The sequence below is a fragment of the Pelobates fuscus genome, chromosome 7 (assembly GCF_036172605.1).
Source record: "Pelobates fuscus isolate aPelFus1 chromosome 7, aPelFus1.pri, whole genome shotgun sequence".
NCBI lineage: Eukaryota > Metazoa > Chordata > Amphibia > Anura > Pelobatidae > Pelobates > Pelobates fuscus.
Window position 1 is genome coordinate 3093216 of NC_086323.1, and position 144179 is coordinate 3237394.

A 144179-nucleotide genomic window follows, 5' to 3' on the forward strand; every position below is an offset into this window, starting at 1 on the left:
ATCAATGATGACGTAAAATGTCTCTTAAAAGGACCTGCGCGTCCGCTTTTTACTCACTTGCCAATAAATTTTCTCGAAGTTATTTTAACCTGAACCTTGTGTGTCAGACTTAATTACTTCAGCGTATATACGCGATTTGATTTTATTGATTTGGACAGGAACAGATAGACATTTAAACATTTTGGTTTACTGCTAAAAAGTACCATAACAGTAGAGTAGTGATACTGCCTTGCCAAGCGTGTCTCCCCGGTGACATAGTTCTTCAAACCACGTAAGATCTCTGTGGAGGCGTTCCTTATGCGGGAGAGACCCATAATAGTGTGTCAGTTGTAAATAGCGGAGAGATACCATAGGTGAATTAGGTCTATCGGCCAGTAATGCGCGGAGGGGCCGAACAGTGCCCCCATGGAGGACCGTTCTAATCGGGACGTAGTCTTGTTCTTCCAGGAATATCCAGGCCTTGGCTGGGATGCCACCAGCAAGGTTTGGGTTGGGAACTATTGGGAGAAGGGGACTAGGGATCGGGGATACGTGCGTATTTTTGCGCAGCGAGTCCCACGCCTTCAAAGTTTGTGTCGTCGGAGTCTCTATTCCTTCTCCCGTGCGACAACTTGTTCCCCCTTGCCATACTGCTGCTTTAAGTGCGGCAGGTGATTCCCCATTGTTCAGGGTAACCCATTGCTTCGGGGAGTCAGCTACATGCCACTCCAGAATTCGTTGCAGAGTGGCGGCTTGATGATAGCGTTTGAAGTCCGGGAGTGCCAGGCCACCTCTAAGTCTAGGTAGGCAGAGGGTGTCGCAGCGTATTCTAGATCTCTCCCCTCTCCAGACGTACCGGATAATTGTGGATTTTAAGGTGGAAAAGAAATTATTCGGTGGCGTCAGGGGTATTGTCTGGAACAGGTAGAGAAGTCTCGGGAGCACATTCATCTTTAGCACAGCGACTCTTCCGTGCCAAGTGATGTGTGGGTACGCCCATTTATCCAAATCTGAGATAACCCGTCGCAGGATAGTGGCAAAATTGTGGCGATAAAGCTCCTGGGGGTTCGTGGTGATCCATATGCCAAGATATTTCATCCTCTCCGTGCACCAACGAAATGGGAAGATAGTTCCCAGTTCCTCGTATTCTTCCGGTCGAAAAGTGAGATTGAGCACTTCACATTTGGAAAGGTTAAGTTTGAAACCCGAAACCTTTCCAAATTTTTCGAACTCTAGGTGTAAGCAGGGCAACGTGACTCGTGGGTGGGAGATAAAAAAAGGAGGTCATCCGCATATGCGGCCACCTTATGTTCCGTCCCCTTCCAGGTGTATCCCGAGATGTCCGGGTGGTGGCGGATCGCGTGAAGCAGTGGTTCCAGGGTCATTGCAAATAAAAGCGGCGACAGAGGGCATCCCTGTCTAGTCCCGTTCCGAATTTCGAAGCTGGAAGTTAGGGCCCCGTTCACTCGGACGGCAGCATGTGGTTTATCGTATATGGCTGTGATCCACGCCAACATATTGTGTCCCAATCCCATGACCCGCAGGGTTTCCATCATGTACGACCAGTTGACACGGTCGAAAGCCTTTTCGGCGTCCGTGGAAAGAAGTAGGATTTTATCCCGCGTCTCCCGTGCCCTGTGCTGGACGGAGAATAGGCGCAGCGTACTATCTCGTGCCTCCCTCCCCGGTATAAATCCCGTCTGGTCTGCGTGGATCAGGCTCGGTAGTACCCGTTGCAGTCTAGTGGCCAGGATCTTTGTAAGCAGTTTTGTATCCACATTCAGCAGGGATATGGGTCGATAGCTGCCACACTGCTCTGGGTCTTTTCCCGGTTTGAGGAGGACCGTGATAGTAGCAGCCAGAGATTCCGCTCCAAAGCGTCTCCCATCCGTAACGGTGTTAACAGCAGTAGTCAGCCGAGGCAGGAGGATTGAGGCAAGTGTGTTAAAAATGATAAGTATAGAGTCATGCCTACAAATGCTGGCAGTTTAGGGAATAAGATCCATGAACTTGTGGCAATAATGGCAACTGATTTGTAGATTTAGTCGCTGTTACTGAGACATGGTATAATGAGAAAAATGACTGGGACATAGCAATACCAGGGTACTCTTTATATAGAAAAGACAGGGAAGGCAAGAAAGGGGGAGGGGTGGCCCTGTATGTGAAGGATAGCATAAAATCTAGCCTAATAAAGGTTAGTGAGACGAACATAGAGTCCGTTTGGGTTACGTTAGAATTTGGTAATCACACAGTAACTCCCCAGGACAAATAGAAGAGTAAGATAATCTACTAGTTGAGGAAATGGATAAAATGACAATGAAGGGGAAAGTTATCATCATGGGTGACGTTAATCTTCCTGATGTGAACTGGAAAACCAAAATAGCTGCTTGTGCCAGGAGCACACATATTCTAAACTCCCTACTGGGATTGTCTCTGAAACAAGTCATTGAGGTGCTAACTCGTAAAGAGGCCATACTAGATTTAGTGTTAACAAATGGAGATTTGGTATCAGATATTACTGTAGGTGAAAGTTTAGGATCCAGTGATCATCAGTCAGTGTGGTTTAATATAAGAACAGTGACTGAGTCTCACCACACAAAAACAAACGTTTTAGACTTTAGAAAAACAGACTTTTCTAAAATTAGAATATATGTAAAAGAGTTATTATCAGACTGGAGCAATTTAAATGGAGTCCAAGAGAAATGGGATTATTTAAAAGTTGCACTGCTGAAGGTAACATACAAATGTATTAGGCTTGTCAGTAAAAGCAAAAAAATTCAAGAAACCACTGTGGTACTCCGCAGATGTGGCCAAAATAGTAAAAAAAAAAAAAAAGTTAGCATTTAGTAATTATATAAAAACCCAGAGTGAGGAAGACAAAATGATCTATAAGATTAGGCAGAAAGAGGCTGAGCAAGTTATAAGAGCTTCCAAATCACACACAGAAGAGAACATTCAGAACAGTCAGTAAAAAAAGGGGACAAAACATTTTTTTAGATACATAAATGAGAAAAGAAAGTAAAACAAGGATTAGTTAGATTAAAAACAAAAGAAGGAAGGTATGTAGAAGAGGACTAAGGTCTAGCTGACTGCCTCAATTAATATTTTTGTTCAGTATTTACAGATGAAAATGAAGGAAAGGGACCTCCGTTAAGAAAAAGGATAAATGAGTCATTTATTACACGTGAGTTTACAGAGGAAGAGGTTCTATTTCAACTGTCAAAAGTAAAGACAAAAGTCAATGGGACCTGATGGAATACACCCAAAGTTATTAAAAGAGCTTAGTGGTGTACTAGCAAAACCATTAACAGATTTATTTAACCAATCATTGTTAACAGGAGTAGTCCCAGAAGATTGGAAGTTAGCGAATGTTGTGCCCATTCACAAGAAAGGTAATAGGGAGGAGTCGGGCAACTATAGGCCAGTAAGCCTTACTTCAGTAGTGGGGAAAGTGGTGGAAACCATGTTAAAGGATAGGATTTTTGAATATCTAAAAACACATGGATTTCAAGATCAGAGACAACATGGGTTTACTTCAGGGAGATCATGCCAAACTAATCTTATTGATTTTTTTTTTAATTGGGTAACTAAAATAATAGATCAGGGTGGTGCAGTAGACATTGCTTACCTAGATTTCAATAAGGCTTTTGACACTGTTGCACATAGAAGGCTTATCAATAAACTGCAATCTTTAATTTTAGATTCCAATATTGTTGAATGGGTAAGGCAGTGGCTGAGTGACAGGCAACAGAGGGTTGTAGTCAATGGAGTATATTCAAAGCTTGGGCTTGTCACCAGTGGGGTACCTCAGGGATCTGTAATATTTTTATTAGTGATATTGCAGAAGGTCTTGATGGTAAGGTGTGTCTTTTTGCTGATGATACTAAGATATGTAACAGGGTTGATGTTCCAGGAGGGATAAGCCAAATGGCTAATGATTTAGGTAAACTAGAAAAATGGTCAGAGTTGTGGCAACTGACATTTAATGTGGATAAGTGCAAGATAATGCATCTTGGACGTAAAAACCCAAGGGCAGAGTACAGAATATTTGATAGATTTCTAACCTCAACATCTGAGGAAAGGGATTTAGGGGTGATTTTTTTTTTGATGACTTAAAGGTAGGCAGACAATGTAATAGAGCAGCAGGAAATGCTAGCAGAATGCTTGGTTGTATAGGGAGAGGCATTAGCAGTAGAAAGAGGGAAGTGCTCATGCCATTGTACAGAACACTGGTGAGACCTCACTTGGAGTATTGTATGCAGTACTGGAGACCGTATCTCCAGAAGGATATTGATACCTTCAGAGAAGGGCTACTAAACTGGTTCATGGATTGCAGGATAAAACTTACCAGGAAAGGTTAAAGGATCTTAACATGTATAGCTTGGAGGAAAGACGAGACAGGGGGGATATGATAGAAACATTTAAATACATAAAGGGAATCAACACAGTAAAGGAGGAGACTATATTTAAAAGAAGAAAAACTACCACAACAAGAGGACATAGTCTTAAATAGTGATGTCGCTAACATAAAATTTTCGGTTCGCGAACCGCGAACACGAACTTCCGCAACTGTTCACGAATCGGGCGAACTGGGCGAACTGCCATAGACTTCAATAGGCAGGCAAATTTTAAAACCCACAGGGACTCTTTCTGGCCACAATAGTGGTTGAAGGGGGGGGAAGGACACCTACTCTCCTACCCCCCCCCCGGCCCCCACCCCTGGGCGGCTGGTGGGGGCCATAAAGATAATGAGGGGGGACCTACTTTTCTTCCCCCCTCCGGCCCTCACCCCTGGGCGGCGGGTGGGGGCCATAATTATAATGAGAGTGGGAACTACTGTCCTCCCCCCCCTCCCCGGCCCCCACCCCTGGGCGGCGGGTGGGGGCCATAAAGATAATGAGGGGGGGACCTACTGTCCTCCCCCTCTCTGGCCCCCACCCCTGGGCGGCAGGTGGGGGCCATAATGATAATAAGGGGGGGACCTACTGTCCTCCCCCTCTCCGGCCCCCACCCCTGGGCGGCAGGTGGGGGCCATAATGATAATAAGGGGGGGACCTACTGTCCTCCCCCCCCCCTGGCCCCCACCCCTGGGCGGCGGGTGGGGGCCATAAAGATAATGAGGGGGGACCTACTGTCCTCCCCCTCTCCGGCCCCCACCCCTGTGCGGCGGGTGGGGGCCCTAAAAATAACAATAAGGGGGGACCTACTGCCCCCCCCGGCCCCCACCCCAGAGCGGTAGGTGGGGGCCCTAAAAATAACAATAAGGGGGGACCTACTGTCCCCCCTGGCCCCCACTCCTGAGCGGTGTGTGGGGGCCCTAAGATTAACAATAAGGGGGGACCTATTGTCCCCCCCGGCCCCACCCCTGAGCGGTGGGTGGGGGCCCTAAAATTAACACTAAGGGGGGACCTACTGTCCCCCCCGGCCCCCACCCCTGAGCGGTGGGTGGGGACCCTAAAATTAACAATAAGAGGGGACACACTGTCCCCTCCGGCCCCCACCCCTGAGCGGACCCAAGACCAGGATCCAGCTTACAGTGGGTGAACCTCTCCTACTCCAGAGAGTATAGCAAGAACAACTCTGGTGATTATAATCCAAGGGAGTATAGTGATTATAGCAATCCCCAGAGTGAATATAGCTGTCCCCTCCACACATGAGACGAGGCTCTATGTGGAGGGTAAAGAGGAACTGATTTTAATGGTGCCATACTTGGTCTTCTATGACAATCCCCATGCAAGGGCTGCGCCCACATGGACCTGATGGTAGAATGATTAACAAAGTCACAGACCAATAACAATAAGGTTACAAGACACTACACTCACACATAGCACACAATCCCTCCCCTCTGCCTGGGAGATAATTGAATCAGATACTGTATTAACTCAATTATCTCTAGGCAAAAAAACAAACAAAACATTTTTACAAAACCCCAAAAGTACCCCAAAACACATAATATCACCACAAGTTACATCCCCTGATATCCCTTATCTGTGTGACCAACATATCCAAAAATCATCCATATCAGTTCAGGGGCTCAGGAATTCTATGAAAGTCACATTTTGACTGACTGCACGCATGGTCCCATGCCCAAAACAGTTCCAGAGAACCAGGCTATGCGGTCGGTCTATTTCGGGAATTCTAAACAAAGTCCAAAATACCGAACGTAGCCGTTCGTGAGCAAAGTCAGTTCATGTCTCTCGTTCAAGAGTTTATTCTTACCGAACACCATTCGACTCCCGTTCCAATAGCCGAACATCCGTGGAAGGTAAGTAGTTAGCAGTGTTCGTGCCGTCGAGTGTCCGATTTGAGTTCCATGTACTTGATGACCAAACACCGCTCATTGTTCTTGCAGCTTAAGATGGACACCACCACGTGTTTGAATGCCACTTCAAACCACTTCGGGAGTTAAAAGTGTTACTGTACAAGTCCAAAAAGGCACAAACTGTGTATTTAACCAAAGTCTGTTACAGGGGCCATAATCACAGGGCCGGAGGCTGGCAAACAGGCTCCTCCAAAAGCCAGTGGCAAGGTTGATTTTGCCACAATAACATTATACAAATATTTCCGGGGCCAATACAAATCATTGTGTGGAAATCTTTTCACAAACCGGACTTTACAAAGGACACAAGGTAATGTGTTTAGACTGGAAGAAAGAAGATTTTGTCTAAGGCAAAGAAACATTTTTTTTTACTGTAAGAAAAATAAGGATGTGGAATTCTCTGCCTGAAGTGGTTTTATCAGAGTCCATACAGATGTTCAAACAGCAACTAGATGCATACTTCCAAAAACAGAATATTCAAGGATGTGATTTTTCAATGTAGGGTAATAGCTTCTTGATCCAAGGATTGATCTGACTGCTATTCTGGGGTCAAGAGGGAATTTTTTTCCTAGTTTGTTGCAAAATTGGAAGCGCTTCAGACTGGGTTTTTTGCCTTTTTTTTGGATCAACAGCAAAAACAGCTGTGAGGAAGGCTGAACTTGATGGACGCAAGTCTCTTTTCAGATATGTAACTATGTAACTATGAAGGAAAGAGCAGATTGAACCCAGCTTGTATTTATTTATTTACGTTAATATACTTTATATTGCCGGAGGGGAGAGCAGCGCTGAGCGGCATTGAAATGGTGAAACTCCTGGCCGGTCTGGCATATATTCCATTATATTTATTATTCACTACCAGTATTATGCAGTCTGACAGATTTTCACCCATGTTTTAAGCATTGTACAGTGGGGAATAAGATCTGCTGGCTGAGCTTACTTATACTCTGAATCCACCCAGCAACACATGTTAAAAATCGACCTTTAGACTGAATTCTGAGTGTTACATAATATCACGGCACCAAGCTTAGGGAATCAAAAGTAAAATTTCTTTTAATTCTTAAATTCTGCTTGTGACGAGACCAATCTCGCCACATTGCATTGGAGGAGCCTGGTTGCCCGCCTGCTGCCTTTGGATTATGGACCGGCAGCTAAAGGGTTAATTTTACTGTGCAGAAGGATTTATTTCTCCCTTTCTGCACAGCCGTTCGGTAGATGCTATCTACCGAACAATCAGCTTCTTTTCAGCCTCCCCAGAGCCGTGGGAAGCCAGCCGGCGCTATTAATGGGCCACACAGAAGCTGGAGTGCGCCCTCCATTTACCTCCCTGAAGCCGCGGTTAACCGCGGCTTAACGAGCGTGTGCCGGCAATTGACCACCCAGTAGCTGCGGTTAACCGCAGCTTAATTGATTGTTACTAGATGGTCGCGGTTACACCTAGCCGCCACACGATGGCGGTGTTCTGGAGCTCCCCGGCTTTTATGCACCAAACCCGGACACCATTACGTGCAGGCACCGCTGAACCTCCAGCCCCTGGTTCTTATTTGTGTAGATTTAACCGAATACATGTAAATTCGGTAGTTTGAATATGTGAATGTTAACCCAGATAGCTATGCCATGGAGCCAATTCGTGTAATTAAAGACTCTAACTCCATGGCAATTAAACTGTATTCGTGTGGTCTGAGTGCCATTCACCTAATAATGTGCACTCAGACCTGAGCTATCTGGGGATATGTTAAATGTATATATTTACTGTGCTATTTGTCCCATTATGTATTTTAAAGTGATAGTCTGTCTTTGTGTCCCCACGTGTGTAATGGAGTTTTGCCTTTGTCCTGGGAGATAATTGAATTACTTCTCCAGGGCAGAGGGGAGGAAGCCAGGATGCATTGTGGGGATGTTTTACTTCTGTTTGTCCTGAAATGCTAAATGTCTGTCCGTTGTTACAGTCTTCCATCTGGTCCCCTAGGGGAGTGTCCACCAGGTGGGAGACCTGCATAAATACTGGGCAGGTAGCCCTCAATAAACAGACCACTGCTTGACCCTCAACACGGAGCCTTGTCTCGTTCTTGGGGGGATTCACTGTATGCTGATAGGGACTGACTGCCAGGAGTGTAAGCCGCTTGGGAGCTTTTCCTGTTCGTCTGCTAGCAGCTATTCGTGAGGTTCCAGTTCGGGAGTTTGGAGTGCTACCTTATTCCCTTGTATGCAGTTCGGGAGTTTGGTGCATTCCCTTATATCCAATTTGTGAGTTTTGGTGGTTTTACAGTAACTGTGCCTGTCTATGAAAAGGGGATTATCGCCTAAACAATTTTAACCCCTTGTCTGCTGAAACGGTCCGTAACACTGCTTTTCTGTTCCAGTCTGTCCTCATCAGTTTCACATCTTCCCTCATTTTATAATTTCCTTCTCACCATCCATTCATCCTTGCTCTTCACAAACAGACCTTTCTAGTGTCCCTTTGCCGCTGGTTTTCAGATGATTTTCTCGCCCATTAGAAGATAATGTACCTCTTTCTCACGCCATGATTTATATTCCCACCCTGCTCTGCCGTAATGTCCATGTTTATTCCTGACATTGCACAGTTTAGTGAATTCCATTGTATCCGTCACACAGCAGCCAGAGCAGGGTTTGGAAGAGCTCAGGATGAGGTTAAATTTTTGTGTTATTACCGGAGAGCAGAATATTTATTTATATTTACAGTAAACACGAGAGCGGAAATGTAACACAATTGAGTGAAGCCGCTTTGGCTGGATTGTGTTACTAATTAGTACATTAGGCTGCTCACTGCCACTCGCTGCTGTTAATGTAAATCCAGAATTCCCCGATTAGATTGTGTGCGGCTGGAACTAATGTCCGCTCTGTAAGCAACGTTGGAGTTAGAGTAAAGCAGGAGCGGATACAGAGACACGGACATGGAGACGGCTAAATGACTCAGCCCACTAATTTGTCCCTGATGGATTATTTGAGGTTCCCATTAGCAGGGATATCTTCTACATTATCAGCCCCTCCCAGACTACCACCTGTCGGCTGGTCCTGCATTAGTGAGACAAAAGGGAATATTTGGGAACCGTGGAAATCACGAAGAAAGGTGTTTTACTCCACTTGCAATATGAACGAAGAGAACCAGAGATTCCACGCAGTGAGGTCGTTTCCCATTTCTGATTCCACCATTTTGGCCGGAAGTTCTAACATGCATTACAGGTATCATACAGGAAGAGGACACCTGCAGATAACCGGCCAATACACGATAAACTGGCTGGGATTAGCCGATCACTCAATGTGACCATCAGAAAGAACTGCAGGTCGCACGTCCCTTCTCTGCCCACCATGATACAAGTGGAATGGATTGATGGATGGTGGATAGACAGATTGACAAGAGAGAGGGGACCTTATGGGAGAGCAATTCTATCGAGGGACCTGCAGACATCATAATAAACAATACACGCTATAATACAAGCGTGGTACACGCACAGTACCCATTATAATAGATGCACAATACACATAATACAAGAAAAAGGAAAAAAGGAAGTAGGGCAGAGGAAGAGAAGAGGAAATGATTAGGAAAAGGGAAGTATGGTGTGGCAGTGCCACTTTAAGGCTAAAGTAGCTCAAAAGTTTGCATACCCTTGGAGAATTGGTAATATATGTACCATTTAAAAAGAAAACATGAGTGAGCAGGCAAAACACATTTCTTTTATTTTTTTTCTTATGGGATTGATATACAAATGTAGGTTATAACAAAATGGCCCAATCATAAAACTAAACATGGCAACAAAGAAAAAAAAAATGAAATGATCCCTGTTCAAAGTCTGCATACCCTTAGTTATTAATGCTGAGTGTATTGCCCCCTTTAACATCAATGACAGCGTGCAGTCTTTGTAATAGTTGTCCATGAGGCCATTAATTCTTGCAGGTGGTATAGCTGCCTATTCATCTTGGCAATATGCCTCAAGGCCATGCAAAGTCTTTGGTCATCTTGCATAAACCGCACGTTTGAGATCTCTCCGTCTCTGTGACTCTGTCCTCTCATGGTTTTCCTCTCATCTCTCTGTGGCAAACCTAGCCACTTTAGGTCATATTGCAGAACATTTAAAGGCTGTCTGAAATAGTGAAATAGCTGTGTTAACCTGGTGTAAAAATGTATTTGTGGGTTTTAGAATAGAGAGCATGCATAGGCTAACAGCCGTGAATACAATTGTCAGTTAACTCCTGGAGCCGTGAATAAAAATTGTCAGTTGACTCCCAGGCTGTGTGTCGTCTGGTCCTTGGGAATGGGAATTATGCTGTGTGTCCTGCCTTCTGTATGCTGAATCCTGATTACCAGCGGAGAGCCCTTGGATTAACCCCTGCTGCTCTGCTACACTCTCCAAACGCTCATTCAGCGTCTCCTTTTCTAATTATACTGTCTCCCCTCGTCCTGTCTTGGTTGGAGTCCCCCAAGGCTCTATTCTTGGTCCCCTTCTATTTTCTCTTTATACTGCCCCTCTTGGCAAACTTATTACCTCTTTTGGATTCAACTACCACCTGTACGCTGATGACACCCAGATATATTTCTCCTCCCAAGACTTCTCCCCTGCCGTCCTGCAATATGTCACTTGCCTTTCTTCCGTCTCTGACTGGATGTCCTCCCGATTTCTAAAACTAAATCTCTCTAAAACTGAGCTCCTTGTCTTTCATCCTCCTAATACTGATCCTCCTCTTTCTCGCTCCCTTCAAATTAGTGGTATCTACATAAGTCCATCCTTGCAAGCGTGCTGTTTTAGCATCATACTTTATTCTGGCCTTACCTTTGAGCCTCACATCCAGTATGTTGCCTAATCCTGTAGATTCCATCTAAAAAACATAGCCCGCATCCACCCCTTTCTTAAGCAAGATGCTACCAAGGAGCATGTCCATGCTCTAGTAATTTCCTGCATGGATTATTGTAACCCTCTCCTAATAGGTCTTCCCAAAAGCAGTATTGCTACAGTCTGTAATGAATGCTGCCGCCAGACTGATTTTCTTGTCTAGTCGGTCCTCTAATACCTCATCCCTTCGTCAGTCCTTACATTGGCTTCCTGTATCCTATAGGAATCAATTCAAAGTGCTAACCTATCCCTATAAAACACTGAACAATTCTAGCCCCTCATATCTCTTCACAGATCCATAGGTATGCCCCTTCTCGGTCTCTCTGCTCTGCCCGTGACCTTCTCCTGTCCGCTGCTCGCCCCGTACGGCCAACTCACGTTTGCAAGACTTCTCGCAGGCGGCTCCCTTCCTATGGAATAGTGTGCCTACCGCCATCAGACTTTCCCCTAGTCTTCAATCGTTTAAGAAGTGCCTTAAAGCCCATCTCTTTAGGAAAGCATATGCCTCCCAGAGGAACCTCTACCTTACATACCTGTCTCTTGCTCTCTCCTAAAGGGCAGCACTCTCCTCTCTCCTCCAACTCTCGCTCAATGTTACCAGGAATTCCTTGCGGAATTCAAACTGAAGTTTGAACCATTAGGCTGGGAGGAAGACGCCTCCACTGCCCTAATGCATATCAAACAAGGGAACCGGTCTATCTCAGATTATGCAATAGAATTTCGTACTTTGGCATCTGAGTTAGACTGGACTAATGATGGATTAATCGCTGCTTTTAAAAAAGGATTATCCTTGACGAAATTGCTGCCAAAGACCTACTGTGGCGAAACCGACCTCGCCACGTGTCCTTGGAGGGGGCTGCTTGCCCGCCTCTTGCCTGCTGACTATTGCCCCTGGGAGATTTAGCCCTTTAAATACAGTATTTGGGCATATTGTATTTTATTATATGTTGCTACTATGTGGCTAATGGAGTTTTGCCTCTGTCCTTGGAGATAATTGGATTACTTCCCAATTATCTCCAGGATAGAAGACTCTGTGGAACCGGTTTTGGGCAGAAAAGCCATGCTTCATTTGGTCAAATAGGACTTTCCCTTAACTTTTTAACCCATGAACTGATTGCCCTGATTTTTGAGTATGTGTATATTTTAAGCATGCTGATTCTGAAAATGTATGGTTAATGTTTGTGGCATGTATATTTTAGAAGTTATAAATATTGTGTAAAAACTGTATTCCTCTGCCTGTGATAATGAGATTACCCATTGTGTTCAGGAATCATATCACAGGCAGAGGGGAGGATTTTGTGTGGGAGTGTCTGTGTGTATTGTACGGATTGATTGGTTGTTCTGTAAAACCCTGTGGGCTGTACTATGTTTGTGGATTGGGAATAAAAGAGACTGTATGTGCCAGTACAGTCAGATTCTGCTTAACCCTCAAAACGAAGTGTTGTCTCGTTCTTGGGGGGAATTGGATTGTATGCTGACTGCCAGGAGTGTAACCCTTTCGTATGGTTTTCTTGTTCGGATATTTCCAGGGTTCATGTGTTTTCAGGTCGGGAGATTGGTGCTGACAGTAGCTGTCGGTGTATCTGGAAAGGGTATTATCGCCTAAACGTTTTTTAACCTCTGGTGAGCAAAACGGTCCGTTACACCTACCTAAGGGGTTAAATGACTTTATTACTTATGTGATGAGCAGCGGGTGGGGGCCCTAAATAACAATAAGGGGGGGGGGGCTACTAAAGAGACTGACAGGTAAGTCTCTACATTTACCTGTTACAGCACTCTGATAGGTTAGCTTGAAATCCCCCAATCAGAGTGCTCTGTGTCATTTTACACAGCGTGGGAAAGTTCTTTAGAATTTTCCCACATTGTGCAATTGGATTCATAACACTCTGATTGGTGGATTAAGTAACCAATCAGAGAGTTATGAGTCAAATGAGTCAAAGGGGGGTTGGTAGGGGTATTTTTTTGGGGGGTGACTAGGGGTCTGGGACCTGGGGGTGTAAATTTTTATTTAGGGCCCCCACTTGCCGCTGGGGGCTGGGGTGGGAGGGTATTCGGTCCCCCCCTTATTGTTATTTAGGGCCCCACTCGCCACGCAGGGGTCGGGGCCTGGTGGGGGGGAGGACATTAGGTTCCCCCCCTTTATTGTTATTTAGGGCCCCCACCCGTCATGCAGGGGTGGGGGCCAGGGGGGAGGGCAGTAGGTCCCCCTCAATTATTTATGGCCCCCACCCACCACTCAGGGGTGGGGGCTGGGGGGAGGATAGTAGGTCCCCTCCCCTTATTATTTAGGGCCACCACCCGCCATGCAGGGGTGGGGGCCAGGGGAGGGGACAGTAGGTTCCCTCCCCAAATTCTTATTTATGGCCTCCACCCACCAGGAGTGGGGGTTGTGAGGGAGGACATTAGGTGTCTCCCTCCCCCCCCAATTTTTATTTATGGCCTGCACACAATGCACAGGGGTGGGGGCTGGGGGGGAGGACAGTAGGTCCCCCCCCAATTTTTATTTATGGCCTGCACACAATGCACAGGGGTGGGGGCTGGGGGGGGAGGACAGTAGGTCCCCCCCCCAATTTTTATATATGGCCCCCACCCACCGCTCACAGGTGGGGGCCGGGGGGGGGGAGGACAGTAGGTTCCCCCCTCTTATTGTTATTTAGGGCCCCCACCCGCCGTGCAGGGGTGGGGGCAATTTTTTATTATTATTATTTTTTATTTTTTTTTAACAGTGAACACGGGCGGCTCACTGTTTAATAGACATGCCCCTACTAGCTGGGTTACATGCTGCACTGGCCAATCACAGTCATGCCATTAGTAGGCATGACTGTGATGGCTTCTAAGGGCACACAAGTCAAACGCTTGTTGATTGGCTGCCCTGCAGCCTTTCAAAACGCGTCATTAAATCGACGAACACGATCTCCAACCCGAACATACAGTTCGGTACGAACCCAAATTTTTCAGTGAAGAGGAATATGTTACAGGTATCAAAAGATCCCCAAATTTTCCACTTCTTAATAAGTGATTGAACAGTACTGACTGTAATTTTCAAGGCTTTGGATATCTTTTTATATCCTTTTCTATCTTTATAAACTTCCATTATCTTATTAAGCAAGACCTTTTGACAGTTCTTTTCTGCTCCCCATGGCTCAGTATCAGTATCTGACCTGCTCAGTGCATCCACGTGAGAGCTAACAAACTCATTGACGATTTATACACAGACACTAACTGCAATTTAAAAAGCCACAGAAGTGGGAAATTAACCTTTAATTGCCATTTTAACTTGTGTGTTTAACATTGTGGGTCTGTAACAAGGCCAAAGATTCAAGCATATGTAAACTTTTGATCAGGGCCATTTGAGTGATTTCTGTTTTCATTATGATTTAAAAAGGAGCCAAACAGCTATATGATAATAAATGGCTCCTTGATCACTGGTGTATGGCATGTGTTTGCTGCAGTGTGGTACATGGCTGGTGCTATAGTGTACGTGGCTGCTGTAGTGTGGTACATGGCTGGTGCTGTAGTCCATGTGGCTGCTGTAGCGGTGTATGGCACATGGCTTCTGTAGTGTGGTACATGGCTGGAGGTGTATGGCACGTGGCTGGTGGTGTATGGTACATGGCTGCTGTAGTGGTGTATGGCATGTGGCTTCTGTAGTGGTGTATGGCACGTGGCTGGTGGTGTATGGCATAATACACACTCGTTCAGGTATTTAGTTTACTGCCCTTACCCTCACTATTACTGGACAATAGGTCCCCATTATCATTTAGAGCCCCAAACACTGCCAATAGGTGGGGGCTAGGGGGACAACAATTTAGTAATTTTATTTGTTGTAATTTGTATTCATTCGTCTTTCAGACAAATGTATGCATAGCCGAAATACTGAAGAAAACGAGTGCCCACATCTTCTGTGAAGTGGGCATATGTGGGAATTTCAAGGTAGACGTAATTTCCAGGACACTAAATGGCGGCGCTTAGGACGTAGGTGACCACGACAGTAAACTAAAAGTATAACAGACTTGGCTAATTTGGCCTTAAATTTTAAATTAATTTCTAATTGACCTTGAATTCTCACGTTGGTGAATAACTGGTGAGGATTATGTCCTGTGAGATGTAGGAGCACAGGGACCAAAGGATGACTTTTCTAGATTTAACATACGAGACTAAAAAGAACCAAAAGCATCAACTTTATCAACGCTGGCTTTTTACGAAGAAGCAGCCAAGAACAGAATCCAAACATATCTGACAACTCTACATGTGGAACTTGCCAGTCAACCCAGAGCTCATACTTCATCACCCCGGACCTCCCTCTTCAGCCGCTCTCACAGCACCTAGATCCAGCCTTGTGCCCCGGGCCCATGCCCTGCATCACATCAGTAAACATTATTTCCACCAACGGGCGATTAAATAATCAGGGCAGCTCACAGATTGGTTGAAGTTTTACGTTAGAACACATTGTGTCCGTCATTAGTGATTATTTCTGAAAATCTGCAGAACGCATAATTAGACCATTCCAAGCAAAACAGAACATCACAGACATTGATTTCCAAAGAAAGTGAATTTACTTTATTTATATCAGTTTACAAATCAATTATTATTTTTTACAGACTTTTCCCACACACATTTACAAAATGAACGACTTGTGCTCGAATACAGTTATTTACTAAGAATCCGGTTCTAAATCAGTTCTGAAACATTAACATTGTGCTTGGACGAAGGCGCCAAAGTAGATTTCTCACCCTGAATTGCCGACTGTTGTACTTCCTCATGGATATTGCACTGAGTATACAGGTTTCAATAAACATATTTTAATTAGTTACAATAAAACAAAAACACTATTTACTATTGAAGTAGGAGTGTTGCAGATCAGATTTACGTGATAAGACAGCAGCACCGTTCCGGTGTGATTATGTCCCTGGGAAAACCGCGCCACGAATTAAGTAAACTCTGAAATAACGGGACGAGAGGCGGCTCCTGAGCTAGATTCACGCATTCAGTCACCGGATACACTAAACGTTGTTTTATGGACCATATCTTGTAACCAGCAGGTCCAGACCACGCTCTGCATGAGGCTCACTTTGCCAGGATCAGGTCATCATCTCCACACGGTCTGTACAGGAAGCAAAGCAGATTATATCAAGATGGGTATTTGCTGAGTATTAAAGTTTTGCTGAGTATTACAGAGTTTTATCAGAGACCACTCATGGATGGAACATGGGAGTGCACAAATAAATAGATATCCTCAATATAAACACCTTCAGCCCACCATATTGCATCATTGCACTAACCTGGTGCAACAGCTGAGGAAGGAAACAGATTTTTCTGGCTTTTTCCCAAAGTTATCCACATTGTCCTTAATATCACTTCCCCGCATGAATTCATGGAGGTCAGTAGCTGGGAAACCATGTTCCTGGTATTTCTAGGAGAGGATATAAAGGTCAGTGACTGGGAATCGGTGTTCTTGGTATTTCTAGGAGAGGATATAAGGGTCAGTGACTAGGAATCGGTGTCCCTGGTATTTCTAGGAGAGGATGTAAAGGTCAGTGACTGGGAATCAGTGCTCCTGGTATTTCTAGGAGAGGGTGTAAAGGTCAGTGACTGGGAATCGGTGTTCTTGGTATTTCTAGGAGAGGATATAAGGGTCAGTGACTAGGAATCGGTGCTCCTGGTATTTCTAGGAGAGGGTGTAAAGGTCAGTGACTGGGAATCAGTGCTCCTGGTATTTCTAGGAGAGGGTGTAAAGGTCAGTGACTGGGAATCGGTGTTCCTGGTATTTCTAGGAGAGGATATGAAAGTCAGTGACTGGGAATCGGTGTTCCTGGTATTTCTAGGAGAGGATGTAAAGGTCAGTGACTGGGAATCGGTGCTCCTGGTATTTCTAGGAGAGGGTGTAAAGGTCAGTGACTGGGAATCGGTGTTCCTGGTATTTCTAGGAGAGGGTGTAAAGGTCAGTGACTGGGAATCGGTGCTCCTGGTATTTCTAGGAGAGGATGTAAAGGTCAGTGACTGGGAATCAGTGCTCCTGGTATTTCTAGGAGAGGATGTAAAGGTCAGTGACTGGGAATCGGTGTTCCTGGTATTTCTAGGAGAGGATATACGGGTCAGTGACTGGGAATCGGTGTCCCTGGTATTTCTAGGAGAGGATGTAAAGGTCAGTGACTGGGAATCGATGCTCCTGGCATTTCTAGGAGTGGATGTAAAGGTCAGTGACTGGGAATCGGTGCTCCTGGTATTTCTAGGAGAGGATGTAAAGGTCAGTGACTGGGAATCGGTGCTCCTGGCATTTCTAGGAGTGGATGTAAAGGTCAGTGACTGTGAATCGGTGTTCCTGGTATTTCTAGGAGAGGATGTAAAGGTCAGTGACTGGGAATCGGTGTTCCTGATTTTTCCGAGGGGATGGCGACAAAAGTGCCAATATTCTACACGGTTAGATGCAGTAAAGTTCGATATAAAAAATATATTCTAGGACTCCGTGAAATTATGAACATACAAGTTGCAATACACTCTCATGGCTATTTTATCCCCTTTTAATGTACAACATGTGGGGATTTATTCACACTATGTGGCCAAACCGTGTTTAAGTCCACCTCAGTTTACAGAGTGCTTTAATTCCAATGTTTCATCACGGGAGAAAACCTGAACTGCAAGTTGGAACACTTACTGTAACACTGCGAACCCTCCTGCAATTTAAATACTTGCATGCATTTCAATGTAGCTCACCCATGGAAGGATGGGTGGTGGGATATTCGGGTACTGTGAAAGCCGAGCTGGACTTTAACATGATATGACCATAGGGTGAAATCAATCTCATGTAGCAGACAGACGATTCCACATTTCTTACATTTGTGTTTTGCGCGCTGAGCCTGGTTTGTGCATAATTTGGACATTTCAGGATCCAGCAGCTACATGTTTTGGGTGTGTCCCTACATTTTCTATTTATAAAGCTAAAACTGATGAGAAATATATAAAAGCTAAGTGCACGTAGAGCTAGGGACGGATTAGGAGCTCATTTGGGCCTGGTGCGGACAGCTACTATAGGCCTAATTACAGAATCTTTTTGAAAGAAAACACTCCTGGGGGTCCTGTATCTGGTGGAAGTGATGTCAGCGGGAAACTTACAGGAAAACACATAAGAAGACACATACCCTGTGCTAAGCCAACGCTTTCATCCTTCAACCCAATCCATACCTACCGGCATCAAAATCCTGTGAAGCGGATGTCGGTAGGTCGGGTTAAAAAGGGGTAGGTCTGCCCAAAGATTTGGAAGGTCAGGTTGGAGTGAATGCATGCTAATCCAGCCAACTAGCGGTGGACTAGGCAGATGTTAGCACTCTGAGGTTGGCACAAACATGTCTCTACACTTTCTGGGGACAGTGCCTAGTGTCACTCAGTTCTCACTTGTTCACTCCTCTCCTTTCCTTCTTACTATTAGGTAGCAGCTCCCTGCAGTCTAGGACGTAGTGAGTGTAGAAGAAAGGGCACAAGTTGCAGTGTTAGAGACTGAAGATAATTTACATAGTGTGCAAAGTCCGCTTTATCTGAACTAGCTTATAGTCCGACAGTCCAAATGTCACGGACAGACAGGATCCAACAGGAAAATATAAGGGAAGCAAATTCTAAAATAACAACAAGCGTATTACCGGACCTTAGAATGACCGGATTAAACGCAAATAGAATAGTACAATACAAGCCGGGGTCAGGGATACAGAATACAGAATAAACTTAAGGAAAAAGCAAAGGACAAGGACAAGCAGAATGGAGAATGGAGAATAGTCAAAGATAAAAAAACACAAGAAATAAACGCACTCTCGGATAAACCACAAAATGGAAACCATGACAGGGCATCAAACAATTAGTAAAGTGAGTTTAAATTACATCAGAAGGATTCCCATTGGTTGCTGGGACCTGGTGATGCCAAAATGTGCGTGCAGGTCGATGACCTGACTATGCACGCATGTCCACATCACCAGCGTCACAATCTGTGTCTGTACCTTTAAATCGCGGCTTGTGGAAGCAGCCAGCATCCAAGGAAACACTAGTGCGACTATCGGACGTGTAGTGTAGAGAGTAGAGGTATGTTTATTTTCTCTGTGTCCGTGCTGTTCGGGCGCGGACACGCGATCACGCCGGCCGTGCCCATGTATGTGGTTGTGCCAGCTACCACCCGGTCGCAGCCTTGTGGCCGCCCCGATCCGGCTGTGTGACACCACACAGATAATGTTACCCTACATCCCTCCTAAATTTTCATACTTAATTTGCTCTGCACAAAGTAAGAGCAAGAGTGAAAAAAAAAAAACGTTACAGAGCGATATTACATTTTTTTAATTAACGGGTCTAATTCCATGGGACTGGACTTTCATTAACCACTATGCTAAGCTGGCCCTGCGGGAGCCCTGTAGCAGTCTTGTTCCTCTCTGTTGTCTGTACCCCCCTTGTTCATTCCCCGAATGGAGAATGAGTGGTCACCCTTTTATATCCCCAAACACTGATCACCCCTGGCCTGTTAACTTCATATGAGCAAATAACTCAAGTACTTTCCCTGGGTGGCCGCCTTTTGTATAACCAAAGTGAATGGCGGCCATTTTATCTCCCGAACACAGGCAGCTGTACATGGTCGAATGCATGGAACCCTTTTCGGCTACTCGATCCCGCAAACCCATGGGCAAACTGTACCTCTGCCCATTCCACTTCCAGACCAGCTAGGACAACAACGTTCGGAAGATAGGAACTACCGACTGCGGGGAGCATTTGCTCCCTAAAAGCCAGGGAGAACATTTGTCGGTGTTCACACAGTGTGGCGGGACCACTGCCTGTTCGAGAATTGCCTGTCTGATAGTATGTTTATATCCCCACCTTTTTCATATCTTCTGCCCGCTCCCCATTTGGGGCAGTCCCTTTTTCCCGTGCTTGGCCTCCCAGGTACAGAGGCTCATGGGATGAAGACCCAGGATGTGGGAAACCCTGTGTTTGGCTGGCGGGCTTTTGGAGACAAAGCCCTTTCCCGCATTAGGTTACACAGGGGGTTATGCTTAAAAGCCATGTGTTGCCAATAAAGTGGTTGTTGTACCTCCAGAACTGTGTGTCTTCCAGTTACTAGGGGGAAGTGGATCTCTTTATGCCCTAAAGGGTTCCTGTTCAGCTGAAGGAAGGGAAATAGCGGAGTAGACCGGTCCGGTTGGGCTACCAGGTGGTCCTTTACATACAGGAACTCCTGAAAGTAGACCGGCCATTGTCCCTTTTCCTCTGAAAATATTTTGGAACTATGTTGGGCTATCACCTCTGTCAATGGTGATTCTGTTCTACCAAAGGGATCTGAGCGCTATTAGGACAACTTGGGGTTCAGACCTGGGCTATTCGAGGATATATACATTGAGGGATTCCTGTGTTTTATGAATATGTTTTTGGGGTGTTTTATGTATTTCTTTTGTGGTTCCCTGTAACTGAGAAATAATTAAGTTGCTAGTCTTTGTCTCAATTATCTCCCAGACACGGACGCCTGGGAGGGGTTTGTGTTGGTTTGAATTGAGGCCCCCATGTTGGGGGTCTGTGTATAAAGAGACTGATATGGCATAATAAAAATCAATCAGCATGCACATGGGAGGGGGACTCCTTAACACTCAAAACAAAGGGTGAAATAGGTCATACTGCCTGAGCAAGTGGGGGTGGGGGTTAAAGCACCCGATACAAGTGGAGAAAGTTTGAGACTCCAATTCTGTGTGTGTTTAGTGAGGAGTGTGTCCAGTGTCTGTGTGAGAGAGATGAATTAATACTGCTTTGTGCACAAAAAGGGTGAACTTTATGTCATTCAGTAAGGGAAGGCTCACAGAGGGAGCGTGATGTCATACAGTAAGGGAAGGCTCACAGAGGGAGCGTGATGTCATACAGTAAGGGAAGGCACACAGAGGGAGCGTGATGTCATACAGTAAGGGAAGGCACACAGAGGGAGCGTGATGTCATACAGTAAGGGAAGGCACACAGAGGAAGCGTGATGTCATATAGTAAGGGAAGGCACACAGAGGGAGCGTGATGTCATACAGTAAGGGAAGGCTCACTGAGGGGGAATTATGTCATACAGTAAAGGAAGGCTCACAGAGGGAGCTTGATGTCATACAGTAAGGGAAGGCACACAGAGGGAGCGTGATGTCATACAGTAAGGCACACAGAGGGAGCGTGATGTCATACAGTAAGGGAAGGCACACAGAGGGAGCGTGATGTCATACAGTAAGGGAAGGCACAAAGAGGGAGCGTGATGTCACACAGTAAGGGAAGGCTCACAGAGGGAGCGTGATGTCATACAGTAAGGGAAGGCTCACAGAGGGAGCATGATGTCATACAGTAAGGGAAGGCACACAGAGGGAGCGTGATGTCATACAGTAAGGGAAGGCTCACAGAGGGAGCATGATGTCATACAGTAAGGGAAGGCACACAGAGGGAGCGTGATGTCATACAGTAAGGGAAGGCACACAGAGGGAGCGTGATGTCATACAGTAAGGGAAGGCACACAGAGGGAGCGTGATGTCATACAGTAAGGGAAGGCACACAGAGGGAGCATTATGTCATACAGTAAGGGAAGGCACACAGAGGAAGCGTGATGTCATACAGTAAGGGAAGGCACACAGAGGGAGCATGATGTCATACAGTAAGGGAAGGCACACAGAGGAAGCGTGATGTCATACAGTAATGGAAGGCACACAGAGGAAGCGTGATGTCATACAGTAAGGGAAGGCTCACAGAGGGAGCATTATGTCATACAGTAAGGGAAGGCACACAGAGGAAGCGTGATGTCATACAGTAAGGGAAGGCACACAGAGGAAGCGTGATGTCATTCAGTAAGGGAAGGCTCACAGAGGGAGCGTGATGTCATACAGTAAGGGAAAGCACACAGAGGGAGCGTGATGTCATACAGTAAGGGAAGGCTCACAGAGGGAGCGTGATGTCATACAGTAAGGGAAGGCACACAGAGGGAGCGTGATGTCATACAGTAAGGGAAGGCACACAGAGGGAGCGTGATGTCATACAGTAAGGGAAGGCTCACCGAGGGAGCGTGATGTCATACAGTAAGGGAAGGCTCACAGAGGAAGCGTGATGTCATACAGTAAGGGAAGGCAAACAGAGGGAGCGTGATGTCATGCAATAAGGGAAGGCACACAGAGGGAGCGTGATGTCATACAGTAAGGGAAGGCTCACAGAGGGATCGTGATGTCATACAGTAAGGGAAGGCTCACAGAGGGATCGTGATGTCATACAGTAAGGGAAGGCACACAGAGGGAGTGTGATGTCATGCAATAAGGGAAGGCACACAGAGGGAGCGTGATGTCATACAGTAAGGGAAGGCTCACAGAGGAAGCGTGATGTCATACAGTAAGGGAAGGCTCACAGAGGGAGCGTGATGTCATACAGTAAGGGAAGGCTCACAGAGGGAGCGTGATGTCATACAGTAAGGGAAAGCTCACAGAGGGAGCGTGATGTCATACAGTAAGGGAAGGCTCACAGAGGGAGCGTGATGTCATACAGTAAGGGAAGGCTCACAGAGGGAGCGTGATGTCATACAGTAAGGGAAGGCACACAGAGGAAGCGTGATGTCATACAGTAAGGGAAGGCGCACAAAGGGAGCGTGAGGTCATACAGTAAGGGAAGGCATACAGAGGAAGCGTGATGTCATACAGTAAGGGAAGGCACACAAAGGGAGCGTGAGGTCATACAGCGTGATGTCATACAGTAAGGGAAGGCTCACAGAGGAAGCGTGATGTCATACATTAAGGGAAGGCACACAGAGGGAGCGTGATGTCATACAGTAAGGGAAGGCTCACAGAGGGAGCGTGATGTCATACAGTAAGGGAAGACTCACAGAGGGAGCGTGATGTCATACAGTAAGGGAAGGCACACAGAGGAAGCGTGATGCTATACAGTAAGGGAAGGCACACAGAGGAAGCGTGATGCCATACAGTAAGGGAAGGCACACAGAGGAAGCGTGATGCCATACAGTAAGGGAAGGCACACAGAGGAAGCGTGATGTCATACAGTAAGGGAAGGCACACAGAGGAAGCTTGATGTCATACAGTAAGGGAAGGCACACAGAGGAAGCTTGATGTCATACAGTAAGGGAAGGCACACAGAGGAAGCTTGATGTCATACAGTAAGGGAAGGCTCACAGAGGGAGCGTGATGTCATACAGTAAGGGAAGGCTCACAGAGGGAGCGTGATGTCATGCAATAAGGGAAGGCTCACAGAGGGAGCGTGATGTCATGCAATAAGGGAAGGCTCACAGAGGAAGCGTGATGTCATACAGTAAGGGAAGGCAAACAGAGGGAGCGTGATGTCATGCAATAAGGGAAGGCACACAGAGGGAGCGTGACGTCATACAGTAAGGGAAGGCTCACAGAGGGAGCGTGATGTCATACAGTAAGGGAAGGCTCACAGAGGAAGCGTGATGTCATACAGTAAGGGAAGGCAAACAGAGGGAGCGTGATGTCATGCAATAAGGGTAGGCACACAGAGGGAGTGTGATGTCATGCATTAAGGGAAGGCACACAGAGGGAGCGTGATGTCATACAGTAAGGGAAGGCTCACAGAGGAAGCGTGATGTCATACAGTAAGGGAAGGCTCACAGAGGGAGCGTGATGTCATACAGTAAGGTAAGGCTCACAGAGGGAGCGTGATGTCATACAGTAAGGGAAGGCTCACAGAGGGAGCGTGATGTCATACAGTAAGGGAAGGCACACAGAGGGAGCGTGATGTCATACAGTAAGGGAAGGCTCACAGAGGGAGCGTGATGTCATACAGTAAGGGGAGACTCACAGAGGGAGCGTGATGTCATACAGTAAGGGAAGGCACACAGAGGGAGCGTGATGTCATACAGTAAGGGAAGGCTCACAGAGGGAGCGTGATGTCATACAGTAAGGGAAGGCACACAGAGGGAGCGTGATGTCATACAGTAAGGGAAGGCTCACAGAGGGAGCGTGATGTCATACAGTAAGGGAAGGCACACAGAGGGAGCGTGATGTCATACAGTAAGGGAAGGCTCACAGAGGGAGCGTGATGTCATACAGTAAGGGAAGGCTCACAGAGGGAGCGTGATGTCATACAATAAGGGAAGGTACACAGAGGAAGCGTGATGTCATTCAGTAAGGGAAGGCTCACAGAGGGAGCGTGATGTCATACAGTAAGGGAAGGCTCACAGAGGGAGCGTGATGTCATACAGTAAGGGAAGGCTCACAGAGGGAGCGTGATGTCATACAGTAAGGGAAGGCTCACAGAGGGAGCGTGATGTCATACAGTAAGGGAAGGCACACAGAGGGAGCGTGATGTCATACAGTAAGGGAAGGCTCACAGAGGGAGCGTGATGTCATACAGTAAGGGAAGGCACACAGAGGGAGCGTGATGTCATACAGTAATGGAAGGCTCACAGAGGGAGCGTGATGTCATACAGTAAGGGAAGGCTCACAGAGGGAGCATTATGTCATACAGTAAGGGAAGGCTCACAGAGGGATCGTGATGTCATACAGTAAGGGAAGGCACACAGAGGGAGTGTGATGTCATGCAATAAGGGAAGGCACACAGAGGAAGCGTGATGTCATACAGTAAGGGAAGGCTCACAGAGGGAGCGTGATGTCATACAGTAAGGGAAGGCTCACAGAGGGAGCGTGATGTCATACAGTAAGGGAAGGCTCACAGAGGAAGCGTGATGTCATACAGTGAGGGAAGGAACACAGAGGGAGCGTGATGTCATACAGTAAGGGAAGGCTCACAGAGGGAGCGTGATGTCATACAGTAAGGGAAGGCTCACAGAGGGAGCGTGATGTCATACAATAAGGGAAGGCACACAGAGGGAGCGTGATGTCATACAATAAGGGAAGGCACACAGAGGGAGCGTGATGTCATACAGTAAGGGAAGGCTCACAGAGGGAGTGTGATGTCATACAGTAAGGGAAGGCACACAGAGGGAGCGTGATGTCATACAATAAGGGAAGGTACACAGAGGGAGCGTGATGTCATACAGTAAGGGAAGGCTCACAGAGGGAGCGTGATGTCATACAGTAAGGGAAGGCTCACAGAGGGAGCGTGATGTCATACAATAAGGGAATGTACACAGAGGAAGCGTGATGTCATTCAGTAAGGGAAGGCTCACAGAGGGAGCGTGATGTCATACAGTAAGGGAAGGCTCACAGAGGGAGCGTGATGTCATACAGTAAGGGAAGGCTCACAGAGGGAGCGTGATGTCATACAGTAAGGGAAGGCTCACAGAGGGAGCGTGATGTCATACAGTAAGGGAAGGCACACAGAGGGAGCGTGATGTCATACAGTAAGGGAAGGCTCACAGAGGGAGCGTGATGTCATACAGTAAGGGAAGGCTCACAGAGGGAGCGGAACACAAACCCTTGTATTGAGGTGCGATAAAAGAGACAATGTGTCTTATTTAAACTTTTGATTATCTCACCTTTATGGTTTCATAGGAGTCCGTGATGAGTGCGATGAACAGGCTGAGAACCATGTACATAAAGAGAGAGATGAACGAATATAGATAGAGACGGCTGAATAACCAAACCAATAAGCTCTTCTGTTGAATCTGCGCAAACGTTGCAAACATGTCATCGCCATTCACCAGCGAGAAAAGACATTCTGCCACCGTGTTGAGATCCTCAAACTGCCGCGGCAAAAACAGCAATTATTAAACAGCACGTCAGTCATTACAAGCACCGCAGACACACAACAACCTTCAGAGACAACCATTTGTAACCCATCAACATGTAATGCATAGGTTGGGGCCGGATTCAGGTTACACGGCAGAAACTCTTAATCCTACAAATGTCCTACTTCATTCTTGATAGGGAGTGACTTTACCAGGATATCCGCAAATGCCAATCAATCCTTTCCCACACCCAGTGCACCCTCAACGGGTTTCCTAATAATTCGCTGTATTGGTTCTCGGATCCTCTCTGAAAGGTGCTAGACTAATATCTGAATTTGTAGATTTTTGTTTGTCTTGTATATATTCTAATGTATATGATAAAGGGTACAACTTTGGGTAACCTCAATAAAGAAACTAAGCTAAACTAGAACCATACAGTGTAACCCTCAGGAATATACCTGCTGGCCACTGATTATATAACGGGAATACTACCCCCAGTGGCCACTTAGGGATTTATCATAAAAGAGACACCGTAAACACTTTTACACAAACACATTTGTTAGTATTTTTACATTTGTGTTTTTCTTACTAAATACTCAATAAAGATTTTTTATTTTGATGTATTTGTAGACATTATGCATGTCTAAAGATCTTAGGATTAGATCCCTTTGGGTTCTAGTGGAGGTATTTACTTCACATCCCTTTTTCTGGGATTTCACAAGGATTTAACATGAGAAGGTAATGGGCTTTTTAGAAAAACTGCAAAAACACCCAAAAACTTTATTTTAGAAAACAATTACCGGTAATACTTTTAGTGGGATGCGTCATGTGACCGCATGGAAATCAGAAGCAATATGTTCACTGATCAGTCACAGAGTGACCGAACCCCCCTCCCCCGCACTGCACCAGTCACAGAACAGTGTGACCGAACTCTCCCCCGCACTGCGCCAGTCACAGCACAGAGTGACCGAACTCTCCCCCCGCACTGCGCAAGTCACAGCACAGAGTGACCAAACTCTCCCCCCGCACTGCGCAAGTCACAGCACAGAGTGACCGAACTCTCGCCCTGCACTGTGCCAGTCACAGCACAGAGTGACCAAACCCTCCCCCCGCACTGCGCCAGTCACAGCACAGAGTGACCGAACTCTTCCCCGCATTGCGCCAGTCACAGCACAGAGTGACCGAACTCTTCCCCGCACTGCGCCAGTCACAGCACAGAGTGACCGAACCCTCCCCCGCACTGCGCCAGTCACAGCACAGAGAGACCGAACGCTCGCCCCGCACTGCGCCAGTCACAGCACAGAGTGACCGAACCCTCCCCCTGCACTGCGCAAGTCACAGCACAGAGTGACCGAACTCTCGCCCCACACTGCGCCAGTCACAGCACAGAGTGACCGAACTCTCGCCCCGCACTGCGCCAGTCACAGCACAGAGTGACCGAACTCTCGCCCCGCACTGCGCCAGTCACAGCACAGAGTGACCAAACCCTCCCCCCGCACTGCGCCAGTGACAGCACAGAGTGACCGAACTCTTCCCCCGCACTGCGCCAGTCACAGCACAGAGTGACCGAACCCTCCCCCGCACTGCGCCAGTCACAGCACAGAGTGACCGAACGCTCGCCCCGCACTGTGCCAGTCACAGCACAGAGTGACCGAACCCTCCCCCCGCACTGCGCCAGTCACAGCACAGTGACCGAACCCTCCCCCCGCAGTGCGCCAGTCACAGCACAGTGACCGAACTCTCACCCCGCACTGCGCCAGTCACAGCACAGAGTGACCGAACTCTCGCCCCGCACTGTGCCAGTCACAGCAGAGTGACCGATCTCTCCCCCCGCACTGCGCCAGTCACAGCACAGAGTGACCGAACTCTCGCCCCGCACTGTGCCAGTCACAGCACAGAGTGACCGAACTCTCCCCCCGCACTGTGCCAGTCACAGCACCGAGTGACCGAACCCTCCCCCCACACTGCGCCAGTCACAGCACAGAGTGACCGAACTCTCGCCCCGCACTGCGCCAGTCACAGCACAGAGTGACCGAACCCTCCCGCTGCACTGGACCAGTCACAGCACAGAGTTACCGAACTCTCGCCCCGCACTGCGCCAGTCACAGCACAGAGTGACCGAACTCTTCCCCCGCACTGCGCCAGTCACAGCACAGAGTGACCGAACTCTCCCCCCGCACTGCACCAGTCACAGCACAGAGTGACCGAACTCTCCCCCCGCACTGTGCCAGTCACAGCACAGAGTGACCGAACCCTCCCCCGCACTGCGCCAGTCACAGCACAGTGACTGAACCCTCGCCCCGCACTGTGCCAGTCACAGCACAGAGTGACCGAACCATCCCCCCGCACTGCGCCAGTCACAGCACAGAGTGACCGAACCCTCCCCCCGCACTGCGCCAGTCATAGCACAGTGACCGAACCCTCCCCCCGCACTGGGCCAGTCACAGCACAAAGTGACCGAACCCCCCGCACAGCACAGAGTGACCGAACCTTCCCCCCGCACTGCACCAGTCACAGCACAGAGTGATCGAACTCTCCCCCCGCACTACGCCAGTCACAGCACAGAGTGACCGAACTCTCCCCCCGCACTGCGCCAGTCACAGCACAGAGTGACCGAACCCTCCCCCCGCACTGCGCCAGTCACAGCACAGAGTGACCGAACCCCCCGCACTGTGCCAGTCACAGCACAGAGTGACCGAACCCTCCCCCGCACTGCACCAGTCACAGCACAGAGTGACCGAACCCTCCCCCCGCACTGCACCAGTCACAGCACAGAGTGACCGAACCCTCCCCCCGCACTGCGCCAGTCACAGCACAGAGTGACCGAACCCTCCCCCCGCACTGCACCAGTCACAGCACAGAGTGACCGAACCCTCCCCCCGCACTGCGCCAGTCACAGCACAGAGTGACCGAACCCTCCCCCTGCACTGTGCCAGTCACAGCACAGAGTGACTGAACCCTCCCCCCGCACTGCGCCAGTCACTACACAGAGTGACCGAACCCTCCCCCTGCACTGAGCCAGTCACAGCACTGAGTGACCGAACCCACCCCCCGCACTGCGCCAGTCACAGCACAGAGTGACCGAACCCTCCCCCCACACTGCGCCAGTCACAGCACTGAGTGACTGAACTCTCCCCCCGCACTGTGCCAGTCACAGCACCGAGTGACCGAACCCTCCCCCCGCACTGCGCCAGTCACAGCAAAGAGTGACCGAACTCTCGCCCCGCACTGCGCCAGTCACTACACAGAGTGACCGAACCCTCCCCCTGCACTGAGCCAGTCACAGCACTGAGTGACCGAACCCCCCCCCGCACTGCGCCAGTCACAGCACAGAGTGACCGAACCCTCCCCCCACACTGCGCCAGTCACAGCACTGAGTGACTGAACTCTCCCCCCGCACTGTGCCAGTCACAGCACCGAGTGACCGAATCCTCCCCCCGCACTGCGCCAGTCACAGCAAAGAGTGACCGAACTCTCACCCCGCACTGCGCCAGTCACAGCACAGAGTGACCGAACCCTCCCCCTGCACTGGACCAGTCACAGCACAGAGTTACCGAACTCTCGCCCCGCACTGTGCCAGTCACAGCACAGAGTGACCGAACTCTTCCCCCGCACTGCGCCAGTCACAGCACAGAGTGACCGAACTCTCCCCCCGCACTGCACCAGTCACAGCACAGAGTGACCGAACTCTCCCCCCGCACTGTGCCAGTCACAGCACAGAGTGACTGAACCCTCCCCCGCACTGCGCCAGTCACAGCACAGTGACCGAACTCTCTCCCCGCACCAGTCACAGCACAGAGTGACCGAACTCTCGCCCCGCACTGTGCCAGTCACAGTGCGGAGTGACCGAACTCTCCCCCCGCACTGTGCCAGTCACAGCACCGAGTGACCGAACCCTCCCCCCGCACTGCGCCAGTCACAGCACAGAGTGACCGAACTCTCGCCCCGCACTGCGCCAGTCACAGCACAGAGTGACCGAACCCTCCCCCTGCACTGGACCAGTCACAGCACAGAGTTACCGAACTCTCGCCCCGCACTGTGCCAGTCACAGCACAGAGTGACCGAACCCTCCCCCCGCACTGCGCCAGTCACAGCACAGAGTGACCGAACCCTCCCCCCGCACTGCGCCAGTCATAGCACAGTGACCGAACCCTCCCCCCGCACTGCGCCAGTCACAGCACAAAGTGACCGAACCCCCCGCACAGCACAGAGTGACCGAACCTTCCCCCCGCACTGCACCAGTCACAGCACAGAGTGACCGAACTCGCCCCCCGCACTACGCCAGTCACAGCACAGAGTGACCGAACTCTCCTCCCGCACTGCGCCAGTCACAGCACAGAGTGACCGAACTCTCCCCCCGCACTGCACCAGTCACAGCACAGAGTGACCGAACTCTCCCCCCGCACTACGCCAGTCACAGCACAGAGTGACCGAACCCTCCCCCCGCACTGCGCAAGTCACAGCACAGAGTGACCGAACCCTCCCCCCGCACTGCGCCAGTCACAGCACAGAGTGACCGAACCCTCCCCCCGCACTGCGCCAGTCACAGCACAGAGTGACCGAACTCTCCCCCCGCACTGCGCCAGTCACAGCACAGAGTGACCGAACCCTCCCCCCGCACTGCGCCAGTCACTACACAGAGTGACCGAACCCTCCCCCTGCACTGAGCCAGTCACAGCACTGAGTGACCGAACCCACCCCCCGCACTGCGCCAGTCACAGCACAGAGTGACCGAACCCTCCCCCCACACTGCGCCAGTCACAGCACTGAGTGACCGAACCCCCCCGCACTGCGCCAGTCACAGCACAGAGTGACCGAACCCTCCCCCCGCACTGCGCCAGTCATAGCACAGTGACCGAACCCTCCCCCCGCACTGCGCCAGTCATAGCACAGTGACCGAACCCTCCCCCCGCACTGCACCAGTCACAGCACAGAGTGACCGAACCCTCCCCCCGCACTGCGCCAGTCACAGCACAGAGTGACCGAACCCTCCCCCCGCACTGCGCCAGTCACAGCACAGAGTGACCGAACCCTCCCCCCGCACTGCGCCAGTCACAGCACAGAGTGACCGAACCCTCCCCCCGCACTGCGCCAGTCACAGCACAGAGTGACCGAACCCTCCCCCCGCACTGTGCCAGTCACAGCACAGAGTGACTGAACCCTCCCCCCGCACTGCGCCAGTCACTACACAGAGTGACCGAACCCTCCCCCTGCACTGAGCCAGTCACAGCACTGAGTGACCGAACCCACCCCCCGCACTGCGCCAGTCACAGCACAGAGTGACCGAACCCTCCCCCCACACTGCGCCAGTCACAGCACTGAGTGACCGAACCCTCCCCCCGCACTGCGCCAGTCACAGCAAAGAGTGACCGAACCCTCCCCCCGCACTGTGCCAGTCACAGCACCGAGTGACCGAACCCTCCCCCCGCACTGTGCCAGTCACAGCACCGAGTGACCGAACCCTCCCCCCGCACTGCGCCAGTCACAGCAAAGAGTGACCGAACTCTCGCCCCGCACTGCGCCAGTCACAGCACAGAGTGACCGAACCCTCCCCCTGCACTGGACCAGTCACAGCACAGAGTTACCGAACTCTCGCCCCGCACTGCGCCAGTCACAGCACAGAGTGACCGAACTCTCCCCCCGCACTGCACCAGTCACAGCACAGAGTGACCGAACCCTCCCCCTGCACTGGACCAGTCACAGCACAGAGTCACCGAACTCTCCCCTCGCACTGTGCCAGTCACAGCACAGAGTGACTGAACCCTCCCCCGCACTGCGCCAGTCACAGCACAGTGACTGAACTCTCGCCCCGCACCAGTCACAGCACAGAGTGACCGAACTCTCGCCCCGCACTGTGCCAGTCACAGTGCGGAGTGACCGAACCCTCCCCCTGCACTGGACCAGTCACAGCACAGAGTTACCGAACTCTCGCCCCGCACTGCGCCAGTCACAGCACAGAGTGACCGAACTCTCCCCCCGCACTGCACCAGTCACAGCACAGAGTGACCGAACCCTCCCCCTGCACTGGACCAGTCACAGCACAGAGTCACCGAACTCTCCCCCCGCACTGTGCCAGTCACAGCACCGAGTGACCGAACCCTCCCCCCGCACTGTGCCAGTCACAGCACCGAGTGACCGAACCCTCCCCCCGCACTGCGCCAGTCACAGCACAGAGTGACCGAACTCTCGCCCCGCACTGTGCCAGTCACAGTGCGGAGTGACCGAACCCTCCCCCTGCACTGGACCAGTCACAGCACAGAGTTACCGAACTCTCGCCCCGCACTGTGCCAGTCACAGCACAGAGTGACCGAACCCTCCCCCCGCACTGCGCCAGTCACAGCACAGAGTGACCGAACCCTCCCCCCGCACTGCGCCAGTCATAGCACAGTGACCGAACCCTCCCCCCGCACTGCGCCAGTCACAGCACAAAGTGACCGAACCCCCCGCACAGCACAGAGTGACCGAACCTTCCCCCCGCACTACGCCAGTCACAGCACAGAGTGACCGAACTCTCCCCCCGCACTGCGCCAGTCACAGCACAGAGTGACCGAACTCTCCCCCCGCACTGCACCAGTCACAGCACAGAGTGACCGAACTCTCCCCCCGCACTACGCCAGTCACAGCACAGAGTGACCGAACCCTCCCCCCGCACTGCACCAGTCACAGCACAGAGTGACCGAACCCTCCCCCCGCACTGCACCAGTCACAGCACAGAGTGACCGAACCCTCCCCCCGCACTGCACCAGTCACAGCACAGAGTGACCGAACCCTCCCCCCGCACTGCGCCAGTCACAGCACAGAGTGACCGAACCCTCCCCCCGCACTGCGCCAGTCACAGCACAGAGTGACCGAACCCTCCCCCGCACTGCGCCAGTCACAGCACAGAGTGACCGAACCCTCCCCCGCACTGTGCCAGTCACAGCACAGAGTGACTGAACCCTCCCCCGCACTGCGCCAGTCACTACACAGAGTGACCGAACCCTCCCCCGCACTGTGCCAGTCACAGCACTGAGTGACCGAACCCCCCCGCACTGCGCCAGTCACAGCACAGAGTGACCGAACTCTCCCCCCGCACTGCGCCAGTCATAGCACAGTGACCGAACCCTCCCCCCACACTGCGCCAGTCACAGCACAAAGTGACCGAACCCCCCGCACAGCACAGAGTGACCGAACCTTCCCCCCGCACTGCACCAGTCACAGCACAGAGTGACCGAACTCTCCCCCCGCACTACGCCAGTCACAGCAGAGAGTGACCGAACTCTCCCCCCGCACTGCGCCAGTCACAGCACAGAGTGACCGAACTCTCCCCCCGCACTGCGCCAGTCACAGCACAGAGTGACCGAACCCCCCGCACTGTGCCAGTCACAGCACAGAGTGACCGAACCCTCCCCTTGCACTGCACCAGTCACAGCACAGAGTGACCGAACCCTCCCCCCGCACTGCGCCAGTCACAGCACAGAGTGACCGAACCCTCCACCCGCACTGCGCCAGTCACAGCACAGAGTGACCGAACCCTCCCCCCGCACTGCGCCAGTCACAGCACAGAGTGACTGAACCCTCCCCCGGCACTGCGCCAGTCACTACACAGAGTGACCGAACCCTCCCCCTGCACTGAGCCAGTCACAGCACTGAGTGACCGAACCCTCCACCCGCACTGCGCCAGTTACAGCACAGAGTGACCGAACCCTCCCCCCGCACTGCGCCAGTCACAGCACAGAGTGACTGAACCCTCCCCCGGCACTGCGCCAGTCACTACACAGAGTGACCGAACCCTCCCCCTGCACTGAGCCAGTCACAGCACTGAGTGACCGAACCCACCCCCCGCACTGCGCCAGTCACAGCACAGAGTGACAGAACCCTCCCCCCACACTGCGCCAGTCACAGCACTGAGTGACCGAACCCTCACCCTTTGCCAGTCACAGATATTGCCCTTGTTTTATAAATTGGGAGGAGATAAGAGGAGGAGGAACCTGCCTAGTCACAGCATTCTCCAGTCATGTCTCAGCACTGGGTGACTGAACCCTCAACCCGCACTCTGGCCCGATGTTTCGTGGGAATAACAGGGAACATGATACCTTTTCATGGTAAGGACCCAGCACAATCCATCCGCAGAACGTGTATCCGAGATAGATCATCCCGGCGCAGCAGCAGAATCTTAACACTTTGGGTACAGACGCCTGCATGGTCAGTATCAGGACCTGGAAGGATGAAAAGAGAAAATACTAAATCTACTGAGATAATTTGAATCCTTTACCTGCATAGTCCATGGAAAACATATTTACACATTAAAGTAAGATAAAAACCATCATCACTGAACACGTTCTTAACCCAAACACAACATAAAGCGAATCGAGATGCACAAACTCTTGGATGGTTGGTGGTATCTGGGATGAGATTCATTGTATTCATTGTATTGAGCCCCTGACGAAGGTGCATTACTGAAAGCACCGAAACGCGCGTCGGGTTTCTCTTTCCTTTCACTTATTTTTTCACTAGGGCACTGTCACTATGTGTAGGTAACCAACAATCTAAGTATGGTTCTACACATTAGATCACTCTAATTTTCACTTTCCTTATTTTTCACCTCATCACACTGGACATGTTGCCTGGGAGCAGTTAACTTTATTCTCTTAGACTTAGTACTACAGTCCTGCAAGCTGTTTCAATTTCCCCTCGGTTCTTTTCATATAATATGGGTAAGATATACTGAGAGCCTTAGACATTACAAGTAGGTTTCATTACAGTTATCTAGCCCTCATATGTATGGGTATGTTTGCAGTTTTGAACTGTTGATTATTTGCAAGACTACTTTTTAATCCTGTTGGCTCTATTTAGATAATTCCACAGACGCTAGCTGTGGCCTTTAGAGCTTTGCAACTAAGTCTGCTCCCAGCCTTAAGACCAGTGTTTCTAGTCAATACTTTACTTAGCAACTTGGAGCTAAGCTTATCTGCTGTCTGTAGCTATCAGAATTGACCTTCCATGATTAAAGTCTAATATCTGTAGCTATCTGAAGACAAATCTATAAAGTACTCCATTGACCAAGATAGTTTGAGGTGAGCCATTGTGGCGAGATTTTTTACCCAATTCGGGTATCTGACCACCTATTTTGTTATTTTTGCTAAAGACTCTTTACGGTTCTATCATTAATTGATTTGGTAATCCCATTTTTCCTACTCCAGTACTTACTATAGACCTCCAGTTCTGGTATCCAGATGGTCTAAGTAAATTCTTTGAGATTCATTGTACCATGGCGTACCAGAAGGTTTATTTTAGGGAGAGAATACACTCACATTATACTTTTGGAAATATCCCAAGTATCGGATCACCCCAACCCAGACGAGTAAGGTTGACGTTCCCAATAAGAGACTGCAAACATCATACGAGGCCAGGTTCTAGATAAAGGAAATAAACTCTCAGAAAATTAAATAAATGCTTTGTTTAAGAACGCACAATGACTTCTAGACACAGGAATCATTCAAAAAAATTAAAAAAGAAAGAAAAATTCACAAAATAATATATTTCTCAACGTGCTAAAAAAAAGCAAACAATCTAGACCTACCTTGGCTTTGATTTCCATCTTCATTATTGATCCAATTATGGTCATCAAATCGCTTATGATAACCAGAATGTACCACCCATTTATAAACTCCAACCGATCTGAAGAACAGATACGGCGACTCCGTCTTTCCAAAAAGAAACGCTCAAATCTCTAAGCAAATAAAAACCACGAACAAAATGTAAAAATTTCATTAAAAAAATATCCAGGGACTTACAGGGAAACGACATCATAATACAAAGCAGGTTATTTCATTAGGATTCCAGAACAAGCCGCCATTTTCTGCTGTATGTGAATAACAAGCTACTTTCAAAGTTGGTGAAATCGGCCTTAGGGGGCAAGAAGTAAAACGGTACTAGACTCGAGCACTGAAAGAAATTTCGGTTCTGCAGATTATCATTTTTTCCAAAATTAGAAAATGTTTCAGGACATCCGAAATTCGAGCAGATGTCTGTTTGGTTCGGCCCTAATGTTGCTTCGAAAGCCGAAACAGAAGAGCAAACCAGAAAGGTAAGAAAATTGGCCAGTGTGCTGTAAACTATATAGACAATAAATTATGTGCACATTTTGCAGAACATGGAGGAGCATTTTCCCAATGGTTCGCAGACCAAGTGAGAAAAAGTAACAAATAAAGAGGAAAATAGGAGGAGCAGAAATGTAAAATAAATAAACTTATAATAATATTTATTGCTATATTATTCTCCCTCTACTGTTTAATTATCAATAAACATTTAGTGGCTATAAATCATCTCTCTTTGTCAGATACCACGATCAGCGATACCTTTGCCACCCTTCCAGGTATTGCCAAGCACCCCGCCTCCGCGTCACTTGCACTATTGAATCACTTACTCCATTTGTTTCCAGCAATTCAATAAAGCAGTTAGAGCTAATTTCTTACTATTTTTGCCTGTGTACCAAACCTCTAGATCCTAAAAAAATTATATTAATTGAATATTTATTTACAGTGTGTGTGTATGAGTGCAGTGTGTGTGCAAGAGAATGCAGTGTGTGTATGAGTGCAGTGTGTGTGTAAGAGAATGCAGTGTGTGTGTAAGAGAATGCAGTGTGTGTGTATGAGTGCAGAGTGTGTGTATGAGTGCAGAGTGTGTGTATGAGTGCAGAGTGTGTGTATGAGTGCAGAGTGTGTGTATGAGTGCAGAGTGTGTGTATGAGTGCAGAGTGTGTGTATGAGTGCAGAGTGTGTGTATGAGTGCAGTGTGTGTGTATGAGTGCAGTGTGTGTGTATGAGTGCAGTGTGTGTGTGTGAGTGCAGAGTGTGTGTATGAGTGCAGAGTGTGTGTATGAGTGCAGTGTGTGTGTGTTGCAGAGCCTTGGTGGGGGGTGGGCATTTTTATTATTATTTTTTATTATTTATGTAAAATTTATTTTGTTAAATTATTTTTTTATTATTATTTTTTTTCGGCCCCCCTCCCTGCTTGATACATGGCCGGGAGGGGGGCTCTCCTTCCCTGGTGGTCCAGTGGCATTGGTAGTTCAGTGGGGGAGGGGGGCTGGCTGAGAGTTTACTTACCTCTCCTGCAGCTCCTGTCAGCTCCCTTCTCCTCCTCGGCAGTCCGGTCAGCTCCCCTGTCAGCTGACACTAAGTCTCGCGAGAGGCGCACTATGACCCCGCGGCTCTCGCGAGATTTACACTGGGAGCTGACCGAGGTGCTGAACGGACCGGCGCAGAGGAGAAGGGAGCTGACAGGAGCTGCAGGAGAGGTAAGCGCTCGCTGTCAGCCCCCTGTCTGTATTATGGCAATGTAAATTGCCATAATACAGACACTGATTCGAGTATAAGCCGAGTTGGGGTTTTTCAGCACAAAAAATGTGCTGAAAAAAAAAATCGGCTTATACTCGAGTATATATGGTAAATCAAAATCTAAAGCATGGCTGTCAGGGGGATCACCAGTGTGACGAGACCAATCTCGCCACATTGCATTGGAGGAGCCTGGTTGCCCGCCTGCTGCCTTTAGAATATGGCCACATGTGAAAACGCTTGATTTCCCCCTGCAAAGACATGAAAGCCGGGTCATTCGATGCTTGCCCTGTTTGAATAGTGATACCCCAGATAGCGACGCCATGGAGACCATTCGTATAATGAAAGACTATGTGAAAGACTTTGGCTCCATGGCAATTGAACTGTATGTATGAGATCTGAGCGCCATTCAGTAATCTTGTGCGCTCAGATCTGAGCTATCTGGGGATATGTTGAATGTACCTGTTTTATGCAATGGCTGCATTATTTATATAAGTTTATGTATTTTATTGTCTTTTGCTGCCATGTGTTCAATATAGTTTTGCCTCTGTCCTTGGAGATAATTGGATTACTTCCCAATTATCTCCAGGATATAAGACTCTGTAGAACTGGTTTTGGGCAGAAAAGCCATGCTTCATTTGGTCACAATCTATCTTTTGAACCACTGGACCAATTTGTATGATTTTGACGTATGTTTGTATTTGGAGTATGCTAATTCTGAAAATTTATGTGAATGTGATGCATACTTTTAAAGTTATGAATAATGTGGAAAAACTGTATTTCTCTGCTTGTGATAATTATATTACCCATTGTGTAAGGTAATTGTATCACAGGCAGAAGGAAGGATTTTGTGTGGGAGTGTCTGAGTGTATTGTACATGTTTATTGGTTGTTTTCCAAAACCCTGTGGGTGGTACTAATGTGTATATAAGAACAATAAACCCACATCTCTTTCTGTTCACTGCTTGACCATCAACACGGAGCTTTGTCTCATTCTTGGGGGGGGATTTAGTGTATGCTGTTAGAGACTTGCCAGGAGTGTAAGCTGATTGTCTGCTTTTCCTGTTCGTCTGCTAGCAGCTATTTGTGAGGTTCCAGTTCGGGAGTTGGAGTGCTATTTTGTATCCAGTTCGGGAGTTTGGTGTTCTGCAGTAGTTGTGCCTGTATATCTGGAAGGGGAAGATCTACTAAACAACGGTTTAACCCCTTTATGCCTGGAGGTGCCGTTACAGAGACTATAACTGGTCGGGCCAAATCCATCCGAGGAGAGGATAATACAGATAATGGCCGACGTAGATGCAGAAATACAAGCTTCCAGAGAGTACAAAATCTGCAGGATAACCACTCAGGACACCCCAGAGCCAGTTGTAGCGCCTCCCATCAACACCAGGAATAAAAAGGTCCCCTTCGCAGCTTTCAAGCAGTTCCATGAAGCCGAAGGTGGAAAAAAATAAATAAAAAAAATCGCCGAATACCTGGTGGATACCCACAGACGAATGGACCACCATCCTGTCCGGCAAGTTATCGGGACGAGCATCCGAGGCAATCCAGGCCCTAACGGAGGTGGAGATTAAGCAGTATGCAGTAGTTAAAGGACCACTATAGGCACCAGACAACTTCACCTCAATGAAATGGTCTGGGTGCCTGCCTGCTGTAAACATAGCAGTTTCAGATAAACTGCTATGTTTACACTAGGGTTAATCCAGTCTCTAGTGGCTGTCTCACTGACAGCCGCTAGAGGCGCTTCTGCGCTTCTCAATGATTTTCACAGTGAGAAGACACCAGCGTCCATAGGAAAGCATTGAGAATGCTTTCCTATGGACTGAATGCGCGCGCGGCACTTGCTGCGCATGCACATTCAGCCAATGACGTCCGAAGGAGGAGGAGAGTCCTCAGCTCCGAGGGAGCCCGGCGCTGGAGAAACGTAAGAGTTTAACCCCTTCCTTCCCCATCAGCCCAGCGGGAGGAGGGCCATGAGGGTGGCGGCACCCTCAGGGCACTATAGTGCCAGGATAACGAGTTTGTTTTCCTGGCACTATAGTGGTCCTTTAACCTCTTAAGGACCAAATTTCTGGAATAAAAGGGAATCATGACATGTCACACATGTCATGTGTCCTTAAGGGGTTAAGGACACTTTGTTAAAATGGTATGCCATTACTCCAGAGACCTACCGCCGACAGTTCCGAGAGATGAAAAAGAAAGCGAATGATGCGCATATGGAACGGGCCAACCGACTACACAGAACCGCCACCCACTGGATGAAAGGGTGCCAAGCAGTGTCAGCGGAGGAGGTGTTACAACTCTTCCTCCTGGAACAATTTTACTTGGGGATTGACCAAAAACTGAGGGAATGGCTAAGGGACCGGCAACTGACCACCCTGAATGCAGCCACACAACTAGCTGACAAACATACAGATAGTCGGCTCCACAAACTCACTCCAGCACGAACCAACTACCGAACGGAACCCCGGGACAATTACCGAACAACACCCTGACCCGAGTTTAGGGCTCCTGTTCCACCTGGACCACCCAGGTACTCCGGACTACCCAGCAACACCTATGACAAAGCCAGGGTAACCTGTCACCGGTGTCACGTGCCTGGCCACTATGCCAGACAGTTCCCCCTCAATGCGGATCGACTGCAGTGGAATAACCACAAACCTCCCATGCCATCGGTCCCTAATCTACCAGCCAGGGCTAACTGTGTCAACTGAGAGTCACCCTAAGAGGAATATTTTGGACGACTACATGAGGCCAACCCGGTAAATGCAGCATCAGAGGATAATCAGCAACACCACTGGCAGGAGGTACAACTGGAAGGTCGCACCGCTCAGGGCGCTATCATCACGTTGACACAGGCGCTACCATCACGTTAGTCCAGGGCAGTTTGATCCCGGAGCACAAAAGATCTGGACAGACGGTAGCCGTTCGAGTAGTGGGGGAGATGTCTACCGTTTACCCACTGCTAGGGTACACGTGAACAAGGGAATTATGGATAACTTGCCTGCGTAAGTATTGTTGGGCAATGACCTGGGGCCGATGACATCCGCCTATCCCCCATCCTTTACTACAGAGGCACAATCCTGTGACTACCCGAGCGCAAGCCAGGACACAGCGAGACCCTTCACCAGTGCGGGAGACTCAGGTAAGACTACCTCAGACTGACTTTCCCTCAGCCCCCAGTCCCATGGGATACTCCTGAGACCTTTGGGGAGGAAACTAAAACAGACCCCACTCTCCAGAAATATGGAAAGGAAGCAGAGACTGGGACTTTCTTTCCATATTTCTGCCGAGTTAGATATTCATCTGGGAACAGAGCAAGCTATATAGGTTAACAGAGAAGAAGGGAAACCAAAAATGCCAGTTAGTCATCCCCTCTAAATACAGACACGAGATCCTTCAGATAGGGCACAATATCCCTCTTGCCGGCCATCTAGCAGTGACTCGCACGCTACATAGAATAACTCACATGTTTTTCTGGCTTAGAGTGCACGCTGATGTGAGGACATATTGTAGTACGTGTGATACCTCTCAGAGAGTAGGGAAAAGAGGAGATCACCCCAAGGCTCACTTTGTGAACATGCCAATTATTGAGGAGCCATTCAGCCGAATAGCCATCGATCTGGTAGGGCCCCTTGCCACCCCTAATCCACTACGTGATCCACTACCCAGAAGCGGTGGCTCTGTCCAATATCCAGACAGACACCATAGCCAATACGCTGGTACAGATCTTTTCTCTGGTAGGATTAAAGAGATCCTATCTGATAGGGGTACCCAATTTACAGCTGAACTAACCCAACAACTATGGCATGTGTGCAAAATAAAATCCCTACTCAGCTCTCCATGTCACCCACAAACTAATGGCCTATGCAAGCTGTAACAGAACCCCGTTATTGCCTGGCCCACATACTGAAACATTGTAAACCCTCTGGATTTGTTACTTTGTATTTGCTACCAGTTTTATATTTGAAAGCATACGAATGGGAAAACGAATGACACTGCTAACCCATTTGTATGAATGAACAAAACTGCTGAACGAGAGACCACCCAGCCCAGGCGTGTGCCGCTAATTACCCCCTTGACTCTGTGCCAAACCGCAAAACCGCAAACATTCTAAGTGGTTTAATGGGTGGTCGTCGTTCGTATGAACGAACATGTGGTGGCGGCCATCTTTAGCTGCTGAATGCCCAGCGGGACTTGGTCGTCGACCGCCTGGTACTGTTCTCGGATACTATTATTCACGAATCCTGCTGGGATCCCCAGACCTCCGTCCGTTCATGTCTAAACAAACGAACACCGTGCCGTTTGGTACTTTGAGACTCTGGAAGCTACCAACTATGCCTGAATATTGTGGAGCTATTTCTGGGTTGACTTTTGCCGAACGCCCCTGGAGTTCCCACTATCTTCGTGAGATCTGAGCGCTTTTTGGACACCTTGTGCGCTCAGATCCAAGCTATCTGGGGATATGTTGGACATACAAGTTAAATATTGTATTATATGAGTTATGTATTTTTATGTGTTTTTCGTCATAATTTCAACTACAGAATATTGCCTGTACCTGGAGATAATTAAGTTACTGTAACCATTTAAGCTAATTATCTCCAGGATAGAGGGGAAGGTTCAGAAAGATGCACTTTGTCCTTATTGGTTTATGTCCCTTGTCACACTGTGTTCCATCAGGTCCAGAGGGGTGTGCCCCTGGCCTGAAAATGTGTATATAGGGTTGGCCTTTGTGCTCAATAAACCAGATTTCTAACCCTCAACTCGCAGCCTCAACTCGTGTTGTAGGGAAATGTTAATCACTAGCTCTGCTCAGAGCTCCAGGAATACTTTACACTTGCAGAAAGATTGTAGGTGCGGAATTGGAACTTCTAACCGCTCTCCAGGATCGGGGACAAGGACATCGAAGTGGTCCAACTCTCAGCTAACCTGAGGCAACCGTAACAGTTTGTGTTGAAGACCTTTGAAATGGAAGTAGATGGTTCTGTACTGAACCAGGCAGTATCGGACCAGAGGAAGGGGAGGCCTGTGTATTTATAGGCCAGGTAACTTCAGTCTCAGTCTATCAACTCAGACCTTCATCCTTCCGAGGTAGATAAAATGAGTACCATTAAAGTGGGTAATCGCAACATCCCCTGGATGTTGGGCAAAAGTAACATCCCCAGGATGTACTTGAAAACCAGAGCAATCTGAATGTACCTTCCCTGGTTAAACACTTTGTCATTGTTGTTATTATTAATTATTAGTATTATATACACATACACACACAGGCGGCCCTTTTTTGTATTCTCTATTATCATTGAAGAAATACACACCTTTATGGGTTGAGTGTCACCGAGGCTCAGCAGGCATTAATGTCTGCTACACAGTGCTTCAAGCTCACATGGAGATCTCTCAAAAACTAACACAACAGGAAGACAGACACCGATACAAGAACATAAAAATATGAGGTGTATCTGAAGAGATTGATGCGACCTATATGTCCCACTATCCCCTTCACTCCTTCCCCAACTACTTCCACCAAAGAGGGTGAAAGCAATTGTCTTGGATGGCCATTACCCATTACTAGATTGGCCAGACATCCCAACTCAACCCAGCGGGATCTTATTGTGCTGTTTGTTACCTACCTGGACAGAATGGTGGTTCTATCTGTTGTGAAGGGCCCCTCAATTTGTGAGTTTGAAATTACAAACACAATCATTCTTTGCAAAGAGTTTTAGCCCTCCCTTCTATGACAGCACTCTCTTTGTGCAATAAACATCATTAAAATTAGCAAAGATGGAGGGGACTACAAGCTCACTTAAATGTGGACTCTAAAGCTTTCCTTCAGGCATTGGCTATTATCCCGGAAGAAAGAAGCAACCTCCAAAAGCAATGCATTGCTGGGATGTTATCATGAAACCCTTAGTCCACAGCAGAGGCCCGAGTCAGGCCATGGATGCACCCAATGGATTAGACCGGAAATAGTTTTTTTGCTCTAGATATTTCCTTTTCACATCCTTGACCAATCAACCATCACAATTTGTACTAAGTTGATATTACTAAACTGTAATTCACATCAGCAGTATAACAACCAATGGGTTGAGAATTGGGCGCCAGGGAGGGGGGGGGGGGGGGGGAGGGACTTTTGACAAAATGCTCAAAAATTTTATTACAAAAGAATTGGCTGCACAAGTGATCCTTGTGCACCTGGACCATATATTTGTTTTACTGTTGGATTGGGTGTAGCCAGCCCCAGGTCTGGCAGGACCAGAATAGGAGTAAGGTTTCCGCTGTGTGTTTGATAAAAAAAATGATTGACACAGACCTGTAGGACAATGCTAGCACCAGAACCACTAAACCACTAGAGGGGGCTGTATGAACACTTTATTTTAATAATAAGAAACTTTTTTTATAAATTGCCATTAAATTCACAGAGCAAATGCTTCTCTTACTTACTTTCTGTAGTTTTACAGCAAGAATTATTGATCGTGTGCATAGAATGAGAGATGTTATACACGTCAGGATTACAAATCCATCAAACACTAAAACATAGTGAGAGTTCTTCTGTGCTGTGGGGAGAAACATATAAAACGGTCATAAAAACATCATTAAATCCCCACCAAATATCCCCCAGGGATCCCCCCCCCCTTTTTTGTCTCATTAGAGATATCTTTGCCAGAAGCTCAAGAAAGCAAGGTGAATGGCTAGAGTTAGGACCCACCTAAGAGGTCTGCCTTGACGTGGCAGGTGGGCATACCCTCTCATGGCCATTGGAGGTAACTAAAAACCTCCATTTGTTTAACCCTTAAGGACACCTGACATGTGTGACATGTCACGATTCCCTTTTATTCCAGAAGTGTGGTCCTTAAGGGGTTAAAAATACATAGCAATTTGGGAAAGAGCGCAGGTAATTTTTCTTTTGTTTTTTTTTCTGTGTGTGTTTGAGCTAATGTGTACTATGGCCGTTGCTGCCGCCCAGGAGTAATGGGAGTTTGAGCGCAGGACTTGATTTTTGTATTTGTATCCACCCGGGAGCCCACCAAATATCCCCCAAGGATCCTACTGGGAGCCCACCAAATAACCCCCAACTATCCACCCGGGAGCCCACCAAATAACCCCCAACTATCCACCCGGGAGCCCACCAAATAACCCCCAACTATCCACCCGGGAGCCTACCAAATAACCCCCAACTATCCACCCGGGAGCCCACCAAATAACCCCCATCTATCCACCCGGGAGCACACCAAATAACCCCCAACTATCCACCCGGGAGCCCACCAAATAACCCCCAACTATCCACCCGGGAGCCCACCAAATAACCCCCAACTATTCACCCGGGAGCCCATTAAATAACCCCCAACTATCCACCCGGGAGCCCATTAAATAACCCCCAACTATCCACCCGGGAGCCCATTAAATAACCCCCAACTATCCACCCGGGAGCCCATTAAATAACCCCAAACTATCCACCCGGAAGCCCACCAAATAACCCCCAACTATCCACCCGGGAGCCCATTAAATAACCCCAAACTATCCACCCGGGAGCCCATTAAATAACCCCAAACTATCCACCCGGAAGCCCACCAAATAACCCCCAACTATCCACCCGGGAGCCCACCAAATATCCCCCAACTATCCACCCGGGAGCCCATTAAATAACCCCAAACTATCCAGCCGGGAGCCCACCAAATAACCCCCAACTATCCACCCGGAAGCCCACCAAATAACCCCAAACTATCCACCCGGAAGCCACCAAATAACCCCAAACTATCCACCCAGGAGCCCACCAAATAACCCCAACTATCCACCCGGGAGCCCACCAAATAACCCCCAACTATCCACCCGGGAGCCCACCAAATATCCCCCAACTATCCACCCGGGAGCGCACCAAATAACCCCCAACTATCCACCCGGGAGCCCACCAAATAACCCCCAACTATCCACCCGGGAGCCCACCAAATAACCCCCAACTATCCACCCGGGAGCCCACTAAATAACCCCCATCTATCCACCCGGGAGCCCACCAAATAACCCCCAACTATCCACCCGGGAGCCCACCAAATAACCCCCAACTATCCACCCGGGAGCCACCAAATATCCCCAAACTATCCACCCGGGAGCCCACCAAATAACCCCCAACTATCCACCCGGGATCCCATTAAATAACCCCCAACTATCCACCCGGGAGCCCACCAAATAACCCCAAACTATCCACCCGGGAGCCCACCAAATAACCCCAAACTATCCACCCGGGAGCCCACCAAATATCCCCCAACTATCCACCCGGGAGCCCACCAAATAACCCCCATCTATCCACCTGGGAGCCCACCAAATAACCCCCAACTATCCACCCGGGAGCCCACCAAATAACCCCCAACTATCCACCCGGGAGCCCACCAAATAACCCCAAACTATCTGTAACGGCTACCCAGATAGAGAGAGGGTTTCTGCCGTTGAAGACGTCCTTTTTCCCTGCAAGCTGCTGTGGAGAAGTAGGCTGATGTAATCCCATCCACGATATCCAGAGCGAGAATCAGGTTCAGCTGCAACAGGAACAGAATAACCTTCCCAAATAATCCCCTTTCAAGAACGAGACGAGGCTACGTTATGAAGGGTCAAGAAGAACTGAGGACTGGGACACCCAGCCTGCTTTTTATTAGAAAAGGGTACACACAGGACACTCCCAGGGGGAGGATAAAAACAACCAATTATGCACAGGGTAACACCCCCACGTCTCCTCCCCTCAGATAACCACATAACACAATTAAAACATACAATATTTTACCCCAGTTCTGGATGTACCCCAAAAACAGGGGGTACACCTTTAAATCCGGCACCGCTTGAGAGATCTTAGTTAGGGGAACACTCTGTCCAAAAATCAGCCCGATTGGATGAACGGTTCGGGAGTTACAGAGTTTCAAAGTTTTGACCGACCGCACAGACCAACTAGCCGAAAATAGTTCCATGAGTTTTGGCCTTGCGGTCGGTCTCTGTTCGCACGGTAAAACGGTATGAAAATCTTGCCATCCATCCGAATCGCGGGGTTCGCTGAAATCCCCATAGATGACTGATTGTAACTACCGAATGGTGGAGTGTTCGGTAGTTTCTGTGCGAACTTATGGAGGTCTGGAGGACTCAGCGGTGTTCGCCTGTTTGCGTATCCGTTTTTAGTTCCATGCGGTTACAGGCAAACACCGCTGTTCGTACACAAGATGGCCGCGAACACGTGTAAAGTCCCGAAATGGCGGCCACCTATATTTCACATACGGACTTCGCACGAAATCAGGCGAACAGAGGCATGAAACGAACAAAAGACTAAGTTGTAAGGATCTGTTACACTGCTCCCCTTTTGTGGAACACTCCGGCAGACCCGGATTGATCCTTTTCGGGTCAACTTGGGGCTGTCCGGTCCCTTGTTAGGGTAATAGTTCTGTTTGTCTGGACAGACCATCGGCATTCCCGTTAAACCTGCCAGGGCGGTATTGAATGGAGAAGTTGTAGGGTTGCAGTGCTAGGCTCCATCTCAACAAGCGTCCATTATCTCCAGCTACTCTGTTTAACCACACCAGGGGGTTATGGTCGGTGATTAGTGTAAATTCCTGTCCGTACAAATATGGGGTGAGTTTCTTTAATGCCCAGACCAGGGCTAAGCATTCCTTTTCCACTGCCGCGTAGCTCACTTCTCTAGGTAACAGTTTTCTACTGAGATACGCGACAGGGTGCTCGCCTCCATCTTCTCCGACCTGGCTTAGAACTGCCCCCAGTCCATACATGGATGCATCTGTATGAACGACAAATCTTTTGTTAGGGACGGGGGCAGACAGGACAGGTGCATGAATTAGAGCATTCTTTAGGGCCTGAAAGGCTGTTTCACAGGCGGGAGACCACAGGACTATCCTAGGCAAGTTCTTTTTGGTTAGGTCTGTTAAGGGTTTTGCGATGGTACTATAGTCAGGGACAAACCTCCTATAATATCCTGCGGTCCCCAAAAATGCTAATACTTGAGTTTTGGTGTGGGGTGTGGGCCAGTTAGCTACAGCTTCAATTTTAGCGGGTTCTGGGCGCTGCTTCCCACATCCCACTCGATGTCCCAGGTACTGGACTTCTGCCATGCCGAAGTTACACTTTTCTGGTTTCAGAGTCAAGCCTGCGGCCCGAATCTGATCCAGTACGGCCTCTACATGCCTTAAGTGCTCTCCCCAGGTTTCGCTATAAATCGCAATGTCATCCAGGTACGCGCAGGCGAAATCCTGGAAGCCATCAAGGAGGCGGTCCACTAAGCGCTGAAATGTAGCCGGGGCGTTTTTCATCCCAAATGGCATGACCTTAAATTGGTACAAGCCAAATGGGGTGACAAAGGCCGACTTAGGGATAGCCTCCTTGGCCAGGGGAATCTGCCAATACCCTTTACACAAATCGATGGTGGTCAGATAACGTCCCCTGGCAATACGATCTAATAGCTCGTCTACTCGGGGCATGGGATATGCGTCTGTCAGGGTTTTGTCATTGAGACGTCGATAATCGACACAGAACCGGGTAGTCCCATCCTTTTTGGGGACTAGGACCACTGGTGAGGCCCACGGGCTGTCAGATGGCTCTATCACTCCTAGTCTTAGCATCTCCTGGATTTCCTTCCTCATCTCATCTTTTACTGCCTCAGGGATCCTATAGGGAGTTTGCCGGAGAGGAGTTTGTCCTGGGGTCTCTACATAGTGAGTTGCTAAGGGGGTGTATCCGGGCTCTTGGGAAAACGTCAACCTCTTTTCAGTCAGCAGTTGTCGGATCTGTCCCTTTTCAGCGGGGGTTAACCGCTCCCCTAGCTGTATGGTATTGAGCAGGGTCTTAGGTTCCGAGTTAGCTAAAAGGTCGGGTATGGGTAAGCTGTCAGGGTCTTCAGTGGCTGGTATACATATGGCTGCTATATCCTCGGGCCTTTCTTGATATTCTTTTAATAAATTTACGTGAAAGGACTTCTGAATCCTTTCATCTTTGCTGCTGGCAATTACATAGGTGGTGTCACATACCTGTGCTACCACTTTGTAAGGGCCCTGCCAGGAGGTCTGGAGCTTATTCCCTTTGACAGGTCTAAGCACCAGCACCTTCTGGCCCACTTGGAACGTTCGCTGGCGGGCGCCCTGATCGTACCAACGTTTCTGCCGTCCCTGGGCCGCATGGAGATGGTCCCGTGCCATCCGGGCTAACTGTTCCATACGGTCCCGCATTTCTAGCACATATGGCACGATGGGGACACCCTCATGTTCTGTCTCTCCCTCCCAGTGCTCTCGGATGAGGTCGAGAGGGCCTCGTACTCTCCGGCCATAGAGCAGTTCAAAGGGAGAGAACCCTGTGGATTCCTGTGGCACCTCCCGATAAGCGAACAGGAGGTGCGGCAAGAATCGTTCCCAGTCTTTGTATTCCGCTGTAAAGGTCCGTAGCAATTGCTTTAGGGTACCGTTAAAACGTTCACAGAGACCGTTAGTCTGAGGGTGGTACGGGGAACTAAGTAGGGGTTTAATACTACAAACCTTCCATAGCTGCTGGGTTAGGTCTGCGGTAAACTGGGTCCCTCTATCGGACAAGATTTCCTGAGGAAATCCCACTCGGGTGAATATCCCGACTAGAGCACTGGCGACAGTGTCAGCCTGGATATTCGTCAGAGCGACAGCTTCCGGGTAGCGAGTAGCATAGTCCACTACGGTAAGGATGTATTTCTTACCAGAGGGACTGGGGTTAGGTAGGGGTCCCACTAGGTCGACTGCCACCCTGCTAAATGGTTCCTCGATCACAGGCATAGGTAACAGTCGAGCTTTAGGGTGATCTCCTCTCTTCCCTACCCGTTGGCATACGTCACAAGTGCTGCAGTAACGTCGTACATCCTTTGAGATCCCCGGCCAAAAGAAGGTCTGGGTGATCCGGAAGGTGGTACGGTTACCCCCTAGATGCCCTGCCAACGGAATGTCGTGGCCGATTCGAAGAAGTTCCAACCGGTACTTTCTGGGTACCACTAGTTGGCGCTTCTGCGAAGGGGGACAGCCTCTCTTTTTTCCTTCCGTCAGTCTGTACAACCTGTCCCCATCCCATAGAAAACGTTCCTGTTTGCCCTCCCTACTGTCTGCTAATTCTCAATACTTTTGGAGGGTGGGGTCCTCTCTAGTTTCCCTCCCAAACTCCTCTGGGGTGTCCCAAGCTATGGGCCTGCTTGTTGTAGTGGGGTTACATGTGGGTGCTTGGCTTACCTGGGTCTCCCGGCCTGTATTAGGGTCATCTGTGACACGGGCCTGTGAGCGGGTGGTTACGGGACAAGCGGCAGCAGGTGTGGGCAAATATGCTGAAGTCAAGGGGCCAATGTCATTTCCCAAGACGACCTCGGCAGGCAAGTTGTCCATAATGCCAACTGTGGTTTTTCCCGATCCGACTCCCCAGTCTAAGTGTACTCGGGCAGTGGGCAAGCGAAAAACAGCGCCCCCTGCGACCCGAACAGCAACAGTGCGGGTAGACACATTCTCTGGCTTTACTAGGTGTTTTTGGATCAACGTGATGGTAGCCCCGGTGTCTCTTAGGCCTTGTGCTATTTGTCCATTCACCCGAACCTCCTGTCGGTGATGTTGTCGGTTATCTGGAGAAGCAGCTTGTATGGGATCTGCTTCATACAAAATCCCCAGGCATTCCTCAGGGCCCATTTCAGCTTCCACACAGTGAGCCGCAGAGGGTCGTGATGCAGGGGCCTCTGTGTTGGGAGTTGTGCGTCTCCAATTGTTGCTATTGGATCTTAGGGGACAATATCGAGCAATATGTCCGAGGTTGCCGCAGTGATGGCACGTCACTTTCGACAAATCTCGGGGGTAGTTGGTAGGTCCCTGAGGGCGGGGTGGTCCTGGTGGGACTGGAGCTCGAAACTCTGGGCGTGAGACAGCGGCTGGGGTACGTGGCTCTATCTTATGAGCTGGTCGTGGAGTACCCTGGCTTACTCTCCTTGTCTCGGCGTATTCATCGGCCAGCCGAGCCGCCTCATTTAAATTAGCGGGGCGCCGGTCTCGTACCCAGTCTTGTATGTCTGCAGCCAAATTTTGGAAGAAATGTTCCATTAAGAACAATTGCAATACCTCCTCTCCGGTGTTGGCCTTACACCCTTGGACCCAATGTGATGCCACTCTTTGTAGTCGGTTGGCCCATTCCATGTGGGAGTCCACAGCTTTCTTTTTGGACTCCCGGAAGCGGCGACGGTATGCTTCTGGGGTTACCGCATACCTGGTGAGCAGTGCCTCTTTTACTGTTTGGTACTGCGTGATCTCCTCTGTAGTGAGCGCTCGAAAAGCCTCACTAGCTTTTCCTGATAGTTTTCCCGCCAGGATAGTGACCCATTGCTCTGGCGGTATTTGATGTAGCGAGCACTGTCTTTCAAAGTCCGCCAAATACCCATCAATTTCCTCTTCATTTTCCACAAAGGTTTTAAATGCAGTGAAGGGAATTTTCTTTACTGTAGTAGTGGGTAGCAGGGTAGGAACTGTCTGTGTAGTGAGCTGTCTGGCTCTTACCAGTTCCATTTCTTGATCCCTCTTGGTTTGGATCTCTTCCCTCGCTTCCCGGAACAGTTGGGTTATTAGCTCTGTAGACGTGACTGGATACAACGCTAATCTCCGCTGTACAATTGCCGTAATCACATCGTCCTCACTGATGGGTGCCATGGGTTCCGTTACCTCCATGGACCTATCCATCTCGTCCAGCTCCAGCAGGTCAGCTATCAGCTCCCTCCGTGGTCTGTTGCTGGCACTCCTACCACGATTCTCCAATAAATCCTTTAGTGTGGGTCTTTTTAGCTTGGCATACTGAGACTCCATTCAGCACTTGCTCCTTGGATAAAAGGACCATCCCACCGCTTGCCACCAATGTAACGGCTACCCAGATAGAGAGAGGGTTTCTGCCGTTGAAGACGTCCTTTTTCCCTGCAAGCTGCTGTGGAGAAGTAGGCTGATGTAATCCCATCCACGATATCCAGAGCGAGAATCAGGTTCAGCTGCAACAGGAACAGAATAACCTTCCCAAATAATCCCCTTTCAAGAACGAGACGAGGCTACGTTATGAAGGGTCAAGAAGAACTGAGGACTGGGACACCCAGCCTGCTTTTTATTAGAAAAGGGTACACACAGGACACTCCCAGGGGGAGGATAAAAACAACCAATTATGCACAGGGTAACACCCCCACGTCTCCTCCCCTCAGATAACCACATAACACAATTAAAACATACAATATTTTACCCCAGTTCTGGATGTACCCCAAAAACAGGGGGTACACCTTTAAATCCGGCACCGCTTGAGAGATCTTAGTTAGGGGAACACTCTGTCCAAAAATCAGCCCGATTGGATGAACGGTTCGGGAGTTACAGAGTTTCAAAGTTTTGACCGACCGCACAGACCAACTAGCCGAAAATAGTTCCATGAGTTTTGGCCTTGCGGTCGGTCTCTGTTCGCACGGTAAAACGGTATGAAAATCTTGCCATCCATCCGAATCGCGGGGTTCGCTGAAATCCCCATAGATGACTGATTGTAACTACCGAATGGTGGAGTGTTCGGTAGTTTCTGTGCGAACTTATGGAGGTCTGGAGGACTCAGCGGTGTTCGCCTGTTTGCGTATCCGTTTTTAGTTCCATGCGGTTACAGGCAAACACCGCTGTTCGTACACAAGATGGCCGCGAACACGTGTAAAGTCCCGAAATGGCGGCCACCTATATTTCACATACGGACTTCGCACGAAATCAGGCGAACAGAGGCATGAAACGAACAAAAGACTAAGTTGTAAGGATCTGTTACACTATCCACCCGGGAGCCCATTAAATAACCCCCCAACTATCCACCCGGGAGCCCATTAAATAACCCCAAACTATCCACCCGGGAGCCCATTAAATAACCCCAAACTATCCACCCGGGAGCCCATTAAATAACCCCAAACTATCCACCCGGGAGCCCACCAAATAACCCCCAATTATCCACCCGGGAGCCCACCAAATATCCCCCAACTATCCACCCGGGAGCCCATTAAATAACCCCAAACTATCCACCCGGGAGCCCACCAAATAACCCCCAACTATCCACCCGGAAGCCCACCAAATAAACCCCAACTATCCACCCGGGAGCCACCAAATATCCCCAAACTATCCACCCGGGAGCCCACCAAATAACCCCCAACTATCCACCCGGGAGCCCACCAAATAACCCCCAACTATCCACCCGGGAGCCCACCAAATATCCCCCAACTATCCACCCGGGAGCGCACCAAATAACCCCCAACTATCCACCCGGGAGCTCACCAAATAACCCCCAACTATGCACCCGGGAGCGCACCATATAACCCCCAACTATCCACCCGGGAGCCCACTAAATAATCCCAAACTATCTACCTGGGAGCCCACTAAATAATCCCAAACTATCTACCTGGAAGCCACCAAATAACCCCCAACTATCCACCCGGGAGCCCACCAAATAACCCCCAACTATCCACCCGGGAGCCCACCAAATAAACCCCAACTATCCACCCGGGAGCCCACCAAATAACCCCCAACTATCCACCCGGGAGCCCACCAAATAACCCCAAACTATCCACCCGGGAGCCCACCAAATAACCCCCAACTATCCACCCAGGAGCCCACCAAATAACCCCCAACTATCCACCCAGGAGCCCACCAAATAACCCCCAACTATCCACCCAGGAGCCCACCAAATATCCCCCAACTATCCACCCGGGAGACCACCAAATAACGCCCAACTATCCACCCGGGAGCCCACCAAATAACCCCAAACTATTTATCTATGAAGTTTCCCCGAGTATAACAGTACCCCCATGTACAGGTTTTATGGTGTTTTCAAAAGTTAAAAAGTCAAATATAAGGCTTGCGTTTCATTTTTTTCACATTGAAATTCGCCAGGTTGGTTATGCTGCCTTTGAGACAGTATGGTAGCCCAGGGATGAGAATTACCCCCATGATGGCATACCATTTGCAATAGTAGACAACCCAAGGTATTGCAAATGGGGTATGTCCAGTCTTTGTTACTAGCCACTTAGTCACAAACACTGGCCAAAGTTAGCGTTCAAATTAGTTTTTTTGCATTTTTCACACACAAACAAATATTAACACTAACTTTGGCCAGTGTTTGTGACCAAGTGGCTACTAAAAAAAAGACTGGACATACCCCATTTACAATACCTTGGGTTGTCTACTATTGCAAATGGTATGCCATTATGGGTGTAATTCTTATTCCTGGGCTACCATACGGTCTCAAAGGCAACGTAACCAATCTGGCGAATTTCAATGTGAAAAAAATGAAGAATGTAACAGGCTATATTTGACCCTGTAACTTCCCACAACACCATAAAACCTGTAAATAGGGGGTACGGTTTTACACGTGAGACATCACTGAATACAAATATGTGTATTTTATTGCAGTATAAGCAAATCGTATTATGACATTCACAGACAAAATGTCACGTAGAACTAAAAAAAAAAAAATTCTAATTTTCTCCCATTTATTTTATTCATATTAAGTTAGGATTCATAACTAAATATTTAATGTTAAATGAAAGCCCTGTTTTACCTGAATAAAATGATATATAATAAGTGTGGTCGCACATAATATAAAAGAGGCGAATTACACCTGAACAGACATTTAGCGCAAATTCAAGTTTTTGTTTTGTTTAGATCACAACTTGCACATTTGGCTCAGTCCTTAAATGGTTAACCATATCACGCAGAGCTCTCATGGGCTGTAAGTTAACAGCCTGATTGTTTTCACGTAGATCCACCAATACGGAGCCATTCCATCACAGGGATAAATATGGTCGGTAGGCGCCAGGTAAGACTCAGATAGACTCACCGGATCCAGAAATCCGCCAGTCTCTGCAGTCCTGGATGTCTGCGTCGCTGTCAAAGAAGATCTTTATTTTCCCGCTGTGGGCCTGGTTATTAAAGATTATCTGTAAAAACACAGGAGAAAGGCATTAACCAGCGATAAATCTAGAATGAAAACACTGTGGGATAGAAAGAGTTGGCGAAGGCTGTGGGAGCTGGGCGACACACAAGGAGGGGCAGAGGAGAATATAATTGCGTGGTCCATAAAACTGATCACGAATGAGGGCTTTAGGAACACTTCCATTTAAAGAAGACGTTTATGCTAAAAATGTACTAAGACAATTCAACAATAAACAAAACACTTACTGTATAATAATAATCTTACCAACATAAAGAATATGGAATACTTTGAAAACAGGTCTGTATTTTAAACCTTGACAGACTCTACAGCCACTAGAACCACTAAAGCTTAATGTATAATATACAGCTTATTGTACGGCATACAGCTTATTGTACGATATAAAGCCTAATATACAGTATACAGCTTAATGTACGGTATACAGCTTAATGTTAGGTATACAGCTTAATGTAGGCAAACAGCTTATTGTACGATATAAAGCTTAATATACGGTATACAGCCTAATATACGGCATACAGCTTATTGTACGGCACACAGCTTAATGTACGGTATACAGCTTAATGTATAATATACAGCTTATTGTTCGGCATACAGCTTATTGTACGACATACAGCTTATTGTACGATATAAAGCTTCATATACGGTATACAGCCAAATATACGGTATACAGCTTAATGTATAATATACAGCTTATTGTAGAATATACAGCTTATTGTACGGCATACAGCTTATTGTACGATATAAAGCTTCATATACGGTATACAGCCTAATATACGGCATACAGCTTATTGTACGATATAAAGCTTAATATACAGTATACAGCCTAATATACGGCATACAGCTTATTGTACGGCATACAGCTTATTGTACGGCATACAGCTTATTGTACGGCATACAGCTTATTGTACGGCATACAGCTTATTGTACGATATTGTGAAGTATTTTCCATGTACTTACCTGTGAGCCCTCAGTTAAAACCTCTCCCTGCTGTTTTAATGCCTGTATCTGTTCGGTTCAAAATGTATGAAAAAATGTATTCGTTTACCGAACAGAGACCACACACCCTGGGTAGCAATCAGCATTAGAACACAGAGAAACCGCAACTTAACTGCTACTAGGTGGCCGCCATTTGGCATACGAACACATGGCGAGAACAAAGGATGGCGGCCATCTTAGAACTCACGAACGGGGTCAGTGGGACTTATGTAGGGATTGCCTGGAACTAATTTCGGCACGGCAACCATGCGAGCGCCCGGTCCCCACGGACGTCCTGGATGAATACGTTCCCCTCCACTAATCAAACTGGCGTTCGGTAGATAGAATCTACCGAATGAGGGGAAAATTCACATGTAACCAGCTATACCATACGAACGGTGGTTTTCGTGTAGTTAGATGCGAACGGAGACTGGCTCTTGCTACTGATTCTATGGAACTCTAGATCGGATACCTCCACATGGCAAGCCGGTCAAACTTCCACACGATGCGACACGGAAACTACCGAACGGAAATTCGTGAAATTTGGATATATGACCACCAGTATCCTCAGCTACCCAGGAATGTTGAAATTATGTTTGTATGTTGTATAAAAAGTACTTTTCTGAAATTGTTAAAAACTGTAAATGTTCTGGCCAGCAGATAATTGAGCTGTGTGTATTGTATTATCTAGCCTGGCCCAGAGGAGGAGTTTTGTGTTGCATAAATTGTGAGTTCTGTGTGCCAGTAAATCAGTCTTGTTCCAGCATTAAGCTTTGGCTCATGTGTGGATTATTCGGCGATTCCAGGGATATTTCTACTCGTGGAGTATTGGGTGATTTTCTTTTATGGGAAGAACGGAATACTTGACGGAGTAACGGATTGTACCGTCACAGATATAAAGCCTAATATACAGTATACAGCGTATGTATGGTATACAGCTTAATGTATGGTATGCAGCATAATGTACGGTATACAGCTTAATGTAGTATACAGCTTAATGTACGGTATACAGCTTAATGTACAGTATGCAGCATATTGTACGGTATACAGTTTAATGTACGGTATACAGCTTAATGTACGGTATACAGCTTAATGCACGGTATACAGCTTAATGCACGGTATACAGCTTAATGTACGGTATACAGCTTAATGTACGGTATACAGCTTAATTTAGTGGTTCCTGTGTCTATAGTCCGTCCATGAAGACTTTTTAAATGGAGAGAAAATTCTGTATTTAAATTGCTGTCTAGTAACATCTCCAGTGACTGTCTCCAGTGACTGTCACTCAGACGGCCACTAACGGCACTTCCCATCTCAGTGCTGCTCATATGGTCAGCGTCCCAATGAATTGATTCAATGCACCTATATGAGGACTGTTTATTGGTGCATACACAATAGCCTTCCGATTGATTCAATGCACCTATATGAGGACTGTTTATTGGTGCATACACAATAGCCTTCCGATTAACTCAGCCATGGAACTGGAGCCAGCCACTGCAAGACCGACACAGTGTGAGATGAAAGGTGAACTACCTCCATCAACACCGATTACCTCAGCCATGGAGCTGGAGCCAGCCACTGCAAGACCGACACAGTGTGAGATGAAAGGTGAACTACCTCCATCAACACCGATTACCTCAGCCATGGAGCTGGAGCCAGCCACTGCAAGACCGACACAGTGTGAGATGAAAGGTGAACTACCTCCATCAACACCGATTACCTCAGCCATGGAGCTGGAGCCAGCCACTGCAAGACCGACACAGTGTGAGATGAAAGGTAAATTACCTCCATCAACACCGATTACCTCAGCCATGGAGCTGGAGCCAGCCACTGCAAGACCGACACAGTGTGAGATGAAAGGTAAATTACCTCCATCAACACCGATTACCTCAGCCATGGAGCTGGAGCCAGCCACTGCAAGACCGACACAGTGCGAGATGAAAGGTGAACTACCTCCATCAACACCGATTACCTCAGCCATGGAGCTGGAGCCAGCCACTGCAAGACCGACACAGTGTGAGATGAAAGGTGAACTACCTCCATCAACACCGATTACCTCAGCCATGGAGCTGGAGCCAGCCACTGCAAGACCGACACAGTGCGAGATGAAAGGTGAACTACCTCCATCAACACCGATTACCTCAGCCATGGAGCTGGAGCCAGCCACTGCAAGACCGACACAGTGTGAGATGAAAGGTGAACTACCTCCATCAACACCGATTACCTCAGCCATGGAGCTGGAGCCAGCCACTGCAAGACCGACACAGTGCGAGATGAAAGGTGAACTACCTCCATCAACACCGATTACCTCAGCCATGGAGCTGGAGCCAGCCACTGCAAGACCGACACAGTGTGAGATGAAAGGTAAACTACCTCCATTAACACCGATTACCTCAGTCATGGAGCTGGAGCCAGCTACTTCAAGACCGACACAGTGTGAGATGAAAGGTGAACTACCTCCATCAACACTGATTTCCTCAGCCATGGAGCTGGAGCCAGCCACTGCAAGACCGACACAGTGTGAGATGAAAGGTGAACTACCTCCATCAACACCGATTACCTCAGCCATGGAGCTGGAGCCAGCCACTGCAAGACCGACACAGTGTGAGATGAAAGGTGAACTACCTCCATCAACACCGATTACCTCAGCCATGGAGCTGGAGCCAGCCACTGCAAGACCGACACAGTGTGAGATGAAAGGTAAATTACCTCCATCAACACCGATTACCTCAGCCATGGAGCTGGAGCCAGCCACTGCAAGACCGACACAGTGTGAGATGAAAGGTGAACTACCCCCATTCTGAGGAGAGCTGGGGACCCTTATAGGTAGTCCAACACAATAGCCTTGATCTTTGTAATGGTTATTCATTGGAAGAATGCTGCCTCGATCTGTGAGTATTGGACAGGAGAAGAAGTCGACATTTTTAGGATTTATTGTCCTCTCGTTACATTCAGAACGTACCTTGTTGTGAAATAAGTAGCAGTCTGGCAATTCGCGAACTCTGATCGTCTGCAGGTCGATGCCCTTCAGTTTAAAGGAAATTTCTATTTTAACAAGTCTACAATAAAACAAAACAAGAGTTATCAGAGATCACATTTAAACCATGGAAATCCAAGACAGAACATAGAGAGCAGGCGGGCCAAGCATCACCTGTAAAACTCGAATTTAAAGAACGAAGAGTTCATAATAGGAATTTCATGGAGATATGGTTTGCTGGTCAGTAATTCCTGATCGATGTGCAGACACTCTACAATAAAACAAGAGATCAATAGATCAATAGCCAATCATGGTGGAACTGGTAAATAGCAATAAGGTTAACCTTTGTTTTCTAACGGTTTCTGTAAGAAAAATGAATTTTTTACCTGTAACTGAAGAAGATATTAATGAAAAGAAAACATACCAGTTTCTTCAGTGGGGTCGATGTAAAACGTATCATTGGAAGGGTGAATCAATCCCCGCCGGTAGTGATGCTTGCAAATTCTAATTCCCTTGTGTTTTTCATGTGTATCGTAAGCGATGGTTCCCAGTGAAATATTCTTTATCTGACGATACTAAGAGACAGATGAGTCAGAAACCGGCCGATCTAACACCAAATCTGCCAGCCTCGATTGATAAATACAGAATGGCCAGCCCCAGCTCCTTACCTGATCAATAGCAAAAAAGATGCTGTTAGTAAGCTCTGTCTGCGTATACACGGTGCGACTGTAATCATCTTCATCGGTTCCAGAATAGCTCTTAATAAATAAATGTTTAAAGGCCATAGTATTCTCCTCCTTAAATGAGACCACCAGCTGATTACTGAGCCCAAACAGGACGAGCTGAGAGAAATGGTAAATAGATTCCAAAATGGATTTATTAAATCATCACAGGTGAACACACATCATATTCACCGCTGTAAACCATTAACATACTGCGGTTCTGAAACACTGTATTTTCTACTCTTCCAGACAGCAGTCCAGGCGTGTGTAGGTCCCCTCGGCAGTGGCCCGCTGCTTGCCAAGGAGAATATCTCGATGAACATGAAGACTGAGCCTTTATTCCATTTGGGTCTCGCAGCTTCCAAACTGGTTAGAAAGCGTTCTGACAGCCCGAGCTGGTAAAAGCGTGCCAGCACAGATTATATTCCCAAATGTACTTCATCACAGCACTTACATAATGAAACCTTCACCAGATACAAACGTCATTATTGTAAATAAAACCATTGCATCATTGCCCCATCACGCCCCCACAGATACATCTAAAAAGACAGCTAGTTATACATGCTGTCTCTGAACTTGGTGGATTAATTATTATTCGCTTTAATGATAATTTGTAGGAAACCAGCTTATTTTTATTACTAGTTTGCTTATAGGGACAGCTTTCATAATGTCTCAGAGAGAAATTTACAGATTAACTCTTAAAGGGGCACTATAGACTAGTGACTTTAGCTTAATGAAACAGGTTTGGTGTAAATCTCGTGCCCCTGCAATCTCAGTGCTCGATTCTCTGCCATTTAGGAGTTAAATCACTTTGTTTATACAGTGACTGACAGCCTGCATGAAAACAAAAAATGGTTTCATTTACATTCAGATGTGACAGCAAAGTGTGTTTACTTTACAAGTTTTTATATCCTGTTATGCTAATTTAATCACACACAGGAGGCTCCTGCAGGGTCAAATAAAGCAGGAGATAAGAAATTCAAAATTAATAGAATTTGCAATAAATGAAGTGTTAACATTAGATCTCTCTTTACAGGAAGTGTTTATGGAAGGCTGTGTAGGTCACATGCAGGGAGGTGTGACTAGGGTTCATAAACAAAGGGATTTAACTCCTAAATGGCAGAGGATTGAGCAGCGAGGCTGCAGGGGCATGTTCTATACACCAAAACTGCTTCATTAAGCTAAAGTTGTTTTGCTGACTATAGTGTCCCCATTGGAGTGGTCTGGGTGCCAACTCCCACTACCCTTAACCCTGCAAGTGTAATTATTGCAGTTTTTTTATAAACCTTGCAGGGTTAACTCCTCCTCTAGCGGCTGTCTACTAGACAGCCACTAGAGGGTACTTCCGGGTTTATAGCACAGATTTTATGTTCTATAGCGTCGCTGGATGTCCTCACACTATGTGAGGACCTCCAGCATTGCTGAAATCCTTGAAGCCTTGAAAGCAATTTTCAAGACTTTCCTATGGGGAGGTCTAATGTGCGTGCGCGGCATTGCCATGCATTAGGTCTCCCCTGCCGCCGGGGTTGCATGCGCAATAGGTCTCCCCCGCTGGATGACATCGGCGGCAGAGGAGCGAGGGCGGACCCTGAACCAGCGCCGAGGGAGGTAAGTCACTGAAGGGATTTTAACCCATTCAGCATCCTGGGATGGGGGGTGGGAGGGAGAGGGGACCTGCAGTGCCAGGAAAACGGTTTGTTTTCCTGGCACTTGAGTGTCCCTTTAAGGAAGACCTAAACCATCTTTATACCGTTTTTCCTCGCTGCTTTTCACAATAAGACTTTTACAAATATCCACTAAACCTTTCTATGGCATAGTTAGCCTTTTCAGTCTCTGCTGGAAGAGCTGTTGAGATCATAAGCTGCACAGAATGAAATAATAAGGGCCTTAGCCCCCTGTTGGCCCCCTTGGAGAGATGCATGCTATGCTGCAGTGAGGGATGTGAGAACTAAAGGTGAGTTTACTGAGCAAATCTTACTATCTTTGGGGTGATCTGGTCATACTCAACAGGTGTCCAATAAAAGGATCTTCATGACTGGTTACACTTTTGGAATAATAGCACCCCAATACTCGTGCCTGCGCAGTCACCCCAATACTCGTGCCTGCGCAGTCGCCCCAATACTCGTGCCTGCGCAGTCGCCCCAATACTCGTGCCTGCGCAGTCGCCCCAATACTCGTGCCTGCGCAGTCGCCCCAATACTCGTGCCTGCGCAGTCGCCCCAAAACTCGTGCCTGCGCAGTCGCCCCAATACTCGTGCCTGCGCAGTCGCCCCAATACTCGTGCCTGCGCAGTCGCCCCAATACTCGTGCCTGCGCAGTCGCCCCAATACTCGTGCCTGCGCAGTCGCCCCAATACTCGTGCCTGCGCAGTCACCCCAATACTCGTGCCTGCGCAGTCACCCCAATACTCGTACCTGTGCAGTCACCCCAATACTCGTACCTGTGCAGTCACCCCAATACTCGTACCTGCGCAGTCACCATAATGATCTTCAGAATCTGCAGAGAGAGTTTCCACGGGATCTGGCGTCGAGCTCGGTATTTGTCGCAGGGATTCATGAAGTAAAACAGAAGGTCTTCCTTCAGATTGAGCTCTTCTTGGTCCATGTCCATTGGTACCATTGGGGGATCACTATAGAGAAGAACAAATTCCGGATTTTATTAAAAAAAAAAAAAAATTAAAAAAAGGATAACCGGGTAGGCAGGTGGTGGGCAGGTCCACAGGTTGAACCATATTTAGGGTTCAACAAGGACAGGAAAGCCCTGTGTCTCCAGTAAACAAAAGAAAAATAGATGAATGTATTATAAAGATCTAACACACATTTGTTGAATAAACCTGTTTCCCAGATTTAACCATTTGAAGCAATGCCGTGAATCTGCAATGACAAAATCATCTGATCAAAGATTTCCCAACACAAGGAGTAAGAAATCATTTCCACCCATTCACAGCAAGTTCACTGAGCTACCAGAGTTAACAACTATACTTTATTCCCGTACAAATGAACCGCTGTCCCTCGGGTCACTGCTTAATGAAGCAGGTTTGGTGTGTACCATAAAGTGTAACCCTCAGGGAATCGAGTAGTAATATTAAGGATACAAATATCTAATCACAAAGTTTATTAAATATAATGTAAGAAAAGAAACACACACCACACTTGCAATAGTGCATCTTAGCAGGCATGTGAGCGGTATAATAAAATACCTAAACTGGCCACTAGAGGGCAAGATAAAGAATGATCTGAAATATAGCAAATTCTAAATATTTTATTGAGTTTGACATTTTTTTTTAGCATATAAACATACAACATTGGACAAACAATCACTGCATATACATAGAAAGTAAAAATCTGGAAATCTTGTTGACGTTTGTAGCAGGACCTGGTTACCCCCGCTATGAATGTATTACGAGACCCATTTCCCCACCAGTAACTGAACGACACACAGTTCCACGGCTTGACAATCTTTACTTGGGCCCACAGCTTTTTATGCACAGGGAGTCTCGCTTCCAATACAACACAATCCCAGGCAGGAGGGGGCTGGGTTGCATATAACCATCTCCCTAGCACATAGGTATACACATTCCATACGGGGGAGGGGGGTAAACTTTGGGTCTCTGCACCCAGGGAAGGGGTCACACAGGTAAAACATATATCGTTAGTGTAACGGCACCCCGGGTATAGAAGGGGTTAAAGCCGTTTAGGATATTCCCTTCCCGAACACAAAGGCAGCTACTGAACACTCCGATCAGCCGAACAAGCAATCATACGAAATCCACACTCCAAACAGCCGAACAGGAAAACCGTACAAATAAATCCCCCCAAGTACGAGACAAGGCTCCCTACTGAGGGTCAAGCAGAAATCTGGTTTAGTGGGGCTATCTGCCCGGTATTTATGCAGGTCTCCCACCAGGTGGACACTCCCCTAGGGGACCTGGTGGAAAACTGGGACAAAATACTACAGTAACCAATCAGATCATTACAGAGATTAACACTCCCACGGGCACATTGTAAACCCTCCTCTCTATCCTGGAGATAATTGGGAAGTAACTCAATTTTCTCAGAGGATAGAGGCAAAACTCCATTTCACACATGGTAGTAAAAACACATAAAAATATACAATATAAAAACTACCGAATGAAATAGGTACATTTAACGTATCCCCAGATAGCTTAGATTTGAGCGCACATTATTACCGAATGCCAAAGTCTTTCACATACTCTTTCATTATACGAATGGGCTCCATGGGATAGCTATCTGGGGTGACTCTGTTTGTATTGCAAAGTAACGAACGGTACGGCGTTCGTATGAACTGAAAATAGAAGAAGGGAGGTCAGCGGCTTCAGCGGTGTTCGTGAGAAAATAGTGTCCGTTTTTAGATCCATGAAATAGTCGACGAACACCGCTGGGCATTCGTATGTCCAAGATGGCCGCCGCCACGTGTTCGTTCATAGGAACGACGACCACCCAGCCGACATTCAACAATTAGGAAGTGTCTGCGGTTAACCACAACATTCTAATGAGGCCAAGAGGTTAACAAGCAGCACACTTCCATGCTGGGTGGCCGGCCGTTCGGCAGCTTATTCGGTAAAAAGGGGAATAATGTAGTGGTACGGACAAGGATATAGCCGAACAAACAGATGAACCAAGAGGGAATAAAAGTAGTTTAAAGACAGAGAGGTCTGTCACAGTTCTAAAGCCCCGTATCCCATCTGTGATCCCTGCAAATTGGGGGTACAGATCCCGGGATACCAGCATCTAAAATCTGGGACTTGAGGCTCTGCACATCCCCGAAATCAATTCCACAGAGTTGCTTGGTTTGGTCTGGGGAATTCAAACTTTGCGCCCAAACCAAGCAACAGCCAATCCACTGAAAGGCGCAAAACCAATTCGTGCCAATTAGCGCCCGGGGAGAGGGGTTTCACCGCCCAATCAGGAGAAAGGGCGCAAAACGCAGTTCAAACAGGCACTCCTGCTCTGGTTAGTCGCCCGCTCCTTGCAGCGACCAATCAGCGCTCCCTTGGGCCGACCAACCATAAGAATGGCACGAACCCAGTTTGAATGGCCGCTCCTTCTCCCATTAGTCGGCACAGACTTCCACGTGGCCATCGGAAGGCTTGTTCCCTTGCGGTGTGCGGTTTTCACACCTCCTTAGCGAGTTGTGAACGTTCTAAGTGGAGTATCAGGGTGCTCCGGCGCACAGGAATCCGTGGTCTGGGTGGTGTGATCCTTTTGCACTTAGTGCTGCAATGTAAAACCTTGCATTTCCAGAGAACTGCAATGTTTACACTGCAGCTCCAAGTCTGCCCTCTGCCCTCAAGAGTTAGACAGCCACTAGAGGGCTTCCGGAATCCAAACAGACTTTTGGTCCATTATCTGATGCTGTAGGTCCGTAGGAAAGCATTGAATAATGTAAATATGATATGTAAATGTGATAAACTTTCCCATGGATGTAGCTGTGCCTTTCAGGTGCTGTATCTTTCATACTATCTAAACAGAAACTCCCTTTGAAGATAATTCCTGATCTCCCATTCACACAGACTTAATCAAGCACATATTAAACATATATATATATATATAATAATATTTTCCCCAACAGGGAGGTGTAACGCGCGCATGCAGCCATTGCCGCACATGCGCATTATGTCTCCCCCACCGGTTGACGTCGGTGGCAGAGGAAAGTGGGAGGAGCATGACCCAGCTCCGAGGGACCTGATTCAGGTAAGTAGCTGAAAGGGTTTAAAACCCTCCAGTCCCGCAGGAGGCGGGGTGCGAGGTAGGGGGGAGCTCCAGCTCCTATAGTGCTCGGCATCCCTTTAATGACCATCTTTCTTATATCCGCTGTTATTCCATCAGGTTGGCAACTCTCAGTGATTATAGTAGCAGTCAGGCAGGTCTAGGTTTTCACTTTGTGTCCTGGAATGGTTTATTCCAGTAGCCCTATTTATTATATGTACCCTGTGCTCAGTATTGACCCAAACATCGATCTACAAAACTTCTTTTATTTCACCATAAACACCTTTACACAGTCAGCATTTCAGTTTCTAAACAGAGCGGTCACCAGGAGTCTAAGGAAATCAGTAATATCATTACATCTACAGGGAAGTAAAATAGGACTTCCTCACCACCTGTGTGCTTCATCGATAAATGTGTGGAATCCCAGTGCGCATGGATCGCACGTTAACGCCAACCCCACACAGCCAACTCCAAAGCATCTTGTTACTATAGAAACCAAATACCCATAATGCCCAGCATACAAATGTAGCAATCTAGACTTAAATTGATACTGTGCAATATTGTAACCACTTCTAGACGTGATGCTACTCTTAAAGCGACACAACCCAATTATTATGATCACTGAATGCTGTGTTATAAATAGTCTTAAAAATATAAATAAAAACCACAACTGGTTCATGTTTTTCCCTTTATCAGGGAGTGAGAGTGTTAAATCGAGATCAGCAGGACAATGTCAGCGCTATTTACTAAGGTGAGAATTCAAACGGAATTTAAGGCCAGAGTAGCCGCCTGAAAGCGGATTTAGAGGGTTTTTACAGTTTGGAATTCACATTGAATTTAGTAAATAGACTGTGTAACTCACTCTGTCCAAGGAAACGTTATGTACCGACTCCAGGCGCAAACATTGCGCAAAGCAGATACTGCGAGCCAGGAAGCCATTGGTGACAGCCCATGGAGTCTGCAATACACAGCTAAAAAAGGCTGCAGGGAAAGGAAGTGGTTATGGTTCTAAGAGTGACCCTTTTACCACCCTGGTATTAAATCCAGATTAATCAAGGCCTGCTCAGAGGGTGGGGTGCAGCTCTGAACTCATAGCCCCTTCACAATACTCATTCAATCCCAGAGACAGCAGGAAATCTCTCCCAGAACCCATATTACATACCTGACTGACCCATTGATACTGAAACACTTCAAGGAAATATCCATCGGAATCAGGACCTGCTCACATGGATCAGGACAAACAATCCACATGCACTCAGTGAGTGAACAGGAGGGAGGCTGAGCTAGGGGAGGAGCACACAGTTAGGTTCTAGGCCCAGAGGCATGGCTTGGGAGGAGCACACAGTGAGGTTCTAGACCCAGAGGCATGGCTTGGGAGGAGCACACAGTGAGGTTCTAGACCCAGAGGTGTGGCTTGGGAGGAGCACACAGTGAGGTTCTAGACCCAGAGGTGTGGCTTGGGAGGAGCACACAGTGAGGTTCCAGACCCAGAGGCATGGCTTGGATGGGGCACACAGTGAGGTTCCAGACCCAGAGGAGTGGCTTGGGAGGAGCACACAGTGAGGTTCCAGATCCAGATTCATGGCTTGGAAGGAGCACACAGTGAGGTTCCAGACCCAGAGGCGTGGCTTGGAAGGAGCACACAGTGAGGTTCTAGACCCAGAGGCATGGCTTGGGAGGAGCACACAGTGAGGTTCTAGACCCAGAAGCGTGTCTTGAGAGGAGCACTCAGTGAGGTTCTAGACTCAGAGGCGTGGCTTCGAGAGGAGCAGACAGTGAGGTTTTAGACCCAGAGGCATGGCTTGGGAGGAGCACACAGTGAGGTTTTAGACTAGGGACTTAGCTAGGAGAGTACACAGTGAGGTTCTAGACTAGGTGCTGAGCTAGGGGGGGCACACAATGGGGTTGTAGACTAGTGCATTGAGGGGAGGGACAGACAGTAATGTTCTAGACTAGGGGCTGAGCTAGGGGATCAAATGGTGAGGTTGTAGACTAGGAGCTGAGCACATAATGAGATTCTAGACTGAGGGTTGGGTCAGGGAGCAGCACGCTGTGAGGTTCTAATAGAAAAAACATGTAGACTAGTAGAATTATTCGCTAAACTTCTAACTTTAGTGAGCTGAAAACTGACATGAAAAATCTTGGCAAAAATAACGGATGTGAAAATATATAGAGAGATAAAAGCGGTTCTCGACTTGTTTGTCCACAATATAAATCAGACCTGGGCAAACCACGGCTCACGCCACTTTTCAGGGCCAGCACAACCATAAGGCAGCACATGCGGCCGCTGGCTCAGGGGGCACAGGATCCAGCTGACCGGCAGCGCTCTCTTCCTGCTAGTCATTCATTGTGGTCAAGCCATGGACCGTGTTAGAGGAGCTTGTTTTCCTCTACCTGGTCTGACAGGAAGTGCGCGCACTAAGACGGCCGAACTGCTGTCATGTCAGACCTGGTAGACGGAAACAAGCTCACTCTACCACGATCCATGGCTTGACCACGCTGAACAGGGGAGGTAAGCTGGCACATGGGGGGAGAGGAGGTAAGACACATAGGAGGGATGGAAATTTGACATATTAGGGGGCTGGGGAAATGAGACACCTGTGGACACTGGGGGAATAAGACACATGAGGGATGAGGGTATGAGAAATGTAAATGGAGGTACTGAGGGGGAATGAGACACATTGGGGGGCAAGGGGAATGAGAAAAATGGGGGATTAGGGGAGATGAGACACATGGAGGGTTGGGAGAGATGAGACACATGGGGCGGTAGGGAAATGAGACAAATGAGGGTTGTGGGGAGAATGAGACACATTGGGGACTGGGGGAATGAGACAAATGGGATGAAATCAAGAGAACAAAATGAATAAGTGAGAACTAAATGAAAAAATATATATATCCTTTATTTTTATTTACTGATTTTGTTCTCTTGATTTTGTTTTTTCGTATAATAGTGGAAAACAATACAGAAAAAATGAGTAATAGAAAAAGTATATATGTCACTAATGCAGTAGTTTGAAACAGTTGCAGCTTAGTGGAAAGGGGCCTTGACAGGGCTAGGAGGCAGGCCTAAGTGGAGTTAGTCTGTGATAGGGGCAAAAATTATTGGGGACTGGGTTAGTATAAATAGAAAAGCTGTTTTAGATTTTTGTCATTATTAATCAAACTTACCTGACAGGCTTGGTAGGTGTCTTTTGTTTCTGTTGCAGGAAGGCTGTGGCGGAGGCATTGGTGGACCAGCTCCTGGAGGGTATAAGAGTGGCTGAGAGGGACAATGGGATGGCCTGGTTGTAGGAGTGTCTGGACGCGGTGCTGGCAGCAGCTGGGCAAGATGGTGGTGGGAAGAACCACCCGGTGTGCAAGCAGCTTGAGCCAAGTGCAGAGTGCGCTGTGGTGTCTCTGCCCCCTGAGACATATGCCCCTAGACGGCAGATTGGGATGGGGCTGCTAACTGGAATTGCGGCCCTAGTGGCAGGTCTAGAATGGTGAATGGCTCCAGGGCCGTGCAGGGCCTCTTCTACACAGATTCCTGAACAGGCAAGTGTTTTGGCGGGACTTCATGTGGGTGGCTCCCACATCTGAAGGGTTACATCTGGGGATGGCTCAAGGATGCCCTCATTGATGTCTCTGCAATGAGCCCTCCCAGCAGGGGAGATGATGCTGGAGGTGAATGCAAGCCACCAGGATTAGGGGCCCAAGGGGTGCCTAGGGCCCAAGGGGGCGCAGGGGTTGTCAGCCCCTCCAGGAGACTGCCAGGAGTCAAGATTGCGCAGATCTAGAAGCATTATATCCCATGGTTCGGCACGTGGAGAGCTGGAAGATCTCTTGCATGTCCCATCGGGGGCCCCATGGAGGTAGAGGGCGGTGTCCCGCTGGGAACAGGTTAGGAGTGGGATTTCTCCTAACATGTCAGTGTCATGGCGTGAGGTTTCCAGGGTGCAATGTACCCATGCCACAATTTCTTCTTCTACTTACAAATCATAAAGCTGGTCGCCATTGGCGCATTCGCAGCATCAGGAGGTGCATAGGACGGCTGGGGATGGTTGCATTGCACGACTGGAGTGAGAGGGCAGAATTGTCTAGTGGCATCCCTGATCCCTGATGTGGTGGACAAAATGTGTATGTGCCATTCATGTGGCCTCTGAGGGTCCACTTAAAGCAGGATATCAAGGAGAAGATATGGAAAGGTGAGTTCAGCAAAATAATTTTGCTCCTCCCGTTGGAAGAGTTTATTGAAGGAGGAAGAAGAAAAATGTACCAAAGTCATTTGGGAACTGGCTGAGAGTATTTTGCATCCTTGCCAGCATGCTCGGGAAGAAGTCACATGGACTTTGCTCTTTGTTATTTAGATGGTAACTGGGAGGCGTACAGCACGTACGGGGCTGGCGTGGTGGAAGTATGATGAACAGTTTTGGCAACGGCTGTCCGCTAACCGGGGGATAAGGTGTGACCAAATGGACTTGCCTGTGTGAATGAGACTGATAATGGTGCATAGGGCAAGTGGGGGAAGGGGGGAGATGGTCAGCCACATTGGGCTTCTGTTGACTCTTAATTGAGTGCCAATGCAAATGGGGTGCCATGTGTAAAGTTAAGCATGAATGCTCTGGCTGTGGGGGCCTTAACCGATGCTTCAAGAGGGGTAGGATTGGAGCCCCCTCAGGACTGCAGCTGCAGGAGCAGCAGCCATTACCCCAGGGCGTGACCCCGTTGAGGTTAAGCATGATGTTATTGTGGTTAAACCTTTACAGTTAGAAGGTGGATTTGGAATTGATACGCTTGGGCTTTGAGCAGAGTTTCTATATTGCATTTTGGGATTGGGGGGTACGCAGACATTTCGTAACTTTTTTGGGGACGTGGTGCGTGATAAACTTTTCAAGAAGGTTCAGTTGAGCAGGATTGTGAGTACGTTTGATGCTCCTCCCTGGATTAATTTGTGGGCATCACCTTTGGGGTGGTCCCTAAGAAAGGGTAAATTTTAGCTTATCCATCACTTCTCTTATTCCAAGGTGTCGTCAGTGAATGACGACATCGATACAGACCTGTTCTTGGTATCTTGTGCATCATTCGACCATGCGGTTTAGCTGGTTAAGAGATCTGTGCCTAGTGCCCTTATGACCGAGGTGGATGTGGAGGCACCCGAGTGTCAGCACTTGTTGGGTTATTTTTTGGATGGTTAGTTTTTGTTGATCTCTGTGTTCCAGTGGGTTGGTTGATTTCATGTTCGTTTTTTGAAAAGTTTAGTTCCTTTTTGGAGTGGGGTGTTAGGGAGTGAGCAGGGAGTCGGTCTGTGGTCCACTATCTGGACGACTTCTTGCGAGGGTCCGGTGGTCCAGTGTTTGATTTTCCTGGGGTTGGAAATCGACTCCCAAAAGGAGTGTTGGCTTCCTCAGGATAAGCTGATTCGGTTGCAGGAACGGAAAGATTACTTTGAGGCAGCTACAGTCGCTAATAGGTAAAGTAAATTTTGCCTGCAGTGTGATCCCCATGAGGTGGATCTTCAGCAGGAGCCTCTGGCTACGGCACGGTGCAGTCGCCCCAAAAATTCTATTAAGGTGACATCAGGTATGAAGGCAGACTTGGGGGACTGGGACATGTTCTTGCAGCATTTCAATGGGATGATGCATTTCGGAAGGCCTCGGGTTCAGGGGCTGATCTGGAGCTATTCGCAGATGCCTCTGGTAGCATAGGCTTTAAAACATACTTCAGGGGAAGGTGGTGTCAGAGCGGTGGCCACCAATTTGGGCTGCTAGCCCACATATTTGCATTTCTTGAACTTTTTACTTTGGTGGTGGCTTTGGTGGTGCGGGACAGGAATGTGTTTTTTACACAGAAAACGTCGGTGGTGCATGTGTTCAACCATCTGTCAGCCTCGTCTGCCCTGGTGGTGCACCTATTGCGCAGGTGGTATTTCTGTGTATCTCACTTAATGTGGTCTTCAGCGTGCGGCATGTCCCCAGTTATTTGAACAACACCGTGTCTCATTTGCAATGGTCTCATTTTCGCCTGGCAGCACCTGGAGTGGAAGAGGAGAGGCAGGCCTGTCCAGAGGAGATGTGGCTGCTCGGAACATCTTGCTTGGGGGATTTGTGAGAGCCTCTTTGGCCCCCAGCATGTAGGAGTCCTGGGAAAAGCCATGCGTTTTATTCCCTTAGACCCTATGTGTCTCATTCCCCCCAGCCCCTCATGTGTCTCATCCTCTTCTTCAGCCACCCCAAGAGTCTCATTCCCCCAGCCAATCATGTGTCTAATTTCCTCCCCTCGTCATGTTTCTTACCCACTCTACATCTATTTTCCAACTTAGCTCTACTGTGTAGCGTGGCTGAGCAATGGACAGCAGTAGTGGAGCTTGTTTTCCCTCCACCCAGTCTGACAGGACGCATGTTGACACTCTGAGTGTGTGCACTTCCTGTCAGACCAGGTAGAGAGAAACAGGCTCCTTGTGGCAAAACTAGCCACTTCTGGACTGTAGTTATTAAAGGTTGTCCGTAGGCTGAATATGTACTGTGTGTGCCAGCACACCAAGCATTCATACGACGAAGCACGGCTATCCTGGCCGTTTGCCGTACGAATACGGGCTCCCCAGGTCGACCACACATTCCCAAGTCGTGTGGTACCAATTCACCGATTGCAACATTGTTGCAATCGGTAATTAAGGGCTCTCCGAGGTGGCCGTCGATCCACTACCGACCATGCGGCGGTCGGCCATCTTGGATCCTTTGTCCCTGCAGCGGTGTTCGGTCGTCGAGAGCCTGGAACTGAAAACGGCTACTCGATGATTTGGACGCCGCTGGACTTCCAGGGCGTTCGGGAGTCCCGCGTTCGGTACATTGTATGTCCCGTACTTATTCGGTACTTTTAAACTCACTTTAATGTTTTATTGTATTATGTGCGGCGTTCGGTCAATTCAGCTGGGATCGGAGCGGTATTCTCACAAAATGTGCGCTCCGACCTCAGCTATCTACCGAACGTTCAACTATTGCAAAGTACCGAATATTGTGTAATTTCTGTATTTTAATGTCAATTGTCGGTTTTGCTGCACGAGGAGATAATCCACTTAGTCGTCCATTTTAGTGGGAGTATCTTTCTCGTGCAGCAAGGCCTGTTGGGAAAGTCACAGTGCATGCTGGGAGAAATCCCCTGGAATTACTGTCTGGAAACCCCTTGCATGGGGAACTGTATAAATATACTGCCTGTGAATAAACCGAGTTAGTTGACTCCCAAACTGTGTTTTGTCCGGTTATTGGGAGGATTGGGAATATTGCCTTGCTTTCTATTCTGACTGTGGATTTCCTAGATGTACCAACGGATATCGTATGCTGATACATTGCATTCCGTTACAATTGGTGGCAAGCGACGGGATCCGAACCTTACAGCCGAAAAAGCAGCGTTCGTGGAAACTGGAACGACCGAACAAGGAAAGCAAGGGCAATTCGTATGGAGATTGATTATACCATACTGAAACGACAAACTTTAAAAGAGCTACTGGAAGCCAGGGGTAAGATAGCCAGCAACAAGTCTAAGGCTGTGCTGATCGCTGAACTGATGGAGGAAGACCGAGCCCGCAGCGCTACACCCCCACCAGCCAAGGAAGAGACCCCATTCCAAAAAGAGCTGCGAACCAGGTTGGAGTTTTTACCGCAACCAGTACCGCTGGAAATACTGACCGTGATGGTATCAGATGTACAAGATTATCTGATGGCGACCAGCACACCAGCAACCCCGCCTAGGGCAGAGTCTGTTACTGCCTCCACCTACGGACAGGTCAAGCCCAAAGTCCCACATCACGCCTTTAAAGCGTTTTGTGAAGAAAAGGACGAAATCGATGGGTATTTGCAGGACTTTGAGCGGCTGTGCGATCTGCACGATTTGGAGCCCGCAGTATGGGTGCCGCTGCTGGCAGGCAAACTATCGGGTAGGGCAGCTGAAGCCTACCGTGCTGTACCCCGAGAGGACAGTAAGGATTACCCTAAAGTAAAGAGGGCAATCTTGGAGAGGTATGCTATTACCCCAGAGGCATACCGGCGGAAATTCCGGGGCTTGCGCAAGCCTGAGAAAGATTCTCATGCAGAATGGGCGCACAAGCTGGACCAAGCATCGCTAGGCTGGATACAGGCCAGCAACGCCACTAACATGGAGGAGTTGAGGCAGTTAATGCTGCTGGAACAATTTTTTAATGGTTTGTCCCCAGAAGCACAAGAATGGGTGAGAGACCGGAAACCACTCACCCTACCCGAAGCCGCTAAATTGGCGGATCAGCATTTTGATGCCAGGAGACATCACGGGGCCCAAAATAAGGCTCTCCCTCGGATTACAGGGCCACCCAATAATCTTATCCCTACCGGCCCCACCGCACCCCTGCACAGGCCGGCACTGAATACTACACCAGCCCCCTCCCGATACAACGGCAGGGCTAACATTCAGTGTCACACCTGCAAGCAGTGGGGGCACATTTCTCGAGAGTGCACCCAAAACCGGAGCCGGCAAGCTTGGAATCAGGTGCGACAAAATTTGGCACCCAGGGCTGCTGCGCACCATTATCAGGTAGCACCCGCCACCCAAGACGTGCTGAGCGCTCAAATTGAGGAGCCTCTAGGGGTGCTGCACGAAGTAATGTCAGTCCGAGCCACCGACAACCGACAGCACCATCGGCAGCTAGTGACCCTGGAGGGAAAGGAGGTGCAAGGGCTCCGGGATTCGGGAGCCACTTTAACTTTGGTTGCACCACATTTGGTACCAGGCGCAACCCACACTGGCGGCTCCGTGGCAGTACGGGTGGCCGGGGGAGCAGTATACCGGCTACCTACTGCCAAAGTTCATTTGGATTGGGGTGTGGGAGAGGGGACCGTAGAAGTGGGGCTGATGCAGAATTTGCCTGCCGATGTTGTACTGGGGAATGACTTGGGCCAAATGACTTCCGCTTTTATTCCCCAGACTCCGTACCAGGAGGCCCTTCCCGTAACCACCCGGCAACAGGCTCGCACCACGGCTACACCAACGCACTCTGAGGCTCAGGTAAGAGACCATGTTCCCCAACTGACCCCCATGTCCTGGGATACCCCGACTACCTTTGCGACCGAAGTCCAGACCGATCCCACTCTCCAAGTATATAGGGACCGGGCACAAACCGACCAAGCAGGGTTAGAGGGGGAGCGGTTCATCTGGGAGAGAGAGCTGCTCTACCGTGTCACGGCCAAAGATGTGGGGGGGTCTGTCACCTTAACTAATAAACAACTAGTGGTACCCCAGAAGTATAGACAGGAGCTGCTGCGAATTTCTCATGACATCCCCTTGTCCGGACACCTAGGGATGACCCGTACCCGATACCGTTTGACCCATGCCTTCTTCTGGCCCGGGATCTCTCAGGACGTGCGCCAATATTGCACCTCCTGCGACGTCTGCCAGCGGGTAGGTAAACGAGGGGATCGCCACAAAGCCAGACTATGCCCCCTACCCATCATAGCCGAACCCTTCAGCCGAGTAGCAGTGGATATCGTAGGTCCCCTGCCAAAACCCAGCCCCTCTGGCAAAAGGTATATCCTAACTGTAGTGGACTACGCCACCAGATACCCCGAAGCCGTGGCCCTCTCTAATATTCACGCTGAGACCGTAGCCGAAGCATTAATGAAGGTATTCTCCCGAGTAGGTTTTCCCCAAGAGATAATCTCGGACCGAGGTACCCAATTTACGGCCGAAGTTACTCAACATATGTGGAAGGTGTGTGGCATTAAGCCAATTAAAAGTTAATTCCGCCTACCACCCCCAGTCCAATGGACTATGTGAGCGGTTCAACGGGACGCTGAAGCAGATGCTTCGGACGTTCGGGGAGACCCACAAGGACTGGGAGAGGTTTCTGCCTCACCTACTCTTTGCCTATAGAGAGGTCCCCCAGGAGTCGACAGGCTTCTCCCCGTTTGAGCTACTGTTTGGGAGGAGGGTGCGAGGACCCTTGAACTTGATTAGGGAACACTGGGAGGGAGAGAGTACCTCTAACGAAACCCCTATCGTATCATACGTCCTGGAGTTCCGGGACCGTCTGGAGGCGCTGACTCAGGCTGTACACACCAACCTCCAGGCGGCCCAGCAACGCCAGCGACGCTGGTACGATAGAGGAGCCAGGGACCGCAGCTTTCAGGTGGGACAGAAGGTTTTGATCTTAAAACCCGTCCGCACAGATAAGCTGCAGGCCATCTGGCAAGGCCCATACCAGGTAGTGGAGCAGCGATGCGACACTACCTATGTGATTGGCCCCTGCTCAGGGGTAGGGAAGAGACGCATGCTTCACGTGAACATGCTCAAGCCCTACCATGAGAGGATAGAGGATGTGACGGCAATCTGTGCCTCCTCCTTAGAGGATCAGGAAAATTTACCCTTACCCGACCTACTAGAACCCGAGGAGCAGATAGAGCCCTCCCGGGGAGTTCAGCTGGGGGAGCGGCTAAGCCCCCAGGAGCGTGCCCAGGTACAAGTGCTGATTGTAGCCAAAGGGGCTACCTTCTCCAATTTACCTGGGTATGTAGCGGATTGGTACCGGGCTGTCCCACGACATGTATGAGAATAAGTGTATTTGGTCATATGGCTGGTTTAATGTGTATGTACATGTATAGAAAGCATGGTATCCGGGTATAATGACAGTTAAATGTATGTAAAGAATTGTATTCCTCTAGTTGTTCGGTAGAATCATTCAAATAAAACAAGGGAATGAAACTACCGAACAACCAGACCACCCAGGAATGAGTGTGCCTCCAATTACCGTTTGCAACAATGTTGCAAACAGGTAATTGGCAATCAGTGCAGTGTGGTCTTTGTCCTCTGGGTGGCCGCCATTCGGGAAACAAACACGTGGCGGCGGCCATCTTAAACTACCGAACAGCGGTGTTTTGCCGTCGAGTGTCTGGAACTAAAATCGGACACTTGACTAGGCAAACACCGCTGAGACCTCCATACTTCCAGAAATTCGTATGGAAACTACCGAATGACCCGCCGTTCGGTAGAAAGAGCCCCATAAACAAGGGAATTCATTCAAACCCTCTCCAGGCTCTATAACACAGGCAATTCACCTGTTTTCATTCCCTTGTTTGTGACCGACCGCAGGGCCAAAATGCACGGAACTGTTTTCGGATACTTTACCCATGCGGTCGGTCAAATCTTTGGAACCCCATATCTCACGAACCATTCATCCGAATGGGCTAATTTTTAAGTATGTTGGTCCCCCAGAATAGAGCTATCTGGGGATGTTGGATTTGTGGATGTACCCCAAGTATTTAGGGTACATCCAAAACTCGGGGAAAACTGTGTACACAATAAGGGGATTATGATGCTAGAGGAGGGGAGGAGATCTGTGGGAGGTTACTACTTAGAGATTGGATAATGTCTTAAGTGATAGAACCTCCTCCCTTGCATGGGAGAGGGCTTTATAAGGAACTGTGGAATAAAGCTTGTCAGACTACTCCTGAAACTGTGTGTCGTCCAGTTATTGGGATTGCGATGGGGATACTGCTGTATTACTTTACCTGCTGGAAACCTTGCCTGTGGACTTAACATCACCTTGTTCCTGAGCCTCACTGGAATCTCTAGTGGAGAATAGCTGTGCAAGATCGGCTCTCCGCTACATTGGTTGGCAGCGCTGGGATCCAAACTCACAGAGGAACAAGCGTAAATGGAGTACGGATGGAGATTGATTTTTCTGCGCTAAAACGCTCCACGCTAAAGGACCTCCTAGAGGCAAGGGGTATACAAGCCAGCAATAAGAAGAAAGCAGTACTTGTTACAGAACTCATGGCAGAGTACAGAATGGAGGGCGATTCAGTTCCGGCACAGAGGGAGCCGGGAGGAACACCACAAGGATCGGAATTCCAGAGGCAGGTTCAGTTCAGGCTATCCTTTTATGGGGAAAACCCCCCAACAGAAATTGTTACCAGGACAATGGCCGAGGTACAAGAATTCATCCTAAGGACACAGGCACCAGAACAAAGCTCTGCAATTAATGTGCCACAGGAAGGTAAGCCTAAAATACCATACCAGGCTTTTAAAACATATGTGGAGGCAGAGGAAGATATAGACGCTTTCCTGCAAGACTTTGAAAGACTGTGTGCACTGCATAAAATTAACGCAGAGGACTGGGTACCTATTTTGGCCGGAAGGTTAACCGGGAGGGCAGCAGAGGCATATCGGACTGTACCTAATGACGAAATAAGGAATTACAGTAAAGTGAAAGAAATTATACTCGCCAGGTATGCTATAACACCCGAGGCATACCGGCGGAGGTTCCGGGATCTAAAGAAAACAGAGAAGGACTCGCACGCAGAGTGGGCATGCCGATTACAGGGGGCAGCGCTCGGGTGGGTGCAAGCTAGCAAGGCACGTTCTATGGAGGATGTAATACAAATGTTGCTGATGGAGCAGTTCTATGAGGGAGTAACCAATGAGTTCCAGGAATGGGTAAGGGACAGAAACCCTACTTCCCTTACCGAGGCGGCTAGGAAAGCGGATGACTACCTGGATGCACGCAGGTCACAAAAACCTGCAGCTCCAAAAGCAACCTTTAAAACATTCGGGGGAAACAACTACACCCCAGCTCCACCGAGACCGCTACCACCACCTCCACCACCCGCTGCACAGCCCCGGTTCCGACAACCCACCGCTGGCCCCTGTCATCACTGCCAGAAGTGGGGACATTATAAAAGGGAATGCCCACAGCTACGGGACCGTTCCACCTGGATTCGTCCAGGCCCACCTCCACCCAGGGCGGCCGCAGCCCACCACTACCAGGACCTAGTCACCACCCCATATGGTTCCGCAGTCCCCATTACTACTGTGGAACAATGGGAGGTACTGCACGAGGCAGATCCGGTCCAGGCCAATGTGGATAATCTACGGCACCATCGACAGACGGTATATCTGAATGGTACAGCAGTCCGGGGATTACGAGATTCGGGAGCCACCATCACTTTGGTACAGAGCCACCTGATTTCAGATCAGGCAAAACTGAACAAAACTGTTGCCGTCCGGGTAGCTGGGGGAGCAGTGTACCGGCTACCTACAGCAAGGGTACATTTACATTGGGGAGCGGGGGCAGGGGAAGTGGAGGTGGGGTTGATGCCACATTTACCGGCGGAGGTTTTATTGGGGAACGATCTGGGGAGGCTCACTTCTGCTTTTGAGCCCCAGTCACCCACCACAGGAGAGGTCAACCCTGTAGTCACCCGACAACAGGCCCGCACCCAGGACCACAACACACTGCCGGAGGTCCAGGTAAGCAACCCTACCCCCCCTCTAGAATGTGTCCCCTGGGCTCCACCTAATGAATTTGTAGCTGAAGTCGCAACAGACCCCACGCTTCAGGTGTATAGGGACAAGGTTGGCACGGGTTCCCCCGGGGCGGAGGGAGAGAAGTTTATCTGGGATAAACAACTTTTATACAGGGAAACAACCAAACAGATTACGGGGTTAGACCCGATAGCGAGGAGACAATTAGTGGTACCACAGCGGTACCGGGCTGAATTACTCCGGATAGCGCATGATATTCCGCTATCCGGACATCTAGGGGTTAGTCGCACCAGGTACAGACTAACCCAGAGTTTCTTCTGGCCAGGGATTAGCCAGGAAGTACGCAGATATTGCACGACTTGCGATACCTGCCAGAGAGTGGGAAAAAGGGGGGATCGCAGGAAGGCTAAACTTCACCCCTTACCCATAATAGAGGAACCTTTTAGCCGAATAGCGGTGGATCTGATAGGCCCCCTCAATAAAGTTAGCCCGTCAGGAAAACGGTATATTTTAACGGTCGTAGATTATGCCACCAGGTATCCAGAGGCAGTGGCTCTGACCAACATCCACGCTGAGACGGTCGCGGATGCCCTCATGCGGATATTCTCCCGGATGGGATTACCCAGGGAGATTATCTCGGATCAGGGTACCCAGTTTACCGCAGAATTCACCCAACACCTCTGGAGGATCTGTGGCATTAAGCCTATTATCAGCGCCCCTTACCACCCCCAGACGAACGGGCTCTGCGAACGATTCAATGGTACCTTGAAGCAGATGCTCCGAACCTTCGCAGAGACCCACAAGGACTGGGAACGATTCCTGCCGCACCTCCTATTTGCATACCGGGAGGTGCCGCAGGAATCCACAGGGTTCTCCCCGTTTGAATTATTGTTTGGAAGGAGGGTCCGAGGCCCATTGGATCTTATTAGAGAGCATTGGGAGGGAGACCGGAGCACAGATGGCACTCCCATCCTACCATATGTGTTGGCCTTTCGGGACCGCCTAGAAGCGTTGACCAAGACGGTACGGGAAAACCTTCAGGAGGCCCAGACCCGCCAGCGTACATGGTATGATCGGGGAGCCAGGGACCGTAGCTTTCAGGTCGGGCAGAAGGTACTAATTTTAAAACCTGTCCGACATGATAAGTTACAGGCCGCCTGGCAGGGCCCATATAAGGTGGTGGAGCAAAGATGCGATACCACCTATATTATCGGCCCCTGCACAGGGACTGGGGGGCGACGCATGCTCCATGTGAACATGCTGAAGCCCTACCACGAGCGTACTGAGGAGGTAACCGCCATCTGTGCCCCTAACACGGAAGAGTTTGACAGCTTACCCCTCCCCGATTTGCTGGGGGATGGGCAGCTGTCCGGAGATTTAGGGGAGGTTACGCTGGGAGATCGGCTGAGCCCACAGGAGCGGATCGAGGTACAGCAACTATTGGAAGAGAAACGCGACACGTTCTCTAATGTACCTGGATACACGCCTCTGGCAACTCACCGGGTCGAGACCCCAGGGCAACTACCCATGCGCCAGACGCCATACCGCATTCCAGAAGCGGTACGGGCAAACATGCGTAAGGAGATCGACGAAATGCTCCAACTGGGGGTGATTGAACCCTCAGACAGTCCTTGGGCATCTCCTGTAGTCCTCGTACCAAAGCGAGACGGTACGACCCGCTTCTGCGTGTCCTATAGGAGATTGAACGAGAAGACTGTATCTGACGCCTATCCGATGCCCCGGATAGACGAGTTACTGGACAGAATGGCCAGGGGCCAATACCTCACCACTATTGACTTGTGTAAAGGGTATTGGCAAATCCCCCTGGCCCCAGACGCCATCCCGAAGTCGGCCTTTGTCACCCCATTTGGCTTGTACCAGTTTAAGGTCATGCCATTTGGGATGAAAAACGCCCCAGCCACCTTCCAAAGGATGGTGGATCGACTCCTAGATGGATTCCAGGACTATACATGTGCCTACCTGGACGATATTGCTATTTTTAGCAATACGTGGCAGGAACACTTAGCTCACATCGGAGCTGTACTAGATAGGATAAGGGAAGCAGGTCTGACCTTGAAGCCGGCCAAGTGTAGTATCGGCATGGCTGAGGTACAATACCTGGGACATAGAGTAGGGTGCGGTAAACAAAAACCCGAACCCGCCAAAGTAGAGGCTGTAGCCCAGTGGCCCACCCCTAGGACTAAGACCCAGGTTTTAGCGTTTCTAGGGACAGCAGGGTATTACCGGAAGTTTGTTCCCAATTATAGCGCCCTGGCCAAACCCCTCACTGACCTGACCCGTAAGAACCTTCCCCGCCAAGTAAACTGGACCCCGGAGTGTGAGCAGGCATTCCAACAATTGAAAAATGCACTGATAAATGCCCCTGTCTTGGCAGCTCCCAATCCAACTAAACGTTGTCTTGTTCACACAGACGCTTCTATGTTTGGATTGGGGGCAGTACTGAGTCAAGTCGGGGCCGATGGCGGGGAACATCCAGTGGCTTACATCAGTCGCAAACTGTTACCTCGAGAAGTAAGCTACGCCGCCATCGAAAAGGAATGCCTGGCTGTGGTGTGGGCCCTAAAGAAGCTACAACCCTATTTATATGGACAGCCCTTTTCCTTGCTCACGTTAGTCTGGCTGAACCGGGTGGCTGGAGACAACGCCAGGCTGCTGCGCTGGAGTTTGGCGCTACAGCCTTTTGACTTTAATATCCAGTACCGGCCGGGTAAGCAGAATGGAAATGCTGACGGGTTGTCAAGACAAACTGACTTAGAGAAATGATCCGTGAGCCCCCGGACATCCCCAAGCCGATCCGTGTTGGATCAGACTGTGTATGCCGGCTTGTGGGCAAGGGGGAGCAGTGTAGCGGATTGGTACCGGGCTGTCCCACGACATGTATGAGAATAAGTGTATTTGGTCATATGGCTGGTTTAATGTGTATGTACATGTATAGAAAGCATGGTATCCGGGTATAATGACAGTTAAATGTATGTAAAGAATTGTATTCCTCTAGTTGTTCGGTAGAATCATTCAAATAAAACAAGGGAATGAAACTACCGAACAACCAGACCACCCAGGAATGAGTGTGCCTCCAATTACCGTTTGCAACAATGTTGCAAACAGGTAATTGGCAATCAGTGCAGTGTGGTCTTTGTCCTCTGGGTGGCCGCCATTCGGGAAACAAACACGTGGCGGCGGCCATCTTAAACTACCGAACAGCGGTGTTTTGCCGTCGAGTGTCTGGAACTAAAATCGGACACTTGACTAGGCAAACACCGCTGAGACCTCCATACTTCCAGAAATTCGTATGGAAACTACCGAATGACCCGCCGTTCGGTAGAAAGAGCCCCATAAACAAGGGAATTCATTCAAACCCTCTCCAGGCTCTATAACACAGGCAATTCACCTGTTTTCATTCCCTTGTTTGTGACCGACCGCAGGGCCAAAATGCACGGAACTGTTTTCGGATACTTTACCCATGCGGTCGGTCAAATCTTTGGAACCCCATATCTCACGAACCATTCATCCGAATGGGCTAATTTTTAAGTATGTTGGTCCCCCAGAATAGAGCTATCTGGGGATGTTGGATTTGTGGATGTACCCCAAGTATTTAGGGTACATCCAAAACTCGGGGAAAACTGTGTACACAATAAGGGGATTATGATGCTAGAGGAGGGGAGGAGATCTGTGGGAGGTTACTACTTAGAGATTGGATAATGTCTTAAGTGATAGAACCTCCTCCCTTGCATGGGAGAGGGCTTTATAAGGAACTGTGGAATAAAGCTTGTCAGACTACTCCTGAAACTGTGTGTCGTCCAGTTATTGGGATTGCGATGGGGATACTGCTGTATTACTTTACCTGCTGGAAACCTTGCCTGTGGACTTAACATCACCTTGTTCCTGAGCCTCACTGGAATCTCTAGTGGAGAATAGCTGTGCAAGATCGGCTCTCCGCTACAGGGTACACTCCGCTAGCCACCCACCGAGTGGAGACCCCGGGGCAGCTCCCTATGTGCCAGACTCCATATCGGGTTCCAGAATCCGTCCGTACCCATATGAAAGCCGAGCTAGACGAAATGTTGCAGCTAGGGGTTATCGAACCCTCCGATAGCCCCTGGGCATCGCCGGTAGTCCTGGTACCTAAAAAGGATGGCACCACCCGATTCTGTGTTGACTACCGGAGGCTAAATGACAAGACAGTGTCTGATGCCTACCCGATGCCCCGGATAGACGAGCTGTTAGATAAGATGGCACGGGGCCAGTATCTCACTACCATTGACTTGTGTAAGGGATACTGGCAAATTCCCCTAGCCGATGATGCCATCCCCAAGTCGGCGTTTGTCACTCCGTTTGGCCTGTACCAGTTCAATGTCATGCCTTTCGGAATGAAAAACGCTCCGGCTACCTTTCAGCGGATGGTAGATCGGCTACTGGATGGTTTTCAGGAGTACGCCTGTGCCTATCTAGATGATATCGCCATTTTTAGTCAGACCTGGGAAGACCACATACACCACATAGGGGCGATCCTAGATCGCATTGGGGAGGCTGGGTTAACCCTAAAACCTAGCAAGTGCCACATAGGTATGGCCGAGGTACAGTATCTGGGCCACCGTGTAGGATGTGGGCAGCAGAGACCCGAGCCAGCCAAGATCGAGGCCGTAGCCAAGTGGCCTACCCCCAGGACTAAGACCCAGGTGCTGGCGTTCTTAGGGACAGCCGGCTATTACAGAAAATTTGTCCCTGACTATAGCACCCTCGCCAAACCCCTAACCGACCTGACGAAAAAGAACCTTCCCCGACTGGTTGTCTGGGCCCCAGAGTGTGAGCAGGCATTCCAACAACTCAAGACTGCTCTCACCAATGCTCCGGTGTTAACTGCTCCTGATCCAACTAAAAGATTTCTTGTTCACACAGACGCTTCAATGTTTGGATTGGGGGCAGTACTGAGCCAAGTGGGAGCCGATGGCGGAGAACACCCCGTAGCCTATTTAAGCCGCAAACTGCTGCCTCGTGAAGTGAGCTACGCCGCCATCGAGAAAGAATGCCTGGCCGTGGTGTGGGCCCTTAAAAAGTTACAGCCCTATTTGTACGGACAACCTTTTTCCTTACTCACAGATCACAACCCGTTAGTGTGGCTAAACCGGGTGTCTGGAGACAATGCCAGGCTGCTGCGCTGGAGCTTGGCGCTACAGCCCTTTGACTTTACTATCCATTACCGGCCAGGAAAACAAAACGGTAACGCTGACGGGTTATCCAGACAGACTGAACTCGAGAAGTGATCTGTGAGTACTCTCCCGGACATCCCCAAGCCAATCCGTTGGGATCAGACTGTGTATGCCGGCTTGGTTCTGGGGGAGCATTGTGGCAAAACTAGCCACTTCTGGACTGTAGTTATTAAAGGTTGTCCGTAGGCTGAATATGTACTGTGTATTTTAACCTGTGTATGTACCGTATTGTGGCCGTTCGCATGCTGGCAGCCGTGTGCTGCCAGCACACCAAGCATTCATACGACGAAGCACGGCTATCCTGGCCGTTCGCCGTACGAATACGGGCTCCCCAGGTCGACCACACATTCCCAAGTCGTGTGGTACCAATTCACCGATTGCAACATTGTTGCAATCGGTAATTAAGGGCTCTCCGAGGTGGCCGTCGATCCACTACCGACCATGCGGCGGTCGGCCATCTTGGATCCTTTGTCCCTGCAGCGGTGTTCGGTCGTCGAGAGCCTGGAACTGAAAACGGCTACTCGATGATTTGGACGCCGCTGGACTTCCAGGGCGTTCGGGAGTCCCGCGTTCGGTACATTGTATGTCCCGTACTTATTCGGTACTTTTAAACTCACTTTAATGTTTTATTGTATTATGTGCGGCGTTCGGTCAATTCAGCTGGGATCGGAGCGGTATTCTCACAAAGTGTGCGCTCCGACCTCAGCTATCTACCGAACGTTCAACTATTGCAAAGTACCGAATATTGTGTAATTTCTGTATTTTAATGTCAATTGTCGGTTTTGCTGCACGAGGAGATAATCCACTTAGTCGTCCATTTTAGTGGGAGTATCTTTCTCGTGCAGCAAGGCCTGTTGGGAAAGTAACAGTGCATGCTGGGAGAAATCCCCTGGAATTACTGTCTGGAAACCCCTTGCATGGGGAACTGTATAAATATACTGCCTGTGAATAAACCGAGTTAGTTGACTCCCAAACTGTGTTTCGTCCGGTTATTGGGAGGATTGGGAATATTGCCTTGCTTTCTATTCTGACTGTGGATTTCCTAGATGTACCAACGGATATCGTATGCTGATACATTGCATTCCGTTACACTCCTCTACTGCTGTCTGTGGCTCGGTCACTGTAGTGAACTCCAGGTAACCCGACTGGTTACCGCCGCTATTTTTCTTCTCAGCCAGACTGGAATCATTATGTGATTCAGCTTGTATCCCCCCTGTAACTAGACAAGACATAGTTCTGGGAGTCATCTGGTTTATTCAGGCCAAACTCTCTCAATTTATACACAGATCCCCACCATGGAGTCTCCATACAGAAACATAGCAAGCCACTCCCTGGTGTCCCTGTGTCTGGGAGATAATTGAGTCAGAAACTATAACTCAATTATCTCTCAGTTACAGGGAAACATACATAATATTTATACAATACCCCAAAAGTACCCCCGATATTAACAGGAACCCCACAAGTGTCATATCCCCAAGTAACCCTGATATAAACACCCAACTTGGCCAATAGTGCTCAGATCCATTCGGTAGAATAGAATCACCCCCCCGGGATAAAGTCCTGACCGAGGTGAAAGCCCAAAACAGTTCCAGGGAAATAGGTGCAATAGCCGGTCTCCATTCAGGGGATCCTGTGCGAACACCGTACAAGATATTCCCTTGCTTTCAGGGAGCGAATGCTCCCTCCAGTCGGTAGTTCCTATCTGCAGAACATTGTTCGTATAGCTGGTTGGGAACTGGGAAGGGCAGTGGTACAATCTTTGCCGGGGTTTGTGCGAGTTCCTAGCTGAAAAAGAGTTCCAGGCAATTGATGACTGTCGTGGGACCGCTGCCTAACTGTGAATTGCCATGTTCTGATGTGTGGATGTGCCCTCCTGGAATGTGTGTTTCCTTGGTAATTTTCTCCCTTTCTATACATTTTTACCTTAAATCCTGCAAAGTACGTTTTACCCATGCACGGGCCGGACCACCCCGATACTCGATTTAGAACATTCAGTTAGAATGTTCACACCTCACTAACAAGGTATGAAAACCACAGACCGCAGGCTTCAACCAGACGGGGGCACTCCGGTGCACCGAGCCCCGTGTGTCGAACCACCCGATACTCCATTTAGAACATTTAGTTAGAATGTTCACACCTCGCTAATGATACAGATATAAGTTACCCGGAGATATGTTCAGGTGGAAACCAAACTGACACTTCTATTACGAGCTGCTCGGAGAAAGCAATCAGATCAGACCAGACAGTTTTGATTCAATTATTTCCCTCTCTTGCGCGACAAAAAACAGAAGCTTGAAGTCAAACTTTACCATAAAAGGAATTTACAGAACTAAGCATATTTTAATGGTTTTATATATATATATATATAAAGCATTAGGACATAAGAAGGGGGGTTGAGGGTGGAGCTGCAATCGTCTCCTCAGAAATCACAGAATGTCACAAATCATGATTTTATGCTTACTTGTGCTTATTTGTCAGATACTCGAAACTAGACTAAAAGTTAAAAAGCATAACATGAAAGTAAAAACAGACTGATCATCTTAGTAGCTTGGGCCTGGGGTCAAAATGTATCGCTGCGTGGCGCCGCTGACCAATCAGAGCAAGAGCGCCCATTCAAACCGGGTTTCGTGCCCTTTCATCTGATTGGGCGACTGTGGCAAACCTAGCCACTTCTGGACTCTAATATGGGAAGGTTGTCTGTAGGCTGTACTGTGTGCTATGTATATTTTGCTGTATGTGTATTGTGCTATAGAGATTCGCATGCTGGCAGCCGTAAGCTACCAGCATACAAGTACTTCGTTCGGCGAACAGCGGCTATCTGGGCCGTTCGCCGAACGAACACGGGCCCCCCTGATAGATCACACACTTAGGGTCGTGTGGCGCTTGTTAACCGATTGCAACAATGTTGCAATCGGTAATTAGAGGCTTTCCTGGGTGGCCGTCGTTCGACTACCGACCATGTGGCGGTCGGCCATCTTGGATCGTCAATTCTGCAGCGGTGTTTGGTCATCGAGCGCCTGGAACTAAAAACGGCTACTCGATGATGCGAACACCACTGCACTTCCAGGCCGTTCGGGAGCCCGGTTTTCGGTAGATTCGTTCCCCTAAATACAATCGACCGATTGGGGGGGAACTTTCATACAGAACAGTAATTGCTGCGGCGTTCGGTCATTTCAGCTGGGATCTGAGCGGTATTCGCACAAAAGATGCGCTCAGACCCCAGCTATCTACCGAACGTTCGGTTATCTCAATGTACCGAATATTGTCTAAAATATATATTTTAAAGTAAATTGTCGGTTTTGCTGCACGAGGGGATAATCCACTTAATCGTCCATTTTAGTGGGAGTATCCATCTCGTGCAGCAATGCCTGTTGGGAGAATAACAATGCCTGCTGGGAGAAATCCCCTGAATTATCTGTAAGGAAACCCCTTGCATGGGGAACTGCTTAAATATGCCAGCTTGTGAATAAAGCGAGTTAGTTGACTCCCAAACTGTCTTTCGTCCGGTTATTGGGAGGATTTGGGGACTTGCATTACTGTGGATTTACCTGTAATACCAGCGGAGATCGTGGATTATCATACTGCCCTCCGCTACAGCAACGAAGCCCCTTTTGGCCCCGGGCGCTGATTGGCGTAATCGAGTTTTGTGCCTGTGGCGAAACCAACTTCGCCACTGTGAACTGGAGAAGCCTGGTTGCTAGCCTCCTGCCCTGCGACTATGGCCCCTGGACATATTTGGGGCATATTGTATTTTATCGTGCGACTGCTGGCCCTTTAAGTAAAGTGAATGGTATTTTATTGTACTGCTGCTGGCCCTTTAAGAACTGTCTGGGGACCTATTGAGACTTTGGGTAAAAATACCCTTTAAGACTATGGCCCCTGAAAACGTATGGACTTTTATTGGTGTGTATGGCCCTTTAAGAACCATCTGGGGACATATTGTGACTTTGGTGAACAATGCCCCTTTAAGACTATGTCCCCAGACCGGTAAAATAACTTGTTCCTGGCTTTCCCCCACTTGGTTCAGTAAATAGGGCTTACTGAACCAAGTACCACACAGGCGGACCACCCAGAAGTTAAAGTGTGCAGGCAATTTACCTCCCAGGCGGTGAGGTTACTGCAGGTTAATTGCCGAGCGCTGGGTGGCCGCCATTCGGCAGCCGAACACGTGGCGGCGGCCATTTTGGTCAGCGGTGTATGTTAAAGATTCTGTGGAACTAAAATCGGCTACACATTCTGCCGAACACCGCTGACCCTTACCTTCTCCCATACGGAACTTGCAGCTCCAGAGACTAAGTCCCGTTCGAAATCGTTTTTTCGCATGAAATTGACCGACCGCACAGCCCAAATCTATGGAACTGTTTTGGGCAGGAAATTGTGCTTGCGGTCGGTCATAAAGGACTTCCAGCTAACTTTTGATCCACTGGAGGGATTTGGCTGATTTTTGGAAGTGTTTATGTTTGATGTATGCTGAGTCTGAATATGCAACTTTTATTGAAATTGAATGTATGGTTTTAAAGTTACAGTGTGTGTGTAAAAACTGTATTTTTATTGTATGTAATAATTGGTTTAACTGTTAATCTAAGAGGAGGAAATGTGTGGGAGGTACATCCCTGTGATTGGTTAATTTCATCCTCCCCCTGGGAGTGTCCTGTATGTACTTGTTTGTAATAAAAGCCAGACTGGGTGTCCCAGTCCTCAGTTCCTGTTTTACCCTCAACTTGAGTCCTGTCTCTTATTGGGGGAACCTGCTACAAGTGATTGCTATGCTAGGCATATTCCCTTGCTATAATCACTGAGCTCTTGTAAGAGCTTGTTCCTGCTTCGTTCTGAAGGGAGATAGCTGCAGCCTGCGGTGCTTATGGTGTCTGGTGGAGTGCTTGGAGTCCTCTGGAAGCGCTAGGAGCATCTTTCAACGGAGGTACCCAGTCGGGGTGCCAGTGGATCCGTTACAGTGCCCTTTCGTCGGATTGGGCGGTGAAACTCCTTCCTCCCCCAAGTGCTGCATGGCGCAATTTGGTTCGCACCCTTTTAGCCTGTTGGCTGTTGCTTGGTTTAGGCGTGAAGTTTGAATTCTCGGGACTAAACCAAGCAACTCCTTGGAACTAATTTCGGAGATGTACAGAGCCTCGAGCCCCAGACTTTGTGCCTTTATACTGTGGTGCCTTTATACTATGGTGCCTTTATACTATGTTGCCTTTATACTATGGTGCCTTTATACTATGGTGCCTTTATACTGTAGTGCCTTTATACTATGGTGCCTTTATACTATGGTTCCTTCATACTATGGTGCCTTTATACTGTGGTGCCTTTATACTATGGTGCCTTTATACTATGGTGCCTTTATACTGTGGTGCCTTTATACTATGGTGCCTTCATACTATGGTGCCTTTATACTATGGTGCCTTTATACTGTGGTGCCTTTATACTATGGTGCCTTTATACTATGGTGCCTTTATACTATGGTGCCTTTATACTATGGTGCCTTTATACTGTAGTGCCTTCATACTATGGTGCCTTTATACTGTAGTGCCTTTATACTATGGTGCCTTTATACTATGGTGCCTTTATACTATGGTGCCTTTATACTATGGTGCCTTTATACTATGGTGCCTTTATACTGTGGTGCCTTTATACTATGGTGCCTTTATACTATGGTGCCTTTATACTATGGTGCCTTTATACTATGGTGCCTTTATACTGTAGTGCCTTTATACTATGGTGCCTTTATACTATGGTGCCTTTATACTGTAGTGCCTTTATACTATGGTGCCTTTATACTATGGTTCCTTCATACTATGGTGCCTTTATACTGTGGTGCCTTTATACTATGGTGCCTTTATACTATGGTGCCTTTATACTGTGGTGCCTTTATACTATGGTGCCTTTATACTATGGTGCCTTCATACTATGGTGCCTTTATACTATGGTGCCTTTATACTATGGTGCCTTTATACTGTGGTGCCTTTATACTATGGTGCCTTTATACTATGGTGCCTTTATACTATGGTGCCTTTATACTGTAGTGCCTTCATACTATGGTGCCTTTATACTGTAGTGCCTTTATACTATGGTGCCTTTATACTATGGTGCCTTTATACTATGGTGCCTTTATACTATGGTGCCTTTATACTATGGTGCCTTTATACTATGGTGCCTTTATACTGTGGTGCCTTTATACTATGGTGACTTTATACTATGGTGCCTTTATACTATGGTGCCTTTATACTATGGTGCCTTTATACTATGGTGCCTTTATACTGTAGTGCCTTTATACTGTAGTGCCTTTATACTATGGTGCCTTTATACTATGTTGCCTTTATACTGTGGTGCCTTTATACTATGGTGCCTTTATACTATGTTGCCTTTATACTGTAGTGCCTTTATACTGTGGTGCCTTTATACTGTGGTGCCTTTATACTATGGTGCCTTTATACTATGGTGCCTTCATACTATGGTGCCTTTATACTATGGTGCCTTTATACTATGGTGCCTTTATACTATGGTGCCTTTATACTGTAGTGCCTTTATACTATGGTGCCTTTATACTATGGTTCCTTCATACTATGGTGCCTTTATACTGTGGTGCCTTTATACTATGGTGCCTTTATACTATGGTGCCTTTATACTGTGGTGCCTTTATACTATGGTGCCTTTATACTATGGTGCCTTCATACTATGGTGCCTTTATACTATGGTGCCTTTATACTATGGTGCCTTTATACTGTGGTGCCTTTATACTATGGTGCCTTTATACTATGGTGCCTTTATACTATGGTGCCTTTATACTATGGTGCCTTTATACTGTAGTGCCTTCATACTATGGTGCCTTTATACTGTAGTGCCTTTATACTATGGTGCCTTTATACTATGGTGCCTTTATACTATGGTGCCTTTATACTATGGTGCCTTTATACTATGGTGCCTTTATACTATGGTGCCTTTATACTGTGGTGCCTTTATACTATGGTGACTTTATACTATGGTGCCTTTATACTATGGTGCCTTTATACTATGGTGCCTTTATACTATGGTGCCTTTATACTATGGTGCCTTTATACTGTAGTGCCTTTATACTATGGTGCCTTTATACTATGGTGCCTTTATACTATGTTGCCTTTATACTGTGGTGCCTTTATACTATGGTGCCTTTATACTATGTTGCCTTTATACTGTAGTGCCTTTATACTGTGGTGCCTTTATACTGTGGTGCCTTTATACTATGGTGCCTTTATACTATGGTGCCTTCATACTATGGTGCCTTTATACTATGGTGCCTTTATACTATGGTGCCTTCATACTATGGTGCCTTTATACTATGGTGCCTTTATACTATGGTGCCTTTATACTGTAGTGACTTTATACTATGGTGCCTTTATACTGTGGTGCCTTTATACTATGGTGCCTTCATACTATGGTGCCTTTATACTGTAGTGACTTTATACTATGGTGCCTTTATACTGTGGTGCCTTTATACTATGGTGCCTTCATACTATGGTGCCTTTATACTATGGTGCCTTTATACTATGGTGCCTTTATACTGTAGTGCCTTTATACTATGGTGCCTTTATACTGTGGTGCCTTGATACTATGGTGCCTTTATACTATGGTGCCTTTATACTATGGTGCCTTTATACTGTAGTGACTTTATACTATGGTGCCTTTATACTGTGGTGCCTTTATACTATGGTGCCTTCATACTATGGTGCCTTTATACTATGGTGCCTTTATACTATGGTGCCTTTATACTATGGTGCCTTTATACTGTGGTGCCTTTATACTATGGTGCCTTTATACTATGGTGCCTTTATACTATGGTGCCTTTATACTATGGTGCCTTTATACTGTAGTGCCTTCATACTATGGTGCCTTTATACTGTAGTGCCTTTATACTATGGTGCCTTTATACTATGGTGCCTTTATACTATGGTGCCTTTATACTATGGTGCCTTTATACTATGGTGCCTTTATACTATGGTGCCTTTATACTGTGGTGCCTTTATACTATGGTGCCTTTATACTATGGTGCCTTTATACTATGGTGCCTTTATACTATGGTGCCTTTATACTGTAGTGCCTTTATACTATGGTGCCTTTATACTGTAGTGCCTTTATACTATGTTGCCTTTATACTGTGGTGCCTTTATACTACGGTGCCTTTATACTATGTTGCCTTTATACTGTAGTGCCTTTATACTGTGGTGCCTTTATACTGTGGTGCCTTTATACTATGGTGCCTTCATACTATGGTGCCTTTATACTATGGTGCCTTTATACTATGGTGCCTTTATACTGTAGTGACTTTATACTATGGTGCCTTTATACTGTGGTGCCTTTATACTATGGTGCCTTCATACTATGTTGCCTTTATACTGTAGTGCCTTTATACTGTGGTGCCTTTATACTGTGGTGCCTTTATACTATGGTGCCTTCATACTATGGTGCCTTTATACTATGGTGCCTTTATACTATGGTGCCTTTATACTGTAGTGACTTTATACTATGGTGCCTTTATACTGTGGTGCCTTTATACTATGGTGCCTTCATACTATGCTGCCTTTATACTATGGTGCCTTTATACTGTGGTGCCTTTATACTGTAGTGCCTTTATACTATGGTGCCTTTATACTATGGTGCCTTCATACTATGGTGCCTTTATACTATGGTGCCTTTATACTATGGTGCCTTTATACTATGGTGCCTTTATACTATGTTGCCTTTATACTGTAGTGCCTTTATACTGTGGTGCCTTTATACTGTGGTGCCTTTATACTATGGTGCCTTTATACTATGGTGCCTTCATACTATGGTGCCTTTATACTATGGTGCCTTTATACTATGGTGCCTTTATACTGTAGTGACTTTGTACTATGGTGCCTTTATACTGTGGTGCCTTTATACTATGGTGCCTTCATACTATGGTGCCTTTATACTGTAGTGACTTTATACTATGGTGCCTTTATACTGTGGTGCCTTTATACTATGGTGCCTTCATACTATGGTGCCTTTATACTATGGTGCCTTTATACTATGGTGCCTTTATACTGTAGTGCCTTTATACTATGGTGCCTTTATACTGTGGTGCCTTTATACTATGGTGCCTTTATACTATGGTGCCTTTATACTATGGTGCCTTTATACTATGGTGCCTTTATACTGTAGTGACTTTATACTATGGTGCCTTTATACTGTGGTGCCTTTATACTATGGTGCCTTCATACTATGGTGCCTTTATACTATGGTGCCTTTATACTATGGTGCCTTCATACTATGGTGCCTTTATACTATGGTGCCTTTATACTATGGTGCCTTTATACTATGGTGCCTTTATACTGTGGTGACTTTATACTGTGGTGCCTTTATACTGTGGTGCCTTTATACTATGGTGCCTTTATACTATGGTGCCTTCATACTATGGTGCCTTTATACTATGGTGCCTTTATACTATGGTGCCTTTATACTATGGTGCCTTTATACTATGGTGCCTTTATACTGTAGTGACTTTATACTATGGTGCCTTTATACTATGGTGCCTTCATACTATGGTGCCTTTATACTATGGTGCCTTTATACTATGGTGCCTTTATACTATGGTGCCTTTATACTATGGTGCCTTTATACTATGGTGCCTTCATACTATGGTGCCTTCATACTATGGTGCCTTCATACTATGGTGCCTTTATACTATGGTGCCTTTATACTATGGTGCCTTTATACTGTAGTGACTTTATACTATGGTGCCTTTATACTATGGTGCCTTCATACTATGGTGCCTTTATACTATGGTGCCTTTATACTATGGTGCCTTTATACTATGGTGCCTTTATACTATGGTGCCTTTATACTATGTTGCCTTTATACTGTAGTGCCTTTATACTGTGGTGCCTTTATACTGTGGTGCCTTTATACTATGGTGCCTTTATACTATGGTGCCTTCATACTATGGTGCCTTTATACTATGGTGCCTTTATACTATGGTGCCTTTATACTGTAGTGACTTTATACTATGGTGCCTTTATACTGTGGTGCCTTTATACCATGGTGCCTTCATACTATGGTGCCTTTATACTGTAGTGACTTTATACTATGGTGCCTTTATACTGTGGTGCCTTTATACTATGGTGCCTTCATACTATGGTGCCTTTATACTATGGTGCCTTTATACTATGGTGCCTTTATACTGTGGTGCCTTTATACTATGGTGCCTTTATACTGTGGTGCCTTTATACTGTGGTGCCTTTATACTATGGTGCCTTTATACTGTGGTGCCTTTATACTATGGTGCCTTTATACTGTGGTGCCTTTATACTATGGTGCCTTTATACTATGGTGCCTTTATACTATGGTGCCTTTATACTATGGTGCCTTTATACTGTAGTGACTTTATACTATGGTGCCTTTATACTGTGGTGCCTTTATACTATGGTGCCTTCATACTATGGTGCCTTTATACTATGGTGCCTTTATACTATGGTGCCTTCATACTATGGTGCCTTTATACTATGGTGCCTTTATACTATGGTGCCTTTATACTGTAGTGACTTTATACTATGGTGCCTTCATACTATGTTGCCTTTATACTATGGTGCCTTTATACTATGGTGCCTTTATACTATGGTGCCTTTATACTATGGTGCCTTTATACTATGGTGCCTTTATACTATGGTGCCTTTATACTATGGTGCCTTTATACTATGGTGCCTTTATACTATGGTGCCTTTATACTATGGTGCCTTTATACTATGGTGTCTTTATACTGTAGTGCCTTTATACTATGGTGCCTTTATACTGTAGTGCCTTTATACTATGGTGCCTTTATACTATGGTGCCTTTATACTGTGGTGCCTTTATACTGTGGTGCCTTTATACTATGGTGCCTTTATACTGTGGTGCCTTTATACTATGGTGCCTTCATACTATGGTGCCTTTATACTATGGTGCCTTTATACTATGGTGCCTTTATACTATGGTGCCTTCATACTATGGTGCCTTTATACTATGGTGCCTTTATACTATGGTGCCTTTATACTGTGGTGCCTTTATACTATGGTGCCTTTATACTATGGTGCCTTCATACTATGGTGCCTTTATACTATGGTGCCTTTATACTATGGTGCCTTTATACTATGGTGCCTTTATACTATGGTGCCTTTATACTATGGTGCCTTTATACTATGGTGCCTTTATACTGTGGTGCCTTTATACTATGGTGCCTTCATACTATGGTGCCTTCATACTATGGTGCCTTTATACTATGGTGCCTTTATACTATGGTGCCTTTATACTGTAGTGACTTTATACTATGGTGCCTTTATACTATGGTGCCTTCATACTATGGTGCCTTTATACTATGGTGCCTTTATACTATGGTGCCTTTATACTATGGTGCCTTTATACTATGGTGCCTTTATACTGTAGTGACTTTATACTATGGTGCCTTTATACTGTGGTGCCTTTATACTATGGTGCCTTCATACTATGGTGCCTTTATACTGTAGTGACTTTATACTATGGTGCCTTTATACTGTGGTGCCTTTATACTATGGTGCCTTCATACTATGGTGCCTTTATACTATGGTGCCTTTATACTATGGTGCCTTTATACTGTAGTGCCTTTATACTATGGTGCCTTTATACTGTGGTGCCTTTATACTATGGTGCCTTTATACTATGGTGCCTTTATACTATGGTGCCTTTATACTATGGTGCCTTTATACTGTAGTGACTTTATACTATGGTGCCTTTATACTGTGGTGCCTTTATACTATGGTGCCTTCATACTATGGTGCCTTTATACTATGGTGCCTTTATACTATGGTGCCTTCATACTATGGTGCCTTTATACTATGGTGCCTTTATACTATGGTGCCTTTATACTATGGTGCCTTTATACTGTGGTGACTTTATACTGTGGTGCCTTTATACTGTGGTGCCTTTATACTATGGTGCCTTTATACTATGGTGCCTTCATACTATGGTGCCTTTATACTATGGTGCCTTTATACTATGGTGCCTTTATACTATGGTGCCTTTATACTATGGTGCCTTTATACTGTAGTGACTTTATACTATGGTGCCTTTATACTATGGTGCCTTCATACTATGGTGCCTTTATACTATGGTGCCTTTATACTATGGTGCCTTTATACTATGGTGCCTTTATACTATGGTGCCTTTATACTATGGTGCCTTCATACTATGGTGCCTTCATACTATGGTGCCTTCATACTATGGTGCCTTTATACTATGGTGCCTTTATACTATGGTGCCTTTATACTGTAGTGACTTTATACTATGGTGCCTTTATACTATGGTGCCTTCATACTATGGTGCCTTTATACTATGGTGCCTTTATACTATGGTGCCTTTATACTATGGTGCCTTTATACTATGGTGCCTTTATACTGTGTTGCCTTTATACTGTAGTTCCTTTATACTGTGGTGCCTTTATACTGTGGTGCCTTTATACTATGGTGCCTTTATACTATGGTGCCTTCATACTATGGTGCCTTTATACTATGGTGCCTTTATACTATGGTGCCTTTATACTGTAGTGACTTTATACTATGGTGCCTTTATACTGTGGTGCCTTTATACCATGGTGCCTTCATACTATGGTGCCTTTATACTGTAGTGACTTTATACTATGGTGCCTTTATACTGTGGTGCCTTTATACTATGGTGCCTTCATACTATGGTGCCTTTATACTATGGTGCCTTTATACTATGGTGCCTTTATACTGTGGTGCCTTTATACTATGGTGCCTTTATACTGTGGTGCCTTTATACTGTGGTGCCTTTATACTATGGTGCCTTTATACTGTGGTGCCTTTATACTATGGTGCCTTTATACTGTGGTGCCTTTATACTATGGTGCCTTTATACTATGGTGCCTTTATACTATGGTGCCTTTATACTGTAGTGACTTTATACTATGGTGCCTTTATACTGTGGTGCCTTTATACTATGGTGCCTTCATACTATGGTGCCTTTATACTATGGTGCCTTTATACTATGGTGCCTTCATACTATGGTGCCTTTATACTATGGTGCCTTTATACTATGGTGCCTTTATACTGTAGTGACTTTATACTATGGTGCCTTCATACTATGTTGCCTTTATACTATGGTGCCTTTATACTATGGTGCCTTTATACTATGGTGCCTTTATACTATGGTGCCTTTATACTATGGTGCCTTTATACTATGGTGCCTTTATACTATGGTGCCTTTATACTATGGTGCCTTTATACTATGGTGTCTTTATACTGTAGTGCCTTTATACTATGGTGCCTTTATACTGTAGTGCCTTTATACTATGGTGCCTTTATACTATGGTGCCTTTATACTGTGGTGCCTTTATACTGTGGTGCCTTTATACTGTGGTGCCTTTATACTATGGTGCCTTCATACTATGGTGCCTTTATACTATGGTGCCTTTATACTATGGTGCCTTTATACTATGGTGCCTTCATACTATGGTGCCTTTATACTATGGTGCCTTTATACTATGGTGCCTTTATACTGTGGTGCCTTTATACTATGGTGCCTTTATACTATGGTGCCTTCATACTATGGTGCCTTTATACTATGGTGCCTTTATACTATGGTGCCTTTATACTATGGTGCCTTTATACTATGGTGCCTTTATACTGTAGTGACTTTATACTATGGTGCCTTTATACTATGGTGCCTTCATACTATGGTGCCTTTATACTATGGTGCCTTTATACTATGGTGCCTTTATACTATGGTGCCTTTATACTATGGTGCCTTTATACTGTGGTGCCTTTATACTATGGTGCCTTCATACTATGGTGCCTTCATACTATGGTGCCTTTATACTATGGTGCCTTTATACTATGGTGCCTTTATACTGTAGTGACTTTATACTATGGTGCCTTTATACTATGGTGCCTTCATACTATGGTGCCTTTATACTATGGTGCCTTTATACTATGGTGCCTTTATACTATGGTGCCTTTATACTATGGTGCCTTTATACTGTAGTGACTTTATACTATGGTGCCTTTATACTATGGTGCCTTCATACTATGGTGCCTTTATACTATGGTGCCTTTATACTATGGTGCCTTTATACTATGGTGCCTTTATACTATGGTGCCTTTATACTGTAGTGACTTTATACTATGGTGCCTTTATACTATGGTTCCTTCATACTATGGTGCCTTTATACTATGGTGCCTTTATACTATGGTGCCTTTATACTATGGTGCCTTTATACTATGGTGCCTTTATACTGTGGTGCCTTTATACTATGGTGCCTTCATACTATGGTGCCTTTATACTGTAGTGACTTTATACTATGGTGCCTTTATACTATGGTGCCTTCATACTATGGTGCCTTTATACTATGGTGCCTTTATACTATGGTGCCTTTATACTGTGGTGCCTTTATACTGTGGTGCCTTTATACTATGGTGCCTTCATACTATGGTGCCTTTATACTATGGTGCCTTTATACTGTGGTGCCTTTATACTATGGTGCCTTTATACTATGGTGCCTTTATACTATGGTGCCTTTATACTGTAGTGACTTTATACTATGGTGCCTTTATACTGTGGTGCCTTTATACTATGGTGCCTTCATACTATGGTGCCTTTATACTATGGTGCCTTTATACTATGGTGCCTTCATACTATGGTGCCTTTATACTATGGTGCCTTTATACTATGGTGCCTTTATACTATGGTGCCTTTATACTGTAGTGACTTTATACTATGGTGCCTTCATACTATGTTGCCTTTATACTATGGTGCCTTTATACTATGGTGCCTTTATACTATGGTGCCTTTATACTATGGTGCCTTTATACTATGGTGCCTTTATACTATGGTGCCTTTATACTATGGTGCCTTTATACTATGGTGCCTTTATACTATGGTGCCTTTATACTATGGTGCCTTTATACTATGGTGCCTTTATACTGTAGTGCCTTCATACTATGGTGCCTTTATACTATGGTGCCTTTATACTATGGTGCCTTTATACTATGGTGCCTTTATACTGTAGTGCCTTTATACTGTGGTGCCTTTATACTATGGTGCCTTTATACTATGGTGCCTTTATACTATGGTGCCTTTATACTATGGTGCCTTTATACTATGGTGCCTTCATACTATGTTGCCTTTATACTATGGTGCCTTTATACTATGGTGCCTTTATACTATGGTGCCTTTATACTATGGTGCCTTTATACTATGGTGCCTTTATACTATGGTGCCTTTATACTATGGTGCCTTTATACTATGGTGCCTTTATACTATGGTGCCTTTATACTATGGTGCCTTTATACTATGGTGCCTTTATACTGTAGTGCCTTCATACTATGGTGCCTTTATACTATGGTGCCTTTATACTATGGTGCCTTTATACTATGGTGCCTTTATACTATGGTGCCTTTATACTGTGGTGCCTTTATACTATGGTGCCTTTATACTATGGTGCCTTTATACTATGGTGCCTTTATACTATGGTGCCTTTATACTATGGTGCCTTTATACTATGGTGCCTTTATACTATGGTGCCTTTATACTATGGTGCCTTTATACTATGGTGCCTTTATACTATGGCGCCTTTATACTGTAGTGCCTTTATACTATGGTGCCTTTATACTATGGTGCCTTTATACTATGGTGCCTTTATACTATGGTGCCTTTATACTATGGCGCCTTTATACTGTGGTGCCTTTATACTGTGGTGCCTTTATACTATGGTGCCTTTATACTATGGTGCCTTTATACTATGGTGCCTTTATACTATGGTGCCTTTATACTATGGTGCCTTTATACTATGGCGCCTTTATACTGTAGTGCCTTTATACTATGGTGCCTTTATACTATGGTGCCTTTATACTATGGTGCCTTTATACTATGGTGCCTTTATACTATGGTGCCTTTATACTATGGCGCCTTTATACTGTAGTGCCTTTATACTATGGTGCCTTTATACTATGGTGCCTTTATACTATGGTGCCTTTATACTATGGTGCCTTTATACTGTGGTGCCTTTATACTGTGGTGCCTTTATACTGTAGTGCCTTTATACTATGGTGCCTTTATACTATGGTGCCTTTATACTATGGTGCCTTTATACTGTGGTGCCTTTATACTATGGTGCCTTTATACTATGGTGCCTTTATACTATGGTGCCTTTATACTGTAGTGCCTTTATACTATGGTGCCTTTATACTATGGTGCCTTTATACTATGGTGCCTTTATACTATGGTGCCTTTATACTATGGTGCCTTTATACTATGGTGTCTTTATACTGTAGTGCCTTTATACTATGGTGCCTTTATACTGTGGGGCCTTTATACTGTAGTGCCTTTATACTGTAGTGCCTTTATACTGTAGTGCCTTTATACTATGGTGCCTTTATACTATGGTGCCTTTATACTGTGGTGCCTTTATACTATGGTGCCTTTATACTATGGTGCCTTTATACTATGGTGCCTTTATACTATGGTGCCTTTATACTATGGTGCCTTTATACTATGGTGCCTTTATACTATGGCGCCTTTATACTGTAGTGCCTTTATACTATGGTGCCTTTATACTATGGTGCCTTTATACTATGGTGCCTTTATACTATGGTGCCTTTATACTATGGTGCCTTTATACTATGGCGCCTTTATACTGTAGTGCCTTTATACTATGGTGCCTTTATACTATGGTGCCTTTATACTATGGTGCCTTTATACTATGGTGCCTTTATACTGTGGTGCCTTTATACTGTGGTGCCTTTATACTGTAGTGCCTTTATACTATGGTGCCTTTATACTATGGTGCCTTTATACTATGGTGCCTTTATACTATGGTGCCTTTATACTATGGTGCCTTTATACTATGGTGTCTTTATACTGTAGTGCCTTTATACTATGGTGCCTTTATACTATGGTGCCTTTATACTATGGTGCCTTTATACTATGGTGCCTTTATACTATGGTGTCTTTATACTGTAGTGCCTTTATACTATGGTGCCTTTATACTGTGGGGCCTTTATACTGTAGTGCCTTTATACTGTAGTGCCTTTATACTGTAGTGCCTTTATACTATGGTGCCTTTATACTATGGTGCCTTTATACTATGGTGCCTTCATACTATGGTGCCTTTATACTGTAGTGCCTTTATACTGTGGTGCCTTTATACTATGGTGCCTTTATACTATGGTGCCTTCATACTATGGTGCCTTTATACTATGGTGCCTTTATACTGTAGTGCCTTTATACTATGGTGCCTTTGTACTATGGTGCCTGTATACTATGGTGCCTTTATACTGTGGTGCCTTTATACTGTAGTGCCTTCATACTGTAGTGCCTTTATACTATGGTGCCTTTATACTATGGTGCCTTTATACTATGGCGCCTTTATACTGTAGTGCCTTTATACTATGGTGCCTTTATACTATGGTGCCTTTATACTATGGTTCCTTTATACTATGGTGCCTTTATACTGTGGTGCCTTTATACTATGGTGCCTTTATACTATGGTGCCTTTATACTGTAGTGCCTTTATACTGTGGTGCCTTTATACTATGGTGCCTTTATACTATGGTGCCTTTATACTGTGGTGCCTTTATACTATGGTGCCTTTATACTATGGTGCCTTTATACTATGGTGCCTTTATACTATGGTGCCTTTATACTATGGTGCCTTTATACTGTGGTGCCTTTATACTGTGGTGCCTTTATACTATGGTGCCTTTATACTGTGGTGCCTTTATACTATGGTGCCTTTATACTATGGTGCCTTTATACTGTGGTGCCTTTATACTATGGTGCCTTTATACTGTGGTGCCTTTATACTGTGGTGCCTTTATACTATGGTGCCTTTATACTATGGTGCCTTTATACTATGGTGCCTTTATACTGTGGTGCCTTTATACTATGGTGCCTTTATACTATGGTGCCTTTATACTATGGTGCCTTTATACTGTGGTGCCTTTATACTGTAGTGCCTTTATACTATGGTGCCTTTATACTGTGGTGCCTTTATACTGTGGTGCCTTTATACTATGGTGCCTTTATACTATGGTGCCTTTATACTATGGTGCCTTTATACTGTGGTGCCTTTATACTGTAGTGCCTTTATACTATGGTGCCTTTATACTGTGGTGCCTTTATACTGTGGTGCCTTTATACTATGGTGCCTTTATACTGTAGTGCCTTTATACTGTAGTGCCTTTATACTATGGTGCCTTTATACTATGGTGCCTTTATACTATGGTGCCTTTATACTGTGGTGCCTTTATACTGTGGTGCCTTTATACTATGGTGCCTTTATACTATGGTGCCTTTATACTATGGTGCCTTTATACTATGGTGCCTTTATACTGTGGTGCCTTTATACTGTGGTGCCTTTATACTATGGTGCCTTTATACTATGGTGCCTTTATACTGTGGTGCCTTTATACTATGGTGCCTTCATACTATGCTGCCTTTATACTATGGTGCCTTTATACTGTGGTGCCTTTATACTGTAGTGCCTTTATACTATGGTGCCTTTATACTATGGTGCCTTTATACTATGGTGCCTTCATACTATGGTGCCTTCATACTATGGTGCCTTTATACTATGGTGCCTTTATACTATGGTGCCTTTATACTATGGTGCCTTTATACTATGGTGCCTTTATACTGTAGTGCCTTTATACTGTGGTGCCTTTATACTATGGTGCCTTTATACTATGGTGCCTTTATACTGTAGTGCCTTTATACTATGGTGCCTTTGTATTATGGTGCCTTCATACTATGGTGCCTTTATACTGTAGTGCCTTTATACTGTGGTGCCTTTATACTATGGTGCCTTCATACTATGGTGCCTTTATACTATGGTGCCTTTATACTGTAGTGCCTTTATACTATGGTGCCTTTGTACTATGGTGCCTGTATACTATGGTGCCTTTATACTGTAGTGCCTTTATACTGTGGTGCCTTTATACTGTGGTGCCTTTATACTGTAGTGCCTTTATACTGTAGTGCCTTCATACTGTAGTGCCTTTATACTATGGTGCCTTTATACTATGGTGCCTTTATACTATGGTGCCTTTATACTATGGCGCCTTTATACTGTAGTGCCTTTATACTATGGTGCCTTTATACTATGGTGCCTTTATACTATGGTTCCTTTATACTATGGTGCCTTTATACTGTGGTGCCTTTATACTATGGTGCCTTTATACTATGGTGCCTTTATACTGTAGTGCCTTTATACTGTGGTGCCTTTATACTATGGTGCCTTTATACTGTGGTGCCTTTATACTATGGTGCCTTTATACTATGGTGCCTTTATACTATGGTGCCTTTATACTATGGTGCCTTTATACTATGGTGCCTTTATACTGTGGTGCCTTTATACTGTGGTGCCTTTATACTATGGTGCCTTTATACTGTGGTGCCTTTATACTATGGTGCCTTTATACTATGGTGCCTTTATACTATGGTGCCTTTATACTATGGTGCCTTTATACTGTGGTGCCTTTATACTGTGGTGCCTTTATACTATGGTGCCTTTATACTATGGTGCCTTTATACTATGGTGCCTTTATACTGTGGTGCCTTTATACTATGGTGCCTTTATACTATGGTGCCTTTATACTATGGTGCCTTTATACTGTGGTGCCTTTATACTGTAGTGCCTTTATACTATGGTGCCTTTATACTGTGGTGCCTTTATACTGTGGTGCCTTTATACTATGGTGCCTTTATACTATGGCGCCTTTATACTGTAGTGCCTTTATACTGTAGTGCCTTTATACTATGGTGCCTTTATACTATGGTGCCTTTATACTATGGTGCCTTTATACTATGGTGCCTTTATACTGTGGTGCCTTTATACTGTGGTGCCTTTATACTATGGTGCCTTTATACTATGGTGCCTTTATACTGTGGTGCCTTTATACTGTGGTGCCTTTATACTGTGGTGCCTTTATACTGTGGTGCCTTTATACTATGGTGCCTTTATACTATGGTGCCTTTATACTGTAGTGACTTTATACTGTGGTGCCTTTATACTGTAGTGCCTTTATACTATGGTGCCTTTATACTGTAGTGCCTTTATACTATGGTGCCTTTATACTGTAGTGCCTTTATACTGTAGTGCCTTTATACTATGGTGCCTTTATACTATGGTGCCTTTATACCAGGGCCGGATTAAGAGCCCAGTGGGCCTGGTGCTGATAATTATGATGGGCCTAATTACAAAATCTTATTGACCAAAAACACTAAAACAGTCCTACCTCCTAAGCGTCATGTATCTGATGGAGATGATGCTGTAGGGAAACTCATAGGATGCAACTATGAGAAAACACATACCCTTTGCTAATCTCATGCTTTCATCTTTCAAGTAAACCCATACCCCCTAACAGCAGTGTCCAGTAAAGCAGGAAGTCTATGGATGCGGTAAAAGGGTGGGCTACTGACACAAATCACATAACCAGAACGTCCGAAAGGGCGAACATACACAAAAAGGGGGAATGTCTGTGTCCCTATGTCTCCCAGTCCCATAGTATTTGTGTCCTCATGTCTCCCAGTGTCCCCATGTCACTAGGGGACATTGAGAGACATTGGGACACTGGGAGACATGGGGACACAGATACTAGGGAACACTGGGAGACCTGGGAAATCTGAGACTCTTGGGGACACTGGGTGACAGACACGAGGGGACACAGGGAGACATGGGGCACTGAAATACTGTGATATATAGGGGACACTGGAGACTTGATAAAAACCTGGGTACAGGTCAAAATGTTGTGGTGTCCAATAAACCTGCTTAAAGCTATCACAGTGAGTGCCTGAGATTTTTTTCTTTTATACTAGGGGACACTGAGACACTACGGGCACAGAGACACTATGGGCACTGAGAGACATGGGGCACTGATACATAGGGGACACTGATACATAGGGGACATTGGAGACTTGATAAAGACCTGGGTACAGGTCGAAACGTTGCGGTGTCCAATAAACCTGCCTAAATCTATCACATTGAGTGCCTGAGATTTTTTCTTTTATACTAGGGGACACTGAGACACTAGGAGACATGGGGACACAGAGACATTGGGAGACTAGGGGACTTTGGGAGTCTAGGGAACACTGAGACACTAGGGACACTGGCACACTACAGACACTGAGAGACACCAGGGACACATGGCGATACTGAGATACTAGGGACACTGGCTGGGAGACATGGGAACACTGCCATGTCTCCTATGTCTCAGTCGCCCAGTGTCCCCATGTCTCCCTGTGTCTCCATGCCTCTCAGTGTCCCCATGTCGCCCAGTGTCCCCTAGTGTTTGTATCCCCATGTCTCCCAGTGTCCCTTAGAGTCTGTGTCCTCATGTCTCCATGTGTCCTGATGTCACTAGGACACTAGGGGACACTTAGAGACATGGGGACACTGGGAGACATGGGGACACTGAGACACTAGGGACAGTGGCTGGGAGACATGGGGACACAGACTAGGGGCCACTGGGAGACATGGGGCCACTGTGTCCCTAGTGTCTCAGGGTCATGGGCATCCGAATGGGGGGGTAAAGGGGGTACTTGGCCCCCCTGGATTTTTCAGCTTGTGCTGCTATTTTTCGTTTTAGTGTGAGAATACAGTGCAATACCAGCGCTGGCCAGTAGGTGGCGCTGTGAATTGAGAAAGGCAGGAAGCTACAGCTTATCCCTGCCTCTCTCTCATGACTGAAACCGCAGGGGAGCAGCACAGAGGCAGCCTACAGAGCAGGTAAGTGAGGGATGGGGGGTGGGGGAGACCGCATAGAGGAAGGTAAAGTAGAAGGAGCAGAAAGGTTCTGCAAGGGGCAGGAGGGGCCAGCAAGGAATAGAAAGGGGCAGCAAGAAGCAGGAAGGGGTCGAAAGGTTTTCAAGGAACAGGAGGGTAAAGTAGAAGGAGCAGCAAGGAGCAGGAGGGGTCAGCAAGGAGCAGAAAGGGTCTGCAAGAGGCAGGAGGGGTCAGCAAGGAATAGGAAGGGGCAGCAGGAAGGGGTAGGGACGGTCTGCAAGGAGTAGGAAGGGTCTGCAAGGAGCAAGAGGGGTCAGCAAGGAGTAGGAAGAGGCAGCAAGGAGCAGGAAGGGGCAGCAAGGAGCAGGAAGGGGCAGCAAGGAGCAGGAAGGGGCAGCAAGGAGCAGGAAGGGGCAGCAAGGAGCAGGAAGGGGCAGCAAGGAGTAGGAAGAGGCAGCAAGGAGTAGGAAGGGGCAGGAAGAATCAGAAGGAACAGAAAGGATCAGCAAGGGGCTGCAAGAAGCTGGAAGGGGCAGAAAGAAGCAGGAAGGGCAGTAAGAAGCAGGAAGGGTATGCAAGAAGCAGGAAGGGCCATCAAGAAGCAGGAAGGGCCATCAAGGAGCAGAAAGGGATCAGAAAGAGAGCAGAAGGGCGCAAAATAAGCAGAAAGTAGCAGAAAGGTAAAGGAGCAGAAGGAGCCTCAGAAGGCAAAGAAGACTGTGTCAAATGAAGGAGAAGAAAATGAGATTGGAGCACTTCATTCTGGACACCACATCATTAGGCGTTGGTACCTGGGCCTGGCAGGGAAACTTTGGACCTTCTCATCTCCCCAGGTAAAAACAAACAATATCAGTGTTAATGTGTTCACTTTTATTTACTGAGTGTCAGGAAACACAGAGGGCCGCTGGGTAGGGGTGCCGCTGATTGGCTAGATGGGTCAGCTAGCACTCTAAGCCAATCAGTAGCTCCCCATTCATAAAAACGTAAAACATTTTTATGAATCGGGAACTAGCGATTGGCTTAGAGGCTCAGCTGACCACTCTAGCCAATCTGCAGCACCCATGCCTGACGTCAATCTGCACTTCCTGACACTCTGTTTCAGAAGTTGAATACCACTGAGCGACCTGGAGATCTGGAGCTGAAGGAAGCCTTTGGGGGTAAACCATTTGAGAGCGGTTTAACCCCTTCAAAGAAAGAGCACCCAGGGGCCTCCTTGCATCACATCATTTTCATTTAGATAAAGTTGTTATGGTGACCAGAATGTTCCTGTAATTTGATGAAAGGAACACTATAGTGTAAGGAATACAAACATATATTCCTGACACCATAGTTGTGAAAACGCTATTCACCCTGGCTTTATGTGAAAATGACTATGCTCCTTCCCTTTCATGACACTGTCAAAAAGGGGCCAAGCATGGATGTCATTACAATTATGTCCCCCCTCCCCCCCCGGAAAAATTCCTGCGGACGTCCATGCTCAGGGTCCCCATGTTACCCAGTGTCCCAATGTCTCAGCGTCCCCATGTCTCGGAGCTGCTGTCTGGACTCTCTGTGCAGAACTGGTCCCCGCGGATCAGTGAGTAGAGAGATGCAGGGAGGGAGATGCCGTAACTTCTTATCACTGCCTCTCTCCACACAAACAGCGACCCCTACTGGCCGGCACTGGTATTGCAGAATAAACTATGTTTATACTGAGACAGACATTTGTATTGCCGGTATTACTGCAATACCGGCACCGGCTAGGCAGCCTCAAATACCTGAGAAATACTTCTGAGAAATACCTGGCAACCCTAAGAAATACATGAGAAATACCTGGCAACCCTAAGAGTAGTGTGTAAAAAAAAAAAAAAATGTTAAAAAAAAAAAAATTTTTTTTTTTTTTTTTTTTTTTTTAAAACCAATGGGCCTATTCCATGGGCCTGGGCCTGGAGCTGCAGCTCCATCAGCCCCTATGTTAATCCGGCCCTGCTTTATACTATGGTGTCTTTATACTGTAGTGCCTTTATACAATGGTGCCTTTATACTATGGTGCCTTTATACTATGGTGCCTTTATACTATGGTGCCTTTATACTATGGTGTCTTTATACTGTAGTGCCTTTATACTATGGTGCCTTTATACTGTAGTGCCTTTATACTATGGTGCCTTTATACTGTGGTGCCTTTATACTATGGTGCCTTTATACTGTAGTGCCTTTATACTGTGGTGCCTTTATACTGTAGTGCCTTTATACTATGGTGCCTTTATACTGTAGTGCCTTTATACTATGGCGCCTTTATACTATGGTGCCTTTATACTATGGTGCCTTTATATTATGGTGCCTTTATACTATGGTGCCATTATACTATGGTGCCTTTATACTATGGTGCCTTTATACTGTGGTGCCTTTATACTATGGTGCCTTTATACTATGGTGCCTTTATACTGTGGTGCCTTTATACTGTGGTGCCTTTATACTGTGGTGCCTTTATACTGTAGTGCCTTTATACTATGGTGCTTTTATACTGTAGTGCCTTTATACTGTAGTGCCTTTATACTATGGTGCTTTTATACTGTGGTGCCTTTATACTGTGGTGCCTTTATACTATGGTGCTTTTATACTGTAGTGCCTTTATACTATGGTGCCTTTATACTGTAGTGCCTTTATACTGTAGTGCCTTTATACTATGGTGCTTTTATACTATGGTGCCTTTATACTATGGTGCCTTTATACTGTGGTGCCTTTATACTATGGTGCCTTTATACTGTAGTGCCTTTATACTATGGTGCCTTTATACTATGGTGCCTTTATACTATGGTGCCTTTATACTATGGTGCCTTCATACTATGGTGCCTTTATACTGTGGTGCCTTTATACTGTGGTGCCTTTATACTGTGGTGCCTTTATACTGTAGTGCCTTTATACTATGGTGCTTTTATACTGTAGTGCCTTTATACTATGGTGCCTTTATACTGTAGTGCCTTTATACTGTAGTGCCTTTATACTATGGTGCCTTTATACTGTGGTGCCTTTATACTGTAGTGCCTTTATACTATGGTGCCTTTATACTGTAGTGCCTTTATACTATGGTGCCTTTATACTATGGTGCCTTTATACTATGGTGCCTTTATACTATGGTGCCTTTATACTATGGTGCCTTCATACTATGGTGCCTTTATACTGTGGTGCCTTTATACTGTGGTGCCTTTATACTGTGGTGCCTTTATACTATGGTGCCTTTATACTATGGTGCCTTTATACTGTGGTGCCTTTATACTGTGGTGCCTTTATACTGTGGTGCCTTTATACTATGGTGCCTTTATACTATGGTGCCTTTATACTATGGTGCCTTTATACTATGGTGCCTTTATACTATGGTGCCTTTATACTGTAGTGACTTTATACTGTGGTGCCTTTATACTGTAGTGCCTTTATACTATGGTGCCTTTATACTGTAGTGCCTTTATACTATGGTGCCTTTATACTGTAGTGCCTTTATACTGTAGTGCCTTTATACTATGGTGCCTTTATACTATGGTGCCTTTATACTATGGTGCCTTTATACTATGGTGCCTTTATACTGTGGTGCCTTTATACTGTGGTGCCTTTATACTGTGGTGCCTTTATACTGTAGTGCCTTTATACTATGGTGCCTTTATACTGTAGTGCCTTTATACTATGGTGCCTTTATACTATGGTGCCTTTATACTATGGTGCCTTTATACTATGGTGCCTTCATACTATGGTGCCTTTATACTGTGGTGCCTTTATACTGTGGTGCCTTTATACTGTGGTGCCTTTATACTATGGTGCCTTTATACTATGGTGCCTTTATACTGTGGTGCCTTTATACTGTGGTGCCTTTATACTGTGGTGCCTTTATACTATGGTGCCTTTATACTATGGTGCCTTTATACTATGGTGCCTTTATACTATGGTGCCTTTATACTATGGTGCCTTTATACTGTAGTGACTTTATACTGTGGTGCCTTTATACTGTAGTGCCTTTATACTATGGTGCCTTTATACTGTAGTGCCTTTATACTATGGTGCCTTTATACTGTAGTGCCTTTATACTGTAGTGCCTTTATACTATGGTGCCTTTATACTATGGTGCCTTTATACTATGGTGTCTTTATACTGTAGTGCCTTTATACAATGGTGCCTTTATACTATGGTGCCTTTATACTATGGTGCCTTTATACTATGGTGCCTTTATACTATGGTGTCTTTATACTGTAGTGCCTTTATACTATGGTGCCTTTATACTGTAGTGCCTTTATACTATGGTGCCTTTATACTGTGGTGCCTTTATACTATGGTGCCTTTATACTGTAGTGCCTTTATACTGTGGTGCCTTTATACTGTAGTGCCTTTATACTATGGTGCCTTTATACTGTAGTGCCTTTATACTATGGCGCCTTTATACTATGGTGCCTTTATATTATGGTGCCTTTATATTATGGTGCCTTTATACTATGGTGCCATTATACTATGGTGCCTTTATACTATGGTGCCTTTATACTGTGGTGCCTTTATACTATGGTGCCTTTATACTATGGTGCCTTTATACTATGGTGCCTTTATACTATGGTGCCTTTATACTGTAGTGCCTTTATACTATGGTGCCTTTATACTGTAGTGCCTTTATACTATGGTGCCTTTATACTATGGTGCCTTTATACTATGGTGCCTTTATACTATGGTGCCTTCATACTATGGTGCCTTTATACTGTGGTGCCTTCATACTATGGTGCCTTTATACTGTGGTGCCTTTATACTGTAGTGCCTTTATACTATGGTGCCTTTATACTATGGTGCCTTTATACTATGGTGCCTTTATACTATGGTGCCTTCATACTATGGTGCCTTTATACTATGGTGCCTTTATACTGTAGTGCCTTTATACTGTAGTGCCTTTATACTATGGTGCTTTTATACTGTAGTGCCTTTATACTATGGTGCCTTTATACTGTGGTGCCTTTATACTGTGGTGCCTTTATACTGTGGTGCCTTTATACTGTAGTGCCTTTATACTATGGTGCCTTTATACTGTAGTGCCTTTATACTATGGTGCCTTTATACTATGGTGCCTTTATACTATGGTGCCTTTATACTATGGTGCCTTCATACTATGGTGCCTTTATACTGTGGTGCCTTTATACTGTGGTGCCTTTATACTGTGGTGCCTTTATACTATGGTGCCTTTATACTGTAGTGCCTTTATACTATGGTGCCTTTATACTATGGTGCTTTTATACTGTGGTGCCTTTATACTATGGTGCCTTTATACTGTAGCGCCTTTATACTATGGTGCCTTTATACTGTAGTGCCTTTATACTATGGTGCCTTTATACTGTAGTGCCTTTATACTGTAGTGCCTTTATACTGTAGTGCCTGTATACTGTGGTGCCTTCATACTGTAGTGCCTGTATACTGTGGTGCCTTTATACTGTGGTGCCTTTATACTGTAGTGCTTTTATACTGTAGTGCCTTTATACTATGGTGCCTTTATACTGTAGTGCCTTTATACTATGTTGCCTTTATACTGTAGCGCCTTTATACTATGGTGCCTTTATACTGTAGTGCCTTTATACTATGGTGCCTTTATACTGTAGTGCCTTTATACTGTAGTGCCTTTATACTGTAGTGCCTGTATACTGTGGTGCCTTCATACTGTAGTGCCTGTATACTGTGGTGCCTTTATACTGTGGTGCCTTTATACTGTAGTGCCTTTATACTGTAGTGCCTTTATACTATGGTGCCTTTATACTGTGGTGCCTGTATACTGTGGTGCCTTTATACTGTAGTGCCTTTATACTGTGGTGCCTTTATACTGTAGTGCCTTTATACTGTAGTGCCTTTATACTATGGTGCCTTTATACTATGGTGCCTTTATACTATGGTGCCTTTATACTGTGGTGCCTTTATACTGTAGTGCCTTTATACTGTAGTGCCTTTATACTGTAGTGCCTTTATACTGTAGTGCCTTTATACTGTAGTGCCTTTATACTATGGTGCCTTTATACTGTAGTGCCTTTATACTATGGTGCCTTTATACTATGGTGCCTTTATACTGTGGTGCCTTTATACTGTGGTGCCTTTATACTGTGGTGCCTTTATACTGTAGTGCCTTTATACTATGGTGCCTTTATACTATGGTGCCTTTATACTATGGTGCCTTTATACTATGGTGTCTTTATACTGTAGTGCCTTTATACTATGGTGCCTTTATACTGTAGTGCCTTTATACTATGGTGCCTTTATACTATGGTGCCTTTATACTGTGGTGCCTTTATACTGTGGTGCCTTTATACTGTGGTGCCTTTATACTATGGTGCCTTCATACTATGCTGCCTTTATACTATGGTGCCTTTATACTGTGGTGCCTTTATACTGTAGTGCCTTTATACTATGGTGCCTTTATACTATGGTGCCTTCATACTATGGTGCCTTTATACTATGGTGCCTTTATACTATGGTGCCTTTATACTATGGTGCCTTTATACTATGTTGCCTTTATACTGTAGTGATTTTATACTGTGGTGCCTTTATACTGTGGTGCCTTTATACTATGGTGCCTTTATACTATGGTGCCTTCATACTATGGTGCCTTTATACTATGGTGCCTTTATACTATGGTGCCTTTATACTGTAGTGACTTTATACTATGGTGCCTTTATACTGTGGTGCCTTTATACTATGGTGCCTTCATACTATGGTGCCTTTATACTGTAGTGACTTTATACTATGGTGCCTTTATACTGTGGTGCCTTTATACTATGGTGCCTTCATACTATGGTGCCTTTATACTATGGTGCCTTTATACTATGGTGCCTTTATACTGTAGTGCCTTTATACTATGGTGCCTTTATACTGTGGTGCCTTTATACTATGGTGCCTTTATACTATGGTGCCTTTATACTATGGTGCCTTTATACTATGGTGCCTTTATACTGTAGTGACTTTATACTATGGTGCCTTTATACTGTGGTGCCTTTATACTATGGTGCCTTCATACTATGGTGCCTTTATACTATGGTGCCTTTATACTATGGTGCCTTCATACTATGGTGCCTTTATACTATGGTGCCTTTATACTATGGTGCCTTTATACTATGGTGCCTTCATACTGTAGTGACTTTATACTGTGGTGCCTTTATACTGTGGTGCCTTTATACTATGGTGCCTTTATACTATGGTGCCTTCATACTATGGTGCCTTTATACTATGGTGCCTTTATACTATGGTGCCTTTATACTATGGTGCCTTTATACTATGGTGCCTTTATACTGTAGTGACTTTATACTATGGTGCCTTTATACTATGGTGCCTTCATACTATGGTGCCTTTATACTATGGTGCCTTTATACTATGGTGCCTTTATACTATGGTGCCTTTATACTATGGTGCCTTTATACTGTGGTGCCTTTATACTATGGTGCCTTCATACTATGGTGCCTTCATACTATGGTGCCTTTATACTATGGTGCCTTTATACTATGGTGCCTTTATACTGTATTGACTTTATACTATGGTGCCTTTATACTATGGTGCCTTCATACTATGGTGCCTTTATACTATGGTGCCTTTATACTATGGTGCCTTTATACTATGGTGCCTTTATACTATGGTGCCTTTATACTATGGTGCCTTTATACTGTAGTGACTTTATACTATGGTGCCTTTATACTATGGTGCCTTCATACTATGGTGCCTTTATACTATGGTGCCTTTATACTGTAGTGCCTTTATACTATGGTGCCTTTATACTGTAGTGCCTTTATACTGTAGTGCCTTTATACTATGGTGCCTTTATACTATGGTGCCTTTATACTATGGTGTCTTTATACTGTAGTGCCTTTATACAATGGTGCCTTTATACTATGGTGCCTTTATACTATGGTGTCTTTATACTGTAGTGCCTTTATACAATGGTGCCTTTATACTATGGTGCCTTTATACTATGGTGCCTTTATACAATGGTGCCTTTATACTATGGTGCCTTTATACTATGGTGCCTTTATACTATGGTGCCTTTATACTATGGTGTCTTTATACTGTAGTGCCTTTATACTATGGTGCCTTTATACTGTAGTGCCTTTATACTATGGTGCCTTTATACTGTGGTGCCTTTATACTATGGTGCCTTTATACTGTAGTGCCTTTATACTGTGGTGCCTTTATACTGTAGTGCCTTTATACTATGGTGCCTTTATACTGTAGTGCCTTTATACTATGGTGCCTTTATACTATGGTGCCTTTATACTATGGTGCCTTTATACTGTGGTGCCTTTATACTATGGTGCCTTTATACTATGGTTCCTTTATACTATGGTGCCTTTATACTATGGTGCCTTTATACTGTAGTGCCTTTATACTGTAGTGCCTTTATACTATGGTGCCTTTATACTGTAGTGCCTTTATACTATGGTGCCTTTATACTATGGTGCCTTTATACTATGGTGCCTTTATACTATGGTGCCTTCATACTGTGGTGCCTTTATACTGTGGTGCCTTTATACTGTGGTGCCTTTATACTGTAGTGCCTTTATACTATGGTGCTTTTATACTGTAGTGCCTTTATACTATGGTGCCTTTATACTGTAGTGCCTTTATACTATGTTGCCTTTATACTGTAGCGCCTTTATACTATGGTGCCTTTATACTGTAGTGCCTTTATACTATGGTGCCTTTATACTGTAGTGCCTTTATACTGTAGTGCCTTTATACTGTAGTGCCTGTATACTGTGGTGCCTTCATACTGTAGTGCCTGTATACTGTGGTGCCTTTATACTGTGGTGCCTTTATACTGTAGTGCCTTTATACTGTAGTGCCTTTATACTATGGTGCCTTTATACTGTGGTGCCTGTATACTGTGGTGCCTTTATACTGTAGTGCCTTTATACTGTGGTGCCTTTATACTGTAGTGCCTTTATACTGTAGTGCCTTTATACTATGGTGCCTTTATACTATGGTGCCTTTATACTATGGTGCCTTTATACTGTAGTGCCTTTATACTATGGTGCCTTTATACTATGGTGCCTTTATACTATGGTGCCTTTATACTGTGGTGCCTTTATACTGTAGTGCCTTTATACTGTAGTGCCTTTATACTGTAGTGCCTTTATACTGTAGTGCCTTTATACTGTAGTGCCTTTATACTATGGTGCCTTTATACTGTAGTGCCTTTATACTATGGTGCCTTTATACTATGGTGCCTTTATACTGTGGTGCCTTTATACTGTAGTGCCTTTATACTATGGTGCCTTTATACTGTAGTGCCTTTATACTATGGTGCCTTTATACTGTAGTGCCTTTATACTATGGTGCCTTTATACTGTAGTGCCTTTATACTGTGGTGCCTTTATACTGTAGTGCCTTTATACTATGGTGCCTTTATACTGTAGTGCCTTTATACTATGGTGCCTTTATACTATGGTGCCTTTATACTATGGTGCCTTTATACTATGGTGCCTTTATACTGTGGTGCCTTTATACTATGGTGCCTTTATACTATGGTGCCTTTATACTGTAGTGCCTTTATACTGTAGTGCCTTTATACTATGGTGCCTTTATACTGTGGTGCCTTTATACTATGGTGCCTTTATACTGTAGTGCCTTTATACTATGGTGCCTTTATACTATGGTGCCTTTATACTATGGTGCCTTTATACTATGGTGTCTTTATACTGTAGTGCCTTTATACTATGGTGCCTTTATACTGTAGTGCCTTTATACTATGGTGCCTTTATACTGTGGTGCCTTTATACTATGGTGCCTTTATACTGTAGTGCCTTTATACTGTGGTGCCTTTATACTGTAGTGCCTTTATACTATGGTGCCTTTATACTGTAGTGCCTTTATACTATGGTGCCTTTATACTATGGTGCCTTTATACTATGGTGCCTTTATACTGTGGTGCCTTTATACTATGGTGCCTTTATACTATGGTGCCTTTATACTATGGTGCCTTTATACTATGGTGCCTTTATACTGTAGTGCCTTTATACTGTAGTGCCTTTATACTATGGTGCCTTTATACTGTAGTGCCTTTATACTATGGTGCCTTTATACTATGGTGCCTTTATACTATGGTGCCTTTATACTATGGTGCCTTCATACTGTGGTACCTTTATACTGTGGTGCCTTTATACTATGGTGCTTTTATACTGTAGTGCCTTTATACTATGGTGCCTTTATACTGTAGTGCCTTTATACTATGTTGCCTTTATACTGTAGCGCCTTTATACTATGGTGCCTTTATACTGTAGTGCCTTTATACTATGGTGCCTTTATACTGTAGTGCCTTTATACTGTAGTGCCTTTATACTGTAGTGCCTGTATACTGTGGTGCCTTTATACTATGGTGCCTTTATACTGTAGTGCCTTTATACTGTAGTGCCTTTATACTATGGTGCCTTTATACTGTGGTGCCTGTATACTGTGGTGCCTTTATACTGTAGTGCCTTTATACTGTGGTGCCTTTATACTGTAGTGCCTTTATACTGTAGTGCCTTTATACTATGGTGCCTTTATACTATGGTGCCTTTATACTATGGTGCCTTTATACTGTAGTGCCTTTATACTGTAGTGCCTGTATACTGTGGTGCCTTTATACTGTGGTGCCTTTATACTGTAGTGCCTTTATACTGTAGTGCCTTTATACTATGGTGCCTTTATACTGTGGTGCCTGTATACTGTGGTGCCTTTATACTGTAGTGCCTTTATACTGTGGTGCCTTTATACTGTAGTGCCTTTATACTGTAGTGCCTTTATACTATGGTGCCTTTATACTATGGTGCCTTTATACTATGGTGCCTTTATACTGTAGTGCCTTTATACTGTAGTGCCTTTATACTGTAGTGCCTTTATACTGTAGTGCCTTTATACTATGGTGCCTTTATACTATGGTGCCTTTATACTATGGTGCCTTTATACTGTGGTGTCTTTATACTGTAGTGCCTTTATACTGTAGTGCCTTTATACTGTAGTGCCTTTATACTGTAGTGCCTTTATACTGTGGTGCCTTTATACTGTAGTGCCTTTATACTATGGTGCCTTTATACTATGGTGCCTTTATACTATGGTGCCTTTATACTGTGGTGCCTTTATACTGTAGTGCCTTTATACTGTAGTGCCTTTATACTGTAGTGCCTTTATACTGTAGTGCCTTTATACTGTAGTGCCTTTATACTATGGTGCCTTTATACTGTAGTGCCTTTATACTATGGTGCCTTTATACTATGGTGCCTTTATACTGTGGTGCCTTTATACTGTAGTGCCTTTATACTATGGTGCCTTTATACTGTAGTGCCTTTATACTATGGTGCCTTTATACTGTAGTGCCTTTATACTATGGTGCCTTTATACTGTAGTGCCTTTATACTGTGGTGCCTTTATACTGTAGTGCCTTTATACTATGGTGCCTTTATACTGTAGTGCCTTTATACTATGGTGCCTTTATACTATGGTGCCTTTATACTATGGTGCCTTTATACTATGGTGCCTTTATACTGTGGTGCCTTTATACTATGGTGCCTTTATACTATGGTGCCTTTATACTGTAGTGCCTTTATACTGTAGTGCCTTTATACTATGGTGCCTTTATACTGTGGTGCCTTTATACTATGGTGCCTTTATACTGTAGTGCCTTTATACTATGGTGCCTTTATACTATGGTGCCTTTATACTGTAGTGCCTTTATACTATGGTGCCTTTATACTATGGTGCCTTTATACTGTAGTGCCTTTATACTATGGTGCCTTTATACTATGGTGCCTTTATACTATGGTGCCTTTATACTGTAGTGCCTTTATACTATGGTGCCTTTATACTATGGTGCCTTTATACTATGGTGCCTTTATACTATGGTGCCTTTATACTATGGTGCCTTTATACTATGGTGCCTTCATACTATGGTGCCTTTATACTGTGGTGCCTTTATACTGTGGTGCCTTTATACTGTGGTGCCTTTATACTATGGTGCCTTTATACTATGGTGCCTTTATACTGTGGTGCCTTTATACTGTAGTGCCTTTATACTATGGTGCCTTTATACTATGGTGCCTTCATACTATGGTGCCTTTATACTATGGTGCCTTTATACTATGGTGCCTTTATACTATGGTGCCTTTATACTATGTTGCCTTTATACTGTAGTGCCTTTATACTGTGGTGCCTTTATACTGTGGTGCATTTATACTATGGTGCCTTTATACTATGGTGCCTTCATACTATGGTGCCTTTATACTATGGTGCCTTTATACTATGGTGCCTTTATACTGTAGTGACTTTATACTATGGTGCCTTTATACTGTGGTGCCTTTATACTATGGTGCCTTCATACTATGGTGCCTTTATACTGTAGTGACTTTATACTATGGTGCCTTTATACTGTGGTGCCTTTATACTATGGTGCCTTCATACTATGGTGCCTTTAAACTATGGTGCCTTTATACTATGGTGCCTTTATACTGTAGTGCCTTTATACTATGGTGCCTTTATACTGTGGTGCCTTTATACTATGGTGCCTTTATACTATGGTGCCTTTATACTATGGTGCCTTTATACTATGGTGCCTTTATACTGTAGTGACTTTATACTATGGTGCCTTTATACTATGGTGCCTTCATACTATGGTGCCTTTATACTATGGTGCCTTTATACTATGGTGCCTTCATACTATGGTGCCTTTATACTATGGTGCCTTTATACTATGGTGCCTTTATACTATGGTGCCTTTATACTGTAGTGCCTTAATACTATGGTGCCTTTATACTGTAGTGCCTTTATACTATGTTGCCTTTATACTGTAGCGCCTTTATACTATGGTGCCTTTATACTGTAGTGCCTTTATACTATGGTGCCTTTATACTGTAGTGCCTTTATACTGTAGTGCCTTTATACTGTAGTGCCTGTATACTGTGGTGCCTTCATACTGTAGTGCCTGTATACTGTGGTGCCTTTATACTGTGGTGCCTTTATACTGTAGTGCCTTTATACTGTAGTGCCTTTATACTATGGTGCCTTTATACTGTGGTGCCTGTATACTGTGGTGCCTTTATACTGTAGTGCCTTTATACTGTGGTGCCTTTATACTGTAGTGCCTTTATACTGTAGTGCCTTTATACTATGGTGCCTTTATACTATGGTGCCTTTATACTATGGTGCCTTTATACTGTAGTGCCTTTATACTATGGTGCCTTTATACTATGGTGCCTTTATACTATGGTGCCTTTATACTGTGGTGCCTTTATACTGTAGTGCCTTTATACTGTAGTGCCTTTATACTGTAGTGCCTTTATACTGTAGTGCCTTTATACTCTAGTGCCTTTATACTATGGTGCCTTTATACTGTAGTGCCTTTATACTATGGTGCCTTTATACTATGGTGCCTTTATACTGTGGTGCCTTTATACTGTGGTGCCTTTATACTGTGGTGCCTTAATACTGTAGTGCCTTTATACTATGGTGCCTTTATACTATGGTGCCTTTATACTATGGTGCCTTTATACTATGGTGCCTTTATACTATGGTGTCTTTATACTGTAGTGCCTTTATACTATGGTGCCTTTATACTGTAGTGCCTTTATACTATGGTGCCTTTATACTATGGTGCCTTTATACTGTGGTGCCTTTATACTGTGGTGCCTTGATACTATGGTGCCTTTATACTATGGTGCCTTTATACTATGGTGCCTTTATACTATGGTGCCTTTATACTATGGTGCCTTTATACTATGGTGTCTTTATACTGTAGTGCCTTTATACTATGGTGCCTTTATACTGTAGTGCCTTTATACTATGGTGCCTTTATACTGTAGTGCCTTTATACTATGGTGCCTTTATACTGTAGTGCCTTTATACTGTGGTGCCTTTATACTGTAGTGCCTTTATACTATGGTGCCTTTATACTGTAGTGCCTTTATACTATGGTGCCTTTATACTATGGTGCCTTTATACTATGGTGCCTTTATACTATGGTGCCTTTATACTGTGGTGCCTTTATACTATGGTGCCTTTATACTATGGTGCCTTTATACTGTAGTGCCTTTATACTATGGTGCCTTTATACTGTGGTGCCTTTATACTATGGTGCCTTTATACTGTAGTGCCTTTATACTATGGTGCCTTTATACTATGGTGCCTTTATACTGTGGTGCCTTTATACTGTGGTGCCTTTATACTATGGTGCCTTTATACTATGGTGCCTTTATACTATGGTGCCTTTATACTATGGTGCCTTTATACTATGGTGCCTTTATACTGTAGTGCCTTTATACTATGGTGCCTTTATACTATGGTGCCTTTATACTGTAGTGCCTTTATACTATGGTGCCTTTATACTATGGTGCCTTTATACTGTAGTGCCTTTATACTATGGTGCCTTTATACTGTAGTGCCTTTATACTATGGTGCCTTTATACTATGGTGCCTTTATACTGTAGTGCCTTTATACTATGGTGCGTTTATACTATGGTGCCTTTATACTATGGTGCCTTTATACTGTAGTGCCTTTATACTATGGTGCCTTTATACTATGGTGCCTTTATACTGTGGTGCCTTTATACTGTGGTGCCTTTATACTATGGTGCCTTTATACTATGGTGCCTTTATACTATGGTGCCTTTATATTATGGTGCCTTTATACTGTAGTGCCTTTATACTATGGTGCCTTTATACTGTAGTGCCTTTATACTATGGTGCCTTTATACTATGGTGCCTTCATACTATGGTGCCTTTATACTATGGTGCCTTTATACTATGGTGCCTTCATACTATGGTGCCTTTATACTATGGTGCCTTTATACTATGGTGCCTTTATACTGTAGTGCCTTTATACTATGGTGCCTTTATACTGTAGTGCCTTTATACTATGGTGCCTTTATACTGTAGTGCCTTTATACTGTAGTGCCTTTATACTGTAGTGCCTGTATACTGTGGTGCCTTCATACTGTAGTGCCTGTATACTGTGGTGCCTTTATACTGTGGTGCCTTTATACTGTAGTGCCTTTATACTGTAGTGCCTTTATACTATGGTGCCTTTATACTGTGGTGCCTGTATACTGTGGTGCCTTTATACTGTAGTGCCTTTATACTGTGGTGCCTTTATACTGTAGTGCCTTTATACTGTAGTGCCTTTATACTATGGTGCCTTTATACTATGGTGCCTTTATACTGTAGTGCCTTTATACTATGGTGCCTTTATACTATGGTGCCTTTATACTATGGTGCCTTTATACTGTGGTGCCTTTATACTGTAGTGCCTTTATACTGTAGTGCCTTTATACTGTAGTGCCTTTATACTGTAGTGCCTTTATACTGTAGTGCCTTTATACTGTAGTGCCTTTATACTATGGTGCCTTTATACTGTAGTGCCTTTATACTATGGTGCCTTTATACTATGGTGCCTTTATACTGTGGTGCCTTTATACTGTGGTGCCTTTATACTGTGGTGCCTTTATACTGTAGTGCCTTTATACTATGGTGCCTTTATACTATGGTGCCTTTATACTATGGTGCCTTTATACTATGGTGCCTTTATACTATGGTGTCTTTATACTGTAGTGCCTTTATACTATGGTGCCTTTATACTGTAGTGCCTTTATACTATGGTGCCTTTATACTATGGTGCCTTTATACTGTGGTGCCTTTATACTGTGGTGCCTTGATACTATGGTGCCTTTATACTATGGTGCCTTTATACTATGGTGCCTTTATACTATGGTGCCTTTATACTATGGTGTCTTTATACTGTAGTGCCTTTATACTATGGTGCATTTATACTGTAGTGCCTTTATACTATGGTGCCTTTATACTGTAGTGCCTTTATACTATGGTGCCTTTATACTGTAGTGCCTTTATACTGTGGTGCCTTTATACTGTAGTGCCTTTATACTATGGTGCCTTTATACTGTAGTGCCTTTATACTATGGTGCCTTTATACTATGGTGCCTTTATACTATGGTGCCTTTATACTATGGTGCCTTTATACTATGGTGCCTTTATACTGTGGTGCCTTTATACTATGGTGCCTTTATACTGTAGTGCCTTTATACTGTAGTGCCTTTATACTATGGTGCCTTTATACTGTGGTGCCTTTATACTATGGTGCCTTTATACTGTAGTGCCTTTATACTATGGTGCCTTTATACTATGGTGCCTTTATACTGTGGTGCCTTTATACTGTGGTGCCTTTATACTATGGTGCCTTTATACTATGGTGCCTTTATACTATGGTGCCTTTATACTATGGTGCCTTTATACTGTAGTGCCTTTATACTATGGTGCCTTTATACTATGGTGCCTTTATACTGTAGTGCCTTTATACTATGGTGCCTTTATACTATGGTGCCTTTATACTGTAGTGCCTTTATACTATGGTGCCTTTATACTATGGTGCCTTTATACTATGGTGCCTTTATACTATGGTGCCTTTATACTGTAGTGCCTTTATACTATGGTGCCTTTATACTATGGTGCCTTTATACTGTAGTGCCTTTATACTATGGTGCCTTTATACTATGGTGCCTTTATACTATGGTGCCTTTATACTGTAGTGCCTTTATACTATGGTGCCTTTATACTATGGTGCCTTTATACTGTGGTGCCTTTATACTGTGGTGCCTTTATACTATGGTGCCTTTATACTATGGTGCCTTTATACTATGGTGCCTTTATACTATGGTGCCTTTATACTGTAGTGCCTTTATACTATGGTGCCTTTATACTGTAGTGCCTTTATACTATGGTGCCTTTATACTATGGTGCCTTCATACTATGGTGCCTCTATACTGTGGTGCCTTTATACTGTGGTGCCTTTATACTGTAGTGCCTTTATACTATGGTGCCTTTATACTATGGTGCCTTTATACTGTGGTGCCTTTATACTGTGGTGCCTTTATACTGTAGTGCCTTTATACTATGGTGCCTTTATACTATGGTGCCTTTATACTGTAGTGCCTTTATACTATGGTGCCTTTATACTATGGTGCCTTTATACTGTAGTGCCTTTATACTATGGTGCCTTTATACTATGGTGCCTTTATACTATGGTGCCTTTATACTGTAGTGCCTTTATACTATGGTGCCTTTATACTATGGTGCCTTTATACTATGGTGCCTTTATACTATGGTGCCTTTATACTATGGTGCCTTTATACTATGGTGCCTTTATACTATGGTGCCTTTATACTGTGGTGCCTTTATACTGTGGTGCCTTTATACTGTGGTGCCTTTATACTGTGGTGCCTTTATACTATGGTGCCTTCATACTATGCTGCCTTTATACTATGGTGCCGTTATACTGTAGTGCCTTTATACTATGGTGCCTTTATACTATGGTGCCTTTATACTATGGTGCCTTTATACTATGGTGCCTTTATACTATGGTGCCTTTATACTGTAGTGCCTTTATACTATGGTGCCTTTATACTATGGTGCCTTTATACTGTGGTGCCTTTATACTGTGGTGCCTTTATACTATGGTGCCTTTATACTATGGTGCCTTTATACTATGGTGCCTTTATACTGTAGTGCCTTTATACTATGGTGCCTTTATACTGTGGTGCCTTTATACTATGGTGCCTTCATACTATGGTGCCTTTATACTGTAGTGCCTTTATACTATGGTGCCTTTATACTATGGTGCCTTTATACTGTAGTGCCTTTATACTATGGTGCCTTTATACTATGGTGCCTTTATACTGTAGTGCCTTTATACTATGGTGCCTTTATACTGTAGTGCCTTTATACTATGGTGCCTTTATACTATGGTGCCTTTATACTGTAGTGCCTTTATACTATGGTGCCTTTATACTATGGTGCCTTTATACTATGGTGCCTTTATACTATGGTGCCTTTATACTGTAGTGCCTTTATACTATGGTGCCTTTATACTATGGTGCCTTTATACTGTGGTGCCTTTATACTGTGGTGCCTTTATACTATGGTGCCTTTATACTATGGTGCCTTTATACTATGGTGCCTTTATACTATGGTGCCTTTATACTATGGTGCCTTTATACTGTAGTGCCTTTATACTATGGTGCCTTTATACTGTAGTGCCTTTATACTATGGTGCCTTTATACTATGGTGCCTTTATACTATGGTGCCTTTATACTATGGTGCCTTTATACTATGGTGCCTTCATACTATGGTGCCTTTATACTATGGTGCCTTTATACTATGGTGCCTTTATACTGTAGTGCCTTTATACTATGGTGCCTTTATACTGTAGTGCCTTTATACTATGTTGCCTTTATACTGTAGCGCCTTTATACTATGGTGCCTTTATACTGTAGTGCCTTTATACTATGGTGCCTTTATACTGTAGTGCCTTTATACTGTAGTGCCTTTATACTGTAGTGCCTGTATACTGTGGTGCCTTCATACTGTAGTGCCTGTATACTGTGGTGCCTTTATACTGTGGTGCCTTTATACTGTAGTGCCTTTATACTGTAGTGCCTTTATACTATGGTGCCTTTATACTGTGGTGCCTGTATACTGTGGTGCCTTTATACTGTAGTGCCTTTATACTGTGGTGCCTTTATACTGTAGTGCCTTTATACTGTAGTGCCTTTATACTATGGTGCCTTTATACTATGGTGCCTTTATACTATGGTGCCTTTATACTGTAGTGCCTTTATACTATGGTGCCTTTATATTATGGTGCCTTTATACTATGGTGCCTTTATACTGTGGTGCCTTTATACTGTAGTGCCTTTATACTGTAGTGCCTTTATACTGTAGTGCCTTTATACTGTAGTGCCTTTATACTGTAGTGCCTTTATACTGTAGTGCCTTTATACTATGGTGCCTTTATACTGTAGTGCCTTTATACTATGGTGCCTTTATACTATGGTGCCTTTATACTGTGGTGCCTTTATACTGTGGTGCCTTTATACTGTGGTGCCTTTATACTGTAGTGCCTTTATACTATGGTGCCTTTATACTATGGTGCCTTTATACTATGGTGCCTTTATACTATGGTGCCTTTATACTATGGTGCCTTTATACTATGGTGTCTTTATACTGTAGTGCCTTTATACTATGGTGCCTTTATACTGTAGTGCCTTTATACTATGGTGCCTTTATACTGTGGTGCCTTTATACTGTGGTGCCTTTATACTGTGGTGCCTTGATACTATGGTGCCTTTATACTATAGTGCCTTTATACTATGGTGCCTTTATACTATGGTGCCTTTATACTATGGTGCCTTTATACTATGGTGTCTTCATACTGTAGTGCCTTTATACTATGGTGCATTTATACTGTAGTGCCTTTATACTATGGTGCCTTTATACTGTAGTGCCTTTATACTATGGTGCCTTTATACTGTAGTGCCTTTATACTGTGGTGCCTTTATACTGTAGTGCCTTTATACTATGGTGCCTTTATACTGTAGTGCCTTTATACTATGGTGCCTTTATACTATGGTGCCTTTATACTATGGTGCCTTTATACTATGGTGCCTTTATACTGTGGTGCCTTTATACTATGGTGCCTTTATACTATGGTGCCTTTATACTGTAGTGCCTTTATACTGTAGTGCCTTTATACTATGGTGCCTTTATACTGTGGTGCCTTTATACTATGGTGCCTTTATACTGTAGTGCCTTTATACTATGGTGCCTTTATACTATGGTGCCTTTATACTGTGGTGCCTTTATACTGTGGTGCCTTTATACTATGGTGCCTTTATACTATGGTGCCTTTATACTATGGTGCCTTTATACTATGGTGCCTTTATACTGTAGTGCCTTTATACTATGGTGCCTTTATACTATGGTGCCTTTATACTGTAGTGCCTTTATACTATGGTGCCTTTATACTATGGTGCCTTTATACTGTAGTGCCTTTATACTATGGTGCCTTTATACTATGGTGCCTTTATACTATGGTGCCTTTATACTGTAGTGCCTTTATACTATGGTGCCTTTATACTATGGTGCCTTTATACTGTAGTGCCTTTATACTATGGTGCCTTTATACTATGGTGCCTTTATACTATGGTGCCTTTATACTATGGTGCCTTTATACTGTAGTGCCTTTATACTATGGTGCCTTTATACTATGGTGCCTTTATACTGTGGTGCCTTTATACTGTGGTGCCTTTATACTATGGTGCCTTTATACTATGGTGCCTTTATACTATGGTGCCTTTATACTATGGTGCCTTTATACTATGGTGCCTTTATACTGTAGTGCCTTTATACTATGGTGCCTTTATACTGTAGTGCCTTTATACTATGGTGCCTTTATACTATGGTGCCTTTATACTGTAGTGCCTTTATACTGTGGTGCCTTTATACTGTAGTGCCTTTATACTATGGTGCCTTTATACTGTAGTGCCTTTATACTATGGTGCCTTTATACTATGGTGCCTTTATACTATGGTGCCTTTATACTGTGGTGCCTTTATACTATGGTGCCTTTATACTATGGTGCCTTTATACTGTAGTGCCTTTATACTGTAGTGCCTTTATACTATGGTGCCTTTATACTGTGGTGCCTTTATACTATGGTGCCTTTATACTGTAGTGCCTTTATACTATGGTGCCTTTATACTATGGTGCCTTTATACTGTGGTGCCTTTATACTGTGGTGCCTTTATACTATGGTGCCTTTATACTATGGTGCCTTTATACTATGGTGCCTTTATACTATGGTGCCTTTATACTGTAGTGCCTTTATACTATGGTGCCTTTATACTATGGTGCCTTTATACTGTAGTGCCTTTATACTATGGTGCCTTTATACTATGGTGCCTTTATACTGTAGTGCCTTTATACTATGGTGCCTTTATACTATGGTGCCTTTATACTATGGTGCCTTTATACTGTAGTGCCTTTATACTATGGTGCCTTTATACTATGGTGCCTTTATACTGTAGTGCCTTTATACTATGGTGCCTTTATACTATGGTGCCTTTATACTATGGTGCCTTTATACTATGGTGCCTTTATACTGTAGTGCCTTTATACTATGGTGCCTTTATACTATGGTGCCTTTATACTGTGGTGCCTTTATACTGTGGTGCCTTTATACTATGGTGCCTTTATACTATGGTGCCTTTATACTATGGTGCCTTTATACTATGGTGCCTTTATACTATGGTGCCTTTATACTATGGTGCCTTTATACTATGGTGCCTTCATACTATGGTGCCTCTATACTGTGGTGCCTTTATACTGTGGTGCCTTTATACTGTAGTGCCTTTATACTATGGTGCCTTTATACTATGGTGCCTTTATACTGTGGTGCCTTTATACTGTGGTGCCTTTATACTATGGTGCCTTTATACTGTGGTGCCTTTATACTGTGGTGCCTTTATACTGTAGTGCCTTTATACTATGGTGCCTTTATACTATGGTGCCTTTATACTGTAGTGCCTTTATACTATGGTGCCTTTATACTGTAGTGCCTTTATACTATGGTGCCTTTATACTATGGTGCCTTTATACTATGGTGCCTTTATACTGTGGTGCCTTTATACTATGGTGCCTTTATACTATGGTGCCTTTATACTATGGTGCCTTTATACTATGGTGCCTTTATACTATGGTGCCTTTATACTGTGGTGCCTTTATACTGTGGTGCCTTTATACTGTGGTGCCTTTATACTGTGGTGCCTTTATACTGTGGTGCCTTTATACTGTGGTGCCTTTATACTATGGTGCCTTCATACTATGCTGCCTTTATACTATGGTGCCGTTATACTGTAGTGCCTTTATACTATGGTGCCTTTATACTATGGTGCCTTTATACTATGGTGCCTTTATACTATGGTGCCTTTATACTATGGTGCCTTTATACTATGGTGCCTTTATACTATGGTGCCTTTATACTGTAGTGCCTTTATACTATGGTGCCTTTATACTATGGTGCCTTTATACTGTGGTGCTTTTATACTGTGGTGCCTTTATACTATGGTGCCTTTATACTATGGTGCCTTTATACTATGGTGCCTTTATACTGTGGTGCCTTTATACTGTGGTGCCTTTATACTATGGTGCCTTTATACTGTAGTGCCTTTATACTATGGTGCCTTTATACTATGGTGCCTTTATACTGTAGTGCCTTTATACTATGGTGCCTTTATACTATGGTGCCTTTATACTATGGTGCCTTTATACTGTAGTGCCTTTATACTATGGTGCCTTTATACTATGGTGCCTTTATACTGTAGTGCCTTTATACTATGGTGCCTTTATACTATGGTGCCTTTATACTATGGTGCCTTTATACTATGGTGCCTTTATACTGTAGTGCCTTTATACTATGGGGCCTTTATACTATGGTGCCTTTATACTGTGGTGCCTTTATACTGTGGTGCCTTTATACTATGGTGCCTTTATACTGTGGTGCCTTTATACTATGGTGCCTTTATACTGTGGTGCCTTTATACTATGGTGCCTTTATACTATGGTGCCTTTATACTATGGTGCCTTTATACTATGGTGCCTTTATACTGTAGTGCCTTTATACTATGGTGCCTTTATACTGTAGTGCCTTTATACTATGGTGCCTTTATACTATGGTGCCTTCATACTATGGTGCCTTTATACTGTGGTGCCTTTATACTGTGGTGCCTTTATACTGTAGTGCCTTTATACTATGGTGCCTTTATACTATGGTGCCTTTATACTATGGTGCCTTTATACTATGGTGCCTTCATAATATGGTGCCTTTATACTGTGGTGCCTTTATACTGTGGTGCCTTTATACTGTAGTGCCTTTATACTATGGTGCCTTTATACTGTAGTGCCTTTATACTATGGTGCCTTTATACTGTAGTGCCTTTATACTATGTTGCCTTTATACTGTAGTGCCTTTATACTATGGTGCCTTTATACTGTAGTGCCTTTATACTATGGTGCCTTTATACTGTAGTGCCTTTATACTGTAGTGCCTTTATACTGTAGTGCCTGTATACTGTGGTGCCTGTATACTGTGGTGCCTTTATACTGTGGTGCCTTTATACTGTAGTGCCTTTATACTATGGTGCCTTTATACTGTAGTGCCTTTATACTGTGGTGCCTTTATACTGTAGTGCCTTTATACTGTGGTGCCTTTATACTGTAGTGCCTTTATACTGTAGTGCCTTTATACTGTAGTGCCTTTATACTGTAGTGCCTGTATACTGTGGTGCCTTCATACTGTAGTGCCTGTATACTGTGGTGCCTTTATACTGTAGTGCCTTTATACTGTAGTGCCTTTATACTATGGTGCCTTTATACTGTAGTGCCTGTATACTGTGGTGCCTTTATACTGTAGTGCCTTTATACTGTGGTGCCTTTATACTGTAGTGCCTTTATACTGTAGTGCCTTTATACTGTAGTGCCTTTATACTATGGTGCCTTTATACTATGGTGCCTTTATACTATGGTGCCTTTATACTGTGGTGCCTTTATACTGTAGTGCCTTTATACTGTAGTGCCTTTATACTGTAGTGCCTTTATACTGTAGTGCCTTTATACTGTAGTGCCTTTATACTATGCTGCCTTTATACTGTAGTGCATTTGTACTGTGGTGCACCTTGTTGCCTTTTTAATCACCTTGCTGGAACATTTACTTTATTTCTTATACTTCCCTTTGGTCCCAGGGAGTCATTCTTGTTCTCCTCGGGATGCCCATGCTTGTGCACTTTGTGGGAAAGAGAGATACCCACCAGAGTAATTCTCTTTTGAAAAAAGTATATATACAAGATTGAAAAAAATATGTTTGCAAAAAATTTAAACATTTAAAAAAAAAGAGAAAAAAATCAGTCAAAAAAATGAGAAAATAAAAAAAGTAAAAGAGAACAATCACTAATGTTATGAAAGTTCACTATATATATATATATAATCACCAAAAGGTTTCAACCATGGGATTATGCAATAGCTGTGAATGGTCTAATGGTTCTCAATACGTAGAGAGTAACATCAATTGTCCCTTGGTATAGAAGCTGGGAAGTGCACCAAATGAATTCTCTTCTGATTGCTGGACATGTGTATCGGTTGAGCTTGTCACACTGTGTCTCCGTTAAGCTGGTCTCACTGGCGTCCTGCGTTGTGTGTAAGTAATCGCCGGGCTGCGCTCTCAGGAGGGACTGTCCCTTCAATGGCCCCTTTCAAAATAGAATTACTAGGGAATGGATCCATCTGAACATTTATTAACTTATACACAGTACACACGTTGTATCTAATTACTGTATATAATTGTACATAGCCTGGGATGTATATATATGAGCTTTTTGTACCGTAGATGAATTGTTAAGGAGTTTATTAGAACTCAAAAGTGATTTACCTGTGTACCAAATATGTAGTAACTAATATAAGAGTGGTTTACCTTTTTTGATTAATTGGTTTAGACAACCAGTGAACTGTGAAGGAGATCCTCAGAATACAATAGTGATTTATCAATGTACCATAAATGAAGTGACAAATACAATAGTGATTTACATGTTGTTGATGAACTAATTTAGATAACTAGTGTATAATAAATCAATTTCACTTTTTGCATATTGAATAGAGACTCTCTCGTTTTTTTGTGCATATGGTTATGCATATGAGTGCGGTATGTAATTAATGTTTTTTGTATAAAGACTTGTTAAGTTGTATTAGTGCTTATGGTATATGTCGGACTGTAGCATACTTAGGAAGTCCCCAGACTTTTCACCATAGTAGGGGTAACTTTGCTACATTTCTATTAAGTTGATACATTGTTCAACCACAGTGACAGTAACTAACTCACAAACTAACACAGAGTGGAGAACTTTCCACATTTCGATACTGTGGCTGATTATTGCCAATCTCTTTCTTTTTAGTATTTAGTGATATTTCTAACTTGACAAATCACTATTGCACTTTGAATATACAGAAATTTAGTGGATTTAGCCCCTTTTTATATTGTAATTTTCTCCTTTTCCTGGTTGTTACATTAGCATAGCACTTTGCTATTTTCACCTATATTTCTTCAGCCTCGGTTGGGGGCTTTCTACACCTTCCCAGTTGTAGTGGGAGATTTGGTTTATGAATTGATTCTTGACTTGTTTGACCTTCTGTATTGTACTTTATTGGCATATCATATATATTCTACCTCCTGTCCCTACTCTGTGTCTCCCAGTAAGGTATTATACCACTGTACCATCCAGGTTTTCACTAATTTTACCCTAAAGATGACATTATGTCCGTTAAATCCTGAGAAAGCTACAAGAGTCACACTTTCTGTGTCTGGGAGCCCCCTTTGGAGGTGACCACCAGAAGGCATAAATTTGAGGAGTCTCTTTGAGCACTTTAAGCAGTAATTATTCCATGTTAAGATTTCACCGCCAGGGGAATGAAGCCGCCGTTTAGTGAATAATCCCCTTTCTCCAGAAATGCAGTTTTAATCCAGCCGATCGTCAAACTCCTGAACGGAGCATACGAACGCGGCAACTCCCGATCAGCAATTCATACGAAATCCTTCCACAGCTAGAAATAAGGAAAAGTACTGTCCCAATAATAAATCCCTCCCCAAACGAGACCAAGCTCCGTCTTGAAGGTCAAACAGAAATGTGCTTAATGGGGGCTACCCACACTCCCCTAGGGGACCTTGTGGAAGACTGTACAATATATTGGACAGTAGCCAATCGCAGTGGCTTCAATATAAGCCCTTCCCATTTTACCCACAAATTCTTCTTCTCTATCCCGGAGATAATTAGGAAGAAACCTAATTATCTCCCAGGATAGAGACAACCACCATTTTAAAATGCAATAAGAAAAATACAATAAAATACATAAATTCAGAAATACCGATTGCATATGGTTCGTGTAACGTATCCCCAGATAGCCTGGATCTGAGTGCATATTCCTACCGAATAGCGCTCAGATCTGATGTACATAGTTTAATCGTCATGGAGTCAAAGTCTTTCATAAGTTCTTCGGTATACGAATGACTCCATGGGACGACTACCTGGGTAAAGTCCATACGAATGATAGAAACTCCCAAACTGACCGGTGTTCGTACGCCTCAACAAAATAGAAGGTGGGCGGCAGCTTCCAGCGGTGTTCGGCAGATAAAGTATCCGTTTTTAGTTCCATAAGATTTACACCGAACACCGCTGATTCTCCTCGTGTCCCAAAATGGCCGTCGCCTCGTGGTCGGCATACGAACGACGACCACCCGTACGAATGGAATGGAGAGGTGTCTGCGGTTAACCACAATGTTCTAATTGGGGCCAAGAGGTTAACCAGCAGCACACTCCTCTCCTGGGTGGCCGTCTGTTCGGTAGTTTCAATTGGTATTTGGGGAACCACACGAACAGGGGCATACAGACAGGAAATCCAACGAAATCAAGGCAAACCGACGAACCAGCAATATAAATCTATACAGATGGATTTGTCACATGTAGGACCTACCGATATTGGGGTACTATGACGTAGTAATGCGTTTTACACGGTATGCCCATATTTATATAGGTAGTTGATGGGTGATTTCAAGTATTCTTGTACAATGTAATACTGTATTTTTGTGTGTGCTCTTCTCAAATTAGAAAACCAGGATAAAAGCAGACTGGAGACACCGCTGGCCTGGTCTCATAAACCTGTTTGTGTTGACCTATGCAGATGGTTGGGTCAAAATTCAGTGTGTGGCATTTTAATACAAGCTGGGCATGGTCAACCCTCTAACACACCCTGCAACAAAGCAAACGTTGCTTCAATGTGATTCCATGAATGTGATGACGTGTTTAGCACACACTGAGGACCCCACTATCCAGATTTCTATCGGATAGAGCACCTCTGCAATGGAATGATGGTACCACTCCAACAGTGTCTGGCTGAATCCAAGCCATAAATCCAGAGTGTTCTGGGAACAAACCCTTTTTCATAGAATAGCTAACCGCTGGCAGGTGGTACCACATCGGGTAAGCCTTTCTACTGTCGATAATGCCTTCTCTCTTCACTTGGGTTGTTGTTTCCTATATTTGGACTTTGGAAACTAGCTTGAAACGTTTGTCTTTGGCCTAGAGCCTCATGACATTTTTGAAGCCCTGTTGATTGCTGGTTAATGGAGTTAAGAGCGAGATATTTTATCTACACGTAAACACTCTCATCATTTTGCTTTCCCTAATCCTGTCCCCTTCTCCACAGCTTCCCTTGATCCATTATTGGATAGATTTATGATGTGCCCATTCCCATTTTGCTCATTGCACAATATTTATATTATTTCCTCTGCGATAATCTGTGTGGCATCGTTCCTTTGAAACAATACGCAGGGTGTCTTGAAGCGGTAAATAAACAGGCAAAGCTTAAAGGGACACTATAGGCACCTAGATCTCATTAAAGTGGTGTGGGTGGACGGTCACTGTCCCCGTAACACAGCAATCTAAAACACTGATGTTTTTAAGAAACTGCAATATTTACATTTCAGGGTTAAGATTGCCTCTCGTGGCTACCACACTAGACAGCCACTAGAGGTGCTTCCTTGATTCCTCAGACAGCCACTAGAGGTGCTTCCTTGATTCCTCAGATAGCGACTAGAGGTGCTTCCTCGATTCACATGGAGTATGTCCAGTGTAACAGACCGTTTTGCACACAAGAAGTTAAAAACCATTTAGGTGATATTTCCCTTTCCAGATGCACAGGCAGCAACTGTAAGCACCAATCTCCCGAACTGCAAACTCTACGAATCCTGGAAACAGCCTAACAGGAAAACCATACAAAAGGGTTACTCTCCTGGCAGTCAGCATACAATTCAATTCCCCCAATAACGAGACGACACTTCGTTTTGCGGGTTAAGCAGAATCTGACTGTCCTGGCACATTGTCAGGATCGGGACAGGGATCCAACACGCAGAGTACAAACCGGTACAGGATACGTATACCGGACCTTAGAATGGCCGGACTAACGTACGGAGAATATAGAGAATGGTCAGAGACAAGCCGAGGTCGAGGGAACGAGAGGACAGGTAAGCGAGGAACAAGCCGGGTCAAGGATAACAGAGGTAAACAGAGTAAGTCAAACAAGCCGGGTCGGAACCAAAGGGATAACTGAAAATACCAGAGCACTGTGTGACTAGGCAGGCTAGAACCACGACAGGGCAATGAGCAAATGAGAGAAGCACTGTTAAATACCCTGGCTCAGAAGGGTAGACACGCCTCCGACGAGTCCTGATTAGTCTCCAAACAATTGAGTGACAGGTCGTTCCGGGTTGGCGTCATGACGTTGACTTCCGGACGTCATGCTACAAAAGGAAGTGACTCCCTCGCGGCCGGCGTTTATGTGACCGGGTGGACCGCGAGGAACAGGGGAAACAGACCGTCCGGATGGATAGACGTCTAAGTCTCTACCTCTCCCAGAGGTAGAGACTTCAGGTACCCTGACAGTACCCCCCCTCTCAGAAACGCCCACCGGGCGGAATAAACCGGGACGAGATGGGAAGCGGAAGTGAAACGCCCTGCGGAGACGAGGAGCATGAACATCCTCTTGAGGCACCCAACTCCTCTCCTCAGGACCATATCCCTTCCAATAGATATTGTACTCTCCCCCGGGAGATTCGAGAATCAATGATAGCGTTAACCTCATACTCCTCCTGACCCTCCACCTGAACAGGGCGAGGGAAGGAGACCGTGGAGGAAAATCTGTTACAGACTAGTGGTTTCAGCAATGAAACATGAAATGAGTTAGGGATGCGTAAGGCAGATGGAAGAGCTAGACGATACGCAACTGGGTTAATTCGAGTCAGCACCCTGTAAGGTCCAATATAACGAGGAGCGAACTTCATGGAAGGCACTTTTAAACGAATGTTTCTAGTACTCAACCATACTCTATCACCTGGAACAAACACCGGAGCCGCCCTTCTACGTTTATCAGCGTGTTTCTTAACCAGCGTAGAATTGTGCAGAAGAATTTGTCGAGTCTGATCCCACAACTTCCTCAAATTGGCAACATGAACATCAACCGACGGTAACCCTTGGGAAGGAGAAGCCGAGGGAAGAATAGATGGATGAAAGCCATAATTCATGAAGAAGGGGCTTGAATGAGTAGAATCACAAATGAGATTGTTGTGTGCAAACTCCGCCCAAGGAATCAAACCAACCCAATCGTCCTGGTGTTCAGAAACAAAACAACGTAAATATTGTTCAATCTTTTGGTTGGTGCGTTCAGCAGCTCCGTTAGACTGAGGATGATAGGCAGAAGAGAAATTCAATTTGATACCCAGTTGAGAGCAGAAGGACCTCCAAAAACGGGAAACAAATTGGGAACCTCTGTCAGACACAATTTGGGAGGGTATCCCATGTAAACGAAAAATCTCCCTTGCGAATATCTCTGCCAATTCGGGGGAAGACGGGAGTTTAGGCAGAGGAACGAAGTGAGCCATCTTGGTGAATCTGTCAACCACGGTGAGGATAACAGTCTGTTTTTTAGAGATAGGTAAATCGACAATGAAGTCCATAGCTAAACAGGACCATGGCTTCTCTGGAACCTCTAAGGGATGCAGAAATCCACATGGGAGCGTATGAGGTTGCTTAGTCTTAGTACAAACCTCACACGTACCGATGAAATCCTTAACATCCTTACGTAAAGCAGGCCACCAGAAATCTTTGGAGATTAAAGCATACGTCTTGCGAATGCCAGGATGCCCAGCTACCTTGCTGTTGTGGAAACACCGTAACACTTCCAGTTGGAGAGCAGGAGGAACGAAGTGTCTATCCCCAGGAGTCTGTTTAGGAGCTAGATGTTGTAACTTCATGATCTCAGCAAGCAACGGAGAATGAATCCTGAGATTCGTGTTAGCGATGATATTACATTTAGGAACTATCGAGGAAAGAACTGGCTCAGCTATAGTGGACGGTTCATATTGGCGAGATAAAGCATCGGCTTTAGAGTTCTTAGAACCAGGTCTATAAGTAAGAACATAATTGAAGTGAGTCAGGAATAAGGACCAACGAGCTTGCCTGGCCGATAGGCGCTTAGCCTCCCCAATATAGGACAAGTTCTTGTGGTCCGTTAGAATCGTAACAGGATGTAAGGTCCCTTCTAATAAATGTCTCCACTCCTTTAGAGCCATAATGACCGCTAACAGTTCCCTGTCACCGATGTCATATCTGCTTTCAGGACCAGATAGTTTCTTAGAGAAAAAAACACAAGGGTGTAACGGTTTGTCCACCCCTAACCTTTGTGACAGAACAGCACCTACTCCCGTCTCAGAGGCATCGACCTCGAGTAGGAACGGCAGAGTCGTATCAGGATGGACTAAAATTGGGGCAGAAGCAAAAAGTTCCTTGAGAGTCTTGAAAGCAACAAGGGCCTTAGTAGACCAGGTCTTAGTATCAGCCCCTTGTTTGGTCATATTGGTAATAGGCGCAATAATAGAAGAGTATCCCTTAATAAAGCGCCTATAATAATTAGAGAAACCAATAAACCTCTGAATCGCCTTGAGTCCCTTAGGCAATGGCCAATCTAAAATAGATTGGAGTTTGTCAGGATCCATCTTAAAGCCTTCCCCAGAAATCACGTAACCAAGAAAGTCTATCTGAGACTGGTCAAAACTGCATTTCTCCAATTTACAGTATAAGCCATGTTGCAGAAGTTTGTGCAATACCTTTCTGACTTGTCTGTGGTGGGTCTCAATGTCCCTAGAGTGTATAAGTATGTCATCCAGGTATACAATAACACAATCATGTTGAAACTCCCTAAGAACTTCATTAATCAAATCCTGAAAAACTGCCGGAGCATTACAAAGACCAAATGGCATAACCGTGTATTCATAGTGACCATAACGGGTATTGAACGCTGTCATCCACTCGTGTCCATGCTGGATTCTCACCAAGTTATACGCCCCTCTGAGATCTAACTTGGTGAAAATTTTAGAGCCCTTTAAACGATCAAACAGCTTGGTAATCAAAGGAATCGGATAGGCATTTCTGATGGTTATCTTATTCAAACCTCGGTAATCAATACAAGGTCTCAGAGTACCATCTTTCTTTTTAACAAAAAAAAAACCAGCCCCGGCGGGAGAAGAGGATCTCCTAATGAATCCTTTTTCTAGATTCTCACGAATATATTCCTCTAGAACTGAGTTCTCTTGAGTGGATAGAGGATATACATTGCCCCTCGGAGGCATAGTACCAGGTAGAAGCTTAATTTTACAATCAAATGACCTGTGTGGAGGTAAGGTATCAGCATTCTTCTTGTCGAATACTGCTTTTAAGTCCTGGTAGAGAGACGGTATCTGTCTCTCTGTAGACTGAGAGGAAGTACCTGGTGTGTTTATTACAGCCAATGGAGAAACCCTGCGTAAACACCTCTCCTGGCAGCCCTGACCCCATGAGAGTATCTCCCCTAACTCCCAATCGATAATAGGGTTATGTCTTTTTAACCAAGGGTACCCCAGGACTATGGGGACAGAAGGGGACGAAATGAGCATAAGTGATAACTTTTCCTTGTGTAAGATACCAACAGTTAAGTTAACGGGTATGGTCTCACGGAAGATAACAGGCTCAAGTAAAGGTCTACCATCTATGGCCTCAACGGCCAAGGGTGTATCCCTTAACTGGGATGGGATAGTGTGTTTAGTAGCAAAGGCTTGGTCGATAAAATTCTCAGCAGCTCCGGAATCTATCAAAGCCATAGTCTTTAGTACTCCCTTCTCCCAAGTTAAAGAAACTGGTAGCAGAAGCCTGTGATCTTTATAATTATGAGTAGAGGACAAAATAGAAACACCCAAGGCCTGTCCTCTAGAGAAACTTAGGTGCGAGCGTTTCCCGAGCGATTAGGACAATTCAGGCGTAAGTGACCTCTGACTCCACAATACATGCATAATCCCTCTCTTCTCCTGTACTGTCTCTCTTCTTCTGAGAGGCGAGTATTGCCTATCTGCATAGGTTCAGGAAACAGTGAGGTAGTGGAATCAGGGCTTTGAAATGCGGGAGCTAATTTAAAGGAAGGTCTAAGGTTCCTCTCTCGAGTGTTTTGTCTCTCTCTTAAACGCTCATCAATACGAGAAATGAACGAAATTAAATCCTCCAAATTTTCAGGGAGTTCTCTAGTAGCAACTTCATCAAGGATTACGTCTGATAGCCCGTTCAAAAATACATCTATATATGCCTGCTCATTCCACTTAACTTCTGACGCCAGAGACCTGAATTCTAGTGCATAATCCACAAGTGTTCGGTTCTCCTGTCTCAGGCGCAACAGTAATCTGGCTGCATTGACCTTTCTACCAGGGGGGTCAAAAGTTCTTCTAAAGGCAGCTACAAAGGCCTTATAATTATATACTAACGGGTTATCGTTCTCCCATAGTGGGTTGGCCCATCTCAGAGCTTTCTCAATGAGTAAGGTGATAATAAATCCAACCTTTGCCCTATCTGTAGGATAGGAACGAGGTTGCAACTCACAGTGGATACTAATCTGGTTTAAAAAACCACGACACTTCTCAGGTGAACCACCATAACGTACTGGTGGGGTAATGCGGGAGGAGGCACCTACAGTGGCTACCTCTAGGCCAGAACTTACAGGGGAGATAGAAGTAGTACGTGTCTCCTCTGGTGGATTATTGGCACGAGATAATAACGCCTGTAGCGCTAGGGCCATTTGATACATTCTGTGTTCCATGGCTTCGAACCTAGGATCAGGGGGGCCAAGCTGACTGTTTGTACTTGCAGGATCCATTGGCCCTGTCGTAATGTCAGGATCGGGACAGGGATCCAACACGCAGAGTACAAACAGGTACAGGATACGTATACCGGACCTTAGAATGGCCGGACTAACGTACGGAGAATATAGAGAATGGTCAGAGACAAGCCGAGGTCGAGGGAACGAGAGGACAGGTAAGCGAGGAACAAGCCGGGTCAAGGATAACAGAGGTAAACAGAGTAAGTCAAACAAGCCGGGTCGGAACCAAAGGGATAACTGAAAATACCAGAGCACTGTGTGACTAGGCAGGCTAGAACCACGACAAGGCAATGAGCAAATGAGAGAAGCACTGTTAAATACCCTGGCTCAGAAGGGTAGACACGCCTCCGACGAGTCCTGATTAGTCTCCAAACAATTGAGTGACAGGTCATTCCGGGTTGGCGTCATGACGTCGACTTCCGGACGTCATGCTACAAAAGGAAGTGACTCCCTCGCGGCCGGCGTTTATGTGACCGGGTGGACCGCGAGGAACAGGGGAAACAGACCGTCCGGATGGATAGACGTCTAAGTCTCTACCTCTCCCAGAGGTAGAGACTTCAGGTACCCTGACACACATACAGTCTCTTTTATTCCCAATCCACAACCACAGTACCACAGGGTATTACAGAACAACCAATCAATCCGTACAATACACACAGACACTCCCACACAAAATCCTCCCCTCTGCCTGTGATATGATTCTGAACACAATGGGTAATCTCATTATCACAGGCAGAGGAATACAGTTTTTACACAATATTTATAACTTCTAAAATATACATGTCACAAACATAAAACCTACATTTTCATAATCAGCATGCGAGAAATAAACACATACTCAAAAATCAGGGCAATCGGTTCAGGGGTTAAAAAGTTAGATGGAAGTCCTTTAGGACGAACGCAAGCACATTTTCATGCCCAAAACAGTTCCATAGATTTGGGCTGTGCGGTCGGTCTGTTTCAGGCTGAAAAAACGACTAAGTCCCATTCGAACGAGCGTTCGAATCTTCGAACAGGACTTAGTCTCTGCGGCTGCAAAATCAACGTGGGAGAAGGTAAGGCTTAGCGGTGTTTGCGGAACTGTGTAGCCGATTTCAGTTCCATTAATTTGGCTACACATACTGCTGACCGCATGGAAGGAACCAAGATGGCCGCTGCCACATGTTCGTTTTTCGAATGGCTGCCACTTCGACTACTTCGGCACTTCGACGGCATTCGAAGTGCCAATTTAAAAGTACAAACCCTTTCTCTGGGAGTTAAAGGGCCAGCAGCAGCACACCAAATATCCATTAAAAAGAAAAGAAAATGTTACTTGCGCTTTCTCCTCAATCCCTATGTATATTTAGACAAATGGAGGTCATTTAGTTGCTCCAATGGCCATTGGAGGGAATGCCCGCCTGCCAACGTCAAGGCAGACCCCCCTAAGCGGGTCCTAACACTGACCCTTCAGCCTGCTTCCTTGAGCTTCTGGCAAAGATATCTCTAATGAGACAGAAAGCGGTATTTTTTATATACACCCCTATACTTACTAACCCTTAATAGGGAACACATGGGATGGGTAGCAGCATTGTAACCAGGCTGTGTGATACAAAGTAAATACAAATACAAAAAGAGAAGTCCTGCGCTTAGACCCATTACTGCTGGGCCAGCAGCAACGACTACAATACACATCAGCCCCAATATATAGTAAAAACCAAAGAAAAGAAAATGTTACTTGCGCTTTCTCCTCAATCCCTATGTATATTTAGACAAATGGAGGTCATTTAGTTGTTCCAAAAATTTGTAATTAAAGGGCCACATCTTCCCGGGCCATAGTCAGAAGGCAAGAGGCGGGCAAGCAGTCCCCTCCAAAGACACGTGGCGAGGTCGGTTTCACCACACTTCTCCCCTTTACCCTCCAGATTAACAGGGTATCTGACCTCCAGCAACCCACCCACGAAGTACAAACAGCAGTACAGCCCACCCACAATAAATGGTTACTCCACCTGGATAACATGGGAACATGTCCAGGTGCCTCACCACGGCTGTACGGGAAACTGGTAGGCTGCCTTGGTTGGTTGCTGAGTGGGCAGAGACCAGCGGTACTACGGAAGCAGCCTGGTTGTGGGAGGGGGAGACCGATTGTCTCCCCTCTGGATACATTGCTCTGTGGCTGGGAAACAGGACCGACCGTCCCTACCCCTTGTGCTGTAAGTGCAGAGTCAATGTTTTCCTATGGGGAAGGCCTAAAACGTGTGCGGCACTGACAACACATTTGCGTTAGGTTCCCCAATTGCCATGACTTCTCAGGACGATGCCAGAAGGACCTCAGTACTGGAACCAAGAGATAAGTGTAAGAAAGTATTTTTAATCCTTTCCTGACTAGAGGGTAGGGGGGCAATGAGGCAGAGATACACTGTAGTGTTAGGAATACAGTTACATTTATTGCTGTGGAGCACTGTGATACAATTATACACACTGCACATTACTGTATCACAGAGCTCAACAACAATAAACTCACAGCAATGTGCAGCATATCGCAGAGCTCCACAGCAATACAACTCTCAGTAATGTGCAGCATGTATGAGTGTATCACAGAGCTCCACAGCAATAAAACTCTCAGTAATATGCAGCATGTATGAGTGTATCACAGAGCTCCACAGCAATACAACTCTCAGTAATGTGCAGTGTGTATGAGTGTATCAAAGAGCTCGACAGCAATAAAACTCACACTCACAACCAGGCAGGGTCAAAGCAGACACTCACATGCCTAGTTAGTAATAGAATAGTAACATTTATTCTGTGATTGGTCGATAAACCGTCTGAATTATTAACCGGCACGGTGTTGCCGGTTCTGGTCCGTTCATGTTGAGAATTTCTGACACACTGAGCTGTGAACGGTCATTTTTGGGATCCAGTACACCTGTAGGATTAATGAAAACCATGAATGTCGCACATTAACCTTCTGAGAGATTTAAACTCCATGTAACCCCGTACTTACTGGCCGCAGGAGCAAAATGTAGATACAGCCGCAGTATTCTCATCCTGTCTACAGCTGCTCGATGGCGACACGTCCTTATCCTCTGACACAAAGGTATGGAGCTCAGACTGAGGGAATCCACCTTTCTGGTAATTCTACAAACATTACAGGGACAAACAGATCATTATCAAAAATACATGATGGACTCTTTCCCCTTGAACACCAGTTACCTAAAAATAGTGAAAGACTATATACCCTCGCTCACTGGTATTACCGGCAGTTGGCAGGTAGTAGGGCTGAAAGGCTATTTACCCTCATTCACTGATATTACCGGCAGTTGGCAGGTAGTAGGACTGAAAGACTATTTACCCTCATTCACTGGTATTACCAGCAGTTGGCAGGTAGTAGGAGTGAAAGACCCTCATTCACTGATATTACCGGCAGGTAGTAGTTGGCAGGTAGTAGGAGTGAAAGACTATTTACCCTCATTTACTGGTATTACCGAGCAGTTGGCAGGTAATACCAGCAGTTGGCAGGTAGTAGGACTGAAAGACTATTTACCCTCATTCACTGGTATTACCGGGCAGTTGGCAGGTAGTAGGACTGAAAGACTATTTACCCTCATTCACTGGTATTACCAGCAGTTGGCAGGTAGTAGGAGTGAAAGACCCTCATTCACTGATATTACCGGCAGGTAGTAGTTGGCAGGTAGTAGGAGTGAAAGACTATTTACCCTCATTCACTGATATTACCGGCAGCTGGCAGGTAGTAGGACTGAAAGACTATTACCCCTTCGCTCATTTATATTACCGGTCAGTTGGCAGGTAGTAGGACTGAAATACTATTTACCCTCATTCACTGATATTACCGGCAGTTGGCAGGTAGTAGGGCTGAATGACTATTTACCCTCATTCACTGATATTACCGGCAGTTGGCAGGCAGTAGGACTGAAAGACTATTTACCCTCATTCACTGATATTACCGGCAGGTAGTAGTTGGCAGGTAGTAGGAGTGAAAGACTATTTACCCTCATTCACTGGTATTACCGGGCAGTTGGCAGGTAGTAGGAGTGAAAGACTATTTACCCTCATTCACTGGTATTACTGGGCAGTTGGCAGGTAGTAGGACTGAAAGACTATTTACCCTCATTCACTGATATTACCGGCAGTTGGCAGGTAGTAGGAGTGAAAGACTATTTACCCTCATTCACTGATATTACCGGCAGTTGGCAGGTAGTAGGACTGAAAGACTATTAACCCTCGCTCATTTATATTACCGGCAGTTGGCAGGTAGTAGGAGTGAAAGACTATTAACCCTCGCTCATTTATATTACCGGCAGTTGGCAGGCAGTAGGACTGAAAGACTATATTTACCCTCATTCATTTATATTACCGGTAAGTTGGCAGGTAGAAGGAGTAAAAGACTATTTACCCTCGCTCACTGATATTACCGGACAGACACAAATGCATACAATACAGTTTGCAGACAAACACACTCATACAATGCAGTTTGCAGACAGACAGACACACTCATACGATTTAGTTTACAGACAGACACACTCATACGATTTAGTTTACAGACAGGCACACTCATACACATTTGTTTGCAGACAGACAGACACACTCATACAATGCAGTTTGCAGACAGACACACTCATACAATGTAGTTCCTCCCCAGCAGCAGTGTGTAGCCCAGGGAGCTGAAGGTGCCGTCCTTCCTCCCCAGCGGCAGTGTGTGTCCCAGGGAGCAGAAGGTGCCGTCCTTCCTCCCCAGCGGCAGAGTGAGTCCCAGGGAGCTGAAGGTGCCGTCCTTCCTCCCCAGCGGCAGTGTGTACCCCAGGGAGCTGAAGGTGCCGTCCTTCCTCCCCAGCGGCAGTGTGTACCCCAGGGAGCTGAAGGTGCCGTCCTTCCTCCCCAGCGGCAGTGTGTACCCCAGGGAGCTGAAGGTGCAATCCTTCCTCCCCAGCAGCAGTGTGTATCCCAGGGAGCTGAAGGTGCCGTCCTTCCTCCCCAGCGGCAGTGTGTACCCCAGGGAGCTGAAGGTGCCGTCCTTCCTCCCCAGCGGCAGTGTGTACCCCAGGGAGCTGAAGGTGCAATCCTTCCTCCCCAGCGGCAGTGTGTACCCCAGGGAGCTGATGGTGTCGTCCTTCCTCCCCAGCGGCAGTGTGTACTCCAGGGAGCTGAAGTTGCAAGCCTTCCTCCCCAGCGGCAGTGTGTACCCCAGGGAGCTGAAGGTGTCGTCCTTCCTTCCCAGCGGCAGTGTGTCCTGCAGGGAGCAGAGACCGTCAGTCTCACACCCCAGCAGCAGGACAAAATAATGAAAGGGGAGACAGCTGGTCCCCCTCTCCACCAGCAGAGAGAGTGTCAGGGAGAGGAGCCTGTTAACCCCTCTCCCCAGCGGCAGTTGACAGTCCAGAGAGAGGAGCTTGTTACAAAACGTATTCGGCCCTAACAGAGTGCATGTCACTCATTCTGGCCCTTTAAACACAGTGGGGCCATTCGGTACTTGCCCTGTGTGAGCGGTGATACCCCCAGATAGCTATGCCATGGAGCCTATTCATATAATGAAAGACTATGGGAAAGACTTTGGCTCCATGGCAATTAAACTATATTTGTGTGGTCTGCGTGCCATTCACCTAATAATGTGCACGCAGACCTGAGCTATCTGGGGATATGTTACATGTCTGTGTTTAATGTATAAAAGTGACTTTATATATTTTAAAACATAATCCTGTATTTAGGTCCCCACATGTGTAATGGAGTTTTGTCTTTGACCTGGGAGATAATTGGATTACTTCTCCAATTATCTCCAGGGCAGAAGGGAGGAAGCCATGGTGCATTGTGGGGATGTTTTACTTTTCCTGTTTGAGGCAGATTAAAATACTGCCAGCCAGGGGGAACAAAAGATACTTTTACTAACTTTTGAACCCCTGGTCTGATTCATGCCATTTTTTAATATGTTGTTCCCCTGAATGGATTGATTGTGGATATGTATTTTTATGTGAATGTGATGTATGGTTTTAAAGTTACAGAGTATGTGTGGAAACTGTATTTTTACTGTATGTAATAATTATGTTAATTGCTTATCTGAGGGGAGGGGATGTGTGGGTTGTACTGTTGCTTGATTGGTTGTTTTATGCCTCCCCCTGGGTGTGTCCTGTATGTGCACAACTGTAATAAAAACCAGGCTGGGTGTTCCAGACCTGAGATTCTGCTTGACCCTCAAACCGATGTGTCGTCTCGTTTTTGGGGGAATTGGATTGTATGCTGACTGCCAGGAGTGTAAGTGTATGGTTTTCCTGTTCAGCTATTCAAGGGTTCGTGTGTTTCCAGTTCGGGAGTTGGAAGATTTGTACAGTTTGCAGTCCGGGAGATTGGTGCTTGCAGTAGCTGCTGGTCTATGGAAAAGGGGGATATCGCCTAAACTGGGTTTTATCCTCTTGTAAGTGAAACGGTCCGTTACAGCATCGTGTGGAAGTTTGACCGGCTCGCCATGTGGTGGTATCCGCTTTACAGTTCCATGAAATCAGCAGCAAGAGCCGGTCTCCATTCGCGTCTAATTACACGAAAACTATCATACGAACGTTGCATTTGGTTATATAGAACTGCTCCCCTTGTTCGGTAGATTCCACCTCCTGAATGCCGGTTTGATTCGTGAGGTGGAAAGTAGTCAGCCGGGAGTTCCATGATGACCGGGTGTTCGCGGAATTGCCATGCGAAAATAGTTCCAGGCAAATCATGCGTAAGTCCCGCTGACCGCGTTCGTGAGTTTTAAGATGGCCACCTAGGAGCAATTAAATGCGGTTTCCTCAACGTTCTGATTGCTACCCAGGGTGGTCTTGGTTCGGTAGATGAATACATTGCTCAACATACATAAATGAAAGGAACTTATTACACAAATTTAAACTG

The 144179-nt window shown here is 45.8% G+C and overlaps 2 protein-coding genes across 2 annotated transcripts in view; both read right to left on the bottom strand.

The window, feature by feature from the left end:
- Positions 1–15982: 15982 nt before the first annotated feature.
- On the bottom strand, positions 15983–65717 carry MCOLN2 (mucolipin TRP cation channel 2). Its single transcript, XM_063427136.1, has 14 exons — positions 65613–65717; positions 61188–61350; positions 58668–58841; positions 58424–58574; positions 58174–58270; positions 57985–58081; positions 53934–54033; positions 43524–43636; positions 35331–35480; positions 35062–35163; positions 33844–33966; positions 25577–25783; positions 16428–16558; positions 15983–16249 (listed from the first exon to the last, which is right to left on the bottom strand). Exons 1-14 carry the CDS (start codon positions 65699–65701, stop codon positions 16213–16215), a joined length of 1734 nt encoding a protein of 577 aa, XP_063283206.1. The 5' UTR covers positions 65702–65717; the 3' UTR covers positions 15983–16212.
- A 74354-nt stretch (positions 65718–140071) lies between these two features.
- Positions 140072–144179, bottom strand: part of MCOLN3 (mucolipin TRP cation channel 3) — a 132782-nt gene continuing 128674 nt past the window's right edge. The window contains exons 14-15 of the mRNA XM_063427637.1: positions 140293–140426; positions 140072–140214 (exon numbers count right to left, since the gene is read on the bottom strand). Coding sequence (XP_063283707.1) covers positions 140193–140214; positions 140293–140426 — 156 coding nt within the window. The 3' untranslated portion in view covers positions 140072–140192. The remainder of the gene's footprint in view (positions 140215–140292; positions 140427–144179) is intronic.

Bases quoted from the DNA above. Each gene is read 5' to 3' on its own strand.
- MCOLN2 (XM_063427136.1), bottom strand. From the start codon at position 65,701: ATGTGGATTGTTTGTCCTGATCCATGTGAGCAGGTCCTGATTCCGATG. The intron at 58,271-58,423 runs GTATGTTTTCTT...GTTTTATTGTAG, and splicing joins CGACCCCACTGAAGAAACTG to AGTGTCTGCACATCGATCAG. The intron at 58,082-58,173 runs GTGATGCTTGGC...GTTTTATTGTAG, and splicing joins TTTAAATTCGAGTTTTACAG to ACTTGTTAAAATAGAAATTT.